A 144,179-nucleotide genomic window follows, 5' to 3' on the forward strand; every position below is an offset into this window, starting at 1 on the left:
CCCCCCCCCATATGTAATGCAGGCTCTGCACATGTACAGCAGGCCCCACACAGGTAATGCAGGTTCCTATATTTAGAGCAGGCCCCTCACATGTAATGCTTATCTCTCCATATGAAATCCATGTAGGGCCGCCATCAAGGGGGTGCTGTGGGCACAGCTGTCAAGGGGGTGCTGTGGGCACAGCTGTCCCGTGCCCAGCCTCTCTGACAGAGAGGGAAAGGCCCAGGCTGCTCATTCTGCCCACAGCACCACCCACCTGCCTCCGCTGAGTTGCTGCTTCCCCCGCCAAAGCCCACTGCTCCCAAAGCACAGTCTTCCATTCTTCTTCGCTTCTGGACACTGGACACTTCTAGGACACCTTCTGGTGAGTGAACCAATCAGAGCTTGGGTACCGGCAGCTCTAATTGGCTGCTGGGCCGCAAACCCCGATTGCCTTGCAAGTCAGCGTCATATCTTAAATGGCCGCCAGTGTCCGGAGGTGGAGGAGAAGCTGTCTGCTCTCCGGTGAGCAGTGGGAACAGCCAGGTGGGAATAGAGGGGTGGGGGGGGGGGGGGGCTGGCTGGACTCGAAATCAGTCCTGGGCCGCAATATGGCAACCCCAAACATCATAGGGCTGTGCGCAAGGGGGGTTCAGGGTGAGTTTATGTGATTTTGTAATGTCTGACTAATCTTTTAAGGGGTAGATGGACAATGGTAATATGCATTTGTTGTCATAATTTATTATTTATTTATTACCAGTTATTTATAGAGCGCACACATATTCCTCAGCGCTTTACAGAGAATATTTCAACATTCACATCAGTCCCTGCCCCAGTGGAGCTTACAATCTATATTCCCTACCACATATACACGCACACAGACACTCTAGGGTTAATTTTTGTTGGGAGCCAATTAACCTACCAGTATATTTTTGGATTGTGGAAGGAAACCGGAGTACCTGGAGGAAACCCACGCAAGCACAGGGAGAATATACAAACTCCGCACAGTTAGGGCCATGGTGGGAATCAAACCCACGACCTCAGTGCTGTGAGGTAGTAATGCTAACCATTACACCATCCAAACTGCCCCGAATTGATTTAAAACATAAATTAAGATGACCTAAGCAGTATTTTGGTAGAACTTTATAACTGTTGAATGCAATGAAAGTGCAAGTATAATGGAGTATAACCAAATTTCATTTTTTGTCTGTAAATATTTCTGTAGGATCACCATTTTCTAGATTTTAATGCAAATGAAGCAATCTCTTCTGTGTGGTTGTGCATGGCTAAAGCAGGCAACATAGACTAATCCTGCTGCTAGTCCTGAAGTCAGTATCACAGGCCAATTTGGCCACACACATGGGTAGTAAAATTGGATGTTTGATACTCGGGCAAAGCAGCTGAATCTCATCCAACTTACACTGGGGCTTGTCAGTGCAGTTGACCACACAGGCTGATAGTGATATTTGCCAACAGCAGTTTCCAACAGGATCAACAATGATATGATTTTGATCAAAATATTATTGGGCATTGTTGGGACCACACATGTTTGAGATATTGCGGCATGTATTGCCAGGTTATTACAAACCCAAGGCTTTTTTTTATATTAAATAAAGGCAGACGTCAGTATGGGATTCACAAAGGCAAAAGCATTACTATGAGATATGATGTGCTTGAAAATATTTTATATTCTTCCACCTATTAAGAAACTTTGCTTATACATTTATGTGTTCAAGAATATTTCAACAATAAAAGCACAGAAACATGCAGTAGAAGTCTAAAAAGCAACTATTATTATATATATATATATATTCCAAAGACAAAAAACCTTACGGTTTCACATGTCCCATTAAGGCTTCTTACACATGATCTGGCATTTCTGAAACCTGTTGTAACTCTTCCACTCAAACGCCAAAAAGCAATGAAATTCCGATCATTAAGGCTGACGCCTTAATGGACGTGTTCCTTGCGCAATACAGATATGGTACGCCATCACAGCCTGTGGGTAAGTGCAGATTCAGCACTCTCACAGAGTGAGATTGCTGTCACTCACAAAATGGTGGAGCTGCTAATTCACAGATTTGTGTGCTCATTGGAATACACACATGCAGTCTATGCAACTGAAGGTCTGAGCAGTTATGTGGCGCACTCATCCTAATAAGTATCTGCAATCTTCTAAAACTGTCTATACCTCTGAGTTACTATAGTGTTCATTATAGCACCCGCCATCTTTGAAAACCCATGCAGTTCCTCTTCCCTGCCTGGGGTGTAGCTGTCTGCTGTAGTGCTTCTAGTGTGATCTGTATATCAGCACTGCAAACCAGACTTGTGCTAGAAACACTAGAGCAGCCAGCAACACCCCAGACAGGGTAGAGGAACTGCATGGGTTTTCAAAGATAGCGGGTGCTAGAATAAACACTATTACTAGAACTATCCCACTGAGGGTCCAACATCTTTCACACTCACTACCTATATCCATTTCATTTAGTATTCACATGCAGTTACCAGAAACATCTTTCACAATTGCAAAAACTATAATACTCCCAACTACTATGCATCTACTCTTTCTTCTCCCGTACGCCTTCATGCTGCTCTGTCTTCCCCGATACCTACTGCTGTGTGGATTCCCTCATCCACAACAATGTGTCTATTCCCATCTGCCCTGCCCTGTCTTTCCACACAGATGCCACTGTTTCCTTCTATCTGTGCCACTGGCTTCCCCTCTATTAGCGATACTCTGTCTCCCCCTCCATTAATGCTGCTCTGCCCGCCTCATCCATGACAGTTTCCTTCCATCTGTACTGCTGTCTCCCCTCTCCATCTACACTGTTCTGTTTTCCCTTTATCCCCTTTGCTCCGAACCCCCTCCCCCATCAGTGCTGTCTTTCCTCCAACTGCTCCTCTGTTTCCCAACCAATCGCATCACTCTGCCTTACCTTCCCCAATTCGTGCCACAGTTTTCCACCCATCTGCTTCGTTAGTCCCCCATCAGTGCTGCTTAGCCTTCCTACCATCTACGCATTTCTATTCCTCCCCATCTGCACCACACTGCCTCCTACCCCAATCAACACCACTTTTTCCCCATCCTCTCGGCTCTGTTTACTGCTCAGACCTTCAGTTGCATAGACTGCATGTGTGTATTCCAATGAGCACACAAATCTGTGAATTAGCAGCTCCACCATTTTGTGAGTGACAGCAATCTCACTCTGTGAGAGTGCTGAATCTGCACTTACCCACAGGCTGTGATGGCGTACCATATCTGTATTGCGCAAGGAACACGTCCATTAAGGCGTCAGCCTTAATGATCGGAATTTCATTGCTTTTTGGCGTTTGAGTGGAAGAGTTACAACAGGTTTCAGAAATGCCAGATCATGTGTAAGAAGCCTTAATGGGACATGTGAAACCGTAAGGTTTTTTGTCTTTGGAATTTCATAAGTTTTTTTCAATTTATTTTTTTTTTTATTTGAAATTTTAAATTTCAGTGAAAGAATACAATTAGATTTTTTAAATGTTTAATGATAACACACCCTTGGCAATGAGCATTACCCCTGGCCACAAGAATAACAAACCCCTGGCATTGAGTATGACACCCGTCCCAGTGCATGAAACCCCTGTCAACAGGCAAGACATCCATCCCAAGAAACCCCTGGCAATGAGCATGACACCCAGAGAGTAGAAGCTTTACTGTAGGGCATTGGAGGAGGACAATGTACACACAGGGTACACATAGGGGGGGCAGAGCTTACGCACGAGGGGCACTGGGGGGGGGGCACAGCGTACACACGGGGGGCACTGGGGGGGGGACTGCGTACACACGGGGGGAACTGGGGGGACTGCGTACATACGGGGGGCACTGCGTACACATGGGGGACTGCGTACACATGGGGGGCACTGGGGGAGGGACTGCGTACACATGGGGGGGCACTGGGGGAGGGACTGCGTATACATGGGGGGGCACTGGCGGAGGGACTGCGTACACATGGGGGTGCACTGGGGGAGGGACTGCGTACACATGGGGGGCACTGGGGGAGGGACTGCGTACACATGGGGGGGCACTGGGGGAGGGACTGCGTACACATGGGGGGCACTGGGGGAGGGACTGCGTACACATGGGGGGCACTGGGGGAGGGACTGCGTACACATGGGGGGGCACTGGGGGAGGGACTGCGTACACATGGGGGGGCACTGGGGGAGGGACTGCCTACACATGGGGGCACTGGGGGAGGGACTGCGTATACACACGGGGGCACGGCATACACACACAGGGGCAACAGCATACACACAAGGGGCACCGGGGACGACGACAGTGTGCACACGGGGGCACGGGGGGGGACAGTGTGCACACGGGGGGGGACAGTATACACACGGGGGGCACAGGCTACAGCGTACACATGTTGGGACAGCATACACAAGGGGGCACAGGGTACAGCGTACACACGGGGTCACTTGGGGGCCGCATACTCACAGGGGCAGCATACACAGGGGCACTGGGGGGGGCAGCATACACACGGGGGGCAATGTGGGGGGAGCGAACACACGGGGGAGGCACTGGGGAGACGACAACGTACACACGGGGGGCAGTATGGGGGGGGCAACAGCGTACACACGGGGGGGCACTGGGGGGGACATCGTACACACGGGGGGCAATGGAGGGGGGGCAGGGTACACACGGGGTTACAGCGTACACATGGGGGCAATGGGGGGGGCAGCATACACATGGGGGGAACAGGGTACAGCGTACACACAGGGGCACTGGGGGGGCAGCATACACACGGGGGCACTGGGGGGGCAGCATACACACAGGGGCACTGGGGGGGCAGCACACACACAGGGGCACTGTGGGGGAAGCACACACACGGGGGCACTGGGGGGGAAGCACACACACGGGGGGCACTGGGGGGGAAGCACACACGGGGGGCACTTGGGGGGGCAGCGTACACACGGGGGGCAGCGTACACACGGGGGGCACTGCGGGACAGCGTACACACGGGGGGGCGCACTGGGGAAGGGGACAGCGTACACACGGGGGGCACTGGGGGGGGAAGGACAGCACACACAGGGGGGGCACTAGGGGGGCAGCGTACACACAGGGGGGAGGCACTGGGGGGGCAGCGTACACACAGGGGGTGGGACACTGGGGGGGGTACAGCCTACACATGGGGGGGCACGGGGGGGACAGCCTACACATGGGGGGGCACGGGGAGGACAGCATACACACGGAGGGGGGGGGCACTGGGGGGGACAGCATACACACGGGGGTGCACTGGGGGGGACAGCATACACACGGGGGTGCATTGGGGGAGACAGCATACACACGAGGGGAGGGGACAGAGGAGGACAGCGTAAACACAGGGGGGCACTAGTGGGGACAGCGTACTCACGGGGGGGACAGCGTACACACGGGTGGGACTGTTCATATGGGGGGCACTGGTGGGGACAGCATACACACGGGTGCACTGGGGGGGGAGCGTACACTCAGGGGCACTGGGGGGACAGGGTACATACAGGGACAGTGGGGGGACGGATTTACCTGAGTGCAGCTGCATTACAGGGGGGGACAGAGTACACACGGAGGGCACTGGGGAGACAGCATACAAACGGCGGGCACTGTGGGGGAGAGCGTACACACGGCAGGCAGTGGGGGGGACAGGGTACATACAGGGACAGTGGGGGGGACAGGGTGTGCACAGGGATAGTGGGGATAGTGGACAGGGTACACACAGGGACAGTGGGGGGATGGATTTACCTGGGTGCAGCTGCTCCTCTGATGGCCCGGGTGGCTGCTTGCTTTCTGTCTTCTGGATGGCGGAGGCAACTCAAGGCCGGGGCTTCACCAGACTGTTAGGCCGCAGGCTGTGGAAGCACCTGAACCTAGTCCCGTCGAGTCCCGGCGGCAGCATGGGGAGGACAGAGTCTGGGCAGGAAATATAACAACAACAACAACAACATCAACAATGTGTACACACGGGGGGCACTGGGGGGGGGCAGCATACACACGGGGGCCAATGGGGGGGCCGGGACTGCGTACGCACTGGGGGCGGGACAGCGTACACGGGGGGCACTGGGGGTACAGTGTACACATGGGGGAGCACTGGGGGGGGGGGTTGGGGGGACAGCGCACACACGGGGGGCACTGGGGGGGGGGACAGCATACACACGGGGGGCACTGGGGGGGCAGCGTACACACGGGGGGCACTGGAGGGGGACAGCGTACACACGGGGGCACAGCGTACACACGGGGGGGCCTTGGGGGGACAGTGGACACACGGGGGGCACTGGGGGGACAGCGTACACACGGGGGGGCACTGGGGGGACAGCGTATGCACACGGGGGCACTGGGGGGACAGCGTATACACACGGGGGCACTGGGGGGACAGCGTACACACGGGGGGGCACTGGGGGGACAGCGTATACACAGGGGGGCACTAGGGGGACAGCGTACACACAGGGGGCACGGGGGGGCAGCGTACACATGGGGGGGCACAGCATACACACAGGGGGGCAGTGGGGGGTAGGTGTACACATGGGGAGGGGCACTGGGGGGAAAGCGTACACATGGGGGGGCACTGGGGGAAAAGCATACACACGGGGGCACAGCGTACACACGGGGGGGCCTTGGGGGGACAGTGGACACACGGGGGGGGGTACTGGGGGGGACAGCGTACAAATGGGGGGGTGCACTGGGGGGACAGCGTACACACGGGGGGGCACTGGGGGGACAGCGTATACACACGGGGGGCACTGGGGGGACAGCGTATACACAAGGGGGGCACAGCGTATACACAGGGGGGGGCACTGGGGGGACAGCGTACACACAGGGTGCACTGGGGGGGGGCAGCGTATACATGGGGGGCACAGCATACACACGGGGGGGCACTGGGGGGTAGGCGTACACATGGGGGGGCACTGGGGGGAAGCGTACACACGGGGGGGGCACTGGGGGGAAAGTGTACACACGGGGGGCACTGGGGGGACAGTGTACACACGGGGGGGGGGGACTGGGGGGACAGCGTACACACGGAGGGCACTGGGGGGACAGCGTACACACAGGGGGCACTGGGGGGACAGCGTACACACGGGGGGCACTGGGGGGACAGCGTACACGGGGGCACAGCGTACACACGGGGGGGGCACTGGGGGGACAGCATACACACAGGGGGGTACTGGAGAGATAGCGTACACACGGGGGGCGGCAATGGGGGGACAGCATACACATGGGGGGCACTGGTGGGACAGCATATACACGGGGGCACTGAGGGGACAGCGTACACATGGTGGGGATAGCGTACACACGGAAGTGCACTGGGGGGGACACAGAGTACACACGGGGGCACTGGGGGGGGCAGCGTACACATGGGGGGCACAGCATACACACGGGGGGCACTGGGGGGTAGGCGTACACATGGGGGGGCACTGGGGGGAAAGCGTACACATGGGGGGGCACTGGGGGGAAAGCGTACACACGGGGGCACTGGGGGGATAGCGTACACACGGGGGGCACTGGGGGGACAGCGTACACACTGGGGGGACAGCGTACACACAGGGGGGCACTGGGGGGACAGCGTACACACGGGGGGCACTGGGGGGACAGCGTACACACGGGGGCACTGGGGGGACAGCGTACACACGGTGGGGGATAGCGTACACACGGAAGTGCACTGGGGGGGGACACAGAGTACACACGGGGGCACTGGGGGGGCACAGCGCACACGGGGGGCACAGCATACACACGGGGGGCACTGGGGGGACAGCGTACACACGGGGGCACTGGGGGACAGGGTACACACAGGGACAGTGGGGGGACGTATTTACCTGGGTGCAGCTGCTCCTCTGATGACCAGGGTGGCTTCTTTCTGCCTTCCCGGTGGCGGAGGCATCTCAAGGAAGCACTTCAATCTGGTCCGCAGGCTGTGGAAGCGTCTCAGTCCCGGCGGTACCATGGCGTGGTCAGCGTCTGGGCAGGAAACATAACAATAATATTAAAGGGCACAGCGTTCACACGAAGGGGGGCACAGCGTACACACGGAGGGGGGGCACAGCGTATACGGGAGGGGGCACAGCGTACACACAGGGGGGGGGGCAACCAGCGTACCCACGGGGGCACTGGGGGGGGCGAACAGCGTACACACGGGGGCACTGGGGGGGGTGGGGGCGAACAGTGTACACACGGGGGCACTGGGGGGGCGAACAGCGTACACAGGGGGGCACTGGGGGGCGGACAGCGTACACAGGGGGGCGGACAGCGTACACAGGGGGGCGGACAGCGTACACAGGGGGGCGGACAGCGTACACAGGGGGGCGGACAGCGTACACACGGGAGCGGACACCGTACACACGGGGGCGGACAGCGTACACACGGGGGCGGACAGCGTACACACGGGGGCGGACAGCGTACACACGGGGGCACAGCGTACACACGGGGGCTGGGAACAGTGTACATGGGAGGGAGACATCGTACACACACGGGGGGCACGGGGGGAGCGTACACACATAGGGGGGGGGCACTGGGGGGGCAGCGTACACACAGGGGGGGGGGACATCGTACACACGGGGGCGGACAGCGTACACACGGGAGCGGACACCGTACACACGGGGGCGGACAGCGTACACACGGGGGCGGACAGCGTACACACGGGGGCACAGCGTACACACGGGGGCCGGGAACAGTGTACATGGGAGGGAGACATCGTACACACACGGGGGGCACGGGGGGAGCGTACACACATAGGGGGGGGGCACTGGGGGGGCAGCGTACACACAGGGGGGGGGGACATCGTACACACAGGGGGGGACATCGTACTCACAGGGGGGGGCACTGGGTGGGACAGCGTACACACGGGGAAGCGGGCACTAGGGGGGATAGCGTACACGGGGGGCAATGTGGGGGCAGCATACACATGGGGGGGCAGCATATATGGGGGGCACAGGGTACACACGGGGGCACTGGGGGGCAGCATTCACAGGGGCACTGGGGGGGCAGCACACACAGGGGCACTGGGGGGGCCGCGTACACACGGGGGGGCACTGGGGGGACAGCGTACACACGGGGGTGGCACTGGGGAAGGGGACAGCGTACACGGGGGGCATTGGGGGGGGAAGAACAGCATACACACGGGGGGGCACTGGGGGGGAAGGACAGCGTACACACACAGGAGGGGCACTGGGGGGGCAGCGTACACACAGGGGGGGAGGCACTGGGGGGACAGCGTACACACGGAGGGGGGGGGCACTGGGGGGGACAGCATACACACGGGGGGCGCACTGGGGGAGACCGCGTGCACACGGGGGGAGGGGACTGAGGAGGACAGCGTAAACACAGGGGGGCACTGGGGGGTCAGCGTACGCACGGGGGGAAGCGTACACACGGGGGGCACTGGTGGGAACAGCGTACACATGGGTGCACTGAGGGGGGAAGCGTACACACAGGGGCACTGGGGGGACATTGTACATACAGGGACAGTGGGGGGACGGATTTACCTGAGTGCAGCTGCAGTACAGGGGTGGACAGAGTACACACGGGGGCACTGGGGGGACAGCGTACACACGGGGGACAGCGTACACACGGGGGGACAGCATACACACGGGGGGACAGAGTACACACGGGGGGCACTGGGGGGGCGGACAGCGTACACACGAGGGCACTGGGGGGGCGGACAGCGTACACACGAGGGCACTGGGGGGGGCGGACAGCGTACACATCGGGGCACTGGGGGGGCGGACAGCGTACACACGGGAGCAAACAGCGTACACAAGGGGGCGAACAGCGTACACACGGGGGCACGGACAGCGTACACACGGGGGCACGGACAGCGTACACACGGGGGCACGGACAGCGTACACACGGGGGCACGGACAGCGTACACACGGGGGCACGGACAGCGTACACACGGGGGCACGGACAGCGTACACACGGGGGCACGGACAGCGTACACACGGGGGCACGGACAGCGTACACATGGGGGCACGGACAGCGTACACACGGGGGCACTGGGGGGGCGGACAGCGTACACACGGGGACACTGGGGGGGCGGACAGCGTACACATGGGGGCACTGGGGGGGGGGGGCGAACAGCGTACACAAGGGGGCGAACAGCGTACACACGGGGGCACTGGGGGGCGAACAGTGTACACAGGGGGAGTGGACAGCGTACACACAGGGGCACACTGGGGGGTGGACAGCGCACACACGGAGGGACTGGGGGGGCGGACAGTGCACACGGGGGCACTGGGGGGCGAACAGCACACACGGGGGCACTGGGGGGCGAGCAGCACACACGGGGGGCACTTGGGGGCGGACAGCGTACACACGAGGGCACTGGGGGGCGGAGAGCGTACACACGGGGGCACTGGGGGGCGGACAGCGTACACAAGGGGGCGAACAGCGTACACACGGGGGCACTGGGGGGCGGACAGCGTACACACGGGGGCACTGGGGGGGCGGACAGCGTACACACAGGGGCACACTGGGGGGTGGACAGCGCACACACGGGGGGACTGGGGGGCGGACAGCGCACACAGGGGCACTGGGGGGGCGGACAGCGTACACACAGGGGCACACTGGGGGTGGACAGCGCACACACGGGGACACTGGGGGGCGAACAGCACACACGGGGGCACTGGGGGGCGAACAGCGTACACACGGGACACTGGGGGGCGGACAGCGTACACACGGGGGCACTGGGGGGGCGGACAGCGTACACACGGGGGCACTGGGGGGCGGACAGCGTACACAGGGGGGCACTGGGGGGCGGACAGCGTACACAGGGGGGCGGACAGCGTACACACAGGGACACACTGGGGGGTGGACAGCGCACACACAGGGGCACACTGGGGGGCGGACAGCGCACACAGGGGGGCACTGGGGGGCGGACAGCGTACACAGGGGGGCGGACAGCGTACACACAGGGACACACTGGGGGGTGGACAGCGCACACACAGGGGCACACTGGGGGGCGAACAGCGCACACATGGGGGCACTGGGGGCGAACAGCACACACGGGGGCACTGGGGGGCGAACAGCACACACGGGGGCACTGGGGGGCGGACAGCGTACACAGGGGGGCACTGGGGGGCGGACAGCGTACACAGGGGGGCGGACAGCATACACACAGGGACACACTGGGGGGTGGACAGCGCATACACAGGGGCACACTGGGGGGCGAACAGCGCACACATGGGGGCACTGGGGGCGAACAGCACACACGGGGGCACTGGGGGGCGAACAGCACACACGGGGGCACTGGGGGGCGAACAGCGCACACATGGGGGCACTGGGGGGTGAACAACATACACACGGGGCACTGGGGGTTGAACAGCGTACACACAGGGACAGTGGGGGGGATGGATTTACCTGGGTGCAACTGCTCCTCTGATGACCAGGGTGGCTTCTTTCTGCCTTCCCGGTGGCGGAGGCATCTCAAGGAAGCGCTTCAATCTGGTCCGCAGGCTGTGGAAGCGTCTCAGTCCCGGCGGTACCATGGCGTGGTCAGCGTCTGGGCAGGAAACATAACAATAATATTAAAGGGCACAGCGTTCACACGAAGGGGGGCACAGCGTACACACGGAGGGGGGGCACAGCGTATACGGGAGGGGGCACAGCGTACACACAGGGGGGGGGCAACCAGCGTACCCACGGGGGCACTGGGGGGGGGGCGAACAGCGTACACACGGGGGCACTGGGGGGGGTGGGGGCGAACAGTGTACACACGGGGGCACTGGGGGGGCGAACAGCGTACACAGGGGGGCACTGGGGGGCGGACAGCGTACACAGGGGGGCGGACAGCGTACACAGGGGGGCGGACAGCGTACACAGGGGGGCGGACAGCGTACACACGGGGGCGGACAGCGTACACACGGGAGCGGACACCGTACACACGGGGGCGGACAGCGTACACACGGGGGCGGACAGCGTACACACGGGGGCACAGCGTACACACGGGGGCCGGGAACAGTGTACATGGGAGGGAGACATCGTACACACACGGGGGGCACGGGGGGAGCGTACACACATAGGGGGGGGCACTGGGGGGGCAGCGTACACACAGGGGGGGGGGGACATCGTACACACGGGGGCGGACAGCGTACACACGGGAGCGGACACCGTACACACGGGGGCGGACAGCGTACACACGGGGGCGGACAGCGTACACACGGGGGCACAGCGTACACACGGGGGCCGGGAACAGTGTACATGGGAGGGAGACATCGTACACACACGGGGGGCACGGGGGGAGCGTACACACATAGGGGGGGGCACTGGGGGGGCAGCGTACACACAGGGGGGGGGACATCGTACACACAGGGGGGGACATCGTACTCACAGGGGGGGGCACTGGGTGGGACAGCGTACACACGGGGAAGCGGGCACTAGGGGGGACAGCGTACACGGGGGGCAATGTGGGGGCAGCATACACATGGGGGGGGCAGCATATATGGGGGGCACAGGGTACAGCGTACACACGGGGGCACTGGGGGGCAGCATTCACAGGGGCACTGGGGGGGGCAGCACACACAGGGGCACTGGGGGGGCCGCGTACACACGGGGGGCACTGGGGGGACAGCGTACACACGGTGGTGGCACTGGGGAAGGGGACAGCGTACACGGGGGGCATTGGGGGGGGAAGAACAGCATACACACGGGGGGGCACTGGGGGGGAAGGATAGCGTACACACACAGGAGGGGCACTGGGGGGGGTAGCGTACACACAGGGGGGGAGGCACTGGGGGGACAGCGTACACACGGAGGGGGGGGCACTGGGGGGGACAGCATACACACGGGGGGCGCACTGGGGGAGACCGCGTGCACACGGGGGGAGGGGACTGAGGAGGACAGCGTAAACACAGGGGGGCACTGGGGGGTCAGCGTACGCACGGGGGAAGCGTACACACGGGGGGCACTGGTGGGAACAGCGTACACATGGGTGCACTGAGGGGGGAAGCGTACACACAGGGGCACTGGGGGGACATTGTACATACAGGGACAGTGGGGGGACGGATTTACCTGAGTGCAGCTGCAGTACAGGGGTGGACAGAGTACACACGGGGGCACTGGGGGGGACAGCGTACACACGGGGGGCACGGGGGGGACAGCGTACACACGGGGGGACAGCGTACACACGGGGGGACAGCGTACACACGGGGGGACAGCGTACACACGGGGGGACAGCGTACACACGGGGGGCACTGGGGGGCGGACAGCGTACACACGAGGGCACTGGGGGGGCGGACAGCGTACACACGAGGGCACTGGGGGGGGCGGACAGCGTACACATCGGGGCACTGGGGGGGCGGACAGCGTACACACGGGAGCGAACAGCGTACACAAGGGGGCGAACAGCGTACACACGGGGGCGAACAGCGTACACACGGGGGCACGGACAGCGTACACACGGGGGCACGGACAGCGTACACACGGGGGCACGGACAGCGTACACACGGGGGCACGGACAGCGTACACACGGGGGCACGGACAGCGTACACACGGGGGCACGGACAGCGTACACATGGGGGCACGGACAGCGTACACACGGGGGCACTGGGGGGGCGGACAGCGTACACTCGGGGACACTGGGGGGGGCGGACAGCGTACACATGGGGGCACTGGGGGGGGGGGGAACAGCGTACACAAGGGGGCGAACAGCGTACACACGGGGGCACTGGGGGGCGAACAGCGTACACAGGGGGAGTGGACAGCGTACACACAGGGGCACACTGGGGGGTGGACAGCGCACACACGGAGGGACTGGGGGGGCGGACAGTGCACACGGGGGCACTGGGGGGCGAACAGCACACACGGGGGCACTGGGGGGCGAACAGCACACACGGGGGGCACTTGGGGGCGGACAGCGTACACACGAGGGCACTGGGGGGCGGACAGCGTACACACGGGGGCACTGGGGGGCGGACAGCGTACACAAGGGGGCGAACAGCGTACACACGGGGGCACTGGGGGGCGGACAGCGTACACACGGGGGCACTGGGGGGGCGGACAGCGTACACACAGGGGCACACTGGGGGGTGGACAGCGCACACACGGGGGGACTGGGGGGCGGACAGCGCACACAGGGGCACTGGGGGGGCGGACAGCGTACACACAGGGGCACACTGGGGGGTGGACAGCGCACACACGGGGACACTGGGGGGCGAACAGCACACACGGGGGCACTGGGGGGCGAACAGCGTACACACGGGACACTGGGGGGCGGACAGCGTACACACGGGGGCACTGGGGGGGCGGACAGCGTACACACGGGGGCACTGGGGGGCGGACAGTGTACACACGGGGGCGGACAGCGTACACACGGGGGCACTGGGGGGCGAACAGTGTACACACGGGACACTGGGGGGCGGACAGCGTACACACGGGGGCACTGGGGGGGCTGACAGCGTACACACGGGGGCACTGGGGGGGGGGCGGACAGCGTACACACGGGGCACTGGGGGGGCGGACAGCGTACACACGGGGGCACTGGGGGGCGAACAGCGTACACACGGGGGCACTGGGGGGCGAACAGCGTACACACGGGGGCAAACAGCGTACACACGGGGGCAAACAGCGTACACACGGGGGCAAACAGCGTACACACGGGGGCAAACAGCGTACACACGGGGGCAAACAGCGTACACACGGGGGCAAAAAGCGTACACACGGGGGAAAAAAGCGTACACACGGGGGCAAACAGCGTACACACGGGGGCAAACAGCGTACACACGGGGGCACTGGGGGGCGGACAGCGTACACAGGGGGGCACTGGGGGGCGGACAGCGTACACAGGGGGGCGGACAGCGTACACACAGGGACACACTGGGGGGTGGACAGCGCACACACAGGGGCACACTGGGGGGGCGGACAGCGCACACAGGGGGGCACTGGGGGGCGGACAGCGTACACAGGGGGGCGGACAGCGTACACACAGGGACACACTGGGGGGTGGACAGCGCACACACAGGGGCACACTGGGGGGCGAACAGCGCACACATGTGGGCACTGGGGGCGAACAGCACACACGGGGGCACTGGGGGGCGAACAGCACACACGGGGGCACTGGGGGGCGGACAGCATACACAGGGGGGCGGACAGCATACACACAGGGACACACTGGGGGGTGGACAGCGCATACACAGGGGCACACTGGGGGGCGAACAGCGCACACATGGGGGCACTGGGGGCGAACAGCACACACGGGGGCACTGGGGGGCGAACAGCACACACGGGGGCACTGGGGGGCGAACAGCACACACATGGGGGCACTGGGGGTGAACAACATACACACGGGGCACTGGGGGTTGAACAGCGTACACACAGGGACAGTGGGGGGGATGGATTTACCTGGGTGCAACTGCTCCTCTGATGACCAGGGTGGCTTCTTTCTGCCTTCCCGGTGGCGGAGGCATCTCAAGGAAGCGCTTCAATCTGGTCCGCAGGCTGTGGAAGCGTCTCAGTCCCGGCGGTACCATGGGGTGGTCAGCGTCTGAGCAGGAAACATAATAATAATATTAAAGGACACATCGTTCACACGGAGGGGGGGGGCACAGCGTACACACGGAGGGGGGGGGGGGCTCAGCGTACACATGGAGGGGGGGCACAGCATACACACGGAGGGGGGGCACAGCGTACACACGGAGGGGGGGCACAGCGTACACACGGAGGGGGGGGCACAGCGTACACACGGGGGGGCACAGCGTACACACGGGGGGGGCACAGCGTACACACGGGGGGGCACAGCGTACACACGGGGGGGCACAGCGTACACACGGGGGGGCACAGCGTACACATGGGGGGGGCACAGCGTACACACGGGGGGGGCACAGCGTACACACGGGGGGGGCACAGCGTACTCACGGGGGGCACAGCGCACACACGGGGGACACAGCGCACACACGGGGGGCACAGCGCACACACGGGGGGCACAGCGCACACACTGGGGGGGCACAGCGCACACACTGGGGGGGCACAGCGCACACACTGGGGGGGCACAGCGTACACACTGGGGGGGCACAGCGCACACACTGGGGGGGCACAGCGCACACACTGGGGGGGGCACAGCGCACACACGGGGGGCACAGCGCACACACGGGGGGCACAGCATACACATGGGGGGGCACAGCATACACATGGGGGGGCACAGCATACACATGGGGGGGCACAGCATACACATGGGGGGGCACAGCATACACATGGGGGGGCACAGCATACACATGGGGGGGCACAGCATACACATGGGGGGGCACAGCGTATACAGTGAGGGGGGGCAGGGGACACACGGGGGCAGTGAGGGGGGCGGGGGACACACGGGGGCAGTGAGGGGGGGGCCATGCACTGACATGCAGCAGCTGCGGCTCTGCTACACCACTGGCACCTACAGCGGGTCCCCCCACCACCAACCCCAGGACCAGCCTTACTAGCACATTAAGCAAAACAAGCCACCCACCCACCCACAAGAATACTTGCAGCCGCGGCGCTGCAGACTCGGGAGGGGAAGCTTTCTGGTTTGTCTGTGTAAACACACAGCTGCCGGCCGCCGCGCGCATACACACTCTGACATGAGCGCCGCAGCAGCACGGGCTCATGTCAGTGTGTGTATGCGCGCGGCGGCCGGGAGCTTCGTGTTTTAAACAGGCAAACCAGAAAGCTTCCCCTCCCTGCGGCGCAATTATTCTTGTGGATGTGTGGGTGTTTTTACCCTTTTGGCTCCTGTCCCCTTGGAGGGATTGCGGGGCTGCGGGCTCCCCTCTGTAGGCAGCGCCGAGCGGCAGCAGATCTAGCCCCTCGCATCTCCGTCGGCCATCTTGGTACACCCAAGTGAGGCCTCTGACTGTACTCCCCCTATTGGACGCACTGCGCATGCGCAACAAGTTGGAGCTCCTATCTTTATAATGGGGGACGTTTCACTAAATTTAATAAAAACTGTACCTATCTGAAAATCCTCAACCCCAAAAGGCACTCCACTGGGACAATATCTACCTAATAAAACAAACCCCAAGTCTCAATTGTTCCCCTACCCCGAGTTATGCCTTCCCAAAAAACCCCTCATAGACTAACATAGGTGACAAAGTGTCATTTCGCGAGTGTCAGAAAAAAACTGGCAGTTGGAAGTTTAGATCGCTCCCAATTGGTCATTTTTTAATATTTCGCCCTGAAATTTGGCACGCAGCACCGGTTGACGATTCTACGCGTACATGCCAAATTTCAGCTCAGTACGCCCAGTCACTTTTGAGGTGCAGTCCCTCAAACACCATGCCCCCATCCGAAAAGTTCCCTATGGGAAAAATCCGTTCGTTGGATTCAGCCTTAATATAAGGGCACTACCGTGCCCTTATAATATATATATGTATATATAATATATATATATATATATATATATATATATCTATCTATACCTGTCAGGTAAAGAACAGTGACATAACTAAATGAAAGCTGTTTGACTTCCTGTATGTGACAGTATCTCCTGCCAAGAGCAAAGATTACAAAGAGGGTATTGCTGATTATTAGTTGGCAGGGCCGCCACCAGTAATTTTGGGGCCCGGGACTGACCTTCGGTCAGGCCCCCCCCCCCCCCCCGGAACTCACCTCAGCTGACTTCGCTCTCGGTGAACACACAAGCCACAACACAGGCACAGTGCAGCCTGTAGAGCGCCGAGCCCCTCTGTGTCCTAGGCTAGGTACTCTGCAGGCTGCACTGTTTATCGTGCATGCTTTGCTGGGGGGACGCCGGATGAGGGAGGTGGTGTGCGGCGGTAGGGGGGGGTGCCCAGAGGCCCGGGGCCCAGGACAGCTGTACCCACAGCACACCCCTGTCCCCCCTGCCTGAACGGAATAGACACTGTGTGCATTCAGCATTGCAGACGGGTGGAAAATAAGGGCGTGACCTGAGGACGCATCATCCTGCCAGGCCTTTTCGTGCAATTTTCAACTATACATATATTGGGAGGTATGCATCCTAGCATGCCTTGCCATAGTATTAGCAGTCCCTTATAGCAAAACTGTGGCAAGGCATGATGGGACTTGTAGTTTCACAACAGCTGGAGGGCCATAGTTTGGACATGCCTGCTCTAGCCTATGAATAAACAATTGAATTTAAGTTGCACCAGCTTTTCACGAGGTTTGTGTATTAATAAAAAAAGCACAATAAATTAAATGCTGATTACACAAACAAACCTCTGTAGAACATACCTAAAAGTACTATATTGAGGTGTACTGGATGCATTTGTGTTTTATTTGCAGTTTAGAAGAGTATATTCATTATTTTGTTCCAAGCACCCATTCTACTTAAGTGTCACACATTATATTGTTTCATTGCATTTTGTTACCATTTATCTCCAAATTCTGTGATAGTGTTTCCTCCTTGTTCGCACACTACCTCTCTTCAACTCCCCCCCCCCCCCCCCCCTCATCTTAGGTGACTTCAATATCTATTTGATTACCTCACTATCTCTGCCATTTTTATTGTCAAATCATCAATGGTGTCCTACAATCAACATTTTCTTAATGGGTATGGATAATTAGGTCACCACAATGTTGGTTGAGTCATTAGGTCGACACCATTTTTTTTGGTCCCGAATGTCAACACAGTCGACATGGACACTGAAACGTAGCACCGTGTCCCCTCGCATGGCTCCCTGCCCTCGCCATGCTTCTGTCATGGTGCCTCGCTACGCTCGGCACACTATTTCCACCCTAGTGGATGGTAGGGCATGAAATACTGCCTTTTGGCACATGTCGGCTTCAAAGAAATGTGAAAAAACCCATATCGACCTTTTCACTGTCGACCTAACCCATGTTGACTTAATGACCCTGTTGACCTAATGACCCTGCCGATCTAATTCATGTTGACCTAGACTCATGTCGACCTTCCTGCATGTCGACCTAGACTCATGTTGGCCTAAATGCATATCGACCAAAATGCTGGTGGCCCAATGACCGTATACCCACTTAATCTGATCTTCACACATTGTTGTGATATCTATGACCGATTCCTATTTTCCTTTCTTTTAATTTAGCCATTAATTATTCTCTGCTCATGTCACTGGCTATTGGCACAATGTATTTTTCCTTGTTACTTAGCTAATTTCTCTTGACCATTACTGCCCTGCTGCTTCCCTATACAATGGCTTTGTTACTTCTGAGACTTTGTTGCACCAGTGGACAGTACTCATCCTTTAAGTTCCATTTCTCTACCTTGGCATTCCAAATGCAACAGATACCTCAATCTCATATGTATGCTGTCAACCTACTTTGCTGCCCCTTCCCTCTCTAAAGAGTCTTATTTCAAAACTCATATCGCTTCTCAGTCCTCCAACCCCACTTTGTCTCTTTGCCACTTTTAATGTCCATTTATGCTCCTTCTCTTCTCGCCTTTTACCCTTGACTTTGTGAACCATTTTACATCCAAATTGAAACTATCCATCAGGACATCACATTCCATCATTGATGCTCTTCTTTTCTAGCATGCCTGTTCCTATCTTCCCATCCATTTTACCAACACTGATTTATTTCTCACTAGGACTTGAGATGAAGTCATGGCCCTATTCTGGTTCATCCCAATTTCCACCTCCCTCCTTAACCCTAACTATACCACAAAAGTGTGGTGATCACAGTGGTGAGCAAATCGGTACACTAATTGGGGGTCCATGTTGACAGGTTGAACATAGACAATAAAATTAGAAAACAGCATTTCAACCTTTTCATGTGTCAATATTTCCCTTGTTGACCTTTTGCGTGTGTCAACCTTTTGTTAATGTGGATGTTTTCCATGTCTACCTTTTTTCAGTGTTGACATTGTGCCTATCGACCTTTTGACTGTCGCCCTAGGCTAACTCCTTTTACTCAAGAAGTAAGGAAACCAAAACATCAAAATAATACAGGTACAGATGGAGCCGCTCTCATTAGAGCAGCTCCCGGCACGACTAACATCATACGCCATCCGGCACCACCCACCAGAATGGGGCGCATGTGCGTCGAGACACTCACTCGCCCCCATTCTCGGCAATGAACTTGTGAGCATGTGAGACAATCACGCGTCCATGTCTTGTCCATGTCCGCCAGATTGCCATCTGCCAGAAACCTGCGGATTGTGGTCTGGCAGCAACAATGAGAGCGGCCCCCATCTGTACCCTAGAAGTTCTTATTGAAAATGGAGATTCTTAAATGTTAGGAGAAATTGGATTTAAATTAATAGTGTGCACCTGAAAAATTTATTGGTTATAGATCTGGATCTCCTTTGTGTTTTGGATATGGATTTGTTTTGCCATGTGCATGGGATAGTTAGATTTTGGTGGGGTTTGTACTTCAAACTGATATCTATATTGCAGGGTAAAAATAAAGCAGCCAATATTTACTCTGCACAGAAACAAAATAACACCCAAATCTCTCTCTCTCTCTCTCTGCACGTTACATCTGCCCCCCTGCATTGTACATGGATTTGTCCATTAGAGAGTGAATTTGTTTTTGCAAATGGACCAGAAAAATGCCCTACAGTATGTGTCAGTGTCAGTTATTGGGCTCTTGATACTGCTATGTAACTACAAGACCCAGAGGGCCCATTAATGCCCTGAATGGCATTACTTGTGGTTCTCCAAGTCCCTTCAGGCTTGCTGGGACTTGAAGTTCTACAACAGAACCCAATGGTTTATTCTATTTTTACACTTTAGTAGGATCAGCCGTTGTCCACCACCCAATAGCACCGGGGATAGCCCCAAGCTGACCATGTGTGATACCCTGAAATGTATAGCATGACCTTCTTGTATCTGAGTTGTCTATATTGCTGTATATTGATTGCATTGTTATGAAAATATCAGATATCTGTATATAAAGTTATGGTGAATTTGTTTACCGTGGTGAATAATTCCCAGCAGCCTCGGCAGCTGCAGAGAAAGTCTGTAGCACGTCACATGACCTGGGTCAGGAGGAGGGTGAACAGTTGGACAGGGCAGTTGGTGTGGAGAGGTCCAGGCAGAAAGATTATGGCAGACAGAGGGAGCATGGAGGATGCTTATACTTACTGGGGGTATGCGGAGACGGCTCATCAGTTGCTGGGATTCCCTCTCAAGTTATTGCTGTCACCTGTTGGACTGTAAATGAATAAAGGAGAGGTGTGGTAAGTCCAGCCCCAAAATACATACATACCTGTACCAGCCCAGGAAAGGGGTTTTCTCATATTTACCTACACAGCTGTATACAGTTTAAGGATATTTTACCTCATAGAACTAAAGTCTGCTATATTTATGCACAAGCCACAGACAGAAAAGAGACATTTTACCTCAGAAAGGCTGTAATACGCTCTTCTCTCACCCAAATGTATATAATGAAAGATGTACTATCCCAGGAAGGTAACACCCTAATGCAGGGTAACACAGAGACTGCGGTTACCTCAGATGGTAACTGTACGACAGGCAGACATTTATGTGCTTCCTCATCAGGAGAGAAGAAGTCGCTTTCCCTGACTAATATTATTTGATGGAGAAATAGTGACTGTAATAAGCAATATGGTGTAAAGACTTTATACAGCTGGCTTCATGCTACAGTGACTTACACGCTTAGCCAAAGGATAAAGTGGAGAGAGGATATACAGTATACAGTGTTGTTACATTGTGAGATAGCCAGCAATTATTACCTGATTCACTCTCACTTGTGGATTACAAATACAGTAAGCCCATTGCCCGGATACTCAGTACAGGACTCCAATCTACAAAACAAAAATAGACGCTTTGGTTATAGGGACTACCTAATACATAGAGAGACTAAGGGGCAGATTTATTAAGCTTGGAGAAGAGATAAACTGGAGATAAAGCGGAGAAAAGGTAAAAGGAGATAGAGCACCAGCCAATCAGCTCCCAACTGTCTTTTTCAAACACAGCTGATTGGCTGGTGCTTTATTTCCTTTTACCTTTTCTCCGCTTTATCTCCAGTTTATCTCTTCTCCAAGGTTAATAAATCTGCCCCTTGGTAAAAGTTTACAGCTGCAGCAGGTATATTATAGCGCAATAATAAAGTAGTATTTTAGCATATAATAGTGATAATATTGTCCTTTTGATGTCATGTAAAAATGGTAACAGTATATCTATGTTGTCTATATATAAATTGTCTTATAGTTCTGTGTTTTGTGTCCATCATATCTTTGTTACTGCATTAATGTAATGTTTATTGCATATACCTGTTAATGTTTTAACTTGTTAAATAAAATACGTGATATATAAAAGAAAGAAACATTGCCATGAACATTCCTATAGTTAATACACTTACCTGCTAGAAGAAAGGAAAAGGGAATTAATTAATATACTTTCCGGTGCATTACACATGATGATCATGTTATGGCTGCGGGACCTTACATGACACCACTGTTTGAGCCCAGAGCTGGTTGCCAAAATACAGGGGGCCCCCTACTCATTTTGTCCCCTGTATTTTGGGAACCAGGACCGGGCCTTGAGCCTGGCACTGGTTGTAGAAAATACAGAGGGACCCCAGCTTTTTCCTCCCTGTATTTCTAAAACCTGGACTGGCTAAATGAGCCCCGGGCTGGTAATTTCTGGAGGACCACAAACCGGTTTCAGCCCAATACGCCTGTATAAAAAGGAGTATTTTCCAGGCATATTTTATTCTGAATTACCAGCCGATTCCGCATATGACCTGATAGTAAATTTGGATTCACCATTCAAGTGAATGGTGAAATCCATTTGCATTCTTATTCTATATTTGTAAAAAGAAATACGAATTTAATATCGGTCGCAAAAAAACAAACAAATAGCCGTATAGTTAGGTTAGTAAATTTGAGAGATACGAATTTACGGGTGCAGTGGCGTAAGTTTGTCCCAGTCGCCCGGAGGCAAGATAAATGTTGGTGCCCCCGTCCGATAGGCAGATAGATAGATATGTGATTAGATGATGCCAGCGGTGCAATTACCTCAAAGTATGGCTGTGAGAGTGGAGGTTAGGGGATAGGTTAGGGTAAGGCTGCTGGAGGGGAGAAGTTAGGGTAAGGCTGCAGGAGGGGAGAGGTTAGAGGATAGGTTAGGTTAAGGCTGCTGGAAGGGATAAGTTAGGGTAAGGCTGCAGGAGGAGAGAGGTTAGGGGATAGTTTAGGGTAAGGCTGCAGGAAGGGAGGTTAGGAGAGAGGTTAGGGTAAGGCTGCAGGAGGGGAGAGGTTAAGATAAGGCTAGAGGAGGGGAGGATAGGATTAGGGGAGAGGTTAGAGTAAGGCTGCAGGAGGGAAGAGGTTAGGGGATAGGTTAGGGTAAGGCTGCTGGAGGTGAGAGGTTGGGATAGGCTGCAGGAGGGGAGGCTAGGGTTAAGAGAGAGTCTGTAGCCCACTCCCTGCTCCTCCCCTGCTCTGAATAAGCTCCATTATGTGTTTAATCTCACTGACCTGTGTGAGCCATAGACAGGGGAAGTAGCTCCTGGCTGTGGCTGGTGGTAGCTGCTCACAGTGTTGGGTCTCCTCCTGTGCCTGCTGGCTGCTGGAAGCTGCATTGCGTGCTGTGTGCTAGCTAGCTGGGGGGTCCCATTTACTGCTGCTGCTGAATATGTCCAGAGGACAGAGGAGCATGTGCTGAGCTCTTCCTCCAATCAGAGCTCAGCACATGATTGCTCCTCTGACCCCACTGCAGTGCCTCCTGGGATTTTTTAACCCAGTAGTGCACTGCAGATTACTGCAGACCACCCGGAGGCTGCAGCAGAGGTAATCGCCGGCAGAAGATGATTCGCTGCTGCTCCTCTACTTTAGGAGGGAGGGAGGGAGGCAGGGGCCGCTGCTGGTCTGTGAGTAGAGCGGAGCCGGAGACAATGGTAGGAGATGTAGTAGAGCAGACGCCCGGCGGCAGGTGACTCCATTGCCTCCGGCAGGTCCGCCACTGTACGGGTGTATATCACATCGAATGGCTATGAATATGTGCATTCGTAGCCATTCGATCTTAGTAAATTTTGTGCATAGTGTTTTAATAAAATTAAGATTGAAAATAATGCTGCAGTATTAGATTTGTGACAGAATAATATCATTCAAGTACAGTAATCCCGATGTTGTCGTATATGTTGGTTTCATATATTGTAAGTAACACGTGTTTATAGAATTGTCCGGACAAGCCTATGTTTGTAGAATATAAAATAAAATCTATATTAGTAGTACAATAGGGAACAAACTGATTTAACTTCCACTCAAAGAGGTCAATCAAATTGCATGCAAAGGGCTTGAGAATATTACTTTTAATTAATAGTATAAAGGACTCTAACACAGTATGCAAAATAACAACAAATGTAGAGTTAAATAAAGAATGAAATAGGTGATTAAAAACTCATCTTGTAATGTGTCTGTAATGTGTAATGTGACTGTGACTAATCATCAAAATTATATGCTAGGCCTCAGTATAGTCAAAAATGGAGGAGATAATATAAAAATCTCATCGGTTGTCAGAAGATAATGTCGCCAACCATTGAATGATTCCTGCATGTAAAACATCCATTCACATGCATGCAGGGAAAATCGGTGTGTTTGCATTTGTCCTGGCATCGGGCAGTGTTTAGTGAACCCCTTAGAGTAATTTTTATATAACACTCCTTGAGCACTCCTTGGTTATCAATAATAAAATAGATTATTTATACAGTATCTCAGTCAACAAGTATTGGAGTGTATATTGTAGTATTCCTGCAGTGATAGCTGCAGTATGCTCCTTGGATTGGTCTGATTATTGATTAGAGATTAATTAAACACCATATATGACCCTACTGTGACAGTACCAACAGACAAGATTGTCACTATGCATATATGTAATTATTAATATAATTGTTGACATGAAGGGGGAAATTTACTAATATGAAAAACCGAGTTTTTCGTATTAGTATTTTCCCTACGACTGCATACGACTGTTTCAGTCGTATGCAAAGTCGTGTTCCGGAGGGTCATTTACAAAGCAGTCAGATACGACTGCTTTGTAACCCACCGATGTCGTAGGAATTCGTATTAGCGGCCGTATATACGGCCGCTAATACGAATTATTTGTAGCAGTCTGCACGGATCAGTCAGATCCGTGCAGGCTGCAGTGTGTAAAAAAAATAAAAAAATAAAAATAAATAGAAAAAAAAACCGGCGTGGGGTCCCCCCCACAGCCGAAACCAGCACCAGGCTGATGGAGCCTGGAGCCGGTAATTAAAAATCAGGGAACCCGACAAATAGGGGTTCCCCGATTTTTAACAACCAGCCCCAGGCTCCTGCTCTGGGGCTGGTTCCCAAAATACGGGGGACAAAATGAATAAGGGGTCCCCCCCCTCCAGGACTTACCTGACCAGGCTGAAGCCTGGTGCTGTCCTCGATGCCCCTGGGCGGTGGGCATCGAGCTGATTATGGTGTTAAAAAAAAGATGAAACTATTGTTTTTTACTGTGGCACTACAAGTGCCAGCAAGCCTCCCCAGCAAGCTGGGACTTGGAGAACCACAAGTCCCAGCCTGCTGGGCATTAAAGGGCCCGCTGGCACTTGTAGTTCCACAGTTAAAAAAATAGTACAATAAACACACACTGACACAATGAAAATAAAAGTTTAATACACACATTACATACATACTGATACTTACCTTTCTTGATCCCGTAGGTAGCCCTGGTCCTGATGTCCTGTGTCGTCCTCCAGGTCCATGTCGGCTGTCTGCGTCGTCCTCCAGGTCCATGTCGACGGTCCGTGTCGTCCTCCAGGTCCATGGCGGTGTCCGGGTCCGAAGAAATCCATGTTGGAGCTGTGGAAGGAAATCCTACTCACCTGGTCCTGCGCTGAAGAAGTCTTCTCTTGATCCGACTTAATCCAGGTAATGTTGAAGCTGTCGCCGGTCCCCGCTGTCTCTGCATCGCGCTGAGGAGAGATGCTGAGATGTTTCATATTCGGCGCCTCTCCTCAGACTGAATTCTATTGGCCGCCTAGCGGCCAATCAGGAGCCGACTTTCTCGGCTCCTGATTGGCCGCTAGGCGGCCAATAGAATTCAGTCTGAGGAGAGGCGCCGAATATGAAACATCTCAGCATCTCTCCTCAGCGCGATGCAGAGACAGCGGAGACAGCCGACAGCTTCAACATTACCTGGATTACGTCGGATCAAGAGAAGACTTCTTCAGCGCAGGACCAGGTGAGTAGGATTTCCTTCCACAGCTCCAACATGGATTTCTTCGGACCCGGACACCGCCATGGACCTGGAGGACGACACGGACCGTCGACATGGACCTGGAGGACGACGCAGACAGCCGACATGGACCTGGAGGACGACACAGGACATCAGGACCAGGGCTACCGCATTTCTTGTTTAGAGAATCTCCCCCTTCATGTGCTACAAAATCTATGGTACCCTATGAAAAAACCCACTGACGATTATCATGATGACTTCATGTATTATTTTATTTTATTATTATTTTATTAACAGTTTCTTATATAGCGCATACAGATTCCGCAGTGCTTTACAGAGGATATTTGAACATTCACATCAGTCCCTGCCCCAGTGGAGCTTACAGTCTATATTCCCTACCACATGTACATACAGACATTCTAGGGTTAATTTGTTGATAGCCAATTAGCCTACCAGTATATTTTTGGATTGTGGGAGGAAACGGGAGTACCCAGAGGAAACCCACACAAGTACAGGGAGAATATACAAACTCCGCACAGTTAGAGCCATGGCGGGAATTGATCCCATGACCTCAGTGCTGTGAGGCAGTAATGCTAACCATTACACCATCCGTACTGCACACCACATCTTGCTTCTGGACCTTAGTCTAGGTTAATGTGTCTATTGCAATGGTTTCCAAACTTTTTGACTAGTGACCCTGGGATGCCGCGAGGCTCTCGCAGGGGTGTCTTGAGTTCATGGTTACGGATCAAATTTTTTATGGTGTCCAATCAGAAACATCTGAATAGTCACCTGCTTTTCATCACCCAGTCAGTGCCCAGGAACACCCAATAATGCACTTCTGTATTAGTGCATCAAAAATCGCTACTGCAGCTTGGTACTAACACAATTGGATGTCATGATTTAGATTTTAAAATAGATTCCTGAATTGCATTTGACATTGGCATAGCATACGACAAATCTGCATCAGCTGCATGACGCCATTGTGAGAGATGATAAGGTGGCGATAGTCAGTCACTGTGCTCTGTCTCAGCATCTCAGCAGGTGACTACCCCCCTACACTATTATGTTAGAATGGACCAGAATCTCTATGGAATGTTTCCAGTACCTGGATGAATTTAGTCAGAAGGGGGGGAGCTGGCGGGGGAATTTGAAGGTTGATCTGACCAAGTTTATACAACTACGTTTTTTCATAAATGGTGTATTCTCTGCTAAAAATATTCTATATGATATATTGTCATATATCACGTATGAATAGCAGTCTGCATTGTGGAATTTTATGAAGATATTATATGAGGTGTTGCAACACATTATAAAGGAAAGGATTTGCCTTTCTGCTATCCATCTCCAGTAATGCTCATGTTGTTTTCCAGTACATGTGGCGTCAGTATCTTTTGCCAAACTGGAATTTCAGAGTTGTGTTTGAATCTTATTATACATGTTCTCCTAGTTTGCAGACAAAGAAATCATTACTTTTGTTTAGCCTCGCATGCACTTTGATTTGACTAATCAAACGGTCTGCAATATCCACTATGTAGACAAAAGTGATTGGACACGTGTGCCAGAGTGACATAATGTGCTACTGCAGCAGACACATGCATGTCAAGGTATAAATTTGGTAGAATGGCACTAATTAGATAATTTGCTAAGTCTCTGAGTGCCGCTTTCACTACAGATTCCTGCATACTATACTAGAGGGCAGCGGAGCTGCTGCTCCTAAGATTTGGGTGAGTGCCGATCCTCCCAAAACAAACTAAAATACAAAGATAATGGGACAGATGCACTAAGGTTCAAAAGTGATAAAATGGAGAGTGTTAACAACCAACCAATTAGCTCCTGCCTGACTTTTTTCAAACACAGCCTGTGACATGGGAGATAGGAGCTGATTGGTTGGTTGTTTATCACTCTCAATTTTATCACTTTTGAAGCTTAGTGCATCTGGTCCAATATGTTTTTTTTTTGTCATTTGAAGATCTTATTACACTTGCAAAGTGTTATTTAGAGGAATATTTAGAATGATACTGTAGCTTTGTAGAACCTTGTGAGTATACATATCATATATTTGTCAACCAGCACAAGATTGATGTCTAAGCAGGGAAATTGTTGAATAGAGGAGAAGGAATAGTTGCCAATGTATACAGAGAGTATGGAGGGCGAGGAGAACTTTGAGGGGCAAGAAGATAACTTCAGCTTTAGAAGAGTGCTGGCACATCCAACAGGAGATGTGAATGTGAGTGTGTGTGTTGGGGGGGGGGGGGGGTTGTGTGTGTGTCAGAGTAAAATAGGATAAGTTTGTGTGTGGCTCAGTTGGAAAGGTAGAGGGACGACCAAGGGAAGAGAAGAGACCAATGAAGAGGTTTTGAAGCAGTAGAGGTTGGTCCACAGTGTTAAAGCCAAGATGATAAGAAAGGAGAAATAGCCTTAGATTTGCAGTGAAAAGTTAATTGGTGACCTTAGTCAGATCATTTTCTGTTGAACATTAAATAATGAAAGCCTTATAATGTAGATAAATGAGGGAAAAGGTAGATATGGCTGACAAGCCACTAAAGAATATTGGAGGCAAAGTGAGAGCATACTAGTTACATGGAGAGTTAGGTGTTGGTGTAATGATGGCAAGCTTAAAGGTGTAATTTGCCAGAGGACAGGGATAAGCAAAAGAGTTTGGAGATTATAAGATCAGATAGACAACTAAACAGGTGACTGATGAGTGGACATGTCTCGATGGATGGATTCAATCAATATCGGAAGATTTGGATCTGTATTAATTTCATGTTTTCATTAATGAAAAACTAGATCAAAGGCCTAAGGGAGGATGAGTATGTATGAAGAGGAAGACAAGTAAAGGAAGGAAGAATCATAAGTCAATTTAATTGTTTTGATTTAGAAAATTGAAGACATTTTAAATTAATCAATGAGGCATTGGGTAAGATTTACTTCAATCTTTTCTCTCCCCAGTTTCTGTATTATGGGGAAAAACTCTTATTTATTCACAATGAATTTTAATTAGTAACTCCATCAATCAATCGATCATTTTGGTGTTCTGTTATGGCTTTTTCTCTCCTCATTTGCTGCAAAATAGTAATAAAAAAAAAGATAAATGGTTAACATCCCTACAGCTATTAACTTTAGCCTCACAAATAGAGCAGATGCTATTGCCAAGATTTGGGTAAAATAATGTAACACACAAGAGGTGGCTTCACAATGGATTTCTTTTTATCATAGGTAATAATTGCCACTGGTGGCTAAATTACACATTATATATCCCCTCATCCTAATTCAATTCCACACTGTCAATCTCAATTAATATTATGCCGTCATCACCATCTTAAATTGTACTGCTCATCCCCCAAATTTGCAGATGGGTCAGAAATGGTGGAAGGAGGCTATGTAGTATAGTATGAGTACAGTGTGAGAAATGTCAGACTCACACAAAGCTAACGTGAACTTAACTAGTCTCTCCTCAGCAATTTGTGAACACGGTTTTTCTTTAGTGTTCTTTTTACAGGCACTGTTTTTTTATGTTTTATTTGTGATACTTCTACCACTTTCTTTTGACATTGTACAAAAATAGTACAACCTTTTTTTGTTTTAACACAAATGACTTCACACTGAGGACTAACAGTGTGGCACAGCACCTACTGAGGTTTATGACACACACGCACACACACATCTTCCTCAAATTGTTTCTTATCACCAATGCCTGGGTCACTTCACACACTAGCGCACACGCCGTCGATATGCCAACACTGAACAAGTAGAAGATGGTGTGGTATTCCCCCCTGGGGTTGCGGAACACCAGATCACAATTGCCAGTCTCCTGCATGGCATGATGGTCTTGCAGTAGTTGATGCTCCCCCTGGTGAGTGCTCGGGTGAAAAGTTCAAGGTAATTGGATGTGGTATGGGACATCCAAAAGTATGCCATCCACTGCTCCGGCTGAAAAGCTTGCTCAGTCTACCAGAAAGCTTCTCCATGCCTGCAGTCTTTGGTCCACACCGACCAAAAAAAACCAATGTCGACCTTTCGGCAGACCCCTTTTTAGAAACGTTTTAAAATACCTGGTCAAAGCCAGTTTTGCGGTCTGAAAGCAGCATTACCAATGTTTTTGACACACTGTAAATTGGTATTATAAATAAGCAATATAGAGGAAAAGTATATATAACTAAAATAAGGTTCAAATATAGATAAAGATGTAACAATTAAAATTAAAATTTAAAATAATTACAGTAAATGTAAAATAAAAAATAGAAAATTTAAGTAAAATGAAAGAAATGTAAAGAATATTTGGAGGTTAGGGAGGAGTTGAAATAGTTCACAAAGGCCAGCGTATCACTGTTTTCCCAAAGTCTGAAATATCATCACACACCAATTCAATGCAGCCCTTTTCGGCTGCATTATCATCCATGCAGATTCGACTTTTTTAAAAGCCGAATCTGCATTGTTGAAATCGGACACTAAATTGTCTAATCTTTTTGACATTTTTGTCAATTACTGGTGAAACAAAAACGAGTTCCTAAAATTTAATATGCATTTTTATTTTATTGTGGGAATGTGAGTTACTTTTTTGTCATGTTACAATGAGTAAAAAGACTAATGATATTTTTTAGAAAATACAAAGTCTCCTGAAGAAAACAAGGTGTCATTTTTGTAGTCACCGAATAAAAATATAATTGATATTGATTTTGGAATGTAACAAGTGCAAATGTGTGACCTCAGCACAACGGTGGGAAAAGCAATGAAGAAGGCAAGTCAGATGTGCCGACAGGCGGTATTTCATGCCCTACCATTCTCTAGGGCATGGTGGGAGAATAAAATAGTGTGCTGATTATAGCGAGACACCGTGCCCGAAGCATGGCCAACGCAGCGAGCCATGCGAGGGGTTGCGGTGCACTTTAACCTGTGTCCATGTCGACTGTGTCAACATTCGGCTAAAAAACTGTGAAAGACCCCATGTTGTCCTTTTGACTGCCAACCTAACCTATGTCGACCTAATGACTCTGTCGTCCTTATGACCCTGTCGACCTAACCCATGTCGACCTAGACTCATGTTGACCTTCCTGCATGTTGACCTAGACACATGTCGACCTAAAATGCATGTCGTCCTAATGGTGTCGACCTAATGACTGCCTAACAACTTGCTGGTGACCAACTGATCCACACCCTGATAGACACACACAGATTTAAACTAAAACTTCTATGAATGAAAAGTGGATATGTTGCCTATAGCAACTGTTTAGATTTTACATTTAACTCTGTATCCTTTGTGAGGAAAATGAATGGTGATGTTGCATATGGGTGTGGCATAATAGAATGACAGTCACAATGTTGACATTCATCATGTCCACATGATATCGTCAACATGGTTGTAATGACATTTAGCATGTTGACAGTCATCATGTTGACATGATATTGTTGAGCATGTTAACATGGAGTTTATGTTGACATTGTTAGAATGTTCTCATGTAAGTTTTGTTCTAATTGCTGTATGTCCCTTACTCTAATGGCATCCCTAGCTCAAGCCGGAAGCCACAACCTTAAGGCTTATACGCACTCTGCGATTTTGAGCTGAAAGCACCTCAGTTTCACCACTTAAGCTGCTTTCAGCTCAAAAGCCAGTGTGGTTATGGGTAGACGATTAGCGCTCATGTACCATTGCCGGTGGCCGCCCCTCACCGGCAGCCTAAACGGCTGCTTGTAATAAAGGGAGGGTTTTCTATTCTGCTATAGTAATAAATAAAAAAAAGGGAGGGTTTTCCATTCTGCTATGGAAAGCCCTCCCTTTTATCAGTTGGGTCGCCCTTCTCTGGACTTTTTCCAGCTCTTTAATGTCCTTTCTGTAGTGTGGCCTAACCCCATACTGTCTAATGCTGGGGTAGTATTAGACAGTATGGGGCAGCAGCTAGGTTGTCTGGAAAATGTGCACTGTTGGTAGCTCTCGAGGAATGGAGTTAGCTACCACTGGTCTAATGGAACCACTTATACTCAGAATAATCCCCATGGTAGCAGTGCCACTTATACACATAATAAATGCCCACGATAGCAGCGCTGCGTACAAATTTTAAATGACCATTGTAGCATTGCTGCTCATGTACATAATAAATGCCCATGATATCAGATCTACTTATATACCAAATAAATGCCCACGATAGCAGATCTACTTATATACCAAATGCCCATGGTACCAGAACCACTTATGTACAAAATTTTAGATGACCACCATAGCATTGCTGCTCATATACATAATAAATGCCCATGGTACCAGAAACACTTATGTACAAAATAAATGCCCACGATAGCAGATCTACTTATATACCAAATGCCCATGGTACCAGAACCACTTATGTACAAAAAAAATGCCCACGGTTCCAGGGCCACTTATTTATATAATAATTACCCACAGTAGCGGTAGGGCTTATCTACATAATAAATACCCACAGTAACAGATCCATCTACTGTGTATACATAATAAATGCTTATGGAAGCAGAAGCACTTATTTACATATTAAATGCCCACAGTAGCAGAACCACTTATATACATAATAAATGCCCACAGTAACAGATCCATCTACTGTATATACAAAATAAATGCCCACGGTAGCAGTGCCGCTTAAATACATAATAAATGCTTCACACTTACACACTTCAACCAGAATCAGTACACACACACACACACGTTACCAAACATATATACACCACCAAATATATGCACACACACAGTACAAACACACATTGGTGTAACTATAGCAACATTTTGAAAGCCCCACCACGAGAGAGAGAGAGAGAGAGAGAGAGAGAGAGAGAGAGAGAGAGAGACGGTGTAACAGACGGTGAGTAAGAGAGGGTAAAAGGGAGAGAGAGAGAGACAAGGTCTCAGGAAGAGAGAGGGGGAGAGAGAAAGACTGTTAGGGAGAGGAAGGGAAACTGTGGGGAAAGAGGAGAGAGATTGAGGAGAAAGACAGACCAGGGATAGAGAGAAATTAAGTGATAAGATGGAGCTGGAGTAAGAGAGTGTTAAGAGAAAGAGAATGGGCAGCGGGAAGAGAGAGCAGGTGAGAGAGAAAGAGAAGTGAGAGAAATGTGTGTATGTGTGTGTGTGGGGGGGGGGGGCATGGGTAGAGAAAAATATGAGAGAGAGAAAATGGGATGGGGAGAGATCTTAGGTTAAGGCACTTAGGGGGTATGCTTAGGCACTAAGGTGGTATAGTTAGAATTAGGAAATAAGAAGGGAGGTGTAGGGATAGGCACTAAGGGGGTATGGTTAGGATTAGCAGCTCTTCCAACACACCCATGGGGTGGCTGCCTAATGTCGTTTTTTTATTGGGGTGTCGCCAGTAGCCCTAATCCCCAGATTTCTTTTCTGTTCAGGTTTATGATGATTTGGGCATGAGAGCTCCAACAATAATGGTCCATTAGGAACAGTTGGAATATATTGGAGCTCACCCTTAAACCTTCATACAATGGGCGCGACCCTGTTGCGTCTGTGGATTACATTCAGCACTGATGTTCCAATCCGTTTTATTAGTCGTTGCCACCAGAAGCGTGCGGTCTGATCACGACGTCTGCCACGGATCTCTTTCTGCTGATGCTGCAGATCTTTCAGTTCAGCATTTTTCTGCTTTATTTCAGCATGGTGTTCTATTGCCTGTACGGTGTCATTGGGAAGAGATTCTACCACTTCCTCCAGTTTGGCATTGGTCTCTGCAACCAGGCTGCCATTATCTCCATTCCCGGTGTCAGGCTCATCAGTGGCATTGGTGTCCCTTTCTGCTCTCACATCGAAGGTCCATGTTGAATAGTACTCCATGTGAATTTCCATCCAGCCATTATGAGGAGCATAGCGGTCAAAGCGATGCATGATAGTATCACCGAACATCGCAATCTCCACTTTTCCATTCTCTCTGGTCACCATGAGAGTTTCCTCCTCAGTTTCTGCAGCCGTCGCCGGTCTTAACTCATAGAAATGCTCGCCGCATTGTTGTTCTCCCAGATATTCGGTCATAGATCCAGTAAAAACAGAATAATTAGTGGGTGGTTCTCTCTCAGGACCTACACCCTGTTCTTCATTATATTCTTCTTCATCAGTCCATGGACTGGTAGATTCCCAATAGCTGTTGTTAGAGGAATCCATTTTAATATTAACTTGATACTAATTAATAGCAAATACCAAGTAATAGCTGCTAACTCTGTACAGTGAGTAATAGATGCTTACTGTCCAGTGAGCCTACAGCAAAGACACTTGTCTGTGCAGTGAGCTGGGTTATGTAGCACAAAGCCATTGTGACATCATAATAGCAGCCTGTCCCTCTGCATATATTGGTTTTGTCAATAAAGTTTTAATATTTTGTAAAAAAATGTAAAAAAAATACACACAGGCTGTAATAGAGGAGGAGAGTACAGTAACTTAGCCTATCCTATGAAAGCGGCGCCCGTACAAAATCTCTGCATTTCCTCTCATAAATAGATCCACCCTACAAATTGGGCCTGATTTGAGACCCATTTGCAGGACTGCGATTTGACAGACCTGACTTTTATAGATAGGCTGCACATGCACACTGTCAGTGCCAGATTAAGGTCCACATGGGCCTGGAGCTGCAATTTACAAAAGGCCACTGTGTGGGGACAAGAATTGCACACAGAATTCCAGATGAGGTCTAATCAGTGTCTTATAGAGTAGTATATTTACATATTTTTCTCTAGTTTCCATGGCCTTTTTTATACAAGCTAGAATCCGGTTGGCCTTAGTGACCGTGCTATGACACTGACCCCTGCACCCCACTTTTTTGATGATTTGGACTCCTAGGTCTTTGTTTACTTCTGATTTGCCCAAATCTATCCTGTTTAGTTTATAAGTCACACCCTGGTTATGTCTCCCAAGATGCATAACTTTACATTTAACAACATTGATTGAACCTCATTTTCCATCTATTTAACCACGTATTTAGTTTGTTTAAATCTAAAGGTTGTCTGGAAAATGTGCACTGTTGGTAGCTCTCGAGGAATGGAGTTAGCTACCACTGGTCTAATGGAACCACTTATACTCAGAATAATCCCCATGGTAGCAGTGCCACTTATACACATAATAAATGCCCACGATAGCAGCGCTGCGTACAAATTTTAAATGACCACTGTAGCATTGCTGCTCATATACATAATAAATGCCCATGATAGCAGATCTACTTATATACCAAATAAATGCCCACAATAGCAGATCTACTTATATACCAAATGCCCATGGTACCAGAACCACTTATGTACAAAATTTTAAATGACCACCGTAGCATTGCTGCTCATATACATAATAAATGCCCATGGTACCAGAACCACTTATGTACAAAATAAATGCCCACGATAGCAGATCTACTTATATACCAAATGCCCATGGTACCAGAAACACTTATGTACAAAATAAATGCCCACGGTTCCAGGGCCACTCATTTATATAATAATTACCCACAGTAGCGGTAGCGCTTATCTACATAATAAATACCCACAGTAACAGATCCATCTACTGTGTATACATAATAAATGCTTATGGAAGCAGAAGCACTTATTTACATATTAAATGCCCACAGTAGCTGAACCACTTATATACATAATAAATGCCCACAGTAACAGATCCATCTACTGTATATACAAAATAAATGCCCACGGTAGCAGTGCCGCTTAAATACATAATAAATGCCTCACACTTACACACTTCAACCAGAATCAGTACACACACACACACACGTTACCAAACATATATACACCACCAAATATATGCACACACACAGTACAAACACACATTGGTGTAACTATAGCAACATTTTGAAAGCCCCACCACGAGAGAGAGAGAGAGAGAGAGAGAGAGAGAGAGAGACAGTGTAACAGACGGTGAGTAAGCGAGGGTAAAAGGGAGAGAGAGAGACAAGGTCTCAGGAAGAGAGAGGGGGAGAGAGAAAGACTGTTAGGGAGAGGAAGGGAAACTGTGGGAAAAGAGGAGAGAGATTGAGGAGAAAGACAGACCAGGGATAGAGAGAAATTAAGTGATAAGATGGAGCTGGAGTAAGAGAGTGTTAAGAGAAAGAGAATGAGCAGCGGGAAGAGAGAGCAGGTGAGAGAGAAAGAGAAGTGAGAGAAATGTGTGTATGTGTGTGTGGGGGGGGGGGGGGGGCATGGGTAGAGAAAAATATGAGAGAGAGAAAATGGGATGGGGAGAGATCTTAGGTTAAGGCACTTAGGGGGTATGCTTAGGCACTAAGGTGGTATAGTTAGAATTAGGAAATAAGAAGGGAGGTGTAGGGATAGGCACTAAGGGGGTATGGTTAGGATTAGCAGCTCTTCCAACACACCCATGGGGTGGCTGCCTAATGTCGTTTTTTTATTGGGGTGTCGCCAGTAGCCCTAATCCCCAGCTTTCTTTTCTGTTCAGGTTTATGATGATTTGGGCATGAGAGCTCCAACAATAATGGTCCATTAGGAACAGTTGGAATATATTGGAGCTCACCCTTAAACCTTCATACAATGGGCGCGACCCTGTTGCGTCTGTGGATTACATTCAGCACTGATGTTCCAATCCGTTTTATTAGTCGTTGCCACCAGAAGCGTGCGGTCTGATTACGACGTCTGCCACGGATCTCTTTCTGCTGATGCTGCAGATCTTTCAGTTCAGCATTTTTCTGCTTTATTTCAGCATGGTGTTCTATTGCCTGTACGGTGTCATTGGGAAGAGATTCTACCACTTCCTCCAGTTTGGCATTGGTCTCTGCAACCAGGCTGCCATTATCTCCATTCCCGGTGTCAGGCTCATCAGTGGCATTGGTGTCCCTTTCTGCTCTCACATCGAAGGTCCACGTTGAATAGTACTCCATGTGCATTTCCATCCAGCCATTATGAGGAGCATAGCGGTCAAAGCGATGCATGATAGTATCACCGAACATCGCAATCTCCACTTTTTCATTCTCTCTGGTCACCATGAGAGTTTCCTCCTCAGTTTCTGCAGCCGTCGCCGGTCTTAACTCATAGAAATGCTCGCCGCATTGTTGTTCTCCCAGATCTTCGGTCATAGATCCAGTAAAAACAGAATTATTAGTGGGTGGTTCTCCCTCAGGACCTACACCCTGTTCTTCATTATATTCTTCTTCATCAGTCCATGGACTGGTAGATTCCCAATAGCTGTTGTTAGAGGAATCCATTTTAATATTAACTTGATACTAATTAATAGCAAATACCAAGTAATAGCTGCTAACTCTGTACAGTGAGTAATAGATGCTTACTGTCCAGTGAGCCTACAGCAAAGACACTTGTCTGTGCAGTGAGCTGGGTTATGTAGCACAAAGCCATTGTGACATCATAATAGCAGCCTGTCCCTCTGCATATATTGGTTTTGTCAATAAAGTTTTAATATTTTGTAAAAAAATATAAAAAAAATACACACAGGCTGTAATAGAGGAGGAGAGTACAGTAACTTAGCCTATCCTATGAAAGCGGCGCCCGTACAAAATCTCTGCATTTCCTCTCATAAATAGATCCACCCTACAAATTGGGCCTGATTTGAGACCCATTTGCAGGACTGCGATTTGACAGACCTGACTTTTATAGATAGGCTGCGCATGCACACTGTCAGTGCCAGATTAAGGTCCACATGGGCCTGGAGCTGCAATTTACAAAAGGCCACTGTGTGGGGACAAGAATTGCACACAGAATTCCAGATGAGGTCTAATCAGTGTCTTATAGAGTAGTATATTTACATATTTTTCTCTAGTTTCCATGGCTTTTTTATACAAGCTAGAATCCGGTTGGCCTTAGTGACCGTGCTATGACACTGACCCCTGCACCCCACTTTTTTGATGATTTGGACTCCTAGGTCTTTGTTTACTTCTGATTTGCCCAAATCTATCCTGTTTAGTTTATAAGTCACACCCTGGTTATGTCTCCCAAGATGCATAACTTTACATTTAACAACATTGAACCAGAGCCGGCCCTAGCCTAAATGACGCCCTAGGCAAGATTTTCGCTGGTGCCCCCTAGCACTGCCAATAGTTCCGCCTTTGACCCTGCTCCCCTTCCCCAGCACCATCAACCCTCATCACAGCAGTCATCATATTGGTGCTCCTACCCTCAATATTTTAAATAGAAACAGTGCACACATTCGGTGCGCAGCCCAAACAGGGGTGTGTTCTTGCTGGGAAGGGGCATGGCCACGACCTCTGCCTCTGCTTGGATACAGATGTTTCCTCATACATTTAGCCTCAATAGGCCATGCAGCTCCTGGCCAGTTCTGCTAACGTTGGGTGCCTTTTTTGCTGAAAATTTGTTTTATTTGCATTGTTATGTGACCAGTACACATAAGGAGCTTCCAATGATTAAAATGATATGCAGCATGCCTATATTCTGTGTGCGACTGTTGCTGTACCTGCATACGGAATGCTGTTACAGTGATTTCCATGAATACACTATTTCATATGCAGATACAGCCTCACTCACACACAGAATATAGGCATGCTGCATATCATTTTAATCAGCAGAAGCTGCTGGTGCCCCATGGCATTCCAAATGCCCTAGGCAATTGCCTGGTTTGCCTATGCCTAAGGCCGGCTCTGCATTGAACCTCATTTTCCATCTATTTAACCACGTATTTAGTTTGTTTAAATCTAAAGGTTGTCTGGAAAATGTGCACTGTTGGTAGCTCTCGAGGAATGGAGTTAGCTACCACTGGTCTAATGGAACCATTTATACTCAGAATAATCCCCATGGTAGCAGTGCCACTTATACACATAATAAATGCCCACGATAGCAGCGCTGCGTACAAATTTTAAATGACCACTGTAGCATTGCTGCTCATATACATAATAAATGCCCATGATAGCAGATCTACTTATATACCAAATAAATGCCCACGATAGCAGATCTACTTATATACCAAATGCCCATGGTACCAGAACCACTTATGTACAAAATAAATGCCCAGGGTTCCAGGGCCACTTATTTATATAATAATTACCCACAGTAGCGGTAGCGCTTATCTACATAATAAATACCCACAGTAACAGATCCATCTACTGTGTATACATAATAAATGCTTATGGAAGCAGAAGCACTTATTTACATATTAAATGCCCACAGTAGCAGAACCACTTATATACATAATAAATGCCCACAGTAACAGATCCATCTACTGTATATACAAAATAAATGCCCTCGGTAGCAGTGCCGCTTAAATACATAACAAATGCCTCACACTTACACACTTCAACCAGAATCAGTACACACACACACACGTTACCAAACATATATACACCACCAAATATATGCACACACACCGTACAAACACACATTGGTATAACTATAGCAACATTTTGAAAGCCCCACCACGAGAGAGAGAGAGAGAGAGAGAGAGAGAGAGAGAGACGGTGTAACAGACGGTGAGTAAGAGAGGGTAAAAGGGAGAGAGAGAGAGACAAGGTCTCAAGAAGAGAGAGGGGGAGAGAGAAAGACTGTTAGGGAGAGGAAGGGAAACTGTGGGGAAAGAGGAGAGAGATTGAGGAGAAAGACAGACCAGGGATAGAGAGAAATTAAGTGATGAGATGGAGCTGGAGTAAGAGAGTGTTAAGAGAAAGAGAATGGGCAGCGGGAAGAGAGAGCAGGTGAGAGAGAAAGAGAAGTGAGAGAAATGTGTGTATGTGTGTGTGGGGGGGGGGGGCATGGGTAGAGAAAAATATGAGAGAGAGAAAATGGGATGGGGAGAGATCTTAGGGTAAGGCACTAAGGGGGTATGCTTAGGCACTAAGGTGGTATAGTTAGAATTAGGAAAAAAGAAGGGAGGTGTAGGGATAGGCACTAAGGGGGTATGGTTAGGATTAGCAGCTCTTCCAACACACCCATGGGGTGGCTGCCTAATGTCGTTTTTTTTATTGGGGTGTCGCCAGTAGCCCTAATCCCCAGCTTTCTTTTCTGTTCAGGTTTATGATGATTTGGGCATGAGAGCTCCAACAATAATGGTCCATTAGGAACAGTTGGAATATATTGGAGCTCACCCTTAAACCTTCATACAATGGGCGCGACCCTGTTGCGTCTGTGGATTACATTCAGCACTGATGTTCCAATCCGTTTTATTAGTCGTTGCCACCAGAAGCGTGTGGTCTGATCACGACGTCTGCCACGGATCTCTTTCTGCTGATGCTGCAGATCTTTCAGTTCAGCATTTTTCTGCTTTATTTCAGCATGGTGTTCTATTGCCTGTACGGTGTCATTGGGAAGAGATTCTACCACTTCCTCCAGTTTGGCATTGGTCTCTGCAACCAGGCTGCCATTATCTCCATTCCCGGTGTCAGGCTCATCAGTGGCATTGGTGTCCCTTTCTGCTCTCACATCGAAGGTCCACGTTGAATAGTACTCCATGTGCATTTCCATCCAGCCATTATGAGGAGCATAGCGGTCAAAGCGATGCATGATAGTATCACCGAACATCGCAATCTCCACTTTTCCATTCTCTCTGGTCACCATGAGAGTTTCCTCCTCAGTTTCTGCAGCCGTCGCCGGTCTTAACTCATAGAAATGCTCGCCGCATTGTTGTTCTCCCAGATCTTCGGTCATAGATTCAGTAAAAACAGAATTATTAGTGGGTGGTTCTCCCTCAGGACCTACACCCTGTTCTTCATTATATTCTTCTTCATCAGTCCATGGACTGGTAGATTCCCAATAGCTGTTGTTAGAGGAATCCATTTTAATATTAACTTGATACTAATTAATAGCAAATACCAAGTAATAGCTGCTAACTCTGTACAGTGAGTAATAGATGCTTACTGTCCAGTGAGCCTACAGCAAAGACACTTGTCTGTGCAGTGAGCTGGGTTATGTAGCACAAAGCCATTGTGACATCATAATAGCAGCCTGTCCCTCTGCATATATTGGTTTTGTCAATAAAGTTTTAATATTTTGTAAAAAAAAAATGTAAAAAAAATACACACAGGCTGTAATAGAGGAGGAGAGTACAGTTACTTAGCCTATCCTATGAAAGCGGCGCCCGTACAAAATCTCTGCATTTCCTCTCATAAATAGATCCACCCTACATTTTCCATCTATTTAACCACGTATTTAGTTTGTTTAAATCTAAAGGTTGTCTGGAAAATGTGCACTGTTGGTAGCTCTCGAGGAATGGAGTTAGCTACCACTGGTCTAATGGAACCACTTATACTCAGAATAATCCCCATGGTAGCAGTGCCACTTATACACATAATAAATGCCCACGATAGCAGCGCTGCGTACAAATTTTAAATGACCACTGTAGCATTGCTGCTCATATACATAATAAATGCCCATGATAGCAGATCTACTTATATACCAAATAAATGCCCACAATAGCAGATCTACTTATATACCAAATGCCCATGGTACCAGAACCACTTATGTACAAAATTTTAAATGACCACCGTAGCATTGCTGCTCATATACATAATAAATGCCCATGGTACCAGAACCACTTATGTACAAAATAAATGTCCACGATAGCAGATCTACTTATATACCAAATGCCCATGGTACCAGAAACACTTATGTACAAAATAAATGCCCACGGTTCCAGGGCCACTTATTTATATAATAATTACCCACAGTAGCGGTAGCGCTTATCTACATAATAAATACCCACAGTAACAGATCCATCTACTGTGTATACATAATAAATGCTTATGGAAGCAGAAGCACTTATTTACATATTAAATGCCCACAGTAGCAGAACCACTTATATACATAATAAATGCCCACAGTAACAGATCCATCTACTGTATATACAAAATAAATGCCCACGGTAGCAGTGCCGCTTAAATACATAATAAATGCCTCACACTTACACACTTCAACCAGAATCAGTACACACACACACACACGTTACCAAACATATATACACCACCAAATATATGCACACACACAGTACAAACACACATTGGTGTAACTATAGCAACATTTTGAAAGCCCCACCACGAGAGAGAGAGAGAGAGAGAGAGAGAGAGAGAGAGAGAGACAGTGTAACAGACGGTGAGTAAGAGAGGGTAAAAGGGAGAGAGAGAGAGACAAGGTCTCAGGAAGAGAGAGGGGGAGAGAGAAAGACTGTTAGGGAGAGGAAGGGAAACTGTGGGGAAAGAGGAGAGAGATTGAGGAGAAAGACAGACCAGGGATAGAGAGAAATTAAGTGATAAGATGGAGCTGGAGTAAGAGAGTGTTAAGAGAAAGAGAATGGGCAGCGGGAAGAGAGAGCAGGTGAGAGAGAAAGAGAAGTGAGAGAAATGTGTGTATGTGTGTGTGGGGGGGGGGGGGCATGGGTAGAGAAAAATATGAGAGAGAGAAAATGGGATGGGGAGAGATCTTAGGTTAAGGCACTTAGGGGGTATGCTTAGGCACTAAGGTGGTATAGTTAGAATTAGGAAAAAAGAAGGGAGGTGTAGGGATAGGCACTAAGGGGGTATGGTTAGGATTAGCAGCTCTTCCAACACACCCATGGGGTGGCTGCCTAATGTCGTTTTTTTATTGGGGTGTCGCCAGTAGCCCTAATCCCCAGATTTCTTTTCTGTTCAGGTTTATGATGATTTGGGCATGAGAGCTCCAACAATAATGGTCCATTAGGAACAGTTGGAATATATTGGAGCTCACCCTTAAACCTTCATACAATGGGCGCGACCCTGTTGCGTCTGTGGATTACATTCAGCACTGATGTTCCAATCCGTTTTATTAGTCGTTGCCACCAGAAGCGTGCGGTCTGATCACGACGTCTGCCACGGATCTCTTTCTGCTGATGCTGCAGATCTTTCAGTTCAGCATTTTTCTGCTTTATTTCAGCATGGTGTTCTATTGCCTGTACGGTGTCATTGGGAAGAGATTCTACCACTTCCTCCAGTTTGGCATTGGTCTCTGCAACCAGGCTGCCATTATCTCCATTCCCGGTGTCAGGCTCATCAGTGGCATTGGTGTCCCTTTCTGCTCTCACATCGAAGGTCCATGTTGAATAGTACTCCATGTGCATTTCCATCCAGCCATTATGAGGAGCATAGCGGTCAAAGCGATGCATGATAGTATCACCGAACATCGCAATCTCCACTTTTCCATTCTCTCTGGTCACCATGAGAGTTTCCTCCTCAGTTTCTGCAGCCGTCGCCGGTCTTAACTCATAGAAATGCTCGCCGCATTGTTGTTCTCCCAGATATTCGGTCATAGATCCAGTAAAAACAGAATAATTAGTGGGTGGTTCTCTCTCAGGACCTACACCCTGTTCTTCATTATATTCTTCTTCATCAGTCCATGGACTGGTAGATTCCCAATAGCTGTTGTTAGAGGAATCCATTTTAATATTAACTTGATACTAATTAATAGCAAATACCAAGTAATAGCTGCTAACTCTGTACAGTGAGTAATAGATGCTTACTGTCCAGTGAGCCTACAGCAAAGACACTTGTCTGTGCAGTGAGCTGGGTTATGTAGCACAAAGCCATTGTGACATCATAATAGCAGCCTGTCCCTCTGCATATATTGGTTTTGTCAATAAAGTTTTAATATTTTGTAAAAAAAAAATGTAAAAAAAATACACACAGGCTGTAATAGAGGAGGAGAGTACAGTAACTTAGCCTATCCTATGAAAGCGGCGCCCGTACAAAATCTCTGCATTTCCTCTCATAAATAGATCCACCCTACAAATTGGGCCTGATTTGAGACCCATTTGCAGGACTGCGATTTGACAAACCTGACTATTATAGATAGGCTGCGCATGCACACTGTCAGTGCCAGATTAAGGTCCACATGGGCCTGGAGCTGCAATTTACAAAAGGCCACTGTGTGGGGACAAGAATTGCACACAGAATTCCAGATGAGGTCTAATCAGTGTCTTATAGAGTAGTATATTTACATATTTTTCTCTAGTTTCCATGGCCTTTTTTATACAAGCTAGAATCCGGTTGGCCTTAGTGACCGTGCTATGACACTGACCCCTGCACCCCACTTTTTTGATGATTTGGACTCCTAGGTCTTTGTTTACTTCTGATTTGCCCAAATCTATCCTGTTTAGTTTATAAGTCACACCCTGGTTATGTCTCCCAAGATGCATAACTTTACATTTAACAACATTGATTGAACCTCATTTTCCATCTATTTAACCACGTATTTAGTTTGTTTAAATCTAAAGGTTGTCTGGAAAATGTGCACTGTTGGTAGCTCTCGAGGAATGGAGTTAGCTACCACTGGTCTAATGGAACCACTTATACTCAGAATAATCCCCATGGTAGCAGTGCCACTTATACACATAATAAATGCCCACGATAGCAGCGCTGCGTACAAATTTTAAATGACCACTGTAGCATTGCTGCTCATATACATAATAAATGCCCATGATAGCAGATCTACTTATATACCAAATAAATGCCCACAATAGCAGATCTACTTATATACCAAATGCCCATGGTACCAGAACCACTTATGTACAAAATTTTAAATGACCACCGTAGCATTGCTGCTCATATACATAATAAATGCCCATGGTACCAGAACCACTTATGTACAAAATAAATGCCCACGATAGCAGATCTACTTATATACCAAATGCCCATGGTACCAGAAACACTTATGTACAAAATAAATGCCCACGGTTCCAGGGCCACTCATTTATATAATAATTACCCACAGTAGCGGTAGCGCTTATCTACATAATAAATACCCACAGTAACAGATCCATCTACTGTGTATACATAATAAATGCTTATGGAAGCAGAAGCACTTATTTACATATTAAATGCCCACAGTAGCTGAACCACTTATATACATAATAAATGCCCACAGTAACAGATCCATCTACTGTATATACAAAATAAATGCCCACGGTAGCAGTGCCGCTTAAATACATAATAAATGCCTCACACTTACACACTTCAACCAGAATCAGTACACACACACACACACGTTACCAAACATATATACACCACCAAATATATGCACACACACAGTACAAACACACATTGGTGTAACTATAGCAACATTTTGAAAGCCCCACCACGAGAGAGAGAGAGAGAGAGAGAGAGAGAGAGAGAGAGAGAGAGACAGTGTAACAGACGGTGAGTAAGCGAGGGTAAAAGGGAGAGAGAGAGAGACAAGGTCTCAGGAAGAGAGAGGGGGAGAGAGAAAGACTGTTAGGGAGAGGAAGGGAAACTGTGGGAAAAGAGGAGAGAGATTGAGGAGAAAGACAGACCAGGGATAGAGAGAAATTAAGTGATAAGATGGAGCTGGAGTAAGAGAGTGTTAAGAGAAAGAGAATGAGCAGCGGGAAGAGAGAGCAGGTGAGAGAGAAAGAGAAGTGAGAGAAATGTGTGTATGTGTGTGTGTGGGGGGGGGGGGGGGCATGGGTAGAGAAAAATATGAGAGAGAGAAAATGGGATGGGGAGAGATCTTAGGTTAAGGCACTTAGGGGGTATGCTTAGGCACTAAGGTGGTATAGTTAGAATTAGGAAATAAGAAGGGAGGTGTAGGCATAGGCACTAAGGGGGTATGGTTAGGATTAGCAGCTCTTCCAACACACCCATGGGGTGGCTGCCTAATGTCGTTTTTTTATTGGGGTGTCGCCAGTAGCCCTAATCCCCAGCTTTCTTTTCTGTTCAGGTTTATGATGATTTGGGCATGAGAGCTCCAACAATAATGGTCCATTAGGAACAGTTGGAATATATTGGAGCTCACCCTTAAACCTTCATACAATGGGCGCGACCCTGTTGCGTCTGTGGATTACATTCAGCACTGATGTTCCAATCCGTTTTATTAGTCGTTGCCACCAGAAGCGTGCGGTCTGATTACGACGTCTGCCACGGATCTCTTTCTGCTGATGCTGCAGATCTTTCAGTTCAGCATTTTTCTGCTTTATTTCAGCATGGTGTTCTATTGCCTGTACGGTGTCATTGGGAAGAGATTCTACCACTTCCTCCAGTTTGGCATTGGTCTCTGCAACCAGGCTGCCATTATCTCCATTCCCGGTGTCAGGCTCATCAGTGGCATTGGTGTCCCTTTCTGCTCTCACATCGAAGGTCCACGTTGAATAGTACTCCATGTGCATTTCCATCCAGCCATTATGAGGAGCATAGCGGTCAAAGCGATGCATGATAGTATCACCGAACATCGCAATCTCCACTTTTCCATTCTCTCTGGTCACCATGAGAGTTTCCTCCTCAGTTTCTGCAGCCGTCGCCGGTCTTAACTCATAGAAATGCTCGCCGCATTGTTGTTCTCCCAGATATTCGGTCATAGATCCAGTAAAAACAGAATTATTAGTGGGTGGTTCTCCCTCAGGACCTACACCCTGTTCTTCATTATATTCTTCTTCATCAGTCCATGGACTGGTAGATTCCCAAAAGCTGTTGTTAGAGGAATCCATTTTAATATTAACTTGATACTAATTAATAGCAAATACCAAGTAATAGCTGCTAACTCTGTACAGTGAGTAATAGATGCTTACTGTCCAGTGAGCCTACAGCAAAGACACTTGTCTGTGCAGTGAGCTGGGTTATGTAGCACAAAGCCATTGTGACATCATAATAGCAGCCTGTCCCTCTGGATATATTGGTTTTGTCAATAAAGTTTTAATATTTTGTAAAAAAAAATGTAAAAAAAATACACACAGGCTGTAATAGAGGAGGAGAGTACAGTAACTTAGCCTATCCTATGAAAGCGGCGCCCGTACAAAATCTCTGCATTTCCTCTCATAAATAGATCCACCCTACAAATTGGGCCTGATTTGAGACCCATTTGCAGGACTGCGATTTGACAGACCTGACTATTATAGATAGGCTGCGCATGCACACTGTCAGTGCCAGATTAAGGTCCACATGGGCCTGGAGCTGCAATTTACAAAAGGCCACTGTGTGGGGACAAGTATTGCACACAGAATTCCAGATGAGGTCTAACCAGTGTCTTATAGAGTAGTATATTTACATATTTTTCTCTAGTTTCCATGGCCTTTTTTATACAAGCTAGAATCCGGTTGGCCTTAGTGACCGTGCTATGACACTGACCCCTGCACCCCACTTTTTTGATGATTTGGACTCCTAGGTCTTTGTTTACTTCTGATTTGCCCAAATCTATCCTGTTTAGTTTATAAGTCACACCCTGGTTATGTCTCCCAAGATGCATAACTTTACATTTAACAACATTGAACCAGAGCCGGCCCTAGCCTAAATGACGCCCTAGGCAAGATTTTCGCTGGTGCCCCCTAGCACTGCCAATAGTTCCGCCTTTGACCCTGCTCCCCTTCCCCAGCACCATCAACCCTCATCACAGCAGTCATCATATTGGTGCTCCTACCCTCAATATTTTAAATAGAAACAGTGCACACATTCGGTGCGCAGCCCAAACAGGGGTGTGTTCTTGCTGGGAAGGGGCATGGCCACAACCTCTGCCTCTGCTTGGATACAGATGTTTCCTCATACATTTAGCCTCAATAGGCCATGCAGCTCCTGGCCAGTTCTGCTAACGTTGGGTGCCTTTTTTGCTGAAAATTTGTTTTATTTGCATTGTTATGTGACCAGTACACATAAGGAGCTTCCAATGATTAAAATGATATGCAGCATGCCTATATTCTGTGTGCGACTGTTGCTGTACCTGCATACGGAATGCTGTTACAGTGATTTCCATGAATACACTATTTCATATGCAGATACAGCCTCACTCACACACAGAATGTCAGGTTCTGGGTCTGCTGTGTTCCCGGCCCTGACCGTGGTGAACCAGTGGAGGGCGCTGTGTAGCGGAAGGCCGGAGGCCTGATGAATGACATGCACAGAGGCACTGCCTTGCGTACCAGAGTGTTGGCTGAAACCAGAAACAGAGGCGCGGAGTCTAACCTGCCAGCGGTATTCACCAGAGACCCCCGCAAGGGGATATGGACTTCGCTGCGTCTGACAGGCAGGTCGCGGCCCTCTGCCCTGGTCCTCTGGACGTAGGCGGAGAGTGGTAGTGATATTGGAGACACTGGGAATTGGAATAGTCTCTGGAGGGCACAGTGTGAAAGTGTCAACACTGATGTCGACAGCAGGGTCGATGAGATCACTCAACTGCACGATGGTTATTTTGCAGGAGGCTTCTGGAGATGGTATGCCAGGTAAAGATGGTAACAGGAGTAATACTCGACTGCAGAGTGGAATGGCAGGAGTCTTCTGGAGATGACAAACCAGGTAGTATGCAGGAAACTGCGAGAGGTACACGGGGAGACCGGATAACCAGGAGCCTTTGGAAACAGCTGAACACAGGAGGGACTGAGGTCAGATGAACACATATTCAAGGCGATGACTGTGAGTTAGAAGCCGGAATATATCCCCCTTGCTGCGCACTGATTGGTTAGCGTCAGCAGCACCAATCAGTCCAGGGAAAGAGTGAGTACACCTGAGAGGTGTGCAGGTGTGTGGTTCAGAGGTCACCCTGGCTGGACCGCGGGATTGGACCCTCTGGTCAGCTGAGCGCATGTGTCATGGCGGCGCCCATGACGCGCGGGCTCCAGCGTGCCGGCATGTCGATTGCACGGGTCAACACCAGCCAAACATGGGACATCTCGCCAGGCGCTGACAGCTACCAGAGGCCTTACTCTCACCGCTGACCACCGGGAAGGTAATGGACGTGGTCTCAGACGGGGCTGAGACCCACGGTTTGTGACAGTACCCCCCCCTTTTAGGGTGGGCACCGAACACCCTTTAGGCTTGGACGGGTTCTCTTCGTGAAATACTTTGATTAGTCGGGGGGCATGTACATCTTCTGCATCTGCCCAACTCCTCTCCTCAGGACCATATCCTCTCCAATCAACGAGATATTGGAGATGCCCATACCTCCGACGAGAATCAACAATTTTATTAATCTCGAATTCTACTCCCCTGCTGGTTTGAACTTTGGGTAGTGAGGGTGAGGAAGTATGGAAGCGATTCAGGATGAGAGGACGTAACAAAGAGATGTGAAATGAGTTGGGGATGCGTAAAGATTTGGGCAACTTCAGTTTGTATGCGACAGGATTGATCCTTTGTAGAACCGTATAGGGACCAATGAATCTGGGAGCAAATTTCATAGAGGGAACTCTCAGTCTGAGATTCCGTGTGGAAAGCCACACTCTATCTCCTGGGTGCAACTCAGGAACAGCTCTTCTCTTGCGATCTGCAAAGAATTTATACCTTGTTGAGGCTTTCGTGATGTTGGAATGAACCTCTCGCCAGATTTGAGAGAAATGGTTAATGGCTGCTGCGGCTGCAGGTACCTCTATCGCTGGTAACATTTCAAAATTGGGGGCCCGGGGGTTTTGTCCATAGACTATAAAGAAAGGGGAATGACCAGTGGTTGTGTGGTACCTGAAATTATGAGCAAATTCTGCCCACGGGAGGAGTCTCGACCAGTCATCTTGCGAGGATGATATATAAAGACGAAGGAAGGTCTCCAGATCTTGGTTCACCCTTTCTGTCTGACCGTTGGATTGGGGATGATAGCCTGAAGAAAACTTTAATTTGATTTGGAATGCATGAGACAGAGCTCTCCAGAACCGTGCCACAAATTGTACCCCCCGATCGGACACAATTTCGCTAGGCAAGCCATGACTTCTAAAGATATGCTGTACAAACAGCTGAGCCAGAGTGGGAGCGGACGGTAGGCCGGGTAATGGGATGAATCGGGCCATCTTGGAAAACCTGTCAACTATTACCCATATGGTGTTGTACTCTTGGGATTTGGGTAAGTCACAGATAAAGTCCATTGAGATGTGAGTCCAGGGACGAGATGGAACGGACAGAGGATGGAGCTGGCCGGCTGGGGCTTGTCGGGATACTTTGTGCTGTGCACATTCTGGACATGATGCCACGAACTCTTTTACTTCTTTGCCAATCTGTGGCCACCAATAGGATCTCTGAAGAATTTTTAATGTCCCTTGAGCGCCAGGATGCCCAGAGAATAATGACTTGTGAGCCCAGGAAAGAAGCTTCTGACGTAATTCAGTGGGAACGAAGATTTTACCAGGAGGAGGCACAGGCGACACCTGAGTGGGAGCAAAGGCGATGGGGTCCAGAATGGGCCGATTTTCCTGTAGGTCAGAATCTTCTTGCATGGAACGTGATAAGGCATCCGCTTTCACATTCTGAGTGCCAGGACGGTATAACAGCTTGAAAGAAAAACGAGAGAAAAACAAGGACCAACGAGCCTGTCGGGGGTTCATACACTGGGCAGACTGGAGGTACAGGAGGTTTTTATGATCTGTGAAGATCGTCACGGGAAACTTAGCACCTTCTAAAAGATATCTCCATTCTTCGAGAGCTAATTTGATGGCCAGTAATTCTTGGTCTCCAATGGAGTAATTTCTTTCTGCTGGAAGAAACTTGCGAGAGAAGAACCCACAGGGGTGGAGTTTTTCATCACTGTTCTTTTGAGATAGTACAGCACCGACTCCTATGTGAGAGGCATCTACCTCAAGAAAAAAGGGTTTGTCGACATCAGGCTGGGACAGGATAGGAGCAGTGACAAAAGCTTGTTTTAAAAACTGGAAGGCTGCGATGGCTTCTGAGGGCCAGTTGGCTGGATTAGCCCCTTTTTTTGTGAGTGCGGTGATGGGTGCAATCAGCGTGGAGAAGCCTCGAATGAATTTCCTGTAGTAGTTGGAAAACCCTATGAAGCGTTGGACTGCTTTGAGGGAAGTGGGTTGTGACCACCCATTAATAGCCTCTAACTTCTCTGGATCCATACGTAGGTCGAACCCAGAAATGATGTATCCGAGGAAGGGCACAGAAGGGACTTCGAAAGTACATTTGGAGATTTTGCCATACAGTTTGTTTCTGCGAAGACGAGACAATACTTCCTTGACCTGAGTTCGATGAGAGGATAAGTCTTTTGAAAAAATGAGAATGTCATCGAGGTATACCACAAGGCAAACGTAGAGCATGTCCCTAAAGACCTCGTTTACAAATTGCTGGAATACTGCTGGGGCATTACAAAGACCGAAAGGCATTACCAGGTACTCGTAATGACCATCCCGGGTGTTAAATGCGGTCTTCCACTCGTCACCTTCACGGATTCTTATTAAGTTGTATGCCCCATGGAGATCCAATTTGGTGAAGACTTGGGCACCTCGCACTCGGTCAAAAAGTTCTGTAATAAGAGGAAGAGGGTAACTGTTCTTGACTGTGATACTGTTTAAACCCCGGTAATCGATGCACGGACGGAGGCCTCCATCTTTTTTCTTTACAAAAAAGAAACCTGCGCCTGCTGGTGAACTTGAGCGCCGGATGAAGCCTTTCTGAAGATTCTCTTGTATGTATGCCGACATGGCTTGTGTCTCAGGAACGGACAATGGGTAAGTTCGACCTTTAGGGGGGAATTTCTCTGAGAGAAGGTCAATTTTACAGTCCCAATCACGATGAGGAGGAAGAGTATCAGCGGACTGCTCGCAGAACACATCAGCGAATTCACTATAGACTTCAGGGAGGCCAGGAAGAATTTTTACATTGGCTGAACGAGTGGGCACCACTGACTTGATACACTGCTGTTGGCAATGAGAACTCCATTGCTCGATCTGTAGCGTCTTCCAATTGATGTTTGGGTTATGAAGACGAAACCAGGGAAGACCAAGGACGATTTCATAAGAAGATTTGGGAATAACGAGAAATTTGATCTGTTCCTGGTGCAGCATGCCGACTCTGAGGGTGAGGAGACTGGTACAGAAGCGAACCTCACTGCCTGGGATTCTGCTGCCGTCAACTGCTGTCACAGCTAGGTGTGGAACTAATGGTTCCATTGGAATCTTCAGTTTAGTGACCAGGTCTTGAGAAATAAAGTTCCCGGCCGAGCCGGAGTCTGCCAGGGCGGTACTGGAATGGGTACCAGTAGGGGTATCCAAAGATACGGGTAAGACAAAGTCATATTCTGGAGGAGATTTTGCCACTTGACCCAACCTGACTCCTCCCTTGCAGGTTAGGCCCGGTCGTTTCCCGAACGCTCGGGACAATTGTTAATGAAATGGCTAGGAGCAGCACAATATATGCACAGGCGATTGCGCTGCCTACGGGTGCGTTCTTCGGGAGTCAGTCGTGATCTACCCACTTGCATTGGTTCTTCACGCGTAGGAGACTCAGAACGAATCTTGGGAGAAACTTTGGGAATTAACTTCTTGTGTTTTTCTAGTCCTCTCTCACGAAGACGTAGATCAATCTTGACACATAGAGATATGAGATCTTCCAAGGGGGTAGGAAGGTCGCGAGATGCCAGCTCATCTTTGATCCGGTCAGAAACTCCTAACCAGAAGGCAGCTGTCAGGGCTTCATTGTTCCACTGTAATTCAGACGCGAGAGTTTGAAAGTGGATTACATACTGCCCCATGGGGCGGGACCCTTGCTTAACCTGGAGGATGTCGGTAGCTGCTGACACGGGTCGACCTGGCAAGTCGAATATGCGGCGGAAGGTCAGGAGGAATTGGTCATAGTCTGTCAGCAGAGGATCTGCTTTTTCCCATAAGGGTGATACCCACTTCAGGGCCGAGCCAGTTAATAATGACACCATGTATGCGATTTTAATTCTGGCCGTAGGAAAGTTATGAGGAACCAATTCGAACTGAATTTGGCACTGGTTGATAAACCCTCTGCAGGTCTTGGGGTCACCATCGTATTTGGTGGGTGCTGGCAGGTGGAGACGGGATGATAAAGCTGGTGTTGCTGATCTTACGGTAGTGGTTGACACAGAAGTCGACAGGGACTGTTGCAGGGTGTCCAACCGACTGGATACATCTTGTAAGAATTTAATCACCTGCTGCTGAGTAGCTTCTTGGGTCTCCATTCTGGCAGCAACATTTTGAAGAACCGCTGGTCCCACACTTGGGTCTTGGACCGAGTCCATCGGCCTTGAATATACTGTCAGGTTCTGGGTCTGCTGTGTTCCCGGCCCTGACCGTGGTGAACCAGTGGAGGGCGCTGTGTAGCGGAAGGCCGGAGGCCTGATGAATGACATGCACAGAGGCACTGCCTTGCGTACCAGAGTGTTGGCTGAAACCAGAAACAGAGGCGCGGAGTCTAACCTGCCAGCGGTATTCACCAGAGACCCCCGCAAGGGGATATGGACTTCGCTGCGTCTGACAGGCAGGTCGCGGCCCTCTGCCCTGGTCCTCTGGACGTAGGCGGAGAGTGGTAGTGATATTGGAGACACTGGGAATTGGAATAGTCTCTGGAGGGCACAGTGTGAAAGTGTCAACACTGATGTCGACAGCAGGGTCGATGAGATCACTCAACTGCACGATGGTTATTTTGCAGGAGGCTTCTGGAGATGGTATGCCAGGTAAAGATGGTAACAGGAGTAATACTCGACTGCAGAGTGGAATGGCAGGAGTCTTCTGGAGATGACAAACCAGGTAGTATGCAGGAAACTGCGAGAGGTACACGGGGAGACCGGATAACCAGGAGCCTTTGGAAACAGCTGAACACAGGAGGGACTGAGGTCAGATGAACACATATTCAAGGCGATGACTGTGAGTTAGAAGCCGGAATATATCCCCCTTGCTGCGCACTGATTGGTTAGCGTCAGCAGCACCAATCAGTCCAGGGAAAGAGTGAGTACACCTGAGAGGTGTGCAGGTGTGTGGTTCAGAGGTCACCCTGGCTGGACCGCGGGATTGGACCCTCTGGTCAGCTGAGCGCATGTGTCATGGCGGCGCCCATGACGCGCGGGCTCCAGCGTGCCGGCATGTCGATTGCACGGGTCAACACCAGCCAAACATGGGACATCTCGCCAGGCGCTGACAGCTACCAGAGGCCTTACTCTCACCGCTGACCACCGGGAAGGTAATGGACGTGGTCTCAGACGGGGCTGAGACCCACGGTTTGTGACACAGAATATAGGCATGCTGCATATCATTTTAATCAGCAGAAGCTGCTGGTGCCCCATGGCATTCCAAAATGCCCTAGGCAATTGCCTAGTTTGCCTATGCCTAAGGCCGGCTCTGCCAGATCCGGCCCTAGCCTAAATGACGCCCTAGGCAAGATTTTCGCTGGTGCCCCCTAGCACTGCCAATAGTTCCGCCTTTGACCCTGCTCCCCTTCCCCAGCACCATCAACCCTCATCACAGCAGTCATCATATTGGTGCTCCTACCCTCAATATTTTAAATAGAAACAGTGCACACATTCGGTGCGCAGCCCAAACAGGGGTGTGTTCTTGCTGGGAAGGGGCATGGCCACGACCTCTGCCTCTGCTTGGATACAGATGTTTCCTCATACATTTAGCCTCAATAGGCCATGCAGCTCCTGGCCAGTTCTGCTAACGTTGGGTGCCTTTTTTGCTGAAAATTTGTTTTATTTGCATTGTTATGTGACCAGTACACATAAGGAGCTTCCAATGATTAAAATGATATGCAGCATGCCTATATTCTGTGTGCGACTGTTGCTGTACCTGCATACGGAATGCTGTTACAGTGATTTCCATGAATACACTATTTCATATGCAGATACAGCCTCACTCACACACAGAATATAGGCATGCTGCATATCATTTTAATCAGCAGAAGCTGCTGGTGCCCCATGGCATTCCAAATGCCCTAGGCAATTGCCTGGTTTGCCTATGCCTAAGGCCGGCTCTGCATTGAACCTCATTTTCCATCTATTTAACCACGTATTTAGTTTGTTTAAATCTAAAGGTTGTCTGGAAAATGTGCACTGTTGGTAGCTCTCGAGGAATGGAGTTAGCTACCACTGGTCTAATGGAACCACTTATACTCAGAATAATCCCCATGGTAGCAGTGCCACTTATACACATAATAAATGCCCACGATAGCAGCGCTGCGTACAAATTTTAAATGACCACTGTAGCATTGCTGCTCATATACATAATAAATGCCCATGATAGCAGATCTACTTATATACCAAATAAATGCCCACAATAGCAGATCTACTTATATACCAAATGCCCATGTTACCAGAACCACTTATGTACAAAATATGAAATGACCACCGTAGCATTGCTGCTCATATACATAATAAATGCCCATGGTACCAAAACCACTTATGTACAAAATAAATGCCCACGATAGCAGATCTACTTATATACCAAATGCCCATGGTACCAGAACCACTTATGTACAAAATAAATGCCCACGGTTCCAGGGCCACTTATTTATATAATAATTACCCACAGTAGCGGTAGCGCTTATCTACATAATAAATACCCACAGTAACAGATCCATCTACTGTGTATACATAATAAATGCTTATGGAAGCAGAAGCACTTATTTACATATTAAATGCCCACAGTAGCAGAACCACTTATATACATAATAAATGCCCACAGTAACAGATCCATCTACTGTATATACAAAATAAATGCCCACGGTAGCAGTGCCGCTTAAATACATAATAAATGCCTCACACTTACACACTTCAACCAGAATCAGTACACACACACACACACGTTACCAAACATATATACACCACCAAATATATGCACACACACAGTACAAACACACATTGGTTTAACTATAGCAACATTTTGAAAGCCCCACCACGAGAGAGAGAGAGAGAGAGAGAGAGAGAGAGAGAGAGAGACGGTGTAACAGACGGTGAGTAAGAGAGGGTAAAAGGGAGAGAGAGAGAGACAAGGTCTCAGGAAGAGAGAGGGGGAGAGAGAAAGACTGTTACGGCGAGATTTACTAAAGGGAAAATGCCGTAAAACCCCCGTTTTACGGCATTTTCCTATGTATCAATAAACGTCCGCAGCGTGGCGATACCCTATAGAAGCCTATGGGCTTCTTTCGCCGCCCGCCGAACGCCGTCTGCGCGCCCACCCCCTCCCGTCCTCCTGTGATCATCTCCTCCCCCTGGTGTCACAGCCGGCAGGACATCCGGCTTCAGGGGGGAGGAGGAGACACAGGGGGACGCTGGCAGCCGCCGGGAGGTGACGGAGACCCCCGCAGCCAACATCACAGGTATCGCGGGGGTCTCCGTTACCGCAGCCCGATGCTGGCCGCATATGTTAGTTCATATGCGGTAGCATCGCGGCGGCTGCCGTGCGAAGGGCGGAGGTGTATGTTGATACATCCCGCCATTAGGGAGAGGAAGGGAAACTGTGGGGAAAGAGGAGAGAGATTGAGGAGAAAGACAGACCAGGGATAGAGAGAAATTAAGTGATGAGATGGAGCTGGAGTAAGAGAGTGTTAAGAGAAAGAGAATGGGCAGCGGGAAGAGAGAGCAGGAGAGAGAGAAAGAGAAGTGAGAGAAATGTGTGTATGTGTGTGTGGGGGGGGGGGGGGGCATGGGTAGAGAAAAATATGAGAGAGAGAAAATGGGATGGGGAGAGATCTTAGGGTAAGGCACTTAGGGGGTATGCTTAGGCACTAAGGTGGTATAGTTAGAATTAGGAAAAAAGAAGGGAGGTGTAGGGATAGGCACTAAGGGGGTATGGTTAGGATTAGCAGCTCTTCCAACACACCCATGGGGTGGCTGCCTAATGTCGTTTTTTTTATTGGGGTGTCGCCAGTAGCCCTAATCCCCAGCTTTCTTTTCTGTTCAGGTTTATGATGATTTGGGCATGAGAGCACCAACAATAATGGTCCATTAGGAACAGTTGGAATATATTGGAGCTCACCCTTAAACCTTCATACAATGGGCGCGACCCTGTTGCGTCTGTGGATTACATTCAGCACTGATGTTCCAATCCGTGTTATTAGTCGTTGCCACCAGAAGCGTGTGGTCTGATCACAATGTCTGCCACGGATCTCTTTCTGCTGATGCTGCAGATCTTTCAGTTCAGCATTTTTGTGCTTTATTTCAGCATGGTGTTCTATTGCCTGTACGGTGTCATTGGGAAGAGATTCTACCACTTCCTCCAGTTTGGCATTGGTCTCTGCAACCAGGCTGCCATTATCTCCATTCCCGGTGTCAGGCTCATCAGTGGCATTGGTGTCCCTTTCTGCTCTCACATCGAAGGTCCACGTTGAATAGTACTCCATGTGCATTTCCATCCAGCCATTATGAGGAGCATAGCGGTCAAAGCGATGCATGATAGTATCACCGAACATCGCAATCTCCACTTTTCCATTCTCTCTGGTCACCATGAGAGTTTCCTCCTCAGTTTCTGCAGCCGTCGCCGGTCTTAACTCATAGAAATGCTCGCCGCATTGTTGTTCTCCCAGATCTTCGGTCATAGATCCAGTAAAAACAGAATTATTAGTGGGTGGTTCTCCCTCAGGACCTACACCCTGTTCTTCATTATATTCTTCTTCATCAGTCCATGGACTGGTAGATTCCCAATAGCTGTTGTTAGAGGAATCCATTTTAATATTAACTTGATACTAATTAATAGCAAATACCAAGTAATAGCTGCTAACTCTGTACAGTGAGTAATAGATGCTTACTGTCCAGTGAGCCTACAGCAAAGACACTTGTCTGTGCAGTGAGCTGGGTTATGTAGCACAAAGCCATTGTGACATCATAATAGCAGCCTGTCCCTCTGCATATATTGGTTTTGTCAATAAAGTTTTAATATTTTGTAAAAAAAAAATGTAAAAAAAATACACACAGGCTGTAATAGAGGAGGAGAGTACAGTAACTTAGCCTATCCTATGAAAGCGGCGCCCGTACAAAATCTCTGCATTTCCTCTCATAAATAGATCCACCCTACAAATTGGGCCTGATTTGAGACCCATTTGCAGGACTGCGATTTGACAGACCTGACTTTTATAGATAGGCTGCGCACACTGTCAGTGCCAGATTAAGGTCCACATGGGCCTGGAGCTGCAATTTACAAAAGGCCACTGTGTGGGGACAAGAATTGCACACAGAATTCCAGATGAGGTCTAATTACATATTTTTCTCTAGTTTCCATGGCCTTTTTTATACAAGCTAGAATCCGGTTGGCCTTAGTGACCGTGCTATGACACTGACCCCTGCACCCCACTTTTTTGATGATTTGGACTCCTAGGTCTTTGTTTACTTCTGATTTGCCCAAATCTATCCTGTTTAGTTTATAAGTCACACCCTGGTTATGTCTCCCAAGATGCATAACTTTACATTTAACAACATTGAACCTCATTTTCCATCTATTTAACCACGTATTTAGTTTGTTTAAATCTCTCTGTAGTGTGGAGACATCCTCGACCGTTCTAACACCCTACACCATGCATTCCCAACCACAGTCCTCAAGGCACACCAACAGTGCAGGTTTTAGTGATATCCAGGCTTCAGCACAGATGGTTTAATCAGAATCCCTCAGATACTAATTTCTTTAATGTCCTTTCTGTAGTGTGGCCTAACCCCATACTGTCTAATGCTGGGGTAGCCAACTCCAGTCCTCGAAAGTTACCAACAGTTAATGTTTTCCAGATCTCCTCACAGAATCACAAGTGAAGTAATTAGCGCCACCGGTGGATCTTTTAAAATGTGTTAGTGAGTAATGAGTGCACCTGTGCAGCAGCTAGGTTGTCTGGAAAATGTGCACTGTTGGTAGCTCTCGAGGAATGGAGTTAGCTACCACTGGTCTAATGGAACCACTTATACTCAGAATAATCCCCATGGTAGCAGTGCCACTTATACACATAATAAATGCCCACGATAGCAGATCTACTTATATACCAAATAAATGCCCACAATAGCAGATCTACTTATATACCAAATGCCCATGGTACCAGAACCACTTATGTACAAAATTTTAAATGACCACTGTAGCATTGCTGCTCATATACATAATAAATGCCCATGATAGCAGATCTACTTATATACCAAATAAATGCCCACGATAGCAGATCTACTTATATACCAAATGCCCATGGTACCAGAACCACTTATGTACCAAAGAAATGCCCACGGTTCCAGGGCCACTTATTTATATAATAATTACCCACGGTAGCGCTTATCTACATAATAAATACCCACAGTAACAGATCCATCTACTGTGTATACATAATAAATGCTTATGGAAGCAGAAGCACTTATTTACATTTTAAATGCCCACAGTAGCAGAACCACTTATATACATAATAAATGCCCACAGTAACAGATCCATCTACTGCAGGGGTGTCAAACTTAAATTCATCGTGGGCCGCATCAGCAGTTTGGTCACCCTCAAAGGGCCAGTTGTATCTGTAGGACTATGTGTCCACTCTTTATTATCATAAATTATTATCACTGCATTCAATTATTACTGTTTTTTGTAATAATGTAAGTAATAACTAGCAGGGAGATTGGCTGGGGGCCTGGGACAGGGCACAGTGACGTGACGTCAGATCGCCCAGCAGGTGACCTGGGCCTCTGGGTTCGCAGGACTCTGGCTAGAGTTATGGACTGGTGGTGACAGTGGGACAGATAATGATAATGACCCTGGACACAGGCAGCCACACTGCAGATTTGTGGGCTCAGGCTGCGGCTGTGTGCTGCTGGCCTGGCTCTCTGCCTACCCGGCCACGGACTCTGGACTGGACAGACTGGTCTGGACAACAAGAGACAACACAACTGTGCCCACTCCACTGCCGAACTTACAGTAAATATACTGAACCAACTGATGCCACTGCTGCGCACCGCGGCACCACAGGCAGGAGGCAGCTCACCGCCGGGCCGGCGTCCAAGTCCGACAGGCAGCCGCAGCAGCATGCACGTCACGGTGTCACTGGCACTGCTATCAGGTGGGCGTGTGTCACACATGGCAGCACCGTAGCCGCTGCCCGCAGGAGGAGCCGGGGAGGAGTCGGGCACGTCACACAGTGACACTAACAAGTCTGTGTCCACTGTCCTGCCTCCCTCCTCCTCCCAGCGAGTGCCGCGGCGGAGTGACTGTGTCACCCGGCTTCCTCACGTTGTTAGGTATGTCTCTCAGTCTCGAGTCGTCATGTGAGTGTCACTGAATATGATGTGACACTCACACTGTGATGGCTTCCCGCAGTAATGTAATCGGCGCCAGGCGGGGGTGGGTGGCGGCGGCTGTGCGGGCCACATGACGAGGTCTGGCGGGCCGGATTCGGCCCGCGGGCCTTGTGTTTGACACCCGTGTTTTAAAAGATCCACCGGTGGCGCTAATTACTTCACTTGTGATTCTGTGAGGAGATCTGGAAAACATTAACTGTTGGTAACTTTCGAGGACTGGAGTTGGCTACCCCAGCATTAGACAGTATGGGGTTAGGCCACACTACAGAAAGGACATTAAAGAAATTAGTATCTGAGGGATTCAGATTAAACCATCTGTGCTGAAGCCTGGACATCACTAAAACCTGCACTGTTGGTGTGCTTTGAGGACCGTGGTTGGGAATGCATGGGGTAGGGCACGGGTGTCAAACACAAGGCCCGCGGGCCAAATCCGGCCCGCCAGACCTCGTCATGTGGCCCGCGCGAGGAGATAGCACGCAGGGCAGTGTGTCCCAGCACCTGCCTAGGCCACCTCCTCTCACCCACCCCACCCCGGCCGCCTTACCTGTTCCTCCACTGTCGGCGGCCATGTTCCTGTTGGCACATATGTATGCAGCTACAGAAACATGGCCGCCGGCCTCCACGGCTACGTGGAGGAGGGCCCGGCCGCCTGTTCCCTCTGATGCCCGGCAGTGACAGACACTGGGTGGGGACGTCATGACGATGACGCCGCCCGCCCATGCGTCTGTAGAGAAGTAGGAGCAGGCAGGGAAGCTGGACCAGGAGTCGGGGACAGTGTGGCCGCAGCAAGCAGTGAAGAAAAGCTGGAAGCCGCAGCAGCTGCAGGACAGACGGAGAAACAGTAAGTGAGGATGAGGATCACACTCACAATAAAAAAAAAGATATATCTGCTGTTTCCTGAGGTGTCCCCGTGTATAATAATAATAATAATGCCATGACACCACAGGCTGCTCCTCCTGTATAATCATTTATGTGTCATGGCATAACTTTTATTATATTATACAGGGGGAGCAGTCTGTGGTGTCATGCAATTATTATTATACAGGGGGAGCAGCCTGTGGTGTCATGGCATTCATTTTATATTATACAGGGGGAGCAGCCTGTGGTGTCATGGCATTATAATTATACAGGGGGACCTACAGATACAACCGGCCCTTTGAGGGTGACCAAACAGCTGATGCGGCCCCCGATGAATTTGAGTTTGACACCCCTGTTTTAAAATGTGTTAGTGAGTAATGTACATGTGCAGCAGCTAGGTTGTCTGGAAAATGTGCACTGTTGGTAGCTCTCGAGGAATGAAGTTAGCTACCACTGGTCTAATGGAACCACTTATACTCAGAATAATCCCCATGGTAGCAGTGCCACTTATACACATAATAAATGCCCACGATAGATTTGTAATCCTCTGTATCTCTTCGTCACTTGCTGCATCTCTGTCTGTCTCTCCCTATCACTCTCTTGCTATACGTGCCACCAATATGTATTATATTTGTTACCAGCTGCCTCTCTCTGTCACTCACTGCCTCAGCCTATCTGTTTCTCCCTATCACCCTCTGCTTCTCTCTAACTTCCAACAATTTTATTTAAATGAATCATTTAAAAAAGTTTGACTCCATATTCAATATATATATATATCTCCAGATGGTGGCACTCAGCAAAATAAAGGAATGTCCAAGCAGGTAAGTAAATCGATTGATTTACTTACCTGCTTGGACATTCCTTTATTTTGCTGAGTGCCGCCATCTGGAGAGATGTGTGTACCCTGAGGGGATTGGAAGGCACTGCACCTATATTCTACGGGTTAAGGTAGTGCTGCTCTGTACCTGGACTATATATACTGTATATATATATATATATATATATATATATATATATATAGATATAGATAGATATATGTGTATATCTATCTATCTATCTATCTATTTATATATATATATATATATATATATATATATATATATATCTTCCAAGAAGGGGAGCGGCACTCGGTCAGTGAAAACACGATACACAGGATTTCTGCAGAAATCCTGTGTATCGTGTTTTCACTGACCGAGTGCCGCTCCCCTTCTTGGAAGATATTTGTGGGGTTCCTCCTGAACCACCTTCGGTCCGGGCACCGGTACCATTACACCGATTCAACTGCGTGTGTGCTGCCCTTCCGGGACTCTATATATATATATATATATATATATATATATATAGTGGTATAAACATCTGCGTAGACATATAAGCTGCACTGTTTTAAATTTGAGCTAGAAATATGAAATGGTTACTTCAATAACTATTACAGTATACCTACAGTATCTTCATTCACAGACTAAAGGTGTGGACACACGGGATGATCCGAAATATCAACAATATCAAAATAATATCGACGACCGGCTGGGTGCCTACATTGTCTGGCAAGGTTGGAGGGACGGGTTGGCGGGTGGAGCGGGTGCCATGCTTCATTGAGCAGTAGAAATAGACTGTGCTGCTCAGTCTGTTCTACTCCGCGCATAGGGATCAAATCCAGATCGGGTGCTGCATAGCACAGTACGATTTGCACTATTGCTATGCGATTTTGACTATTGGCAAAATCGATAATGCAAATCGCAAGTGTACACAGCTAAAATCGCCAGTTTCCTATTTTCCTCCATGCATTCTAACAACTGATGTAAAAAAAATCAAAGCTGAAACATGGACTTGGTCTGGTCGCTAAAGGTCACTAGGTTCAATGTTTTTGACTGGCTGTAACATATCCTCCCTTGATATTTATTTTCTACAGCATCTGCTATAGGCATTAAAGTCCTAAATTAAAAGCAGAGGCCTTCACAGCAACAAAGCTAAAATCAAATTTTTACTGCTCTTAAGAAAAACAGCATGATTGCAAATAGCCTGTTAAAGAAATGCAGCTTTTAACTGTGTAACAGCTGGATAAGTAAATGCTAGAGAATCTTTTTTATGGCATATTAAGCAATTATGTGTTTTTTTCTTTTACTGTAAACCATGAGTTGGAGGATTAGAAAATCCTTATATTTGTTAACATTTGAAATTGAATGAAATAATTAACATTTACTACATATGATATACTTAGAGGAGTCATGTGACCTCTTCCCAACTCATTGCGCCATCTGGTGACTTCCAATATCCTTATACATAGTAATTGGTGCAGGATATGTTATAGGTTACAATAGTGACATTGGTCTTTAAAAGTCTTGAAATAGTCAAATAGAAATATTGCATGGGGTTGGAGTGAAAATATTTGTATTACGTTATTCATATTTAAATGTTCTACGAAAAGTAAGAAGTCAATTTTGCTTCCATTATTCTGTTGGCTCATACTAACCCATTAGCTGTACTGTGTTTTGGAAATGTGTTTAGTATTAGTAATGGTATGATGCTGAAATTGCTTCTTCCAGGTGGTGGTGCAGCATGCACTGAGCAGCCATCACTGTTGGTGAGTTGGGAACGATGCTGCATGCTGGCACAATTATACATTGTGCTTTGCCTCTCACCTTTATCCCAGGGATGGTGGGTCAGTGGAACATGATGATCTCCTCCATTTAGGTCCAACAGATGGCCATGTTTTATAGAAAATAAGATTCTATCTGTGGTTTTCCCCTCCTCCCCGTTGTGCTCTGCTATTGTCTGAGCACATCTGCCCTGCTCTCTTTAATTTCTCTGTACATCAATCTGTCTCGCCCAGTCTCCAGTGTATTCAGTATGTCTCCCCTAATGCCGCTTCTCCAGTCTTTAGTGTGGCTCCATACTCCCGAGCTCCACCCCATTCACCATCAATATGAATGCCTCTATGTCCCTGCTCAGGCCACAGTGCATATGTCTTCCTATTGGATTGTAAGCTCCTCGGAGCAGGGCCTTCTTCCCTCCTGTTGTCAAAGCCCTCTTCTCTTTACATGTCACTCACAGCTCTCCTATACTAAAACACTCAGTGACCATCTTCGTCCACATACTCATCTCCATCATTGGCCACAAGCCTCTAGTTGTATGTTAATTGAGTCCTCACTACTTATATTTAAGCTGTAATGTGTATTGAACTGTGGCGCTCTTTACCTGTACTCTATTTTTGTTATTTATTCAATGTTATGCCAAGTTTGTCTCCCTGTACTGTTCCTTTGTACAGCGCTGCGAAACACTTGTGGCGCCTTATAAATAATAATAATAATAATGTTATCCCCAGTCATAAGTATTTATATCTCTATTTCCCTCCAGTTACCAGGGTGTCATTTGCAGTGACTAGCATGCCCAGGTGTGTGTGCATGCACTTTTTCTCTGTGCCTACACCACCCACCTTTCTCCTGTACGCTTTACAAACCCATTTTCCTCTTGCCCTAGCCTCATCCCAATATCCCTTTCCTTCCACTTTTCATCCCTTAGCGTCCTCCTCCTCTACTGCTGCTGAAGGCAATGGAATCTTGCTAGCTGACGCGGCAATTGCTGGTGAAATTTCTGATGGCAGTGAATGATTCCCCTTATTAACTGCATAAGTGTTATGGCGGTACTTAATATTGCCATAATACCTATTTTATGTGGATCTGGCTTTTTCAATGGTTTTTATGTGGATTTAGCTTTTTTAATACATTATATTTGGGTCTGGCATTTCAATGCAATGTGTGTTGCTTTGGCATTTTTTATGCATTGTACTGTATCTGGGTCTGATTTTCCAGTTCTTAGGTTGCAAAAAACCCCAAAGATCCATGGAAGACAATAATGGTAGATGTGTATATATATATATATATATATATATATATATATATATATATATTTATATTTATTTATTGACAGTAGGAATAGGAGTATATTGGCAACTGGTGTTGTCAGAATATAATATAGCAATACTATCAAACTGTATGTCAATATATGTAAATGTTATCAGATGAACATTTAAAAAAGTAACATTATCAATAAAAGTATATTAAAAAATTATATATAAAGGACCTTATTCAGGTCCGTACGCTCGCATGCAAATTTGCATGCAAGCTCAATGTTTTCCGTATGCGCAGCAACATTTCTGCGCATGTGCATACACTGGGTGCGTGCGGGAGGAATGGGGTGGCAGGCCAGGGTACTCACCAGTGGGTACACCCAGCATTTCATGGGCGTTCCCATGAAAATGCTGGGTGTTTCCATGGTATTCGCCGGGTGACATGGGCTCCAGGGGCTTCAGCTGCCCGCCGATTTCAGTCTGAAACTGCACACATATATAAGTGACCTGAGAGTCACTTTATATATGCGTGCATGCACCACACTTTCAATGGTCGGCGACCATCGAAAGATGTGGCTGTTACCCTGCAGCCTGCGAATGGATGTTTATGTTAAACATCCATTCGCAGCCAGTGCGTGTGAACACATGCTTCCAATGGGTGGCGGCCAGGCCATCATTCACAAGGTGGGGTATGGTGGACTCGCGAGGCTGAATTCGCAGCCTTGCAAATCAACCAGAATAACCCCCAAAAACAGAGTGGCTAGACTGTTGAAACCACAAAAATAGACCTTACAGTACATGTAAAAATAGGAATTTAGATAAAGGATAAAAACATGAAGACTACAATATGGATAAAAGAAGAGGGGTAGCTTACCTTCTGGGTTAGGTAGGTGTCGGAAGTTTCCCAAAGCATTTCGTCAATGTGACTTCATCACAGTTATGGGGTAGGGTCATAACAGGCTAGGACTCATATTTATACCCACATTGGGATGAAACATTTATCTGCATCACTTCCTGTTAGCAGAATATGTGCATCAAAGTGATGTAAAAAAACACCATGGGTTTATATGTATAGATTGGGGACATAATATTTGAGGAGATAATTTATATAAAACATAAAAACAAGGCATATAGGTCATTAAAAACTTCTGTAATGTGCAGTGTTCTTCGGCGCTGGAGGCATGGCGGCACCCACTTCCACCATCCTGTTTGCTGTACCGCGCATCCACATTGTGTTCTATGTGCACTGAGGCCGGATGTCCTGCCTGGATTGCAGCCGAGGGCCATATTTTCTGGTCTAGTGAAGTTCTGGAATGCATATGGAACGCATCAGCTGAAACTTCGCGATTGCAGAGACTGGAAATACGCTGCTGATGCATTCCATGTGCATTACAGAATTGGAGATGTTTATCTGTGCTGATACTCAGGCAGAACATCCGGTCTCAATGCACGCGTGTATGCGTTCATGCACTCATGCTTGCGTGCATGCATGATATGCAAAAAACAGGAGGGTTTGTAGATCTGGGTTCTTTAAATATAAAAAAGAGCTAAATCATGTAATTTAAACCTGTTTTATTTATATTTCATTTTTACCCACTACAACTTTCACTCTCATGAGTGAAATAACACCTAAAATTACAAGGGAAGAACATTAGTCTGGGTACACACAAAGACAATTGGCAATCGTCTCGATGGTCGGGGCACCACACAAGATTACTGTTATACACTAAGCGATGTAATGAACGACAAAATGACAACTTGTTCCATCCTTCATGATACTGCCCCAGTTCTCACACGATATCTTCTTGGTTGACTGTGCTGTACCCATAGGAGTGTGCAAATGCTGGTACACATTAGTGTGCAAGTTACAACCTTAGCGGAGAGGAACTGGGTAATTCCATACTTGAAAAGGATCTAGGAGTCCAAATAGACAGCAAACTAGGATGTAGTGCCAATTGTAATGTAGCTACAAAAAAGGCCAACAAAATTCTGGCATGTATTAAGAGGGGAATGGAAACTAGGGACTCGAGGGTAATTATGCCACTATATAAAGCATTGGTGAGACCTCACCTAGAGTACGGAGTACAGTTCTGGGCCCCACACTATAAAAAGGACATCATAGAATTAGAAAAAGTCCAAAGGCGAGCAACAAAGCTTATTAGGGGAATGGAGAATTTAGGCTACGGGGAGAGATTAAGCAATTTGGGACTATTTACATTAGAAAAGAGACGTTTAAGGGGGGACATGCTCAACATGTACAAGTATATCAAGGGCCAATATAAGGAACTGTCACGCACCCTCTTTTCTACTAGAAAGGAATCTAGGACGCGAGGGCATGAGTATAGATTAGAAGAAAAAAGATTTCATTCAGCTAGTAGAAAGAATTTCTTTACAGTCAGAACAGTCAAACTCTGGAACTCTCTTCCCAGAGAGGTGGTAGCGGCTGGCTCATTAAATGCGTTCAAGGCAAAGTTGGACAAACATTTACTGGAGAAAAACATCCATGGGTACAAATAAGAAATATAATTTGTCTGTAAAATACCAGAACCTACCAAATCAGCAATGGATATCTATACCAGGTTGAACTAGATGGACGCAAGTCTTTTTTCAGCCTTACCTACTATGTAACTATGTAACTATGTAGGAGTAGCCAACTACAGTCCTCGAGAGCTACAGTACCAACAGTTCACGTTTTCCAGCTCACCTCTCAGGTACACAGGTGCACTCATTACTGACTGACACATCTTAAAAGATCCACAGGTGGAGCTAAATACTTCCCTTGTGATTCTGTGAGGAGACATGGAAAACCTTAACTGTTGGTAGCTCTTGAGGACTGGAGTTAGCTACCCAGAGCCATCTTAACAGCAGTATGTTCCCTCGGGCAAAGCAGTGCCGTGGGGCCCATACCTGATATATATATCTATAGAGGTTGGTGACAGCAGCATGAGGGGGATGGGCAGTGGGTGAGGGTGATGGGTAGTGGATGACAGCAGTATGAGAGTAATGGGCAATGAGTGAGGATGACAGGTAGGGGTGACAAGCAGTGGGTGACAGCAGCATGAGGGTGAGGTGATGAGCAGTGGGTGACAGCAGCATGAGGGTGATGGGTGATGGTGACGAGCAGTGGGTGACAGTAGTGTGAGGGTTATGGGCATGAGGGTGAGGTGATGAGCAGTGGGTGACAGCAGCATGAGGGTGATGGGTGATGGTGACGAGCAGTGGGTGATGGGCAGTGGGTGACAGTAGTGTGAGGGTTATGGGCATGAAGGTGGTGGGTGAGACTGTGAGGGTGATGGTCAGTGGGGTACAGCAGCATGAGGGTATTAGGCAGTGGGTGAAGGTGATGGGCACTGGAAGAGGGTGATGGGCAGTGGATGAGGGTGAGGGGCAGTGCGTGAGGGTAACAGACAGCTGGAGACAAGTATTACTATTTCATTATCGTACCTTGGTCCAGTACTGCAGCACAGGGAAAGTGGTTCCAGCGCATGAGGCTTCACAAGAACCCCGGCACCAAGAACAGCACCCTCAGCCTCAGGAGCAATCAGGAGCGGAGAGGGCATTGTGGCTCCTTCTCCCTCTCTGGCCGCTCAGTCGCCGTCAGCTGTCAGACACTTTCAGGGAGTCCTCAGTTATGGGACACTGCTGAGCTGCCTGCCACTCTTCACTGTTCTAAGAGCAGAGCAGAACTTGGCATCCTATCTCCAGCCGTTGGTGCCGCCGCATGATTAAATAAAATGTCACGCTACGCTAAGAAAAAAGCAGCTCAATTGGAAATATCACATACAAATAAATACTGAGCACTAATTAACCCCTTCCCGACATATGACGTACATTTACGTCATATGTCGGTTGCGGGGGAATCAAGCCAGCTCACGGAGTGAGCTGGCTTGAAAGAGAGCAGGTAATGGCTGTATATTACAGCCAGGCACCTGCTCTCACGGCCACGAGCGGCGAGTTCGCCGATCGTGGCCGTTTAACCCTTTAAGCACCGCGGGCAAAGCGCCCGCAGTGCTTAAATAGCTGATCGGAGGGGGGCGTCCCCCTCCGGCTCCGATCGCGGCCCCCCGCGGCGAGATCGGAGGGTGCCGATCGGTTACCATGGTAGCCAGGGGTCTAATGTAGACCCCTGTGCTGGCCGTGTCAGTATTCCTATTACATCCTGCCTGAGGCAGGATGTAATAGAAAGTGCTGAAAATCACTATGTTCAGCCATAGAGCTCTATGGCTGAACCTAGTACAGGCGATCGCGCCCCCTAGTGGTCAAGTACACTAGAGGGCCTTGTAGTAAAAGTAAAAAAAAAAAAAAAAAATAAGTTTAAAAATAAAAAAAAAATAAAAAAATATTAAAAGTTCAAATCACCCCCCTTTCCCCATTTCACAAATAAAAATAAATAAAAAATAAAAAAAATAAACATATTTGGTATCGCCGCGTTCCTAAAAGTCCGATCTATTAAAATATAACATTAGTTATCCCGCACGGTTAAAGGCGTAAACGGAAAATAATTCCCAACGCCAAAACTACGTTTTTTGGTCGCATCGCCTACCCAAAAAAAAATAACTAAAAGAGATCAGAAAGTCGCCCATATCCCATAATGGTATTAATTAAAAAGTACACTTCAGCCCGCAAAAAATGAGCCCTCACCCAGGTCTGTAGGTGGAAAAATAAAAAAGTTATAAGCCGCAGAACATGGCGACGCGACGCAAATTAGAAAAACCGTAAAAGTTGCTATTTTTTTTTTTAGTGGTAAAACATAACGAAAACTATATAAGTTTGGTATCACCAGAATCGTAACGACCCATAGAATAAAGATAACCCATCATTTTAAACGAACTATGAACTCCAAAAAAAGCGTAACCAGCGCAAAATTGTGGAATGGCGTTTTTTTTTTTTTTTTACCCCACATTGAATTATTTCCTGATTCCCCAGAATATTATACGGTATAGTAAATGGTACCATTACAAAGTACAACTTGTCCCGCAAAAAAAAAGCCCTCATGTGTCTATATAGCCGGAAAATTAAAAAAGTTACGCTTATTTGAACGCAAGGAGGAAAAAAAAAAAAATTAACAAAAAAGGCAATGTCGGGAAGGGGTTAAGGAACGTGAAAGGATGGGAAATATAAAATAATAAAAATAAAATGAAAGGATTGCAAATAAAATAAATTAAAAGTGTAATGAATAAATACATAATAGTAGTGATGCAACTGTCAGGAAGAAAAAGGTTGGGGTGTTGGGCACCCGAAGGCACCAGCAGTTCAGGGGATATGTGCTGGTGTGCTGGGGGCCCTTCATGACAGGGGTGGGTGGTGTGTGGGGGTACAGGCTGCGAATGAGGTTGCCTGGGCTTTGCCGACAGGAGTGGCAGGCTTTGGGCCCCTAGCATTTTGGGGCCCCTGGGCAATTGCCCTTCAAGCACATGCGTTAAGACTGCCCTGTGGCTACTCCTGCTTACATGATCAGCACTATTCATAGTTCTGATGTGGCAAATAGTGTACCAAGCCTTACACGAAATCCAAATCCCAAGGTTTTTTTTTTTCCCCTAAATCTGTGCTTCAAACTTAAGACCCAAACCGGGACTAGGTAAACTCGATCCCCAAAAGTTATCGGAGCAGGGAGTCTCTCGAATAGTGTAAATCGTAAGGGTTATAGCTGGAAAAGAGTACTATAGAGGCAAATTGTATTTGGCACATGGTTTTTTTGTGCAACCTGGCATATACATGAGGCGAGATGGAAAAAGCATTGAAAAGTGATAAAGCGGAGAGTGATAAAGTACAAGCCATGGTACAGACTGAGTCTGAAAATGCCAGTTAGGAGCACAGTGGTTGGTCATTTATCACTCTCCATTTAACCCTATTTTAAAGCTTAGTACATCTTGCCCATGATGCGTTGCATACTGTAGTAATGACAGCTGTATTTTATAGGCCATGACAAGTTTTCCTCAGTGTGGAGGAGAATGGATTCTGACAAAAGTCAGTGTTTGGAAAGCTAAATTGAGGAAATGTACCCTTTGTATAAGATCTTTCTGGTATTTTTGGGATCTGGTCAGGGCCGGACTGTGTGTTTGGGCTGTAGCCCAGTGTCAGCAGCTACCACTGCTTACAATTGATGTCAAACATGGTGTATTATGTATACACTTTATATAAACTACAGCTAATACATTTTAAAGAAATAAATAATTGATCATCATTTTTTGCTTAAACATAATCCTATATGTTAAAGGAAAAAAAAAACTCTGAGCACAGGATTGTTCACAAGAAGTTCCCCATTTATTTTAATGTTTAGAATTCTTTGCTCTTTATAGAAGGTCAGCCAATCAGGAATAATCTTTCATGTGACTTATCAAAGACTGCTCCAGATTGCCTGCCCATTTATAAAGTAAATGTAGAAACTAATTTTAATTTTGTTTACAGACTCTATACAAGTAAATCTTACAAAAATGAAGCAATAACATCATATACAGATGTAGCCATGTTCATGTATCCTTCCTAGGGCACATAGGAAGTAAGGCAGCATAATATGTCACAGTGTGACGCATTGTGGTTTAGTGTGACATATGGGGCCTTATTCTGGTTCACTCGGTCGGATGTGCGTTCGGTCGTATCGGACCGAACGCACCGCACAGCCACACGGTGAGCGAAGACACACCTACAAGGCCTCCGCATCCTTTCGGATGGACTACCACATAAGAGGGGGTGGCGTGGTTCTGCATTAACACCACCGTGTGCGGACGGAACTCACAAAGTTTGCACGGTCTTTCAGAGTCCAAGCGGCCGGACAACCGACCAAACGCCCTCTGTTGGAGATTTACACAGCACAGCACAAATCTGCACGAAACTCATGCTTGAAACTCATTAAACAATTATCCAAACTCTATGGCCTTTATTACTTTCAATTAAATACTTTTCTACCCAAATTGCACTTTACATTAACCCTTGCGACATTTCTATGTATTCTTTAGAATGTGGCATTTCCCAAACTTTTGTGTGTCCAACAATTTCACATACTGCAATGACCTTTGCACCACTCTCCATTTAACCCTATTTTAAAGCTTAGTACATCTTGCCCAAGATGCGTTGCATACTGTAGTAATGACAGCTGTATTTTATAGGCCATGACAAGTTTTCCTCAGTGTGGAGGAGAATGGATTCTGACAAAAGTCAGTGTTTGGAAAGCTAAATTGAGGAAATGTACCCTTTGTATAAGATCTTTCTGGTATTTTTGGGATCTGGTCAGGGCCGGACTGGCCATCTGGCACTTCTGGCAAATGCCAGAAGGGCCGATTGTCTGTCAGCTCAGCACCGCAGCCTGAGCCATGTCATTTGCATATGACGTCATGTGTAGGCGTGCTGCAGCGGATTCCTGGCCCGCAGCAGCACCCCCAGAGCCGGAGCATGCTCAGATTCTCTGTGGGCATAGGCATGCGCATGGGGGGTGTGCACAGGCACCTCCCAATGAGCGGCATCCCCCACACTATTGCAGCACCTCCTAGTGACAGGCGCTGATCTGGGAGGAAGTTCAAGTTCCCAGTCCTAACAACAAGGCTGAAGCATTGCAGCCGCTCAGAGGGGGGAGAGTTCCGTGATTTGTGGGTATTAAGGGGGAGGGGCTTAATGCTGCAAAATGCCCGCCCCCATCAGATACCTTGGCTGGAGCCTGGATCCGGTAGCTAGTGTGATGGACCCCCTGCCCCCTCTCCCTAACACTCACACACTCTCCCTCTCTCTCTGACACTTTGCCCCCCTCCCTATGACACTCTGCCCCCCCTCCCTATGACACTCTGCCCCCTCTCTCTCTGACACTGTCCCCTCTCTCTGACACTTCTCCCTCTCTCTGACAGTGCCCCCCCCTCTCTGACACTGCCCCCTCACCCTGACACTGCCCCACTCTCTCTGACACTGCCCCCCTCTCCCTAACACTGCTCCCCCTCTCTCCCTGACTTTCTGTCCCCCCTCTGACTGACGCTCTGCCCCCCTCTCCATGGCACTCTGCCCCTGTCTCCATGGCACTCTGTCCCCATCCACTGTGTGTCTGGCTCATGCGCAAAAGCTACTGAAGGACACTGGGGCTGCAACCAGCGCCATTTAAATTGACAAGGCCGGCTGACATCTGGCTGCGCTGGCTGCTGCCTGTCCATGTCCAGCCAGTCCCAGTGTGCCTAGTCCACTGCCCCAGTAAGTCAATAGCAAGTGCAGTGCTACTGTGCTCCAGGCTCCAGCCTTGTGTGTGCTGTCCCAGAGTCCTCCTGAGCCCTCTGAGCATGAAAGCCCCCATGGCATCGAGCATGAAAGCCCTGCATTAAGCATGAAACCCCTAGCAATTATCATGTAGGTAAGCAACGCTTATGTGGCATCATATGTAACAGCTATTATGGTGTGTGGTATTATATGTAATGGGCATTACGGCTTGTGCATAATGTGTAATGGGCATCACGCATGTCAAATAATGGGCAATGGGTATCGCAGTTTGTGGCATAATGTGTAACGGGCATTACAGTGTGTGGCATAATGTGTAATGGGCATCATGGTGTGAGGTGTAATGTGTAATGGGCATCACGGTGTGAAGTGGAATGTGTAATGGGCATCACAGTGTGAGGTGTAATGTGTAATGGTGCATTACGCATGTCAAATAATGTGCAATGGGTATCACAGCATGTGGCATAATGTGTAATGGGCATCACAGTGTGTGGCGTAATGTGTAAGGGGCATCAATGTGTGAGGCACAACATGTAATGGGCAATATGGTGTGAGGCGTAATGTGCATTGCACTGTCCCTACTGATCCTATTTTACAAAAATGTGTCAAGCCCTGGCATAAAGTGTAATGTCCGTAATACCATATGGTGTGTGGCATTATGTGGAATGGGCATTACTGTGTGTGGCATGTGTAATGGGTAGAGACAGGATTATATGCATTTGCATATTTGCATATGCATTTGCATATTTTGCCCATTCTCACTGGTTATTGCATATTTTACCTAAAATCTAGTAATGGTGCATATTTTAGGCCCCATCCTCTTCCCACCCATGAGTTACAGCACTGCTTTTCCCTGCTGCTGCTGGCCAGGTAGTGGTAGGGTGTGCAGGCTGGGGCAATGCACAGTGTTGCGAACCTTGGATGTACGCTATGTCTGACACTGCTCTAGGCTGCCAATCCATGTCTATAAAAGTCAGTTGGGGCGGATGCCATTACAAAGTTCCTGAACCTTTGCCTGCCACTGGCCTGGGACCTTACACCAAGAGACAGACTTCTGCAGCAGAGGAGGCAGGCGGAAGGGTTGTGACATCACGCGGCGTGGAGGAAATGCCGTGTCACAGTGAGTATGCACCGCAGGGAGGAGGCCTTCCACTGCGCCGCCCTCACATGCTATGCTGACATTTGATCCATCGGCGCTGGAGATGAGGGTCGGTGTAGTTGATGCAAGAAGAGCTTTGGACGCTGCAGTATGCTGTAGCAGCCAGGAAGAAAAAAAATCCTGTGTACAGCACTAGACATCTGCATATGCTGTGGGCCTATTTTTGAGGTTTATTTGCAACTAATTGTATGCTGATTTTTAAATAAATTAGTAAAAAATTACTTTTTTATTATTATTTAATGTAGCATATTTTAACACTTTTTATGCATATTTTAAGTATTTTTCATGCATATTAGCATGCATATTTCAAGCTTTTTATGTTGCATATAATCCTGTCTCTAGTAATGGGCATTATGGTATGGCATTATGTATAATGGGCATTATGATGGTTGGCTTTATGTGTAATGGGCATTACGGTGTGTTCCATAATGTATAATGGGCATTACGGTGTGTTCCATAATGTGTAATGGGCATTGAGCATGAAAGCCTTGCATTAAGCATGAAACCCCTAGCAATTATCATGAAGGTAAGCGACACTTATGTAACAGCTGTTATGGTGTGTGGTATTATATGTAATGGGCATTACGGCGTGTGCATAGTGTGTAATGGGCATCACGCATGTCAAATAATGTGCAATGGGTATCATAGTGTGTGGCATAATGTGTAACAGGCATTATGGTATGTGGTGTAATGTGCAAGGGGCATCACGGTGTGAGGTGCAACATGTAATGGGCATTGAACTGTCCCTACTGACCCTATTTTACAAAAAATTCTCAAGCCCTGGCATAATGTGTAATGTTTGTAATGCCATATGGTGTCTAGCATTATGTAGAATGGGCATTACTGTGTGTGGCATGTGTGATGGGCATTATGGTGTGTGGCATAATGTGTTATGGGCATTATGTTGGTTGGCATTATGTGTAATGGGCATTACGGTGTGTTCCATAATGTGTAATGGGCATTACGATGTGTTCCATAATGTGTAATGGGCATAACGGTGTGTCCCATAAATGTGTAATGCCTCCTTTTTGTAATGCCATGCCTTCTTTCCATGAGGCCATGCCCCCTTTTCGACACCCAAGGGTCCCGCCAGTGTACTCAAAGAGCCAGGGCAGATTTCTGGTCCCAGTCCGGCCCTTGATCTGGTGCAAGATTTTCAACTCCTAAGGTGCATACACATTGGGCGTTTGTGCCCAGCAATGTGTGTTTGGGCTGTAGCCCAGTGTCAGCAGCTACCACTGCTTACAATTGATGTCAAACATGGTGTATTATGTATACACTTTATATAAACTACAGCTAATACATTTTAAAGAAATAAATAATTGATCATCATTTTTTGCTTAAACATAATCCTATATGTTAAAGGAAAAAAAAACCTCTGAGCACAGGATTGTTCACAAGAAGTTCCCCATTTATTTTAATGTTTAGAATTCTTTGCTCTTTATAGAAGGTCAGCCAATCAGGAATAATCTTTCATGTGACTTATCAAAGACTGCTCCAGATTGCCTGCCCATTTATAAAGTAAATGTAGAAACTAATTTTAATTTTGTTTACAGAATCTATACAAGTAAATCTTACAAAAATGAAGCAATAACATCATATACAGATGTAGCCATGTTCATGTATCCTTCCTAGGGCACATAGGAAGTAAGGCAGCATAATATGTCACAGTGTGACGCATTGTGGTTTAGTGTGACATATGGGGCCTTATTCTGGTTCACTCGGTCGGATGTGCGTTCGGTCGTATCGGACCGAACGCACCGCACAGCCACACGGTGAGCGAAGACACACCTACAAGGCCTCTGCATCCTTTCGGATGGACTACCACATAAGAGGGGGTGGCGTGGTTCTGCATTAACACCACCGTGTGCGGACGGAACTCACAAAGTTTGCACAGTCTTTCAGAGTCCAAGCGGCCGGACAACCGACCAAACGCCCTCTGATTTACACAGCACAGCACAAATCCGCACGAAACTCATGCTTGAAACTCATTAAACAATTATCCAAACTCTATGGCCTTTATTACTTTCAATTAAATACTTTTCTACCCAAATTGCACTTTACATTAACCCTTGCGACATTTCTATGTATTCTTTAGAATGTGGCATTTCCCAAACTTTTGTGTGTCCAACAATTTCACATACTGCAATGACCTTTGCACCACTACAATCTAATGTTTAAACAACACCCCTTCAATTTGCATAACTGCCACAGTTGTGTACCCATTATGTAATCTACATCTAATATTTTTCATAAACATTACACAAAATAGATAAATGTGTGTCATTTTTGAGTATTCAAATATTGTGTCATGTAATGCTGTCACTTCCATATACTACATTTCCATACATATGTGGCACAGTACGTGTGTGTACTTAATCACTTATCTATGATAGCTTAGCAAAACACAATTTCGGGATTGGACTCAAATGTGTGCCTATGTGTACATGTGTTTGGAAAACCAGTGTCTGCTGTTACCAGTGTATACACTCATGCATTAATTATGATGGTCATATTTATGCCTATCACACACTAACCTAACCCTTTATTCTGAAAATACACACACCCCACCACACACCCCACCACACGTTCACCAACATGTATTCATTACCCTCCACTTTATACCACACATAAAAATGCAATCACACATGTGTATATGTACCTATTTCACTTCCCTTAACACAATACACAAACATATTTAAAAAAACACAGACAACTTCTAACTTAGAATAAACTTTTATTTGAACAAAGTGAATTTTTTTTAAAATTAAAAGTAGGTCGGAAAGGTAGGTGACCTCTTGCGCTGCCGCCAGCAAGTAATGGGGCAGTCTGGCCAGTGTCCCTTGCACCGCTTCATAAACTTGGGCCAGGTAATCTGTTGGCATCGGAAATGGGGTTTCACATTAGTGTTAAAGATTTACACATGTTAATATTTTTGGTACTTATGTATTATCTGGGCTGCCGATTTTTTGATTGTATGCCTTAACTTAAGGCATACAATCAGATGCGATGCGATGCGATGCCCCGATTTTTCCATAGGATTCAATGTTAAAATGGACTGAGTCGCATGCGATGGACCCGATTTCAAAATCGGCAGCCCAGTTAGAACATAAGTACCATATTTTTTGTCTCAAGTTGTTTCAATTGAGCTAGGAACCCTACAGTAATTTCTATACAGAATTAAAGAGCTGCATGTTACTAACTACGATGATTGGGAGACACACAGATGTCTAGTGCATTAATTGTATGGCTTGTGCCACCAAATACCAATGTATGTTGGAAATGCTGCCCTAGGCTTGCGGCTTCAAACTGGACAACCCTCTGCGGTACTTGTTTCCTAGCACGGCGCCCACGATATTAAGTTGTATCTCATCGCATCGCATGCGGGCATATGGCATGCAATGTGATGCGATTAAAAATTGTATAAACCCCTATACAATTTTTAATTGTATAAGCACCCTAATGGGTGCTTACAATGTGAAATGCACCCCCACGCCACCCCCACTATCAAGGCCAACCCGAAGTGTGGCGATCGCAGCGAGCCAGCAAGGGGTGGCGGTACGCGTCCTCCGACCTTTTCATACCCCCACTATCCACATCGGCGTGGAATTGATTTTACATAGTGTGGCGAGCGCAGCGAGCCACCAAACCCTGAAGCGTGGCGAGCGCAGCGAGCCCCGTGAGGGGACGCGCATCACTTCACATGTATTCCGCGTCTCCTCGCGGGGCTCACTGCGCTCGCCACGCTTTGGGCTCGGTGGCTCTCTGCGCTCGCCACACTATATAAAGTTAACTCCACGCCGACATGGATAGTGGGGGTATGAATAGGTCGGAGGACGCATACTGCCGCCCCTCGCGGGCTTGCTACGCTCACCACCCTTCGGGTTGGCGTTGATAGTACGGGTGAAGTGGGGGTGCTTTTAACATTGTAAGCACCCATTATGGTGCTTATACAATTATTTATCTTATAGGGGGCACATTTAACAATGAAAACACCCATTAGGGTGCTTATACAATTTTAAATTGTATACCATTGTATATGCCATACAATGGCATACAATGCGATGGTATACAATTTAAAATTGTATAACATCGGCTGCCATCGCGTAACATTGCATCGCATACCATCGTATGCCTTATGGTATGCGATGCGATGGGCGCCGTGCTAGGAAACAAGTAGCCCCTCTGCAGTAGCCAATGTACTGATAAGGCCCTAAAATTGGAGCTCCTTGCCATTTTGAACCATCACCAACTATATGGCAATGTAATGGGGGTAAGGTGTGGCTTATCTTGAAGGCTTACTGCATGGACACAATTTCAAGCTTCAACAAGGGTACCGGTGTTTGTTGTGGTGGACACACAATAGTCATTGGTGTGTTTGGGCTGGCTCACACAAAATACCACTGGTGTTTTAACTGGAGTGGTGTGTGTGCAAGATAATGGTTGTTGTGGCATGTTGTGCACATAGGGGCCCATTTATGATGATTGCATTTACAATGCAATTTGGGTGTAAAATTACCACCCAGGATCGCATTGTAAAATGTAATCATTTGATAGGGATGTATCTTACCTGACAGTGCAGGAACAGGGCTTCAAAAGGAGCCTGTCCCTGCGAAGCGCAGACCCAGAAGCTGGGGGTGTGTGCGCATGTGTGCTTATGCGCTGACCCCTGCTGACCCCACTCCCCACCGGCAGTTCAATCCTGTAGCCATACCTTACAATGCCCTATTGCCATTTCAGAATGGCAATAGCCCAGGGATGTGAATAGAATAGAATAGAATCCCTTTATTCGTCTCACAATGGAGAAATTTCAGTGTTACAGCAAGGTTCAAGTACAGATAAAAATAGTAGCATAATAATAAGAACACACATAATAAGATAAGATCCAAACAATATAACTCAAGAATCTAGGAACATGCAGGTCTTCTTCAGACCATGACAGTTGTACATTCTAATTGCAGCCGGAAGGAACGATCTGCGATATCTCTCCGTTGAGCATCGAGGGTGAAGCAACCTATCACTGAAAGTGCTACACAGATCTGTCAAAACGTTTTTGAGCGGGTGTGAAGCATTATCCAATAATGATGTCATCTTGTTGATCATTCTTCACTAACCCACAACCTCTACAGAATCCAAAGGCATTCCTAGGACAGAACTGGCCTTCCTTACCAGTCTGTTTAGTCTCTTACTGTCGGCTGTTGAAACACTGCTGCCCCAGCAGACCACTCCATAGAATATGGCCGATGCAACTACACAGTTGAAGAAGGTCTTCAGGAGCGCTCCCTGCACTCCAAAGGATCTCAGTCTCCTCAGCATGGGGGATGCTGCCACCGGCGGTGAAGGGGGTTTGCTGCAGGGATCTTAGATTCATGCTGTGGAACCACATCGATACATTATGGGTCACTTAATATTTGTTGATAAACCCCAAAAACTGGTGTTTTCAGGGTTTTAGCCACAAATATAGTGTGATAAATGGGCACCATAGTAGCTTACATGTGGCAAAAACAAGAGTTCAAGTACATGAGACATATTGTGTACTTACCACTCTCCCCAGGTGAGTGACAAAGGGATTGGGAGCAGGTAGGGGATTGGCAGCGGGTAGGGGTTTGGGAGCGGGTAGGGATTGCCTGTTGGCCGTGTCTTCCTGCTCTGCCTCCTCCACCTGCCGCTGTTGCTGATGTGATCTTTGTCGTGCTGTGTATATTTTGTTCAATTGTAGATTATGGGGGAAATTTACTAAAGGAAATTTGTAAAAAAAATAGGTGTATTTGTATCCAGAAATACACTTATTTTTGACATTTACTATCCCATAAATACGGCAATTCGTATTGATAGCACATCAATATGACTACGAATTGCCGTATTTTCGGGATAGTAGGTGGAATCCATGGGGATTATGAAAAAACAACAACATTATAGTTTTACTGCAGAAGTTAAAAGGAAATACACAGTACTCAGTACACAGTACTCTTTACAAACAATAAAACTGAGGTTAGGATAAATTTCGGTACTTATGTATTATCTGGGCTCCCATGTTAAATGCACCCCATTTTTTCATACCCCTACTATCCAACTACGCATGGAGTTGATTTTATATAGTGTGGCGAGCGCAGCGAGCCACCGTACCCGAAGCGTGGCGAGCGCAGCGAGCCCCGTGAGGGGACGCGGTCTCATAAGAAAAACGGGAGCCCAGATATTACATAAGTACCTAAATTTCTAATAAAAATTTAAATTAAACAAATTAAAAAAATTCACACTGACACACACTCACACTCGTTTTACAAATCGCACACTAATACAAACAATTGGCATAACATGGGCAGTGTGGTACTTCCTGTTTGACACCCTGTAATGGTGATAAAATATGTAATTGGGTAGGATTAATGTTTGTGATGCTTACAATGGCCCAAATGTCACATCATAACTGCCATGTTACAGCCTGTGTTTTCTAAAAGCCACTAAGGAGCTGATTGGCTGTACATTTATCTCTACTTATAACCTTTGGATTTATAGCTTGATAAGGCTTAATACAAATGACCCCTAATTGGCACTTTTTTGTTTTTTCTCAAACACAGCACAGGAACGAGCAAGACAGGCCCGAGAGGAGGCAGAGGCGTCCCAGGCCCAGGAGGAGGCGCAAGAAGCTATGGACGAGGAGGTGGTGTTTGAAGAAGGGGTGGTGGAGGAAGTGGAGGCGGAGGAGGTGGCAGAGGAAAGGGAGGAAGTGGAGGAGGAGGAGGTGGCAGAGGAAAGGGAGGAAGTGGAGGAGGAGGTGTGGGCAGTGGAGGCGGAGGTGGTGCCAGTGGAGGAGGAGGTGCCAGCTGAGGAGGCCCTAGAAGAAGAGGAGGATGAGGAGGCCTGTGAGGTGGTGCAGGCGCCCGAAATTGGTATGTATAGATAAAGAATGATTATTCCTTTTGTCATCTACTATTTGCTATGTAGCACTGGTGATTCAATTGTGTTTTAAAATACTATAAAGTCATAAAACAAACTGGGTAGCAACAGACACTTAGGGGTTAGATAGGGTGGGCAAACCATCCCTTTCATCCTGGACACATATTAATGACACAGGTTGTGGGGATGGCTTTCAGGTCGATTTTAAGTGCCACTGAACCAGTGTAGTTAATCTGTATCCTGGAAGAAAGTAATGACGTGCTCATGTAAGGGTTACATGTCCCTGCTGCAAGCGTACAATCTGTAGCCTCATATAGGTGAGTAGAGTTTACAGGTGATTGATTTTTCAAAACTAGATTCAGTATGGCATAAATGGAGTATGGACAGGCGTGGCTTAGAATGGAGTAACAGGTGGTCAGTGCCCCTGGGCCCTCCTCTAGCTAACCACCCCCTGCGGTCTGCATGTATTGTTGGCACCATAATTTTGTGTTGATTTGGTCTTAGTAATGATTTTGTGCATGGGAGTGGGTTAGTGCTGCAGCTTCACCTACCTGGCATTATGACAATGATTTATGGAGCAGACCATCAGCAGGCAAGCCATGCTTGATTGCACAAATGTACTGTGCATTCCTGAGATTATTTAATTGATGTATGACTATGTTAAATGTATGTATGATTATCATTACTAATTGTACCCTTTTTAACATGCCCACAGATGAGCCACCCCAAGCAGATGAGGGTATCCGTGGGGCCCCTAATGCGAGTAAAGACCCACATGCAGCTGGCGCTTGTGGCTATCCAGGACCTCACGGACCTGCTACAGTAAATTTTTGTTGGGAATTTGAATAAAAAAATAAATAAAAAAATATTAATAAATAGTTGTAAATAGTTAGAAGTTGTCTGTGTGTTTTTTTTACATTAAACAGTATATGTGTAAATTGTTTAGATTATTTTAAATTAGTAAAATGTACATACTGTATATAGATGTATGTTATGTTCACATGATGTAAGGGTTAATGTGTGTAATGAATGTAGTAGTAATGTGGTTCAGTATGTATTAGGATTTAATTGATTCAAATAGGCAACCTCATTAAAAAGGGATTGTTTTCTAATTGCATAAGTGGGTCATGTGATCGATTTCTGTGCTCAGATAAATAGTGTTGTATTTAGCGTAAATACTCCACATCGGTGCGTACGGCCAGGTTCCCGTAAGTTCTGACGCGGTAAGACCGTGCTTACGCTGTAAGACCGTGCAGAATCTGTGCGTGTCCACCGCACACGCAAGGTTTGTATGTCGTCCGTACACACGCCCTCTTCTTAAAGAGTGAGTCCGTCCGAATGCGGAGGCTCGGTGGGCGTTTCTACGGACAATGTCCGCATAGCGTTGCGTGCGGGCCGCTCCGTAAGAATTCGGTAAATTACGCACCGATCTGAATAAGGGCCCATATCTGCCTGACTCTATAGCCACTGAAATATGCCTTGGGACATTATTAAAATATTAAGCACCATATAATACCTACGTACAGCAAACACAAACTACAAATACAAACATGACTGTTACAGTAGAATAGACATACAAATCACCTCACCTTATATGGCCTCAATAATCAGCTATATAGAAAAATTAAAAATTCAATGTTAGAAAATTGTCATTCTTAACTTTGAGACAGACATCATATCCAAACTTTATGTATACATTTCAAGTTTAGGCACTATGCGCTGAATATGGTACCTGCAGCAATCAATCAATCACTAAAGTTACTCCCCAGTAACGGAAAACATAGATTCAAGTATAAAAGGTAAGTGATTATTTGAGCTGGTCTTGTTCCAAAAGACACCGTGAGGTGAAAAAAGGTGATGAATAAATAAAAGAAAATAATACTCTCCTTGTGTGGAGTTTCTTCGCCTCCCAGGGGGCTCTCCAATTTTTGATATGATGGAGATATATGAAAGATAAGATATATGATATAGTGTGATATTGTCACAAAATTTTATTCATACATACAAAATTTCACACAAATAAAAAAGCCGTATATATACACAAAGCAACCCTGTTGCTATACGGGAAACATTAAAATTGGAGGTTTACCAGAGTCTGGATTTTTCTGCGCCTGTAGAATAGATGATGTTAATTCTCACGATCTACTGGTTCTTCGGAAAAACCATAGGTCTCAGGTGCCCCAAAAAGATCCAGGTCTGGTCAAACTCCTTGTATAGTGGAGTGTATCACTAACCAAGCCCAAAAGTGCCCGAAACAAATGATGTGGTGCCATCTGTATTGATCTCCATTATTTTGTCCCTTGTTGTGTGGCCCAGCTTCTTGTGGCCAATCTCTATTTAATTCCGGCAAAGGGTACCAATATTGCAGGTACCTTCTCTTGAAGTGCTATTTCTTTGTTTCTTCATGTTGACCCTGGCTGTCAGGATTCTTGGCTGATGCCCAATCAGTGCTGGTGTGGTGTATCACTTGGGCCAACACCTGTTGTGTGGGAGATGATTCTGCTGATGCTATATTTTGTCCTGCCTGTGTTTTGATTTCAGTTATGTTCTACTTTGACATTACGATGTTTGCTGTGAAACTGAACAAGAAAAAATAACAACTAAAATACTGATTTAAAGTAACCTTTGTGTTGTTTGTGAAATTATATATCTGCAGATTTGCAGCTAGATTTATGTGCAATGTTTATATGGTCATGGCCACTCGGTGAGCGGTCCGAGGGCACGCCTACCACTTATTGACCACACCCATGTTGATACCCCGATTTATGCCCAGTTTTTCCCACTTCCAAACCGCGCCCATTGATACGCCCACATTACACCCATATTGTCCGAGAGTGTTCGGTGGAAAAAAAAAATTGTGTAGCGATCTGACCGAGTTCAGAATGCCGCCATTGCACATGCGCAATGCGTAGGCTACGTATGCGCACTCTGCAGGAATACGCAATCCGAAGGAATGTGTAACTCTGCAGGAATACTCAATCAGAAGAAAGGCCATGGGGTGAAAAGGATGAGAGATTCAGAAGGTGAGAGATTTGGTAAGAAGCGGCAATCATTTACACTTCAAAATCAAACTGCTTTTGAAGTGTAAATGATTGCTACTTTAAAAAACAGGAGATTTCTTACCAAATCTCTCACTTTCTGAATCTCCCATCCTATTAAATCCCCCACTTGAAGTTGATGCTGAGTGTAATACATATGTTTGTCCACCAGATGTTGCTTTTCAATATCCCCATATACATGAGGTCTCCAATGAAATGCAGTATAGTAAAATAGTACAAGAGAACTACTTTATGTTAAATGCAGTATCGGTGTGGTGGCAGACATGGAGTTATAACATACTTTACAGATGAGTGCTAGGCTACTTGATCGCTGAATACAGATCACATTCATGTAAACATACAGTACATGCTGTACAAGTGTGGAGCATCATTTTCTGCCTGCCTTCCAATTGGATGCCTTGCTGCAGGTCGCTTTATAAATTCACCAGGATTGTAATTATGAATATCAACATAATAACATTTTTTCTTTCACTATGCTGTTTTAGTGATCAGGATGCCCGCAGCCAATGAAATTCACTGAGTGTCACTATAGCACTGCAGGTGATCCTCACCTGCCTAAATGTCTGTCTTGGCTTAGCGAGTATTGCGATGGTTACCATGTCTTTGCCTTAAGATTTGGTTGTAAAAATCTGCTCTGCTATCAATTTTATGATGAATACAGTATGTAAGACTTATTTCAGTATACACCACAAAGCATTTCACACAGAAAGCTCAGGTCAGGTGCAGTTATGTTCAGGTACTATACTTTCCATACTGTCACAAGCTACTGTATGCACCTTTGACTTCTACAGTTACTGTAAATTATTGTATGTCCCCATTCTGCAGTGGACACTGAATTTAATGATCGGAAAGTGGCAATGAAACCTCTTTTTTTTGCAGAAAATACACTTGCAAAGCATTTCATCCAATGGGATCAGTTCAGGTGCAGTCATGTTCAACTACTCTGCGGAACTCTTTCCATACTGTCACAAGTTACCGTAGGCACCTCCGACAATGCTTTGATTTATACTGTTCCAAAGTTGCCAATCGGATGCTAAACCATCTGATCGGACGGTGGTAAAGAATTTTTTTTTCCTGAATGGAGCCCAACATTCATTTGTAAAGCAGGCAGAAAATGACACTGGGACATCAGGATGTACTGTAGTTGGCATCCCCCCAAAATAGTTATTCAATAATTCTACCAAAAGGAAATTCTATCAGGTACAGAAATGGAAGTCTACAACTTTTATATACATTTGAATAACAATATAGCTATTGCTGGAAAATAATTACAATGCCAAAACATGAAAAGTTCGGTCATGAAACACAGTAAATACCATTTTTTTTATATCTAAAATAAAAAGGACCTTATTGCTATATTGTGATGTTACTTTGTTGCTAGGAACAGTTCTCCACAAAATGCAAAAGTGCACATATACATAATATAATGTGCCTGCAATTATTACCTGCATCTTTCTTACTGTACCTTAAAAAGGAACCAAACCATCATATTATTAAGGAAGGATCCTGATGGTCAAGATCCTGGAGGTCAGAAAATTGGTGCTGCAATCCCAACACCACTCAGAATCCCGCCAGTGGAGCCCTGACAGTCAGACTCCTGACCATAATTGGGGGGAAAAAATGGGTAATAGTGCACACTGCTCAAGTGCATCAGCAAAACCAAACAGGACACTTGCATGCATTAAACGGAGAATGGATTCAAGGGATGCCAATGTGATAGTGCCTCTTTACAAGGCATTGGTGAGACCACACTTTGAATACTGTGTTCAGTTCTGGGCACCACACATTAAAAAGGACATAAATGAATTGGAACAGGTACAGAGAAGGGTGACTAAGCTAGTGGTCTCAATTAACTAGAATACAATGATAGGCTAACAAGGCTGAATATGTGTTCACTGGAGAAACGGAGGTTGAGAGCTGATATGATTAGTATGTTCAAATACAGGATTGGGAATCATATGGAACTGGTACATGATATGTTCACTAACAGACCTATACAGTACTTAGGACACGCGGGCATGTACTGAGGCTCGAGGAAAAGAAATTCCGTACTGAATTAAGAAGAGGATTCTTCACCATTAGAGCAGTAAAATTCTGGAACTCATTGCCGGAGGGGGTGGTTTGGCAACTACTGTTAATGAATTTAAATCAAAACGGGATACATTTTTGGCTACTAAGGGAATCCTATAGATATGACTAACTCAATTCAGTAATTACAAGTCAAATAGGTTAAACTCGATGGACTAACGTCTTTTTTTCAACCTTAATTACTATATTACTATGTAAGTATCATATGGATACTTACAGGTTAGGCTGAAGGTGTGTGTGGGAGAGGATAAGGTAGGGCCCTAGTGGGAGTGTTAGTGTTAGGATGTGGGTATGCGTATATGTGGTGCGTTGGTTATTCTCTATGGGGAGGGTAGTGTTAGGCATGTGTGTGAGTGTGTGTGTTTGAGGTTATGTATAGGCACTATGGGGAAGGTTACCACTAGACTGCATGAGGGATGAGTTACGGTTAGGCTGCAGGAGGAGAGAGTTAGGGTTAGGCTGCAGGATGAGAGAGTTGGAGTTAGGCTGCAGGTAGGCAGGGTTAGGGGGGAGCATATTTAATATAATACAAATATATATGTGCAATTGCTTTTTAAGTAAACCTTGTAGCTGTACAAAATATCACAATAGACCATTTGTTTCTTTACATATGTAGTGAGTTACTCACTGGAGTTTTGATGCCTATTGCAGTGCTTATTATGCCCATATCTCCAGCAAACTTTCTTTGCTTAACAGACAGAAATCTAACTGTCCACATGATCTCACAGTAAAAGTTACAACTTTTACACAGAGTAACCCGGGAGATATCAGGCAGGCTCTGGTAATAGATAGGGGGTGTAGTAAAATGTCCTTTATAACACTAAGGGGGATATTCAATCACCGACTAGCATCTCCCGTCGGGGAGATGCCCGCCGGGCCCTATCACTAGCTGTCGGGCTCGTTCTGCCAAGAACCGCTGGGAAGTGACGAGCTGCCGGCTGCAGCTCGCCTCTTCTCGGCCACAACTTGCGGCCACGCCCCCTTCTCACTCCCCGGCAGGTGGGACATTGAATCCCGCCTGCATGTTCTCGTTCGAGCTAATCGAGAACGGGACTGGGTCACGGCGGTCGAGCAGGCTTGACTGCCATGACCCTCACATTGAATACCCCCTAAATGGGTGCTGCTGGTCCACCTCTCAAGCTGACCCCCTAGACAGGCTTGTGCCTAGGTAATCTGCACCTGCCTCATCCAACCGCCTCTTGGCACGTCTGTTTATGCAAAGAACATTTGATATTAAAATGTAGACATATTTACTAATATACTCCCATGTTAATCAGGATGGAAAAATGATAGATAGATAGATAGATAGACAGTAGTTTGCCTGCCTAGCATGACAATAAAATGTACAAATAATAAGATGCTGACCACTAAGATAAAAAAGAGATTTCCGCAATGTGTGTTTAATAATATATACACAGTTCATTTATTCTTTTTCACTTTCCAGACCTTTTTCTTGAGAATATAGATTTTTCTAATAAATTATTGCTGTTTGCCTCTGAAGAAAATGGCATCTCTCTTTGATGTCTTGCCAAAGGATGGTCTGACCTAGACATTAATCAAATGGGTTAGTGCAGAAGATGGAGACCTCAACTCACAAACTATTAACAACAATAATCTTTACCTCTTAGAATATCTAATGGTCTGATATTTAGTGATAAAAATAAGAATTGTGACTTTGTAGCTATGACATAACTTAAAACATTAAATCATAAGATTTTACTGCTAGCCCACCTAGGCTGCTAATAACATAAAGAGAACCAGGAATCTGGCAGACATGTCTCTGAACCCATTTTTTTTTTTTTCACATTTTAGATGTTACACATGAAACATTTTATGAAAAAAAAAATATATATCTATAGATTAAAAAAAAAATCCATCCTTTTGGATCAATATTAAATGCTTTCAAATTTGATCTATCTATCTATCTATATCTATATATCTATATATCTTTTTATATATATCTATATATATATATATATATATATATATATATATCTATATATATATCTATATATATATAGATATATATATATATATAGATATATATATATATACCATTTGAATTGGAACTCCGTATAACTGGACATAGCTGTGGCTGTGGAAATTGTAAAACATATATTTAAATTATTGTTTTCGGTACTTATGTAGTATCTGGGCTGCCGATTTCTAAATCGGGTCGGATCGGGAGATCGCATCGCATCGCATGCGACCATGCGATTCGATGCGATGCGATGCGATGCGATGACCCGATTTTTCCATAGGAATCAATGTTAAAATGGACTGAGTCCATTTTAACATGGAATTCAATGGGAAAAATGGGTCCTTTTCATACCCCTACTATCCAAGTGGGCATGGAGTTGGATATAAACCTGTGGCGAGCGTAGCGAGCCACCGAGCCCGAAGCGTGGCGAGCGAAGCGAGCCCCGCGAGGGGACGAATACCGTCCCCTCGCGGGGCTCGCTTCGCTCGCCACGCTTCGGGCTCGGTGGCTCGCTACGCTCGCCACAGGTTTATATCCAACTCCATGCCCACTTGGATAGTAGGGGTATGAAAAGGACCCATTTTTCCATAGGAATCATTTTAACATTGATTCCTATGGAAAAATCGGGTCATCGCATCCGATATCGGATGCGATATCGGATGCGATGCGATGCGATATCGCATCGCATCGCATCTGATTGTATGCCTTAACTTAAGGCATACAATCAAAAAATCGGCAGCCCAGATACTACATAAGTACCTTGTTTTCTTATGAATCAATTACAACTATTAGTAAAGAAAAAAAAATCACACATGTTAATAATGCATATTCTGCCAGGATAGGTTAATTTTATTCTAGAGCAATTTGATATTTGCAACCACTGGTGGAGAAAACATTATGTGAATTCATATTTAACCAGGAAAGGTTAACTTTATTCTAGAACCTTTTTATATTTACAATAATACCCTAGATCAGTGTTTTTCAACCACTGTGCCGTGGCACTCTAGTGTGCCTTATGCTGTTCTCAAGTGTGGCCCAAACCAGTTTACAGTCACCACCAGTTCAACTGTTATTTACTGGTCTCTTTGTTACTTGTAAAGGGCCTATGTATTTTATTTTTGTTACCTGTGGGGACCAGTGTGATTGTTTTTCTATATGGGTCCAATAGGTTTGTTTTTCATGTGGGAGCCAATGTGTTTTTCCCTGTGGGGATCTCATGGAGTGCCTTGGCAATTTTAAAATGTTATTTAGTGTTAGCAAGGTAAAGGTAAAAAGGTTGAAAATCACTACCCTAGATGGTATAAAGCTAAGAATAATTAAAATATCTATCTATCTATCTATCTATCTATCTATCTATCTATCTATCTATCTATCTATCTATCTATCTAGACACCATTTATGTGGTTTACTATATTTGCAGCTAGTCTTTGTTAATAAATTAAATGGTTATAGGTTCTTCACATATAATTAACATGTATTATTTACTAGGTCTGTGAAATTAGTTTGCCAGATGAGTATTGGCACCATGTACAAACTCACTGCCAACAGTCATGTAAGCTACACACCAGCAATGAAATACATTGCGTAAAATAATATAGCTCGGCTACACATTATACACAGTTTGTTAGCATACTTTCAAGTAGATGCATAAGAGATAGATAAAAGTGGAGTAGTTGCCAGAAACAACCAGTTTCTGTCCTTTCAAAGACTGTGCTAGATAAATGATAGAAGCTGATTGGTTGCTTTGTGCAACTTCTCTTTTTCTTTCTCAATGATTGATACATTTCCCCTTTTAAGTGAAGAGATATTTAACATATAATGGGTGACCTGTAATTGGATGAGATTTTCTGACTTTTGAGAGTTTGGGGCAAAAAGAGGCCGAATTCGCCTATTTTGTGTAATTCGCACATGTAATAGGATGCAAATTGCAGTATAAATCGTACTTTTTGTTGGTGAAATCATACATTTTGGCCTGTCGCATACTTCAAATCGCATCCAGATGTTTTCTTATTATAAAGCATTCAATTTGCAAATGTAATAGAGTGCAGTTTTAGGTAAACGTTACCAAAATCCGCAAACGCATAGACCAGTTTCTTTCTGGCAATTTTGATGAGATCTGTACATTCTGTCCCCAAAAATGTGTAAAAGTTATAATAAAAAAACACGGTGTCGGGTCCCTCCTCCTGAGCCAAACCAGCCCTGGACTCATTGAGCCGGTCCTGGTTCCGAAAATATGGGGGACCAAATATTCGCACATTTCCGTGACCAAAAATATTCAGAAATCGCGTGCGAATTCCATTTCTACACCTGAAACAGCTTTCTATTACATGTGCATTTTTTCAAACATGCAATATAGTGCGATTTCAGAACTTACTAAAAACCTCATCCTATTACATGTCACCCAAGCTGTTCAATTAATCATTTTTAATACAGTAGTTCTGTAAAGCAATAAACCTATACTGCCGTCTTATCATGAGTCCTTTAGGACTAGTTCACAAGTTCTGGTGTACTGTGCCATTATATTATAAACTATAGATCTCAACTCTTGCATTTGCCGTGTTATTAATGTTGATTTAAAGTACATCATCAGACCTCAATGTACAGTATAATTATGCAGAAAACATGTTTAGGTAGAGAGCTCCTACATTATGTTGTACCAATCTAACGGAATTAACCAGCAGATTGACCTTGCCTATACTCATAAAGAAAGTATTGTAACATCATTCCAAGAACATGCCATCTGACAGTTGTCCAGCTCTCACTGTTTTAAGTATCACCACTATAACTGCTTATTTTTTGAGCCTGGATAAGATCCACTAGGATTTTGTTTTATGAGTTTTAATGAAAAGGTGTTGTATTTCATGAGATGAAATCATAACACAGCGGGTTTGGAAGAATTTTGAAGATTATTTTTTCAGAGTGTTGGCACATGGCATACTCTGTGGATTTATATGCATATTAAAAAAATATAGAGATATTTTTTCATTGGATTGAAATAAGAAGTAAGATATAATCCTTCCTTAATGATCTGGAAGAGTCCTAAAGTACAGTAAGAAAGATGCAGATAGTAGTTCACATTATATAGTGTATATGTACACTGATTGCATTTTGCGGAGAACTGTTACTTAGCAACAATATAACACCATAATATAGCAACAACGTCCTTTCATTTTAGAAACATTTCTTCATGGTCTTTACTGTATATCATGACTGGGTCACGTCACGTTTTGGCATTGTAATTCTTTTACAGCAAAGAGCTATTCCCATATTTGAAGTATATAAAGATTATTAGATTTCTGTTTCTGTAACTGATAGAATTTCCTTTTGGAAGAATCATTGAAAATATCCAAATATGCAAAAAATAAATAAAAAATAATTACTCTTCTATGATTCTTCCACTTCTAGCGGTTTATTTTTTATTTTTTTTAATTGTGTCAATTTTTTTTTCAACAAAAAAACAAACAAAACAGAAGCGAACACAGACATTGACATGTGTCTCTGTAAATTGCATCCATAATACATAATATCAATAAAGCGGAAGAGATTTGGTTCTAATACATTTGCAGTGTCTTCTTTCAAATATAAGTATACATAGTAATTATGCTGAGAATGTTTGAATAGCATAAAATTTATAGGGGTGCAGCAATAATAAAGACAGAAATGTAACGATATGGAGGAAAGCATTACAGTATATTAAGAGAGCCCTTTGGAGCCTCTAAGTGGACGAGCTATTGGCCAGAATGGAGTCATTCCATCTGTCCCATTTTGCATGGTATTGTGCTAGGGAACAGCGTGTCTGGTAGACACATTTCTCATGTCCCGAACCATCGTTGACCAGTGCCCTCCAATGATTGATATTAGCGAACCAATTATGTGCAATTATTACTTTAGCGAAAGTGATGAGGCACAAGGCATATTTGCATACCATAATGGAATGTGTTTCCTCCAAGTCAAAACCGAACATGGCAGGCGATAAGGGTGGAAGAGTAGGCTCTGTAAAAACCACATCCGACCATACCTCCTTCCAAAGATCAAGTATTGTAGGGCTTTCCACAGCATATGCCAGAAGTCCACATCTCCTGTCCCACACCTAGAGCATTTAGTATCCGGTCTCAGACCTGCCCTATTGAGAGTCACAGGTGTACGATAAGAACGATGAAGAACGTAAAATAATACTTTTTGGTATTTTATACAGGGGGTAGAAAACCTCATTGAGCCCAGTATCTGCGCCCATTGGGTCTCGTCTAGGATACCAAGATCGGCCTCCCATTTGGCCCTTAACCTATCTAGGCTTTGTGAGGAAACATTGGAGTTAAGTGTAGCATATATATACTGGAGATCTGCTTAGTCTGGCCCAGGTTTATGACCAACATTTTAATCGGAGAGGGTGAAATATGAGGCGTAGTCCCGCCAAATTGTGGCTGTATTGCATGACGCATTTGGAAATATCCAAAGAAAGCCTTGTTAGGGATGTGAAACTCTTTGCACAATTGTTGAAAGGATTTAAGAGTATTGTCCGTATATAACTGTGCAACCAAAATAAGCCCTGCTTTCAACCAAATGTTCTCCTCCGCCAGAGGTAATAATTCCTTAAATGTAGCATTATGCCATAGAGGGGTATCATTGTCAATGTCTTTCCATGTGAAATATGAATGGGACTGTTTCCATACAATCCTGGTCTGCCTAAGTGTATGTGGAAGACCCCATGTGGAGCACCGGTTAAGAGAAAATGTAGTGATGATAACGAGGGGCCTACCCTCTCAATAAAAAACCCAGAGAATGTAGGCCAATCACGTCCCTGCACCCAATTAGTTATGTGCATTAACTGAGCAGCTAAATAGTACATACGTAGGTCAGGAAGGCTGAGACCGCCATCGCACTTGGCTCGCTTCAGTGTTCCCAAGGCTACCCTAGGAGTCCTACCGCCCCAGATAAATGTTGAGAATATTCTGTGTATCTTAGCAAAAACTTTTCTTGGGATATAGACAGGGGAATGCTGCATGAGATAAATATATTTGGGCTGTATTACCATTTTAAGGAGATTAATTCTGCCAGTGACTGTAAGGGGAAGTTTCTTCCAAACATTGATTCTCTTTTGGAGATTTGCATTGACCAGATCCAAATTCTGAGTTACATACTCTTTGACCTCTGGTGTAACCCAGACTCCCAAATATTTGAAACAGAGGGTCCATTGAAATGGGGAAGCAGTGGGGAAGCTAGCAGGGATACTACCCCCCAGTGGAAAGATGCTGGACTTGTCCCAGTTAATCAGTAAACATGAGAATGTGCCAAATAAATTAACTGTTTCAAGCATTGCTTTTAAAGAAGGACCCCCATCTTCCAGGAAAAGTAACATGTCATCAGCATATAATGCAATGACGTCAGTACATCCACCCATGGTAATACCCTTGATATCTGGGTGTTCTCTAATTATGCAGGCCAGGGGCTCAATAGCTAATGCAAAAAGGGCTGGCGAGAGCGTACACCCCTGCCTAGTACCACGGCCTAAGGGGAAATGAGAGGTAATAAAAGCATTGACAGATACCCTGGCTCTAGGGGAGGAGTAAAGTAACTGGATCCACCTTATAAAATTTGGGCCAAAAGCAAATCTGCGCATAACCCCCATAGATAGGACCACTTTACTGAGTTGAAGGCCTTGGCGGCATCCAGAGACACCGTCACTGCCCCCGACCCTGCCACATCCCCCTGTTGCAAATGACAGAATAGTCTGCGCATGTTCTGTATTGTTGACTTGCCTGGCATAAAGCCCGTTTGATCACCATGCGCTATGGTGGCCATAACAGAGTTCAGGTTCACTGCGAGAATCTTAGCTAAAATTTTTATATTAGTTGATAATAATGAGATAGGGCGGTATGAATCAGGGATGGTAGGGTCCTTACTCGGTTTTGTGAGTACAATTATAATTGCTTCCATCATAGAGGGTGGCAGACCACTGCAATGGAATAAAGCATTAAACAAATTCAAAAGATAGGGGAAAAAAAGTCCCTATATTTTTTGTATACTTCTATAGGAATGCCATCGCTCCCTGGTGCTTTCCTATTGGGAACGGAGGCTATAGCTGCCTCTATCTCTACTGCTGTGATGTCTAGTTCTAGTGAGGCAATAGCAGAGGGAGACAAGCAAGGGAGCAGAACTAGTGTCAAATATTCCTGCAATTGATGTGGCGTATACGAAACCCTGGAAGTGTACGGTGAGGAGAAGAAAGAGTAAAATACTTGAGACTCTTCAGCCACAACAGGGTCGTTGGACAATAAAGTCAGCCAGAATGGGTTGAGTTTCCATATGCGATTATTAAAGGCAATTGAGTATCTAGAGTCATATTTAAAGGGGAGTGATCTGAAATGCCACACTGTAAGTGCTGAATATCTAGAATTTTAGGAAATAGATGAGGAGATACTAGTACCAAATCAATTCTTGATAAAGTATGAAAAGTGGGGGAGTGGCAAGAGAATTGTCGTTGCAATGGATTATGGATTCTCCAGACATCCACCAACCCCAGCTCCGCTATCAGTGATGCAAAGGGTGTTGGGGAAGACCAAGGGGGAACAAACAGGTCCACTCCCCCATTCCACTTGTCAAGGGTTTTATCAATGTAGTTATTAAAATCACCTACACAAAGAACAGGTGTGTCCGGGAATGGAGAGATAAATGCAACTGCATGCTTTAGAACCTGATTGCTATATGGAGGTGGTAGGTAAACAGCAATAATATGGAGGAGTATATGGTTAACACGGGCCCTTAGAAAAACATATCATCCGTAATGATCAATTTGGCTATGTACTACATGGACATTTATTGACTTCTTGATAAGAACAGAAACACCCCTGGCATTATTAGAAAAAGTGGAATGAAACATGGAGCCCACCCATGGCTTTTTGACTGCTAGTGTTTTTCTGTCTACCAGGTGTGTCTCGGAGAGACATACAATATCCACCCTGTATTTCTTCACCTGTGCAAGCACCAAAGCACTTTGACACAGTCATTCAGCCCCCTAACATTCCAGCTAAGTAGGTTAAGCACCTTAGGATCTATCGCCATGTCATTATATATTGACAGTCGAGCCGGACCGGGTATAGAGCATAGACTTCACATCGTGAAAGTAGAGAACTGTAATTAACAAGGTACCGGACAGTGTCAAGGAGTAGTCCAGTTGTACCTATTCTATAAGTTAGGGCAGAAATATGAGGCAAACAGCTGCACCATATATAGCATCCACGGAGACACAAGCACATAAAAATAACAGTGACAATAATCCCAAACATTCCCAACCATCCCCCACCCTGCATATCCATAAAAACTAGATATACCTGTTATCCTAAGTAACTAAACTATATGAAAGTTACAACTTAACCCTAGGGGTACAGAGAAGAAGCCCTGTAAACTATATCCTAGCATCTAGCTCCTTAGAGGCAGGATGGAAATAATAAACCCCAGGAACCATAGGCATATTTGCATAATTAAGATAGGATATTAGTTACCAGTCCACACATATGTGAATATTAATGCCAAAGTTGCTCATTCAGTCCAAGTGCTGGTTACCTAAAGTAAAAGGAGAATGGTACAAATAACAGAAGACAAAATAGACACAATTAGGCCTGGTGTTGGACTTGGTGGTCCAGCCAAGTCTCTGCCTCCCGCGCTGAGTTGAATCATGGAATATTGTATCTGATGGTCCTTAAGCTTTTTCTTAACATTCAGGAATAAAGACCTGGATTTACATAGTTACATAGTAGGTAAGGCTGAAAAAAGACTTGCGTCCATCTAGTTCAACCTGGTATAGATATCCATTGCTGATTTGGTAGGTTCTGCTATTTTACAGACAAATTATATTTCTTATTTGTACCCATGGATGTTTTTCTCCAGTAAATGTTTGTCCAACTTTGCCTTGAACGCATTTAATGAGCCAGCCATTACCACCTCTCTGGGAAGAGAGTTCCAGAGTTTGACTGTTCTGACCGTAAAGAAATTCTTTCTACTAGCTGAATGAAATCTTTTTTCTTCTAATCTATACTCATGCCCTCGCGTCCTAGATTCCTTTCTAGTAGAAAATAGGGTGTGTGACAGTTCCTTATATTGGCCCTTGATATACTTGTACATGTTGAGCATGTCCCCCCTTAAACGTCTCTTTTCTAATGTAAATAGTCCCAAATTGCTTAATCTCTCCCCGTAGCTTAAATTCTCCATTCCCCTAATAAGCTTTGTTGCTCGCCTTTGGACTTTTTCTAATTCTATGATGTCCTTTTTATAGTGTGGGGCCCAGAACTGTACTCCGTACTCTAGGTGAGGTCGCACCAATGCTTTATATAGTGGCATAATTACCCTTGAGTCCCTAGTTTCCATTCCCCTCTTAATACATGCCAGAATTTTGTTGGCCTTTTTTGTAGCTACATTACAATGGGCACTACATCCTAGATTGCTGTCTATTAGGACTCCTAGATCCTTTTCAAGTATGGAATTACCCAGTTCCTCTCCGCTAAGGTTGTAACTTGCACACTGGTTGTGTCTCCCAAGGTGCATAACCTTACATTTATCTACATTGAACCTCATCTTCCATTTTTTAGCCCACTCATCTAGAATTGCAAGATCATTTTGAAGCATGGTGACATCTTCTGGTGATTTGATGACTTTGCTAAGTTTTGTATCGTCCGCAAAGATGGATACATTGCTGAGTAACCCTATCCCAATATCGTTAATAAAAATGTTAAACAAAATGGGCCCCAAAACCGAGCCCTGGGGCACTCCACTTAGTACCGGTATCATATCTGATACGGCACCATTCACAACCACTCTTTGTTCTCTATTACATAGCCAATTCCCTACCCATCTGCAGATATTTTCACCCAATCCTAGGTTCTCCATTTTATTAATCAATCTCTTGTGTGGGACAGTATCAAATGCTTTAGCGAAATCTAGGAAAATCACATCTACAGCATTTCCATTATCGAGGTTTTTGCTAACCTCTTCATAGAACCCTAGTAGATTAGTTTGGCATGAACGATTTTTCACGAACCCATGTTGGTTAGTACTGAGTAGACGGTGATTATCTAAATATTCCTGGATACCATCCCTTAAAAATCCTTCAAATAGTTTACCCACAATTGATGTTAAACTAACGGGTCTGTAATTAGCGGGATCTTCCTTTTTTCCTTTTTTGAATATTGGCACTACCTCTGCTATTCTCCAATCTTTTGGTACTATACCTGACGATAGTGACTTGCTAAAAATATAATGTAGGGGGGTAGCTAGTTCATCCCTTAATTCCATTAATACCCTCGGATGAATCCCATCTGGCCCTGGTGACTTATTTGTTTTGAGTTTGCTTAGCCTCAGTATTATTTCCTTCGGCGTGAAATCCACAATGAGATCTGGCTTATTTGTCCCGTTTGTGGTAAATGTTCGTTCCACAGTCTGCTCTCCCTTAGTAAATACTGATGAGAAGAACTCATTTAACAGTTTTGCTTTTCCCTTGTCCTCAGTAACACTTTTTCCACTAGTATCAGTTAGTGGGCCTATGTTTTCCTTAATTAAACGTTTACTATTTATGTATTTAAAAAACTTCTTTGGGTTGGTTTTGCTTTCAGTGGCTATGCACTCTTCATATAATATTTTAGCTGCTTTGATTGCCCCTTTACAAGTTTTGTTTGATTCTTTGTATTTTGCGAACGCCTCCTCATTCAAGTTATTTTTATAGAATTTAAAGGCTCTGGTTTTATTGTTGATAGCTGACCTTACTTCTTTGTCCAACCATGGTGGCTTTTTTTTGTTGAATTTACCTTTAATTACTTTAGGAATGTATTCAATAGTTAGTGAATCAAGCACCTTTTTTAGAGTATCCCACATTTCCTCTGCATTTTTTCCCTCCATAACCGTTTTCCACCCAATTCCTGTAAGGGCTTCCCTGAATAATTCAAAGTTCGCTTTTCTGAAGTTTAGTATTTTTGCAGATCCTTTTTGATGTAATTTACTGAAGTTGATTTCCAGTGAAACCATATTGTGATCACTATTCCCTAATTGTTCAATTACTTTTGTGTTTGAAACTAAGTCTGTGTTATTTGTTAATACTAAGTCCAAGAGCGCCTCATCACGAGTTGGAGTTTCTACCGTTTGTGTAATAAACTGGTCTTTAAGTAAGCTTAAGAACCCATTGCTTCTTGCTGATTTACCGGTTTCGTTTTCCCAATCAATGTCGGGTAAATTAAAATCCCCCATAATTAATACCTGACCCTGATTTGATGCTTGTTTGATTTGGTTTAAAAGAAGAGACTCTTCCCTTTCATTTATATTTGGTGGTCTATAGCATACCCCTATTATAAATTTGTTTTTTGGTTTCTTATTATTGTCGGTTATCTCTGCCCACACTGTCTCTGAGTTGTCGTCTTCCAGGTCTGTGCTCATATTTTTCTCACATGATGTTAAGTTATTATTTACATATAGGCACACACCCCCGCCCCTTCTATTTTCCCTGTCTTTCCTGTAGAGTGTATATCCCTCCATGTTTAATGCCCAGTCATGCGACTCATTACACCATGTTTCTGTAATACCAATGATGTCGTAGTCATCTCTACTGATCACCGTTTCAAGCTCCCCGATTTTACTCACTAAGCTTCTTGCATTAGCCAGTAAGCATTTTAATTTATGTTTATTTTTAGATATGGCTCTAATATTGTGATTAGTTTCACCCCAGGACCCATTTGAATTCTTTACTAGCTTCCTCTTTCCCCTCTCCCCTTCAATAGACTCTCTACAGGCCTCCCCACCATGCACACTGCCTGCCCTCTCCATAGTTCCGGGAATTCTTCCTCTGTCATTCCCTCCTTCCCGTATACTAAGATCATCTGTACCTAAGAACTGTAATGGGGTAACGTGACTGTTACAACATAACATTTTATTACATGACATTCCTGATGCACCCTGAGAGTTACCCCCGATTATACCCTTGTTATGTCCCAGGGCTTTGTCTATGTCTCCGTCCCCCCCCCCATCTCCTTCCCCCATATGATTCCTGATCCCAGTCCGGCTTCTCTCCCTGATGGTCCCATAATGTCTTGCTACCCCCACCCCCCCGTCGCCTAGTTTAAAATCTCCTCCAACCCTCCAACCATTTGTGATCCTCCATGGCAAAGTCAGGGTAGATAGAGATAGTATGGTTATCCAATTTTAATGGACCCTGTGTCCGAGCCAGTCTCAGTAGAGTATCAAGGACTTTGTAGTGCAAGAAGCGGGCTATGAAGGTATTTGCAGGTGCACCCGGTGAGGGTGGTCTGGAAGGCAGTCTGTGTACCCTCTCGATGGAGAACTGTGGACTAAACTCCTCCCGGTTAAACGACTTGAGTAGCCAGTTTTCTAGGAATTGAGGAAGCCCTCAGCCTTCTCCGGAATCCAAATATGCGTACATTATTGCTTCTCAGGCATCCCTCCTTGTCAGATAATTTTGTTTTAACAGCCGACATTTGCGTCGATAGGTCATCAACTTTACCCTTCAGAGGATAGGTCAGAAATACGGTGCTCAGCTTCACCCACTCTCTCCCATAGCTTTTGCATGTCATGTCTAATCAGTGAGATATCTATCTGCACCTGACCTATTTTGTCTGTAACACGCTGTTCGGATGACGTTATGGCCAGGAGAATTTGTTGAGTTGAATGAGTGGTGGTATCGGAGGGAGCAGACCCTTAAGGGTTCAGATGGTGAAGGGGGGTCACAAGATTGAGAAGGGGGGGGGGGGTATTAGGCTGAGAGATGCTGGCATGTTTCTCCAGCTTGGAGGCTTCAGCTGTATTCCCAGTTTTCACCATAATATGAAATGCAGGAGGGATACAGTGGGAGCACTCGTATTGTATGTCCTCTCAGGTATCAGCACCTAGGGGTAACTCAAAAGGATAGCCCTCAAATATACACCTCAACTGCAACCCTCCCCAAAAATTATATATTACTGAACTGTAGCTGCCTAATAAGTTGAGTGCACCTGTGTGCCTGAGAAGTTCACTCTCCAGGTGTTAGTGCAGGCTCACCGTGATGATGGAGCAGATGCTCTTATAGCTTTATCAGACCCATGTGCAGCAGGATCCCAAGATGGCATCTGGGTGCTGTCTGCAGTCTCCCCACGCAGAACCTCACAAAGGCCAGCCACTATCCCCATCCGGAGCACCCCAGCACAGATCTCAGGATGCTGGCCAGACCTCAGGATGCCGGTAAGTCTTCCTCTGGCCCTGAGTGTAGCAGGGTCACAAGATGGCGCCTGGGCACTGCCCACAATCCCCGCTAGTAGAACGCAACAGGGACCAGCCGCCAGCTCCATCTGGAGCTCTCTCGCTCAGATCTTAGGATGGCAGCGGCAGGCACGCGGCTCCCAGGGCAGCAAGCAGCATGCACAGCGGGACAGGAGTCTCGTTAACAGGAGCGTTAAAAGGAGAGAAGGTGCACACCAGTCCCAGGGAGTCACCCAGCTCACCGGAGGTACACCGGAGAAGCAGAACTGTTTGTAGGAGGTGAGGTACTGGCAACAGGCAGCCTATAGTTTCTTGGGAAGGATAGATTCAAGGATCTTGGCGGAGCTCACTCTCCTTGCGTCCTCTCACATGCTCGGCCCAGCCACGCCCCCTTCTAGCGGTCTATTTACTAAGCCTTGGATGTATATAAAGTGAATGGTGATAAAGTACCAGTCAATCAACTCCTAACTGCCATGTCACATGCAGAGAGACCCTCTAGTTACTTTTCAGTGATTTACTACATTAATATGTTTTCCAAAAATGTTAACTTTTTATCTTTCAGATAAATTTATATTGTATTGTATATTGAATTTTTTGTTTATCCAGTAGTCATGGCCCACAGCTACAGTGTATAAAGTAAGTACATTGACATTGCGATAAAGCCCAGATTAGGGGAAGAAATGTCAGGGAACTGCTATCAACTGCGAGAGTATCAAGCAGCCATAACTTTGTGACATTCGCACACATTTGTTTCTCACTCAAAATAAAGTGATTTTAGTTATATGATATATACCCACAGTCTTTGCAAGAACACAGTAAATGCTGCCCCTTCATCTTGATGAAAGTAAGTAAATACCCATCATTCCTGCCCTATTGATGGGCATAAATGTCCCAATGCCCCCCTCAGTCTTGATGGAAATAAATTATGCTTTCTCCCATTTTAGTGAGATTACAAAGTGCCCCAACCCTATCTACCATTCCTCATTCCTGCAATCCTTAAAACTTCCAATGTATTCAATACCTTATGTACCTATAGGTCCTTTTACCTGTGACATTCTTGGCAGTTTACTTGGCTCTATATCTAGCTAGTACCTTTATGATGTGGCTGACAGCTGGTGACTTCAGTTATGCTGCTTTCAGACCGCAAAACTGGCTTTGACCAGGTATTTTAAAACATTTCTAAAAAAAAACGGTGTCTTTAAATGGTATTTCAGTGCAGTTTTTGTCCTTAAATGGTATTTCAATGCAGTTTTTGTTCCTCCACAACACTGAACCCATTTTAACCCATAGAAAACAATGGATGAAAAAAAAAATGGGTCTGAAACGGGTAGGACCCTGCTTTATTACCGTTTAGAAATACCAGTTCAATAGAAACGGTAAATTCACTCTGTACCTTTCAGACTGCACAAATTACCATTTTAAAACGATAAAAAAACATCAAAATAATGGGTAAAAAGTGCGGTCTGAAAGGGGCATTAGTAGGGAAAGTTACAGGAAGCAGGAAAACTCATAATGAGCGACTGACTGTTGGGCTGACGCCATGTAGCGCTTCATGCATACTGGTACAAATAGCAGGTGAGGGAGTGGGCAGCCACCGTCCCTGGTGTGTGGCTGCTATTACTGACTTCTGCATTAGTACATTAACTCAGACATAGGCCACTGAAATGGCATAAAAAAATCAATGGGCACTCATTATGTAAGCAATAACTAAATTCTTTTACCAATTTGTATTTGTCGCTGAAAGACCAAATATGTGGCAAATTAAGCCAAAATGTTTGCACAATGTTCACATTTTTCTTGCAGACTTTGACTTTCAGTGTTTGCAATATAATTCCCCTGTTTCATTTTTATACAACCAGGAAATCATAAACCTAAGAAATGAGAAGTCAAATGCATGTGGTTGCATAGGGAGAGGATTCAGCGGCAAAAAAAATTCCACTGTATACAGTAAGTCACTGGACTGTGCTAAGTTCTGAGGCCATATCTCCAGAATATATACAGTATATATAGTACATGACCTACAAAACTTACCCAGAAAAGACTACAAGATCAAACTATGTACAGGTTGGAGCAGAGAAGGGAAAGATGGGACATGATAGAAACTTCCCTATATACAGTAGCAAGGGTTTTACACAGCGGGAGACGTTCTTTACAGGAAGAAGTACAGTACTAGAAAACGAGGACACACACTGAAACTGGGAGGAGGAAGGTTCAGGGAAATTGACAAAAAACTGCTTCACAGAATCGGTTTTAAAAAAGTGGAATAGCCTCCCATCAGAGGTGGTAGAGGCTAAGACAGTAGAGCTATACAAACCTGCTTGGGATACACATTAAGAACAAAATTAAGGAACAAATAAGGTTTGAGTTGAAAAAAAGCAAAAAATGGGCAGACTAGATGTACAAGAGGATTTTATCTGCCATTAAAATTAACTTTTCAATCTGCAGGAACATTGATCATCTGAGTAACTCTCATGTTACTCAAGGATTGCCAGTGGATTCAGTCAGCCGATGGCCAGAAAATCTTTTCCAAGGACAGAGCAAGAGGTCTCTGCATGCCCCACGTTTTCACTGCCACCAGATACAGTTCTGAGAACATCGAGATGGATGCAAACCATCAGTTTTGCGGACATCTCTGACTCCATAATGTAATATAGCACAGAGCTGCTTTTCTCTATAGTAACTACGTATTGTAAAAATAGTCCCTAAGCTTGTTGAGCTAATGTATTGTGCAATGTGTATTACCCACCAATCATTTTGGTTGGCATAGCAAGAGCCCTTTATGGAATAATAGGATATATGTTTTTCATTGTGTTTTATTCCACCTTCCATAGTATTGGATAATGTATACCACTAATATGTTTTTCTCCCGATGGTTATTTCTGTACTTTTCATTTTAATGTGCATAAATCTATGCTGTCTAAATCATAACCAACTTCATATCTTAAAGATGTACTATAAAAAATAATGTCTTACAAATCCTCTTATTTATTGATTTTGGATCACACCCTGATTTTCTGTTGGATACCCATGGACCACTGAAAATTAGGTAACTTACACACTACTATAAGCACTTCCAGATATTTGTCTGAGGTTCTGCAATTTTATAGTTGTGCAATCTATTCTGTAATGAATAGCAGACAGGCGGAGATGCAGTTAATGACTTTATAGCAATCTTCTCTTTGGAACACAAACATGAAATTTATTTGAAGTCATCCTCCATACCATAATTTTTTGGTAAGTAAATGCACAAGCATGCCTGACTAGACATACATCATAATCCACTACAGTATGTAAAAGTGAAAATGTGTCCTTCTGTCTTTCTATACAAATCCACAGTTTACAAGGGAAGATCCTGGAATTTTACATACGAGCGTATTAAAACACGGCCGAGGCAACTAAAAAAATTCCAAATCAAAATTAATTACAGTACATTTTTTATTCATTTAAAACCCAAATTTTTGCTGCACACTCATATGTACAGTATGTTCCAGCATAACTCTGGAATGACTGCAGCAATTTAAACTTTGTACACATACTTACAATCTGTGCACAAACACTGTGGGGGAAACACACTCCTTGCACCACTAGGGGTGAGGCACCAGCACAGAGTATTTCAGCAGACAGCATAACTCTGGAATGGCTGTAGCAATTTACAACAAACTTGGTACACATTACATCCTATCTGTGAACAAACACTGTGGGGGTTAGACACCCCTAGCACCCCTAAGGTTGATCGCATCATACCGCATAACTCTGGAATGACTGGAGCAATTAGTGCCAAACTGGGTACACATATCAATTAAAATATGTGAACAAACACTGTGGGAGTAACACACCCCTAGCACCACTAGGGTTGGGCAGCAGCACAGACTATATCAAGGCATTTGTGATAGGTCAGTGATGACAGGGCTGCATGTGACAGGGACGGTGACATTATGTGAGAAGGGGAATGGAGAATGGAGATTTTGCATGCTTTTGCTTACAAATACTGGATAGCTTTATTTAAAATCTGTCATTTTAAAATTGAGCAAGGACATCCGCCATTCCAACTAAGGGCCTTGACTGCTAGTCAGACTAGACAACTGTTTAGAGAATACGCAAATCAAGCAGTTATCAAACAACTGCAGATGTGTACCATACACATAGCACTTGCACGACGGAAATGTGTATGGATTTTAAACACAATGGAGCCACAGTATGATTGACAGGAAGCCAGTGATCAGTCATCGAAATCAGTGTTGAATTAGGCCCTATACTTTGTTATCTAGCTCTTGATACACACAAATAACTAATTTACTGAAATGCAAGTGCCACAAGAGAGGTCATTATTTTTTAATTCTATTTATTTAACATATTGGCGCTATTGGTTATTGCAGTCTATCTCTTTCCTTAAATGGGAATAGTGAAACATTTCTCTTGGATAGAAGCTTAAACATAGTTATTTTATCTCACAGAAATATGACCTGCTGAAATTGCACATATGCCAAAATAGGATTACATTTATGAATATTTTTTGACAGCAACACAGATAAAAGTACATTTAACAGATTATGAATTGTTTTAATGTTTACATGCGCAACATAGGGCCCATAGAAATTGATTGGTCATGGCTCAACAAGGTAAACAAAACAGGATCGGTTTCTATCTCTGAGGGTAAATGTAAGAGTCTGCGAGATTGAATACAGGCATTGCCAGATTCCTGGCCAGTCTGGCCAAAGTGATATATTTAGTGCAAAATATGTTTATTGAAACTTAGAAGGCAAAACCGGGTTGGTTATTTGTCAATGAAACAAAATGAATTCTATAGCCATGCTGAGAAATGTATTGCATAAGCTAATTATAATTGCACAAAACAATGGATTTGTAATGGAAGAAAATACAAGACGCAAATTGTGTGTTGTATGTAAGAACTGTAAAGCTGTGATAGGCAAATATTCACATCTGCGCCTGCCAGTGGTATAGCCAGATTTTGACATGAAGGTCAGTGTCATAATGGAAAATTAGGAACCCCAGGGCTAAGTTATTCAAAATTCAAATCTCAACATTAAAAATAATATATTTCCAAATGGCATCAAGAAATACATTAATACCTCACCTATACATTAATGCCCCCTTAAGCTACAGCAACAATATAACTCAACACAGCCAAAACAAAATAATTTCTTTACTGTAAACAGAGTTTTCATTGACCGCCCTATAGTACATTTATCATTGCAGTGACTGCCATACACTTTATAAGGCAGTTTTTGATTACCATATAAAACAGAGCCGTTTTGGCCTACCACACATAAAATCCACTCATTACTAATTAATGCAACAAAAGTCATTACATTTTTCAACATCATTGTAACAACTGATTCAACATAACTAGCACCTTAAATTAAAAACTAGAGCCCTCTGAACCTACTGATCCCAGCGCAGCTCCTGTCAGAGAGGACGGGGCCAATCTGAGGAGGCTGCACACAGGCCCTTTGATCATATATAAAATGAGACGTTGACTTTACTATCCAAACAGAACTCCTCATCTTCCCTCCCTTCCAAGGAAAGATCCTATTTCTTACTCTCTTTGTTTCATTACAACATCTCCCTCCAGGCTGTTCCCCAAGATTACTGCTTGGGTGTCATGCCCAGGGCCGGATTAAGCCTTCGGGGGGGCCCGGGGCACTTTAAACAGGGGGGCCCCCTCCCACTTGTCACTACTGGCTGCAAACTGCACGGGAGAATATCACACTGTCAAAACACAGAGTAAAGGCAGTATAAACTTGGTCAATGGGTAACTGCAGAGGGGGATTAATATAAACATAAATACATATTATATATATAAAATACAACAGGAAATACCTGTGTTTGTCCCCTCTGTACCTAAGGAGATCTCACAGGCTCAGCACTGTCTCTGATTAAAAACCCTCCCATGATGAGGCCGCTGCTGCTGCTGTCCTCCATGGGCCTGAGAAGCATGTGTTGAGCTTCACCAAGCAGAGCACAGCACAAACATCTCAGCCTCTTACCTCGTGTGCAAAGTCTCACTGGGAGTTGACTAAGACCTGCAGTACCTCTCTGTTGAGCATCGAGGGTGAAGCAACCTATCACTGAAAGTGCTACACAGATCTGTCAAAATATTTTTGAGAGGGTGTGAAGCATTATCCAATAAGGATGTTTCCAATCATTCTCCTCTCTCCCACTATCTCTACAGAATCCAAAGGCATTCCTAGGACAGAACTGGCCTGTCTTACTAGCCTGTTAAGTCTCTTATTGTCGGCAGTTGATACACTGCTGCCCCAGCAGACCACTCCGTAGAATATGGCCGATGCCTCTACACAGTCGAAGAAGGTCTTCAGGAGCGCTCCCTGCACTCCAAAGGACCTCAGTCTCCTCAGTAGATATATATAGAGCAGTAGAATTATCTGACCAGTCCAATTTATTGTTCAGGTGAAAACCAAGATACTTGTATGTTCTTACAATCTCAATATCACCTCCCTGAATGCTCACAGGAGTTGATTTTATTTCTGCTCACCAGTGGAACCAACTTATCACAAACTTTGCTCATGTTAAGATCTTGGTGCAAAACATGACTAAGTTTCTTTGTTGATGTTTACCATTTCTGCTATCATTCGATGATCCATTCAAAAAGTTTACTGAAGATTTTCCACATATATACATTTGCACTGGTAGAGGTCTATGCCGCTGATTACTTTATGTGTATGTTTTCTATTGGTGTAGTCCCCGTGCTACAGTATTCTACTCTCATAACAGTCCCAATCATCAGAAACCCTCTGGAAACATAACATGAGGACTGTTCTAGACCAGCCTCAATGCTTTTGTTGCATTTCTATGTACTTTCAGGGGAAGTTTGGCCTGTGTACTTTTCTTATTAGCTGGGATAATTAGCTGGTTATTTTTGTTACTCATTTGTAAATAGAATTCGGCTAAAGAAAGCAACAAAGTCTATTTCTGCGTAGCTAACAAAATATCCGGCTAGGTTAAATGTAAGCCTATAGCTGACTTGTTCTCCCAATCCTTTTCCTTATTTCATGGTTCCTTGGACATCATTTGCAATGGCTCATTTACATCACAGATTTCTAGGACCAGACTCAAGCCAAAAGGTCTCTCATGATTAAACAAAAATGCATTGATCACTGATTAAGTTAATATATGTTCACTTCTCTACTGCTCTAGATGTTGTTACAGGTTTGACATTTTCGTAGGAATTAAAAGCTTTTCCTTTGGCATATTTCGCCCTAAATAGGAAAAATAAAACTTTGATACTTTGCATCTGGCCTATGATTAGCATAATTCAAATAGCTTCTTAAACACAGTGTTTTAGGTTTACTTAAGGTTTTAATATTATTAAGCTTCAGAGTTTTGTATACTGTAAATCATCCTAAAAAAAGAAACATGTTATTAGGGTAAATGTGCTAAAAGATATTTAGTAACCAAACGAATTAGTCGCACAGTTCTAGACTTGAGAAAGGAAAAAAGCCCAACAATGTGTAAGCATTACTCAGGCTTTTTCATTTTTAGATAAACTGCTTGCATCAGCCAAAGGCAAGCAAACATTAACTGAAGGACTTGTTTTATAAACCTGTCCAGTGAATATCTTGATGTGAGCCACTGCTGTTTATGGTCTTTGTGCTGTAAGTGGCTATGGAAATGAAAGATTTTCCATATTTTCAACAAACTGGAAATGTCTACACATTGGACATCTGCCTAGATTATTGAGCATTGTAGAATAAAATAAGGTCTGGCAGGACAGACATTTTCCCATCCAGACACTGTCTGGAGAAGGGCAATCTGGTTTGTTCTCCAATAAAATGTGGACTGGTGCAATTTCAGTTTTAATTAATTTGATATGCTTTCACTAATAATCTATCTTCCATGACATATTATGATTAGAACACAGGAGTCTCCACTAACTGCCCAATTATGCTTGGAAAATCGGTATAGCAAGCAGCTGCAGTAAGTGTGGTTGCCAGGGGCAATACATACAGTACATACTTTTACCATGATATATTTAAAGTTGTCTTGTCTAGACCATAGATTGTTGTACATTATTTGCAAGAGAAACCTGTAAGAGAAAGTAAAATACATGGAATACATACCACCTTTATAGACAGTGAAACAGTTATATAATACTGTTACTTTATATGATTTTAACAGTTAACAACATACAGATGGAGCCAGGTTATCTACCGGGCTGGCGCTCCAGAGCTTTCCGTCTCGGCGTATCTGAAGCGCATGTGCGTCCCGTTTTCAGCAAATGGCACGCTGAGACATAAAGCTCTATTGCACTGGCCGGATAGATGCATGTAATGACCACATTTTTAAAAACGTTTTATTTGTATCAACAGTTAAAACATAACAGGTCAAGCACTCTGACCAAGGGCCAGATGCATTAAACTTCAAAAGTGATAAAAATGGAGAGTTATAAACAGCCAGCCAATCAGCTGCTACCTGCCATGTCACAGACTGTGTTTGAAAAATGTCAGGTAGGAGCTGATTGGCTGGCTGTTTATCACTCTCCATTTTATCACTTTTGAAGCTTAGTGCACCTGGCCCCAAGAGTCAGAGTGGAAAACACAAATTCTGGAACTAAATACAGGCCAAAGAGTAAAGGATTCAGCAGATTGGGGTGGTTAGAAAAATATTAGATGTAAGTGAAGGTAGAAGTGTAGCTTTATGGGTTTACGTGTGCTTCTATAAATTAACATGTTTACATGCGTTACGTACTGTACTACTGTATTTGACTGATATGACATTTTATGCAGACATTGCAGACAAAATACATGCCTTCAAGACATTGGTACTCTCTGATGGCAGTGGGCTTTTTTAGCAGGTTAATAATCCCTGCCACACTATAAAAAATTTCAGGAATGGTTTGGGAAACATGACAAAATTCTAGATGTTGTTTTGGCCTCCTCAGAGTGAAATCTGATTGAGCATCTGTGAGACTGGCTGGAAAAACAAGACCAAACCATGACGGCTCTTCCTTGCAATTTACAGGACACAAAAGATATGCTCATAATGTCTGGTAATATAAGGAAGGTGGTTGAATGTTATGGCTGATGGATGGATAGATAAAGTAGAGAGATATCTGCAGATAGATAGATAGATAGATAGAGATAGATAGATAGAGTGCAGAATAGTTGCTGAATTTATAATGGTGTTGCAGTAGCCAAAATGATCATTATTGTATATAGATGGGATACCCAAGTCCTGTACTGCTAACTGGCATCCTGAAGAAATCCAAATTGGAAACCTATTTTCTTATTAAGCTCCACACACCCTAGTCTCTGGTATACAGTGCCATAGCTATGTCTCATCGTATATATCCTAGACCATTGGTTCCTAACTCGGTCCTACAGGACCCCTAGCAGTTTATGTTTTCCATGTCCCCTGTGGATTTTTTAAATGTTTAGTTGGTGATACACAGTCCACCTGCTGGGTGACCTGGAAAACAAACTCTTAAGGCTCCTTGGGGACTGAGATTGGTAACCATTGACCTAGACACAGTCATGTATAACATACTGTACTAATAAAACTACAGAAATGCTTTAAAGCTTCAGAAACTAAATTTCTAAATATCTTAACAATAAAATTAGCTGTGATGTCATTGTTGACACTTTATGTTTGTACAGCATCTCATTGGTCTCCCTAAAAAGGAACAAGCAGTAGTCCTCCATCATTGCAGGGTCCAATTGGTATTGGTAGCGATGCTCCGTTGTCAGAATGTCTTGATGGAAACATTCTCCTTGTTCACCACTTACACTACCAAGATTGTCAGGGAAAAGTCTAGATGGAAATATAAAAAGTGAATTTTAAGTGACATTCTACAGGACTTTTTCTTGTAGTTGACCTATAGTTTATTCACAATCGACACATAGTTGTCCTCTTTTCCATTTCCTATGAATCTGCACCCAAATAAGCCTTGAAGGAGAACCAACAAGCAGCAGACTCAATTTCCGCCAATTTAGAGTACATTATTTTATCCGTAAGCAGTTTCCTAATGTGGGTGCCAACAAATGTGTCTAATACTATAAGTATTATGTCAGATAGAAAATTTCTGTTAAGTAGGTTATCATTTCTAGCAATAAGGAATATTGTTACAGATGTTATTATACGCAAATAAAACTCTTTATACATTTCTGTATTGTTTTTAAATGAATTTATATTTACTTCACTTTTGTTCCGTGCTGCTATCTGATACTGCAAAGCTGCTGTGATATAAGTTAGGACCAGTGGTGGTTTTTATCTAGGGGCTGCAGGGCCCCTAGGTAAAAATACACCACCAATAAAATGACTGATTGCAGAGGCTTCTTATTGGAAGCACCATCTGCTGATAAAATGCTGTGCTGTGATCGGCAGATAAGATTTCCAATGGAAACTGCAGCAGAAGTAACAGCAGCCCCCCATAAGCACACATGTAGGAGCCGCCACTGGTTAGGTCTCCTAACTTATATCACAGCAGCTTTGCAGTATTAGGAGTATTTCTCAGTGTACATGTTCCTTGCTTTTCACCTTACACGAGTACATTGTATGGCATTTTGCAAGAAAAACTACTTCAAGTGGTTGTAAGTGTCCTGAATGGTGTACAGAAGTATTGCATGGAGGCAGTACTGGAATCTTTAAACCATATTTAGAGTTTCCACCCATGACTAACTATTGTGAGTACAGTTGTACACAGGTGGACTACAACAGTTTTGTAACCACTAAAAGATAACTGATTGAACCAACATTTATATATGTTTATTTGAAAGAAAAATAATGAAAGACTGTCACATATGGACAAATGCATGAGGCCAATTCTCTATAACAGTGCCATGCTGCGGTAAAGTACAGAAATATAAGACGTGAAGAGCCATATTTTCACATTTCAAATAAAATATGCAACTGTTCAAATGCAAGAAAAGATTTGCTACTGATTAAACCATTTGTAACATGTTCAGTTTGAATAACATGTGTCTCTAGGTATCATCATACTTGTGGTACTGGTTTCAGTTTAGTTGGTGATGATAATGACAACGAAAACATCATTGCTCTGTGTGCCTCCCTAGGCTATATTGTTCCAGTGCTTGTGATTGAATTTTTGTAAATCTGGCATCTTTGTATAGACTCTGCTTAAAAAACTTTTGCAATTCTAATTACCAATTTCCCCAATTAGAGACAGGTCTAAAACATTTGAAACTTTATGTGCAGTACTTCTTGATGCATTACGATCTGTATGGATCCAAGGTCACAAATCTGGCATTGCAGTTTGCACTCTGCTGTGTTTTTGTGTGTGTGTGCAAAACTGTGATACTGGTGCAAATTTCACCCCAATAATGAGTCAGTTGTAATTTGTAATCTTTTTTGACTCAGCACTAAACACAAATAAAATATCCATAGCAAAAGAGGACAAGAGGGTGCACATAATATTATGCTATAGAAGATTGTATTCTGATTTATATATCTTCAATAATGCACATACTGTACTTCAATTAAATAAAATCAAGTATACCAAGTACATCCATATAGAGTCACACTGTCTCTCACAGCAAAATTGTTGCAACCCATACAAAGCTACCAAAGCTACCATAGCGTCACGGGACTTCAGAAGAAAAAGTACAGGACACAAAATGTCAAGCAATGTTTCGGTCACTTCAATAGACCTTTTTCCAGCTCACAGGCCTACTGTGAGCTGGAAAAAGGTCTATTAAAGTCACCGAAATGTTGATTGACACTTCGTGTCCGATACTTTTTGTTCTGAAGTCCCGTGAGTGCCACCTCCGATGATACTGATGCTTACAACACATTAAGTAAATCATTTTGTATTGCATCAGATGACCTTCTTCTGTCACTCCATATTTTATCCTAACCAAAAGTTCTTCTTCAGGGGTTTTAATATTAAATTGCCAATTTCAAAATGAGCGGAAAACTTATCCTTGGTGTATATGGGTGCCTGGAACCTCTATCAAAGGAGCATTTGGTAAGCTTGAAAATGGCAAATAGTCCAAATACTGTAATGAAACTGGTGCCATTCAAATTTGTCTGTATTGTCTCACTGTAGGTTTTACTCATCACCAAATCTTATCAAAATGAATGTATTAAAAAAATTGACAGAAGAGAGCACATTGTGCAATATTGCCCCTTCAGTCCATTACCTCTCACAAGCTTACATTTACATAAAATGATTATTTATGAGCATATCAGCAAATCCTTATCAATGTCCAGCTGTAGATCATGACTGTGCTGCTATTTCCTATAACTGAAAGAAACCACAGTGGGCATACATAGTATATAACCATTGACTTTAATTGACATATACTGCAAATCCATAAAAATGGAGACCACCAATGCATGTGTTTTATCAAGTGAGCCTGGCTAAATGTATTAATTAATCAAATCAATGTATTTTTAGTTATAGGAGAAATTTATTCAGTTTGAAAAAAAAGGATGTACCGTATGATAGAATTTAACTAATCTTTCATTGTGTTCTATTTTTTTTTTATGTTTCAGCTTTACACAGTACACTATAAGTTATTATGGGGCTGATGTATTAAGCATTAACAAGAGATAAATGCAAAGTGATAAGGAGAGATAAACTTCCAGCCAATCACCTGCTAACTGCCATGTTACAGGCTGTGTTTGAAAAAAGTCAGTAAGGAGCTGATTGGCTGGACATTTATCTCTCTTTATCACCCTTGCATTTATCTCTTGTTAAGGCGTAATACATCTGCCCCATTGTGAGTTATGTCTGTGATTTACTATTAGGAGTTATGAGCTACGTTGTGCCTATAATGAGCATTCCCAATGTTTGTATATATTCAGTTTAAGCAATGAAACACTTGGGAATCAATAATGTATGAAGACAGGTGATGTATGTATCTCAGTGTTATCAGGGTAGAATAGTTAAATGTAAAGATAATGGTTTTAATGTATACATCTCATTAAACATTGCAAATATAGTATCTGTTTAAATGGATATACACAGCCATAATTAATAGCAAACAATGTTTATTCTGTCCTGATGAGGTCAGTGATTGCTAATAACCACATATATTTACATACATTAGCCATTAGAAAATGGCAAATACAATATATAGACAATGAGCAGACTTATTCCTTTTCTGGCCATGTTGTACACCACCAAATTCCTCTGCAAATTTTAAATGTCCATGACTCAATAAAAATATACATGTTATTAACCAGGCATGGTTTATAGATACTGATCCACTTTTTGTTTAGATTAAAGGACCATTTCCTAAACAAGCAAGAATGTGTGTGTCAGTAGTTCAGCTCCTCCTGCGTGAGACGGCACCTTCCACATATCTTTGCTATGAGCCCTTTTCCTGTGATAATTAGTTTTTCCTGGAAATCTTTAAAAACTCAGTGATGTATTATTTTAGGAACTCACTAATGAATAAAACACATAAATGTGTAAAAACAATAGTGAAAGCTGTAAAATTTTTACCGTAATTTTTTTCTACTTTTTGAAGTATCACAAAGAAAGACAAAATCTCCTAATTTTATTATTATTTATGAACAGTTTCTTATATAGTGCACACATATTCTGCAACGCTTTACAGAGAGTATTTGAACAGTCACATCAGTCCCTGCCCCAGTGGAGCTTACAATCTATATTCCCTACCACATGTACAGTTGGAGTCCGTTTCATGCTTGCAGGGGCTGGCAATTCTATCGCCAGGCGCCAGCCCTTGCCAGGGGACATGCGCGCACAAGACACTTGTGCACCTCGTGGCAACGGAGCTCTTTGTCGCCATCCGCCGCCGCCTCCCTCATCGCCACTGTCAGTCCCCTTCGACATACCGACCCCCCCTTACCCTGCCCATTTCCCTGAAGCGGAGACGGGCAGGGTCCCGCTGCCCAGCCGCCGAGAGACTGGGATGTGCGTGCGCTTGAGACGCACGCACGTCCCAGTCTGATGGTGTACCTCTCCGCCGGCTCTCGCCAGCGGGGACGTTCTGGCGAAAGCTGATCATAGCAGAGAGGGGCTCCATCTGTACACGCACACTCATTCATTTTAGGGTTAATTGTTTTTGTTAGGAGCCAAATAACCAGTATATTTTTGGACTCATTTAATTTGCTTCATTTCAACTAGATTCAGAAGAAATCATAATTTTTAATTTATTATGGCTTAGCTATAGATATGATTTCTTCAATGGTGTTATATAGTGTTCTTTACATGATTTTAATTTCTAGAGTAGTGCACAATATTTAAGGCACGCTAACGTAAGGAAAACAACTGTAACACTGAGTCATGTACTCACTGCTTTCTTATCCACCATTTATCATCATTATAGCTTGTCTGTCAAGAGCACACTGTTTCCTGAAATTCCATGTGGAGCAGGCTCATGTTTAAATGTAGGGATCTGTGGATAGGAAAGTGCAGGGCAATATTGCCTATAAAAACAGAAGGTATAAACAGGGGCTTTCAAAATGAATGCCTGGCTGTCATCATCTTCATTAACACGAAAACTATTTGGCGTTCCAGTTCAGAGGATGTGAACAGTATGGGTTCTCGTCTGTCACAGTGATTAATCTGGTTGTTGTTTGGTAACATTCAAAGAACATGTATGTAATTTATACCGATACAGTTGATTTGTTACATTTACATAGTTACATAGTTACATAGTAGGTAAGGCTGAAAAAAGACTTGCGTCCATCTAGTTCAACCTAGCTGCTTATGTGTAAAATGTTGATTTAACATCAACATTTTACACATAAGCAGCTAAACGATGTATAAATTGTACCTAACATGCGCCAGTGATCTCCAAACCCATGGAGTAAAGTAATTAATATTACATAGCTAAAGATAGCCAATAACTAAGTCATTTTTGTAAATAAAATCACTGGCTGTCACAATGTAAATATTAATTCCAGTCTCTCAATCTCATGGCTACATCAGTGAGGGTGACATACAAGGGGCACATGGTACTCAGCCAGCTGGTGACTGTTAAATATGGAGGCACACGTAGGTCCCAGAGTTCTGGATTGCTAGAGTCCTACTGCCAACTGTCTAGACCACGTGTCACTCTATTTTAGGTAAGTAAACAACTGCACCAAAGTCCACAGATGGGTACAATTAGCAGTTCCAGAGCCAGATGTAAACTCTGGAGAGAACCATACTCCAATATTGTCCAGTTTATTGTTCTACAAGTTTAGTCCATTTTCTCGATCCTTGTATGAAGGTTAAGACCAGTAGGAACCATAATCTACAGTCATTTCCAATAATAATCAATAAACTTCTACTCAGAACTACTATCCTGCTTATTGATTCTGTTGAAGGGTGTTGCAACTCAGGGAATGGTATAGAAATGGATACTGTTCCCCTTTAACCTTGTGGCCTACGCCCTCTAACAAAGTCTTATGATGAAACGTGCCAGGGCGTGGCCTACAACGTGCACCTCCAGCTGATCCCTCTCCGGCAGTCTGTGATGTCCAGGTTATCGTCAGAGCAAGCCAGCTTTGCTGCATTTCGTTGGACATGTCCGGCTATCCGCCTGTGGTGAACGTGAGCAGCTTTGCCTTTTGGTTTTATACCAATGTCATGTGGTACCCAGTCCACAGTGTTGTTTTATTTGGTACGAGTCTCTGACATTTTTCCCCTGGAGATTGTTTTCTTTATTAAATGGTTTATCGTTTAATGCACCATGAAGCGCACCTTCTCAATTATTTTCTAGATTGTTTCCCTCTGTGGATTCCAGAGGTCCTCCTACAGAGAAAGGCTGCAGCATTCCCGCTTGTGGTCTTTGGTGCCTGATACCCTTGGAGCTATACCAGGGCTTAAGTACTACTGGATATTTGGGACTGTCACAAGCTCATGGTTTTATTTTTCTCTGTGTGTATATATATATATATATATATATATATATATATATATATATATATATATACAAACACAGGGGGCCCAGCACTCACTACAACAAACTAACTCACCTTAACATTCAAATAATCATCAATTAAATAAATAATGGAGTTTTAGTTCATGAATTGATCAATGCATTTCAGCTTGCAGCCCAACGTCAAGGAACCCCATTTCACTGCAAGTCCTACACTAACAACTGGTTTTCATGGGAACCTGACAACTGCTTGCACATCATAGCTAAAATGAACATGTGTTTTTTTTCCTGAGTTAAAGCTCAACTGGTGAGACCATCCCAAACACAGCACCTGAATTAGTATTAAAGGGGAAGCTGTCACAGGTTTTAGGTAAATGAGCTTATCTAGGGTGCATGAGAAAGCTATGATCACAGTAACAAAGGTTAATTAAAAATCAACCCAAATATATAGATACAGAAGTACCAACACACTCGCCATTCCTAAGAATGGGGTGCAAACAGCACCCACTTCCCAGAATGGGGTGTAGTGGCCTGTGACCACACACTCTAGTAAATACAAACACAGGGGGCCCAGCACTCACTACAACAAACTAACTCACCTTAACATTCAAATGATCATTTAAATAAATAATGGGATTTTAGTTCATGAATTGATCAATGCATTTAAGCTTGCAGCCCAAAAAAAATCACATGTTCATTTTAGCTATGATGTGCAAGCAGTTGTCAGGTTCCCATGAAAACCAGTTGTTAGTGTAGGACTTGCAGTGAAATGGGGTCCCTTGGCGTTGGGCTGCAAGCTTAAATGTATTGATCAATTCATGAACTAAAACCCCATTATTTATTTAATTGATTATTTGAATGTTAAGGTGAGTTAGTTTGTTGTAGTGAGTGCTGGGCCCCCTGTGTTTGTATTTCCTAGAGTGTGTGGTCACAGGCCACTACACCCCATCCTGGGAAGTGGGTGCTGTTTGCACCCCATTCTTAGGAATGGCTAGTGTGTTGGTACTTCTGGAAAATACAATTAAAGAATAATGACTGCGCCTGAATACTGCAGCCTTTGATTATCCAGGAGACTCCTTAAATCTCAAACAGTTGCAATACAAAAAATTTGGAGAAACATAGGCGCTGTATTCCCTTGGGTGATTGGTCTGGTATACCAATTTTTTTCTGTCTGGTAGCTCCTTGCCTAGTAGCTAATATATATAACCCTTATAACTGACCTTCAGCCAGTGCCCTATGTGCACATCAAGGTATCTTTAGTACGTCTGCTTCCTCCTGAACAGGTAAATATAGTACAATAGCCTGGTCTCCTCGGCGGGGGACCCAATAGAAAAGGACTTACCGAGGGCTAATGCCCTATGTTCATCAAAAGGTTTCTTTAGTCAGGAGGTCCCAGGTCACTCAAATCATGAAATCCAGGTCACGAATAAAAAAGGATTTATTTCCAAAAACAGCAGCAGATACAGATAAAACCAGAATGGTTAAAAAGTCCAATGGTAAAAGTAAAAAGTAAAATAGGCAAGGAGATTTGGGTATTGATGGTAAAAATGGGGTGCCCTCCTGTCCGGATGGAAGGGATGCCCCAAACCAGGGCTTAAGATGTTAAGTAGCCGGATTACCTCAAATACTCCAAAAGTCCTCACCTCTCACCAACGCGTTTCGGGCTTTAAGATAGCCCTTTTTTAAGGTGTATGGGCTTAATGCCCCCTGGCTGGTATTTATACCAGTTCCCATCAGTGTATTATGGAGTTATTGGTAAAACAAGGAGAAATCCCTATCCTGCAGGATTTTATATAATACTCCAAAAAGCCTTTAAAAACACATCGCAAAACAAGACAGAAAAATTGGTATACCAGACCAATCACCCAAGGGAATATGATTCTCCAAATTTTTTGTATTTTGTGTTGGTACTTCTGTATCTATATATTTGGGTTGATTTCTAATTAACCTTTGTTACTGTGATCATAGCTTTCTCATGCACCCTAGATAAGCTCATTTACCTGAAACCTGTGACAGCTGCCCCTTTAATACTAATTCAAGTGCTGTGTTTGGGATGGTCTCACCTTTAAAAGCCATAAGGTACTTGGCAGTTGAGCTTTAACCCAGGAAAAAAAACACATGTTCATTTTAGCTATGATGCGCAAGCAGTTGTCAGGTTCCCATGAAAACCAGTTGTTAGTGTAGGACTTGCAGTGAAATGGGGTTCCTTGGCGATTTGCTGCAAGCTTAAATGCATTGATCAATTCATGAACTAAAACCCCATCATTTATTTAATTAATTATTTGAATGTTAAGGTGAGTTAGTTGGTACTTGTTTCCTAGCAAGGCGCCAGCGATTTTAACATTGGAATCAATGTAAATGGTCCCTGAGACCATTTTACCATTGGGACCAATGTTAAAAGCCCCCGAAACCCCAATTTTAATTGCATACCCCCCTCATGGGTGACATAGTCCCCCAGTGTTAACGCCACCCCACGATGAACGCCAACCCGAAGCGTGGCGAGCGCAGCGAGCCCGCGTGGGGCGGCGGTACGCGTCCTCCGACCTTTTCATACCCCCACTATCCTCGTTGGCATGGAGTTGATTTTATATAGTGTGGTGAGCACAGCGAGCCACCGAGCCCGAAGCGTGGCGAGCATTACTTCACAGGTATTACGCGTGGGGCTCGCTGCGCTCGCCGCGCTTCGGGCTCGGTGGCTTGCTGCGCTCGCCACACTATATAAAATCAACTCCACGCTGACGTGGATAGTGGGGGTATGAAAAGGTCGGAGGACGCTCGCCACGCTACGGGTTGGCGTCAATTGTGGGGTGGCGTTAACAATGGGGGGGGGGCATACAATGAAAAATTGGGTGTGGGAGCCATTTAACATTGTACCCTATGTAAAATCGTGCTGATCGCGCATTATAATGGCATGCGATGGATGCGATCAACGCGATTTTAACATTGACAGGTAATTTAACATTGATTCCTATGTAAAATCGCGTTGATCGCGTCGGTCGCATCGCATGCCATTATAATGGCATGCGATGGACGCGATCAACGCGATTTTCTCTTTGCCGGCAATAAAGGCTAATTGACAGAACATCGCATCCATCGCGTTGATCGTATACCTTAAGTACCTAACTTAATGTATGCAATTAACCCCGATGGGCACCGTGCTAGGAAACAAGTACCAGTTTGTTTGTTTGTTGTAGTGAGTGCTGGGCCTCCTGTGTTTGTATTTACTAGAGTGTGTGGTCACAGGCCACTACACCCCATCCCCATCCTGGGAAGTGGGTGCTGTTTGCACCCCATTCTTAGGAATGGCGAGTGTGTTGGTACTTCTGTATCTATATATATATATATATATATATCCAATCCAGTGTCAAATGAATAATAATGCCCAGGTGCCTTCCCCTGTGTGTTTCACCACTCTGTACATACAGGCAATACGGCGGTGGCACTCAAAGGACTTGTCAAAATAAAACAATAGACACAAAAGTGTGGCACCGTTTCGGTCTTTTAATCAGACCTTTTTCAAGCATGAAAAAGGTCTGATTAAAAGACTGAAACGGTGCTACACTTTTGTGTCTATTGTTTCATTTTGACAAGTCCTTTGAGTGCCGACGCCATATTGCCTGTATATATATATATATATATATATATATATATATATATATATATATATATATATATATATATATTATATATAAATATATATATATATATATATATATTTATATTAGGTGCTGTGTGTATGTGTGCCTCCTGGCAACTGGGACAAACTTACGCCACTGCTAGTACTAGTACCCCTTACACATTATGCCACATGGAATGAGCAAAAATTCACATAATGCCACATGGAATGAGCCAAAATTCACATTATGCATCACAGAATGATTCAAAAATAACATTATTCCACACAGTATGAGCAACAATTCACATTATGCCACACAGTAGAAGCCAAATTTCACATTATACCACATGAAATGAGCCAAAAATAACATTATGCCACCTAGTATGAGCCAAAAATCACATTATACCACACATTAGGAGTAAAAAAATCACATTATGCCACACAGTATGAGCCAAAAATCACATTATACCACACAGAAGAAGGCAAAAATCCCATGCCACACAGTATGAGCCAAATTTCATATTATGCCAGACGGAAGTAGCCAAAATTCGCACAAAATTAGCCAAAACATTATGCCACAAGGAATGAGACAAAATCTGCATTATGCAGCACAGTATGAGACAAAATTCAGGGAAATAAAGAGTGATATCAAGGACATAGAGACAGAGAGAGTAACAGCAGGGAGATAAGGACAGAGATTGGGATGGCAGGGACTGAGAGACTGACAGTAGAGACATAGGGACAGATAGAGGGATGGCAGGGACACAGCGACAGGGAGAGTGACAGCAGGGACAGAGAGAAGAACAGTAGGGACAGAGAAGATTACCTAAGGGGGAGGCTCTTGTGGCAGTGGCGTTGTGGAGAAGGCTCAGGTTGGCGCTGGTAGCAGACCAGAGGAGGCTTTGGTCAGTGGCAGTGGCTCTGGCTGGCAGCGGTGCAGAGGAAGCTTTGGCTGTGAGGTCTCTCCTGCATACAGTCTGCCTATGGCTGCCATCATTTCAAATCTGCCATGGACCAGAAGACAATCAGGATGGCTGCGAACTTCACCGACCATTGAATAATGTGGAACATAAAAGGGGGGTTTTGTCAGTCGCACAAGACTAGGATAGTGGATTAACGGACCCCTTAATGTATCCTTTCTACTGTAAAATATCACTTTAAAGGACAGGGGTGTGCTACCATTGGACATGGCAAATTTGAGCAAATCACAAAGAGAAAAGAAGGTGTGTCCTATATCGGTGTACCTCAGAAAAGAAAGTAAAAAATAACCTTTATTGAATCATTCTAAAAGGCTACGAAAATATTTAAAAACAACAAGAATAGACATACATGGGTGGGGTTTCACACATTTAAAACAAAGGTAGCAGGTAGACGTTGCTTTGTATTATAATACATTCAATATTGAGAGTGTGTCGTGATTGAACAGTGTGTGGCTACCCAGGTCTGTGCAATGGATTGCGATCTTTTTGGATCTAATCAATTCCTGCTAACAGATCCTCATATCAGGTGCCCAATGAGACTGGGTCAGAATGACCTCTTAAGGCTCTTTATGTCAAGAGACTCACTACAATACGTAACAACAGTTCAAGTTTGTGACATTATTTGCATGGACACTATAACCTTAGATAAGGGGGGTGCCCAGCGTAATGTTCAGTGTATATGGTCAAATCTGACTATTGATAGTCCCTCTATTTAGGGGTGCTCCTCTGTGTTAAATGTCAGAGAAAAGCTCAACCCCAAGAGGGCGCTCAGCTAATAGGTATCTGCTCGTAAGTGTCAGATATAAAATCTTACACTGGGTATATTCACTTGAGCACGTATGAGAGTGAGTTTGAGCCCTTACAAGGGCTTCAAAGACATCACACTGTTAGCACACATAATCAAAATGCGGATCCGATACGTAATCCCGGCGGTCGGGATCCCGGCGGTCGGAATCCCGACACTGGAATCCCGACCGCCGAAATCCCGACATGGGGGGGACGTGGATCGCCCCCCCCTTGCGGGCTCGCTGCGCTCGCCACGCAGCGGGCCCGGTGCCTCGCTACGCTCGGCACGCTATTTTATTCTCCCTCTATGGGTGTCGTGGACACCCACGGAGGGAGAAAGTTTCGGGATTTCGGCGGTCGGGATTCCAGTGTCGGGATTCTGAACGCCGGGATCCCGACCGCCGGCAAATTGACCGCATCCCCAAAATGCATAATATGAAAAATAAATTAAGTGCAACAATCTGCCTGCGCACCGCTGGTGACAACTCTGGGGTTGATAGATTTGAGTATCGTCTGCATAAAAGTGAAATCTGAAAGAGTTGATTAGTTTGCCAAGAGATGAGGTATAGATTGAGAAAAGCAAAGGTTCTAAAACTGAGCACTGACAGAGGTAGTGAAGAGGAGGTAGAGTCAGAGAAGCGAACACTGAAAGAGCGATCAGATAGGTAAGATGAGAACCAGGAAAGGGCTGTATCATTAAGACCTAGGCAGTGCATTGTTTTTATGAGACCTTTTGACTGTCAACCTAATGCATGTGTTGACCTAGTGACCTATCGACCTAAGCCCATGTCGACCTTCAGATGTGTTGACCTTGATGCATGTTGACCTTCAGTGGTCGACCTAATGCATGTCGACCTACCCCTTGTCAACCTAGTGACCGTATACCAGTAATGGAGCCACTTATTATAATTACTAGAGCAGAAATGAGGCAGTGTCAGAGGTTGGAACTTGGGAGAGGTTTCCTAGTATTTCCATGCATATTTATTTCATATTACACCACCGTTTTTACATTTACACTCTTAAGAAACAATGTTCATGTGTTAACAATTAAGCCTGTTTGCTTATCTATTTTAAATACTTTTATTGCCTCCTAATTCTTTAAATAATGGTATAATTTATGTGCAGCACAGGACACATTTGTAAGTGATCTTGTACAGTCCAATTAACAATGTTTAAAAGCACAAGCAGCAGTTTTAAGTAGGCAAATAATATAGGTTAATGGATCTCTAGAGGATTGTATACATTTTAAACCAAATACTTACAGCAAATAATTTACTTTCACTGGAATTTGCAACATTATGAACCTCTAAAATGGAATTTGCTTAAAAAATGGTAACTTCCATATTTATGCCAGCCCAACATGGAGGAAACAATTTCCTAATTCCTCCCAAGAGAACGACTAGAGCCTACTGTTTGAGCACAAAAATATTTCAGAAACTGAAACTGGAATATCTATTTTCCATTATAGAGTTTTTGGTAAAGAATGGCATTGATTAACTGAATTATTTACTGGGCTCAAAAATGATCAAAAAAATATTTTTATACCAGTGGCGTAACTAAATTGTGGGCGCCCCCCCCCGCCAAGCCAAGCACCCCCAATCCCCCGCCGCCCATGCAAACCCCCCCCCCCCAATCCCCTGCAGACTTACCTATCGCGCTGGTCCCGGCGTCTCCGTTCTTCTTCTGCTGATGACCACCACAAAATGGCCGCCCCCATACAGCAGACAGTTTCAGAGAACTGTGTGCTATATGGGGGCGGCCATTTTGTGGTGGTCCTCAGCAGAAGAACGGAGCCGCCGGGACCAGCAAGATAGGTAAGTCTGCGGGGGATTGGGGGGGTGTGTAACTATAGCACCGCAGCCCCCGGCGCCCCCACGTGCACAGCGCCCCCCCGCGGTGGCGGGGGCTGCGGTGCTATAGTTACGCCGCTGTTTTATACCATTTGAAAGCTTTGGGGAATTTTTGTTGTATATATGCCATGTATTTGCATTATTTAGATATGCTTGATAGGATTAGATCAAACAAAAGCAACATTGGTGCTAGCGCAAACTATAGCCAATCATTGTAGTGTATTTCACCTCGGCCAACAAATGCATGTCCATATGTAGGTAAGTCTGCAAGTGTGGGGGGCTAGGTCAACATTTAGCCAACCAATGCATCAGAATATCAACAATACAGAGTAGATCTATTAAGCCTGTTTCAGTCTGATGCAAGACAATTGTTTGTAAGTAACAAGACATTGGTTCCCCCAGCACACTGAATAGTTTTAGCATCCAATTTTGAACACTACATGATAATAGAATTCACCAATGTTAAATGGCCGCCCATACCTGATTTTTGATTGTATAGCCACCCAGATGGGTAATTTGTATGTCAAATGCCCCCCCATTGTTAACACCACCCCACGATGAACGCCAACCCGAAGCGTGGCAAGCGCATCGAGCCCGCGAGGGGTGGTGGTGCGCGTCCTCCGACCTTTTCATACCCCCACTATCCACGTCGGCGTGGAGTTGATTTTATATAGTGTGGCGAGCGCAGCGAGCCACCAATCCCGAATCGTGGTGAGCGCAACAAGCCCCGCAAGGGGACGCGTAATACGTCTGAAGTAATGTGCTTCCGCTCGCCACACTATATAAAATCAACTCCACGCCGATGTGGATAGTGGGGGTATGAGAAGGTCGGAGGACGCGTACCGCTGCCCCTCGCGGGCTCGCTGCGCTCGCCACGCTTCGGGCGCACGTTGATCGTGGCGTGGCGTTAACAATGGGGGGGCATACAATGAAAAATGGGGTCTGGGGGGCATTTAATATTGGGGCCAATGTAAAATTGGGTCTCAGGGACCATTTAACATTGGTTCCAATGTAAAAAATCGGGTCGGTCGGGTCAATCGCATCGCATGCAATTTGGTTGCATGCGATGCGATTGACCTGATTTTATACAATTAAAATCGTTGGTGCCGTGCTAGGAAACAAGTTCCGTCTTTTTCAAATAAGGTGACTGAAACAAGGGGAAATATTTAACAGGATGAGAGATTCAGAAAGTGAGAGATTTGGTAAGAAATCTCCAGGGTTTTTTTAACGTGGCAATCATTTACACTGCACAATCAAACTGGTTTTGCAGTATAAATGATTGCTGCTTTAAAAAAACTGGAGATTTCTTAACAAATCTCTCACTTTCTGAATTGCGAACCTACTGTACGAGACATCAATCAGTTTTTATAAAACAAAGTTGTATTAAAAAAACAGGTTTGCCTTAGTCACACATTGCTGGTTTTAACTTCAATTTGGAATTTCTCCACTTCAAAGTCCTTCACCACAAATATTGCTCACTCAGCCATGAGACTAATGTATTCAGCATTGAGAAAGATTGTGTATCTCTACAAGTTGAGTCGCCAGACATTATGAATATTTCTCTCTAATCTTTAATGTGCAGTTCTGCTGTCAAACTAGGGTTATACTTAATGTCTGAACGTACGCCCACCCTCCCCCCCCCCTGCCGCCTCCAAATCCCCTTGTTTACAAAGACTTGCATGTTTACGCTGCACGAGAAATGATTCAATGGTCGTGACCATCAAACAATTTGTCCTAGATTCGCAAATAAAAGTCAGTGGGAATTGACTTTAATTTGCGAGCGACGGGATTAAGACAGTGCGGGTGTCTGACGTCCTGTGAAATCATCCGCCTGCCCCTGGAACACAAATGTTGGTCATTCCCATGGGCGATCCCTGTCCTCACCAACCCCGGGCCGGCCTGATGTATGTGAATGGCTTGACGACTATGCAAGTTGCCAAAGCCATTCGCAAAGGAGGCCTGCACATGCGCATAATAGACCATGCGCATGTGCAGTCCCAATAACATCGGAACGGGCCGAACTCACAGGGGTGTAGGGAGGGCGGAGCCAGTGGAGCACGAGCTCTGGGCGCAGAGAGATCAAATGGCGCCGGAGCTGTGCACTGCCAGCTGCCCTCCCTGCTCACCTGCTCCCCGCTGCTTCCTTCTCTGCTCAGGTGGATAGCAGTGGCCGAGCAGCTCAGTCTGCACGCAGCGGAATTGAGGAGCTAGGGCTCTGATTTCCTGATGCTGGCCCCGCCCGCCGTGCATCAGCCCTGGCTCTTCCTGCTTCTGTCACCTCAGGCAGCTTCTTATTGATGTCTCCCCCGGCCCCAACGCCCACTGCCAGCTCCCTGCACGTCCCTGGAAGAAGCAACCCAGCCAGGTGAGTGCTGGGGATTGGGGGCTGTTTATAATGTGGGACTGGCTGCATTATGGGGAATTGGCTGTGTTTACTGTATGTAATTGTGGGGGTATAATGTCATAGAATGCTGTTTATACTGTATGTAATGGGGGGGGGGGTATAATGTAATATGCTGTGGCAGCTGTTTGTATTATGTGTAATTGGAGGGTGGGGGGTGCCTGTGTATAATGTAAATGCTGTGTATACGTTATGTAATTGTGGGGGTATAATGTCATAGAATGCTGTGTATACTGTATGTAATGTGGGGGGGGGGGGGATAATGTAATATGTTGTGGCAGCTGTGCGTATTATCTGTAATTGGAGGGTTGTGTATAATGGAAATGCTGTGTATACTGTATGTAATTGGGGGGTGTATAATATCATAGAATGCTGTGTATACTGTATGTAATTGGGGTGTGTATAATATCATAGAATGCTTTGTATACTGTATGTAATGTGTGTGTGGGGGGGGTTGTATAATGTAATACAATGCTCTGTGTATTATGTGTAATTAGAGGGTGGGGGGGGGGGGGGGGTGCCAGTCTATAATGTAAATGCTGTGTATAATACTCTATGTTATGGGGGGGTGTATAGAATGCTGTGTTTACTGTGTGTAATTGGGGGGTGTGTATAATGTCAAGTAATGGTGTGTGCACTACCTGTAATGGGAGGGGGGGGGGGGGGGGGGGGTGTCAGGAAACATGCCCTTGCTCCGGGCACCGTGGCACCTAGCTACACCACTGCTCACAGTACTGCGAGCTAACCAGAATTACCCATTTGTTGCAAACCAGATCTTCTGAATCCTGTTTCAATACGGACCTTCTTTATATATATATATATATATATATATATATATAGAAGACAGGCAAGGGCGTCACTCGGAGACTTGTTTCTTGCTGAAAAATGCTTTTATTGCATGGGTGAAACCGACACCAGTGTTTCGAGCGTGTAGCTCGTCCTCAGGGTACAACCCAAATGTAGTACAAACATGGCTTAATAAACCCTTGAAGATTCCCGCCAAACCAACAACAGGTACAATCAATTAGTGTGTTTAAAACTCACCTGCGCCAGGTCAGCCCGCTGCTCGCCCCATCCAGCGTACAGTCCGGCTGCCGTCAAGACACCGCGCACTTCCGGGTAGCGTCATCCGAACGCTACCATCCCGGTGGAACGCATGATGTCATCCGGCTGTCAAGACTTCCGCCTCTGTGAGCCGCAGCGTACCGCCGGCTGCAGGGAATCGCTAAAAATACAAATACAAATCATTGTTATATATTAGTGCATTGTGAAAACAAAACACTCCAACCAAAATTACATACGTGAATATACTAATAAACAAAGCAAATACAAAAATATATGAAAAAACGTGAACAAGTTCAATATTCAGTAATAATTGATAAATATAGATATAAATGTAAATCCCACATCCATAGTGCCTAACTTAATGTGAAGAAAAAAATCTTTTTTTAAAAATTAAAAAAAGAGAATGTTAAAAACATCTAAAAAAAGGGATAGTGGTACATGTTGTGGGCTACTTCAGCCAATGATTTTTTGAATTTATTCATATTATACTAACTAAACCCTTATTGTCTCACCCCAGGCCCCCTTACATGTTATACTATTTAATTTTTCAAAATATTTATTATTATTTAGGGGAATCTTTGGGCAAAAAAAAGGGCAAGAAAAATGAAAAAAGAAGCAAAAAACACCAATTATCGGCCATATTCTTACAAGAAACTATGCAAACCATGTTGCTCATTCAAACCCCGGGGAGAAATTGTGTCCAATATATGGATCCACCTCGCTTCAGCTTGGAGTAATTTTCTACCCCTATTCCCCCCCCGGATAAGAGGGGGTACATGCTCCACAATCTTTGAACGCAGACTTGCTATACTGTGTCCCATTGTGACACAGTGTCTCGCCACCGGCTGGTCACTCGAGCCACTACTTAATGCCTGTCGGATGGCATGGCGATGATTCGCCATCCTCTCGCCATCCGACAGGCATTAAGTAGTGGCTCGAGTGACCAGCCGGTGGCGAGACACTGTGTCACAATGGGACACAGTATAGCAAGTCTGCGTTCAAAGATTGTGGAGCATGTACCCCCTCTTATCCGGGGGGGGAATAGGGGTAGAAAATTACTCCAAGCTGAAGCGAGGTGGATCCATATATTGGACACAATTTCTCCCCGGGGTTTGAATGAGCAACATGGTTTGCATAGTTTCTTGTAAGAATATGGCCGATAATTGGTGTTTTTTGCTTCTTTTTTCATTTTTCTTGCCCTTTTTTTTGCCCAAAGATTCCCCTAAATAATAATAAATATTTTGAAAAATTAAATAGTATAACATGTAAGGGGGCCTGGGGTGAGACAATAAGGGTTTAGTTAGTATAATATGAATAAATTCAAAAAATCATTGGCTGAAGTAGCCCACAACATGTACCACTATCCCTTTTTTTAGATGTTTTTAACATTCTCTTTTTTTAATTTTTAAAAAAAGATTTTTTTCTTCACATTAAGTTAGGCACTATGGATGTGGGATTTACATTTATATCTATATTTATCAATTATTACTGAATATTGAACTTGTTCACGTTTTTTCATATATTTTTGTATTTGCTTTGTTTATTAGTATATTCACGTATGTAATTTTGGTTGGAGTGTTTTGTTTTCACAATGCACTAATATATAACAATGATTTGTATTTGTATTTTTAGCGATTCCCTGCAGCCGGCGGTACGCTGCGGCTCACAGAGGCGGAAGTCTTGACAGCCGGATGACATCATGCGTTCCACCGGGATGGTAGCGTTCGGATGACGCTACCCGGAAGTGCGCGGTGTCTTGACGGCAGCCGGACTGTACGCTGGATGGGGCGAGCAGCGGGCTGACCTGGCGCAGGTGAGTTTTAAACACACTAATTGATTGTACCTGTTGTTGGTTTGGCGGGAATCTTCAAGGGTTTATTAAGCCATGTTTGTACTACATTTGGGTTGTACCCTGAGGACGAGCTACACGCTCGAAACACTGGTGTCGGTTTCACCCATGCAATAAAAGCATTTTTCAGCAAGAAACAAGTCTCCGAGTGACGCCCTTGCCTGTCTTCTATTTGTCGTGCCTTATTGGTTCAGGGAAGGCACCGGAGCAAGCTGCAACGCTAATGCGAGTGGAGTGCCGGATCTTCCATTTCTATTTATATATATATATATATATATGAAAAGGAAAAGAGGCTTCAGAGGGCACTGGAGAAATGTTTAACACTTGTGTTATACAATGTTTATTACAATACAATATACAATTCATGTATAGACACATAAAACATGTCATAAAAACAAATATACACTGATAAAGCAATTTGCATTCACTTAGAAGGGTTTGTTGGTACTTGATATCTCCTTAGATTAATAGTTAACTGATGTTAGTATGTCATGGCACAGTTCGTTTGTCTATAGGAGTTAGTTGGTTGAAGAGTAGGGCGCAACACGTTTCGTCTATAAGACTTCCTCAGGGGCAAGAACAAACTTCTTGCTGAATGGGGTGTGTATCATACACGAACAATCTGAAATCCGATTGTTATCAGGGATATTCAACCATTGGTGAAATCCTTTATAGAACGAATCAGCTCTAATGAGTTAGAATCTATGGCTTTGTACCCAGCCCACTAATGTATATATAGGATGTGTATCGCTTAGGATCCAATACAATACATATATATATATATATATATATATATATATATATATATAGGAGGAGGAGGAGGATCCTGAAAGAATTCTGTTCACCCAGAGATTGCATCAAATGGAGGATCAGCCCAGCTTGGACATTCTATATAAACAATGGTTTCGTTTGAAAAAGAGGGAAACCGATTTTCTACTCCATGGAGTATCCCTTTCAGAGTATCACCAAGAGAAACTGATCCCCCGCGGCTTCCGTGTACGGAACACCCCGACCATCGGTCGGCATAACCCCAGTTTTTGCCCCCGATGGATCAGAATTCTAAACAAATGCAGCCATGATTTAATTCTACTCGTCATAGAGGAAGCGGCCAGCGAGTTGAAATTAGCCAAACAGGCTGTCAGCAACTTTGAATCCTCGCATAAAGCCGATTTCATCAGAGATCCCACGCAGGACTGGCTGAACAAGCTACAGATCCAGTACGATAATTATCAAAAGGATCTACTCAAATTTATAAAGAACAAATATTATACCGTCAAAGATGACTACGACAGTAATAAAGTTTACCGCTGGCTTGCAGGCAATGACCCTGAGTCCTCAAGAATGAACCGTCCTCCGAGACATCGTCCCTTCAAAAGGGCACAGAATCCATCACGTAAAACAGACCTATCCTCAAACAGCGACAGTGAATTCAATGTAGAGTCCGACACTTCAGAGCATCCGGTCCCTTTGGGGAACTCCGAGGTGGCATCAACCCCCACCACCTCCAAAAGAAGAGGAGGAGGAAGGCCACCCGCCGGTGGCCATTAGATACATTAAGTTATGCCCCGTTTGCTGTACCACCAGAGAATTTAAGAGACATACAGACCTCCATGGTCTCACCTGGCGTCCTTACCGGATTACCCATTACCTAAGAGAATATATCTAAACTTAAAGAGTGTGCTTTTTCTTCCTCTTGATCTTACCTTTCTATCCTTTTCCCATTCAAGTTCATTTCTTTGTCCCTCCTTAGAAACATTGAGTTACCTCATATACCGACACCATATGGTGTTGACACATGCCAATACCATAATTGTAAGCATGTATTACTATTTACATCGCAGTGTGCTTTTTCTTCCTCTTACACTTATCTTACTATCCTGTTCCCCTTCTATTACATTAAATTGTCCCTCCTTAGAAATATTTTGTTTCCCCTGAGAGAAGTCGACACATGGAGTGTTGACACTCACTTACATCGTGCTCCAACTAATCCTGACATGGGACATCGTAGTGTGCTTTTTCTTCCTCTTAATCTGTTCTTACTATCTTTTTCCCGTTCTATTACATTAGTTTGTCCCACCTTATGTATTTTTAGTTACCCGTGTGATACAGAGTCAGGACCGAATGTCGACTCTCGTTGTTGACACATTATAAGCAAGAATGGCTTAGGATAAACTCAATGTGCTTTTTCTTCTCCTTATTCTTATCTCTCTATCCTTTTCCCTTTCTATTTTTAGTGATTTGTCCCCCTTATATGCTTACTTTACCCCCCAGAGTTGTCGACACGCTAACATGTTGACTCCCGTCAACATTAATACTTTGGTATTAAACAGCACGGGACAGCTGCATTCATTATATACCTCTCATAGCTAATATACAGGGGTCAGGGCAAAGAGGTGCCTTTTGTCTATGTTACATGTATTATTAAGATAATTTAAACACTATTTGGTCACAGCACGTTATTTTATATAGATGATTTTGTCACTGATATATTGCGTTATTTTAAATGCATCTTCATTTTGATTCTACACTGTTTTTATTATCTAATATACACTTTTTATGTTAATATTCACCCTAGGGTAAGCCAGTCACGTCAGGTGATGCTGGCATCTCGTTATACCGGACACATTTGCTGCAATCACCATCAGTCTCCTAGGAGACCTGAGGCTTGCTGTCCACGCTGCGTTCCAAAAGCAGGATATCCACTGCCTGGCCACTTCCTTTCACTGTCCGTTTCCTGTTTGATGCCAGCACGCTGCAGTAACGTGATTTGCTCACTCTTCTCACTTGTTAAGATAAAGGTAAGCACATGTATGTACCTATTATTGCACGTATAACCTTGACAAAGGGGTGTCACATACCCCGAAACGTTGGAAGCTTTTTTTGCTGAAAATATATTTTTTCTAAAAATCCCCAGAGTGCCGCTGTTGTTTCTTCACTATCCTATATATATATATATATATATATAGAGAGAGAGAGAGAGAGAGAGAGAGCTGTAGCAAGCAAGCAGCGGCACTCAACAGGATTTGCTAAACAGTCAAAAGTGGTTATTTATTGCTCCAACGTTTCGGGGCTCCAAACTGCCCCTTTGTCAAGGTGTACAAACAAAGGTTTGTACACCTTGACAAAGGGGCAGTTTGGAGCCCCGAAACGTTGGAGCAATAAATAACCACTTTTGACTGTTTTGCAAATCCTGTTGAGTGCCGCTGCTTGCTTGCTACAGCTCTCTACAACTACCCACCGGAGGGCACCCAGGTTGCTGCTGGACGAGAGGTCGAGTGCCGGACTGATAGTGACTCTATATATATATATATATATATATATATATATATATATATATATATATATAGGGCAATGCGGTCCGGCACTCGCTCCTCTCTGTCAACTGCCCCGGTGCCCGACAAGCGGAGATGGTGTAGAGGTAAAGAATCAGGCTGGCACTCGAGGGTCTTGGGTAAAAAAACAGTGTATTCACAGCAAATAAGCTCCAACGTTTCGGGGGCTGCGCCCCTTTGTCAAGGTGTGTGATTGATCACAATCACACACCTTGACAAAGGGGCGCAGCCCCCGAAACGTTGGAGCTTATTTGCTGTGAATACACTGTTTTTTTACCCAAGACCCTCGAGTGCCAGCCTGATTCTTTACCTATATATATATATATATATATATATGTCAATGTATATATCAATCTAAAACTCCCTTGTCTTAACTGGATAATTTCACATATGCATTGGTATATACAAGGTACGGGATATATATTTCTGCTTCTATTGAGAAAAAAACACGTTTTCATGACTAGACACAATTTAGTGTTGTACATTTCCATTTTCGAACATGAAATAAAGCAGCCATAGAAATTCAAACACACAAAGAAAATATTCAAATAATGCCCTCCTTGCCATCCCCCTCCCCCCGAACGTCCAGTCTCACATCCGCAACCCTGTAACAGCCCAAAAATTTGTTATCCTGTATCTATAGGATGATCTTCCGCTATTGATGTTTTATGCACCTGTTGTCTCACTTTTTTTTTTCAACCTTTGATTCCTTATTCAAAGTAATTTCATCCCAATTCATCCTAAAGAGATTAAATTATTTATATTTAAATAGCGGAAATGTTGGAAATGTCCATTCCTGTAAGATTGTTTTTTGTGCTGCAGCACTTATTGCTAGTAATAGTCTTCTAATTCCTTTGCTTACTCTAAAATTAGAAGGGATTATGCACAGAATCACCCCCTCAGCCATAAAGGGGGTGTAATTAAGTAGATGGGTTTCTACATTCCTTTTAACTTGGAGCCAAAAGCCTCTAACCACTGGGCAAGCCGAGAAGCAGTGATAAAAATCCGCTGCCAGTTCACCGCACCTGTAGTAGGTGCTAGAATCCGTGCGTCCCATCAGAAAGCTTCTGTGGGGTGATAAGTAGGCTCTATTATAGATATTAAGAAACATCTCCACATAACTGAAGAAGGTAAAGTCTTACAGGATTTTATTAAGGCCTGGACTAAATCCTTAGTGTCATAGGGCCAGATGCACTAAGCTTCAAAAGTGATGAAATGGAGAGTGATAAACAGCCAGCCAATCAGCTCCTGTTTGGCATTTTTCAAACAGTCTGTGACATGGCAGGTAGGAGCTGATTGGCTGGCTGTTTATCACTCTCCATTTTATCACTTTTGAAGCTTAGTGCATCTGGCCCATAGTTTGGGAATTTAGTAAGCCATTGTGTCAATCCCTTTTAATACCCCTTTCACATTGCAAAAACCTGCTTTCAACCAGTTTTTCTAAACGTGTCTTAAAACTGGTCAAAAGCCAGTTAAACCCCTTTCATATTGCATGATGTAAAGGTATATTGCAGTTTAAATACCGTTTTGTACCTTTCAGATTCAACCCGTTTCACCCATAGAAAGCCAAACAATGTAATTTTAAATGTTTTTTTCCTGCTTGTGGGCGGGGATCAAGTGTGGTTATCATTTGTAGCAAATACCGTTTCTGAGCTGTTCAGACTGCAGGGAAAACGGCTCAGAAACGTGTAGGATCCTGCTTTTAACACGTGTCAAAATACCGGTTTTCTGTAACCGGTAAATTGACAATGTAGCTTTCACATTGCAGCTGGAACAGTTTTAAAGCACTAAAAAAATGGCAATATACTGTATTACAGCTGCAATGTGAAAGGGGTATTAGAGGATGAATAATCTAAAATGGTTCTAAAATAAATAGCCTTTGTTCTAAATCGGAGGTTGTAGCAAAATAGTGTCTATGGGGTTGTTCCAATCTTGATCAGAAAACTGGCAAATGACTGATGTGATATAGTGTTTGGCTTGTAGGAAGGCCAGAGAGGGTCCCGTTAAGCAGTGATATTTTCCAACTGCTTCAAAGAACATTAAGGTTCTGCGTAATGTTCTGTCAATCGAAGATTTAATAGTGTTAAGTCCTCCCACTCGCCATATAGTGAATGGCTATGTAGCCTGACCAATGTATAATGATTTGTATCGTTATTTAACCATGAAAGTGGAGTGTGGAGTAGTATGAAATAAGTAGTAAATCAACCCAATCAATTATTAAGAAGATACAGTATAAAGGTTATGTACATTATAAACCCTTCCACATATACCCTGTTCCAAACTACAATGTGAAATTAAGAGTAAACTAAAGTGTATTATGTTTTGGTATATTTCAAGTTGATAATGTGTCAGGTACAGTATATAAACACCTAGGTATATGTTAGCTTACAACAGTTTGTGACAGTGTTCCCAAAATGTTATTTTACATAATAATGTAACAATGTAATTCTTTTAATTTGAAATTCGAAATTATACATAGGGCTAAGTTTAAAAGAATAGAATTGCTTTGGTACTGTAATATTCTGTTTTTAATAGGGTATTCTTTTATGAATATTGTAGATGTAAAGTATTTGGCATCAATTTACTCAGCTTTTAAAAATTAAGCTAAGATTAGCCACTTGATCTAATTTGTTTCACATACTGACATTATGTTTAGAAGAACACATTTTTTATTTTCTGTTTATGAATCATAACTTAAGATAGGATCTAAAAATGTAAATTTAGTGACATTTCAAATAAAATGCTGATTATAGCCAGAGAAAAACAATGTCAGATTTAGAGTTGGACATGGGTGCATTTGCATGTCAAAATGTTGCTGTCTTGTAGCACTGCATTCAACTTGGGCTGTTAGTAATTTGTGTTTCACTTACAGATGTAGCGCCCCTTGTCCTTGCTCGGCGCCCACCAGAACACCCCTCTGGCGAGCACCGGCGGAGTGGGACGCCATTAAACTTGGGCGCACGTGCGTCTCATGCGCACGTGCGTTCCAGTCTCTCGGCGGCTCCGCGCCGGGACCCTGCCCATCTTGTGCACGCGTGCCCCCTGGTGGGAGCTGGCAGCTGGTGGGGCTGGCGATAATTTCTCCAGCCCCTGCATAGATGAGCCCGGCTCCATCTGTATCTAACACGAGCTGCCCCTTGTGCTTGAAGAGCTGCATAAGGGATTTATGGACACTACACTATAGTACAAAGTTACCATTTAGACCATTTAATTGTGGTAACATTTTGCTCTGCTTGACCTTAAGCACTATCAACCATTTATCTGCAGACTTTTTGTCATTATCGACCTAATGCATGACAACCATATGGTGTTGACCTTTTAATTGTTTACCTAGACATTGCCACACCCACCAAAGTTTCTAATAGAGGAATTTTTGGATAGTAATGAGACCTGTACTGATAGACCTACAATTCTATGTTCTGTTTATACTCCATCAATCTGTTGTTGATTGGTCAATGTGTAATCATGTATTGTGCAACTATGCATTATTCTGTGATGACTGTGCATTGTTTATGACTCTTTAGGAACAAATAAAAAAAAATCTATAATTAATTATTTTTATTTAATTAACCCCTTGGGTGGTATGCCCGGAAATTGCAGCAGCGGGCTATCCTGGAAAATTTTCAGGCATACCACTAATATAGAATAGGTGCGCGCCAATAGTGTCCAGGTGTGCACCACTGGTGTACCACCTATAGAACCCCCCCTGCCACACCCCCCAGTCCCTCCCCATCACCTTTGCTCAGGCAATCCGCTGACCCAGCCGCCAGCCATCATCCGTCACTCATTTTACAGCAGAAGTGACGTCGGCGGCAGGCTTGGGTATGTTCGGCGCGGCTTGGGGGGACTCGGGAGCGCTCAGGTGCCTGAGTCCTCCCGAGCTGCCGCGAACATCCCCGAGCCTGCCATCTACGTCACTGCTGACTGTGACTGACGACTGGGGCAGCGGGGGCAGCAGTGGCAGGGCAGCTCCGGTGTTTTCCAATGTCCTGAGGTGGGTTTTGCAGGGGCAGGACAAACCTGCCCTGGTAGGTTTGTCCTGCCCCAGCAAAACCCACCACTCAAGGGGTTAATCAAAATGAAATTAATTTAATTTTTATCAAAAAAAATATTTTTATTGCAATAAATGGAGTAGTTACAATAAAGAATAGCATACGTTTTGCATACATTTTATCAGTTTTTCTTCATGAAGTAACAATTGTATGATTGAGTTACAATATGTACAATAAAGATGTTACATAACATTTTCTTTATATAGTTACTATTTGTACAATTTCCAGTATTAAATTTAAGATTACGATACAATAAATGTTACTTACATACAGTCACTTGTTAGTGTTGTGTATTCAATTCTTAATAAATGAACATAATGCATGAGTCTATAATATGTATATTTATTTTGGTAAACTAAAGGTATTGTAAGAACTTCTTATAAGTTAATACTACTTTTTGATAAGTAATAGATCACATATAGAACTCAATAAAGAGAAAGAAAAGAAAAAGGAGAGAAAAAGGCAATTGGTGGGTTTGCAAGAGTATTCTGGTTTCATACCAGAGAGTCATGTGGAAACATTTATGTACTTGTTGCTTTGTTTCAACTGGTAGCGTTTCTATGTAGCTTTCTCATACCTCAAAAAATGATTCAGTTTGTGTTTCCTTATGGAGAGTGTTTTCAGTCCCTTCAAGTTTGAATATTTGAAATATATTTTTTAAACATATATATTTTTTAAACATATTAAGTGAGGGTGGGGTGGTAAAATACCACTGTTGTTTTATTCATTTTTTAGCTACCGAAGAACGGTAGAACAATAGTTTTATTAACACCCAATATAAGTTTTTGGAGTAGTTGGCAAAAATCCCAAGATGGCCCATTCTGAGGTTAGTGATAGATACAGTAGTTTACCAGATGATCCACTGCAAACTGTGTTATTGTCAGCCAGAATCGCTGTAGTACTGTACATTCCCATACACATTGATATAAATTTGCCTTTGCCTGTTCATAAGTGAATTGCTTTTTAGTTTCTGGGTTTGCAAACTGAACATATTCCTTGAGAATACCATGATATAAATGGTTGTGTTGCTAAACCATGTTGAAAGTTATCGTTCCCTAAAAAAGGGAGCTGTAAATATTTTTTGTCTGTTTAAGTGAGGACAAGGGGGAGAACTTGGAGTGGATATAACAGTTATGGAAAATTAATGTGACTAAATTGGCTCTGCCTCGGTATGATAAATGAAGGTGCTGCCAACCCTCTAATTCTGTCACAATTTTTCGTAATATGTGGGGCTAGGTTTGCATAATATAACGAGGAGGCTAATACCGCTATGGCTGAGCAAATTCCCAAAACTGAATGTCCATCTGTTGTGAAGCCTAACTGATGAGCTGTAAATACAGTGGCATCATTCCTCTCACCCTGGTAGACAGAATCTTGGTCAGAATCTTGTAGTCATAATTCAATAGTGAAATTGGCCTATACGATTCTAATTAAAGGCGTCTTTTTCTGATTTAGGCAATAAGATGTTTGTTGAAGGACGGGTAAAATATCTTGCCAAATATTTGTTTGTATAAAGAAGTAAGTGTTGGGATTATATTAGTTTTTAGGATTTTGTAATCATTAACATTTAATCCTTCAGGGCCTGGTGCTTTCTTTAATTTTGGGGATTTAATAGCTATGAGGTTTTCCTGTTCTGTGATTTTACAATTTATATATTCTTTTTGCATTGTGGTTAATCTGGGTAATTCTATATTTTTGAAAAAATCCACATCTTTTTGGTTAGGTTCACTAGTTTTGTATATATCGTGAAGTATGATTCCAGCAGTTTTATTATTTCAGGTGGGAAGTGAGGACTGACCTGGAATCGTAGTCTTTTAATTTGGCATTTTTTGTTTGCTTTTTAGCCACAAATGCCAAAAGTCATCCAGACTTTTATATATATGATTATACCGATTTCTCATGTATTCAGTTTTAAGTTTTGCCTTACGTAAAAAAAAAAACTTATCCCAGAGGTATATGGTTTTATTGTCTTCTGATGACAGAAGTTACGTATTGTTGATGTGAGTGACGTAGTTTGCTAGTTAAAGAGTGTAGTTGTTTCATTTTCTCTTTGATACGCTTGGTCACATATGATATGATGTGATCTTGCACGAGTGCTTTTGATGTTTCCCAGAATAAGATTATGTTTTCCCAATGCTGTATATTGTCATCATTGAGTTTTAAGATATTTTTGAAAGTCTTCATTTTGTGTTAGGTACATCTGGAACCACCATAATTTAGAGGTTCTAAGGGGATTTTGCCCGTCCATGTCACATATTATAGGGCAAAATCAGAAATCATGATGTTATCTATATAGGAATGATTAAAAAAAGATTATTCTAAGAGGAAGTAGTCTAATCTTGTGAAGGTATCATGCACCCATGTGTAATAAGTATTTTCCCTACTGGATCCATTCTGGAATCTCCATACATCGAGCAAAGCGTGTTGAGAGCAATGGTGTGTTCCCACGGGCATGGCGACGGCCCGCTGCCCCCCACCTCCCCGCCCACACTGCTAGGTGTTAATGGGCTGGTGAATAAACAATTGGTTGTGCCCCCTTGCACCAAGCAGCTGCACATGTTCATACATGTGTATGTGCAGTCGCAAACCATCGCTCCCCTGTGCGAACGGGCAGGGGAGCATATGGATTAGAATAACCCACCTGAATCCTAAGTAAGTGTTCAGAGAGCAGGAAGCCTTGATTGGACATTACTATAAGCTCAATTGCATCCAGAGCTATTATAATTCTCAAAACTCTCTAGAAACAGTTCTGAATCAACTAGATCTACAACACAACTAATATAGCACAATTACAATTTAATACATGAAGAACTCTGCAAACATAAGTAATTCTCAGTCTTGTAAAGAAAGTCGATATTTTATTAGGATCTTAAATATTAGCGTTATCATTACAATTTGAGCTTCTCAACATCCTTTATACAGAAAGCAAAATAAATCATGTAATACACATACCGTAACTATGTACAGTAAAACAGAATGATGTTCTGTGCTGACAAGGAATGTGAAGAGGTCTCACCACTTGCTGTTCTGGAAAGTAATTTCATGGATTACTGGTTAGCATATTTAGAAGAAATTCCAGGCATATAAGTCACAATGCATGTAGTATATTCTAGCACATCAACACATCTATGATTAAAATAAATTATGAAATTATACACAACATTTTTTTGTAGCGAATCACTTGGCACACTTGCCAATTTATAACACATTTCTCAGCTACTTTGAAACAAAATCTGCCCTATTTTAAGCAAGAAATCAGTTAATTAAATATAAACCATATGTATGGTAAATATTCCGAATACAGTGTTAAAGTACCAACCAATCAGATGCTAATTGTAAATTTTCAAATACAGCCTGTAAAGTTATAGAAATTGATTGGTCGTACTTTTTCTCTCTCAACGTCATCTCTTTCTCCAAGCATTGATTGAATATGCCTCATTGTGTTTTGTCAAAGTGAGGTGACTTTCCCAACACTGGAAATAAAAGTGAAGCTGGCTTTATGAGGAAAGACTTGGTATTCACACAATATTATATTCAATTTTTGTTAATAACAACAACATATATTTCTAATGCATGATTACAAAATTGTGCATGCATGTAGTGATCATAAGCTTTGAATAACTAGCTTAAAATATTGGGAAAAGCACCCCTTGAGACCTCAGTGTGGATCGCTGTTCCTATAGTGGACTTGTAGCCTCAGTTAGCAATAGGTGGAAAGCTTGGACAGTTCCATACCACTCACAATTTTTGGGAATAGTCCTGCAAAGCAGAGTCTTGATACCCTCTAGAGTGGTGGCAGCTGCTGGTGGTCATTAGCTGATTATTATAGTCCACAAATTAGGGTTCACAAGTCCTGGTTCGGGTGTCCGTGCAAATGTGAAATCCGCAATGGAGGAATAAAAGAAGGGGCGTCAGTCGCCAACAGTAACTAGTGTTTCACAAGCTCTTTAATCAGAAACATAATAAAGAAGTTGGCCACTACTATTGTATGTAAGATTATTGTTTTAGAATAACTGAGGCCTGGTTCAAAGGTTTACACAAATGCCACCATAGCTACAGTGTGATTTAGTAAGCAGCACCTATAGGAAAATACACAAATGTCATACTGCAGGCATCTCAGATTCGCTGCGTGCGTGTACAAGGATGCAGAAATTGGATGAACATCAGTTGATAATTGACCTTCTGAATAAAGATGGTCATAAACCGGCTGGTTGGAATAAAAATCTGGTAATAAAAGGGAGCAAATGACAATTGATAATTTTCTACCAAATGCTGAAAAACAGACAAAAATGGTCAATTAGACAAATTGGTTAAATCTAATTAAGTTAACCAATTAGTCTGAATTACCATTTTTGTCACTTTTCTGGCACTTCAAAACAAATGGTCAATTGTCAGTTGCTCTCATTTATCCAATTTTTGTTGCCACCAGTGCAATTGGGCAACACATATTTTGGTTTGTATAGCCATCTTATCACAATGGCCATCAGTAATAATACTCCACAGAAAATGTAACAGAGCATGAGATCACAGTTGCCATCATAAAAGTTTATACAAAAGATCTGGAGCATCGCCCACTCTAGCTTTTGGAGGTTGGCACACCCCTTATCCAGTTGTTGCTGATATACATATAAAATATCTGGAGCACCACCCACTCTAGCTCCTAAGACATTACTGTGGTCATCCTAATAGTGGAGCTGAATGTTTCAGTAATATTCTCAACTTCCACACTACAGGACTAGTGTTCAAAATAAAGACTTTGGACTGATTGGTTTCAAGAATATCATGAGTCACAGGCATGTCCTCTTGTGTTGCTGTGATGCATATGCATTTGCGCACACCAGTAACTTCATAGCAGGGAGCAGGCATGTGCATGCTCCCGCTATGCCCTTCACTTCATTGGGAGAATTGCGATCACACTACAGAAATCTGCTATGGGCAGAAAAGCTGTAAAGGACACATCTGTATTTACTGATTTATTGATTGATTCTGTGTTGGACAAAGTGGCATCCATATTTGCATCTTTTGCTGTTTGCAACTCTGCAATGTTAGGCAAACCACTACTCTGTTGAACAAACAGGCTGCTGAATGTACAAAGACTAAGATGGATACATTGAGCACCTTCAGACTCAAATATCTCTTATTTCTTTTGCCTGTATCTGTAAAATTCTGTTACATTGACTGGTTAATGGACAGGGAGCTCATTAAAAAGCTCTCATGCTTCAGGTGGGAAGAGCTGTGGCTGAGACCCATTCCAAACTTATGGCCCAACCCAGCTTATTTCCGGGTTCAGCGACATTATCGGCAAAGGGTCCCGAGCTGACACAAGGACCTTATTCTGGTTTATTCGTTCGGATACACATTCGCTCGTATCCGGGCGTACGCCTCGCTCACTCACTCGGAGAGGGAAAGCACGCCCCTAAAGCTACCACACACGTTTGGTCGGTCGAACAAGCAAAGGGGAATGGCGTGCGAATGCACATAAGCTACCGTGTTCAGACGGATCTCCTCATTTTCGCTCTGTGACTGAGCGTGTGTCTACAAGCGTAAGGGTAAGCGTACGGCCGAGTAGGCAGCCTCTGCTGCTGTTTATACGGCACAGCGCGTATTCGCTCTGAACTCACCTTGGAACCATTAACCAATTATCCTGTCTTTGTTTCGTAATTGGTTTACATTAACTATTTTTTCTCCCTTAATTAAAGTACAATTTAACTATCATAACATGTTTATTGTTTGTGTTCCTAATGTGCCACTTTCCTCACAATCTATGTGTCCCCATTTTATTGTTTTTTTATTTGGTTTTAGTGTTTTTAAGGCTAAAGCATGATTGTTGTCCCTGATTATGTACATCACATTAAATGTTAAGTTGGTGTTGCATTATCTTACACAATACTAGACTTAATATTGTTACCCAATCATTATGTTCCATTACTAACATAAAGTTATGTAATGCTATGACTGCAAATTCATTACATTTGTGCCATATTAATACACTAATTCTACATTTTGAGCACATTATAGGTGTAGATGTTGTTCTTTGTTTGTGATTTTATCCTCTATTTTTCAAAGTATAAAATATTCTATAAACTAAGGTTTAAGAATAATAGGATGCAAACAAGCGGTGACAAGTTTTTCTCTTTGTCCGGTGAGTTGCAATCATGTTATTATCTTGGGTAAGCTGTAGAGGGAATCCTACTGTATGTTTCATCATTATGCCATATTAATGATCTATTTGCTGTGAGTGTTTGTGTTGTCTGTAACTGTTGAGTTGTGTGTGTTCAGTCTATGCGGCTTAAGTGTAGATCGTTGGTTTTGTAATTACATGTTACAGTATCTTATGATTATAAAATGTATTGTGCTTACATTAATTTATCTGTTTTGTTTGTTGCATTATTTGTCTGTTGCTAGGATGAATGGTTGGTGGTGGTATTCGTGTATTTTCTTCATGGTTTTGTTTGTCTTCTGTTCCTCCAGCTTTGATTATTGTTTAGTTAAATAATTATGTTTTACAGAACAAGGTTCAGTCATTTAGTGTTGTTTGTGATATCCTGCATATTCTATTATTTGCTTATTAGGTCATTTGTGCTTTTCTCTTCTAAGTTGTTCTATCTTTTTGATATCTTTGTAAGTGCTTGTGGGGTGAATATCTATTAAATGTGTTATATGTGGTATTTGCATCTTTATATTATTATATTTGGGCTCAGCATCATTGCTTGTTTTGCAGATAATTTATTGTATATTGTAGTCAATGGGCCGGATTCAGTCTTGACCACAGAGCTGCGAATTATCAATAGACTGTGAATGTAGATGGCCAATAGTACGCATGTGCAAGGCCATACTGTGATAAAAGCCTGCTACATTTTTTATCACGGGCCATTCACCAGGATATTGACAGAAAGATGGCTTTGGGAGTGATAACTTGATGTTTTTTGGGAGTGTCAGGGAAAAGGTAGGAGTACCTTGGGATAAGGAGGGAGGTTGTGTGATGTCAGCTCTGACCCCGATCAGCCTGTTTTAATTGCAGCTGCTGAGAATGTCCTGGGCTACGCACACAGAGGTAAAATCATTCGATGGTAGGCAGCTTGCGAATGTATTTGCAGCTAATCTCAGGCCTGCAATATTTTCGCAAGCAGTGCTATGCAATTCGAAGGCTAGCATGGGGCAGTAATTTACTCTGGCAGGGCTTCATATACCTGATCGCTGTGTTTTGAAAATCTGCAGCCGTGCGACCAGGTCTGAATTAGGCCCAATGTTTATACTGTACATTGTTGTGCCATGGATTTTAGTTGTAAAATCCACGTGAGTTCTTCTTTGCAGTTGTCCCCTGGCATTTGTGTAAGACATTGTGAATTGCTAGGAATAATGATCCTGCGGCTTTGTGTTGTTTGTGCTGATCATTGAAATTACTGGAGACACTTGGCATGACCAGAGCCACATACAAGGATGATGTTCATGTATTTGAGTATTTTTTGTAATTGCACACAGGAATATTCCTAAAAACGCCTACATAACACACAGTGTTTTCGCAAAGGTGCTGTTACAATTGAGACACATGGCATTTGAAGTGCTGTGGAAAGTGATAGGCATTCCTGGGTGAAAATGTTCGTCAAGATCCACTGACTAAATTTCGTCAAATTCGTCAAATTTTACCTTGATAAAGGGGCGTGCCAACCCCCGAAACATTGGTACTGTTTGCTATTTTTGACATAATATATTTTTGAAAAAACGTTCCTCTGAGTGCCGCCGTGTGATTTCTACATCTACTACCTATTGCCATCCGGAAGGCACCGGGAATACTACTAATTTGGGAGAATGCCGGGCCGCAAAAGGACTGAAACTATCTCTCTTTCTCACTTAGGGCGGGATGTACTAACGCATTTCCCTATGTATTAAAACCCTGCCGCCCCGTCAACGCATTGTAGGGTATCGCCACCCTCTGGGTGGCGATACCCTATAGAAGCCTATGGGCTTCTTTCGCCGCCCACCATCCGCGCCCCCCCCTCCCATCCTCCTTTGATCTCCTCCTCCCCCAGGTGTCACAGCCGGGAGGACATCCGGCTTCAGGGGGGAGGAAGAGACGCAGAGGGAAGCTGACAGCCGGCGGCTGTTACGCGAAGGGCGGCGATGTATATTAATACATCCCGCCCACACACACAAACACAGAAGGTAGCAGACTAGCTTTTAAAGCTTTTGCTTTGAGC

The 144,179-nt window shown here is 44.7% G+C and overlaps 2 long non-coding RNA genes across 2 annotated transcripts; one reads left to right on the forward strand and one right to left on the reverse strand.

Annotated features, from left to right (window-relative positions):
- Positions 1-5,606: 5,606 nt before the first annotated feature.
- LOC146026339 (uncharacterized) lies at positions 5,607-16,991 on the reverse strand. Its single transcript, XR_014454434.1, has 5 exons — positions 16,662-16,991; positions 15,308-15,449; positions 11,330-11,471; positions 7,792-7,933; positions 5,607-5,893 (listed from the first exon to the last, which is right to left on the reverse strand). It is a non-coding gene; the product is annotated as an uncharacterized LOC146026339 (long non-coding RNA).
- A 3,924-nt stretch (positions 16,992-20,915) lies between these two features.
- LOC146026343 (uncharacterized) lies at positions 20,916-103,072 on the forward strand. Its single transcript, XR_014454435.1, has 3 exons — positions 20,916-21,074; positions 102,074-102,161; positions 102,660-103,072. It is a non-coding gene; the product is annotated as an uncharacterized LOC146026343 (long non-coding RNA).
- The last annotated feature ends 41,107 nt before the right edge of the window (positions 103,073-144,179 follow it).

The sequence above is a fragment of the Crinia signifera genome, chromosome 1 (assembly GCF_055691185.1).
Source record: "Crinia signifera chromosome 1, ASM5569118v1, whole genome shotgun sequence".
NCBI lineage: Eukaryota > Metazoa > Chordata > Amphibia > Anura > Myobatrachidae > Crinia > Crinia signifera.